Below are 140,140 nucleotides of genomic sequence, written 5' to 3' on the forward strand. Positions count from 1 at the left end.
GCCGCGCTGGGAGCCCCCCGCGGGAGTGGGGCTGGCGAGGGGGCCTGGGAAGGGCTCGCCTACCCGCCCCCCCCTTCCCCCCCCCCCCCCGCGGCGCCGGCGTCTCCCGCCGGGCAGAGGCCCGCCCTTCCCCGGCGGCTGCAGGGAGGAAAAGGGGAAACCTGCGCCCGGCAAACTCCGGGGGTGTTTGTGGAGCTGGTTTTTATTTTGGCTTTGGCTGGCGAGCGGAGCGCTGCGCCCGAGGCCGCCGAGCCCCGCTGTGGCCGCGGCTTGGCACAGGCAGGCAGCGCCGGCTGCCAGCGCCGCGCCGCCCTCCGAGAGCTGCGATCGTGCGGTTTGTAAAGCAGCGGCTGCACACCGGGGGCCTTCGCCTGCGGGCGGGAGCCGGGCGGCGGCCAACCCCCCCCCCCACACACACACACCCCCCCCACCCCGGCGACGCCTGGCAGGGCCCGGGGACCGCCGCCGTGCGCCGAGCGGGTGCGGAAAGCGCTCGCTTCCCGCGGAGCTGCCGCTCTCCGCCGGCTGCGAGGGAAACAGGATTCCGCTGCCGTGCGCTGCACGGGAGCCTGTTCCTGGCAGACGCCGGCTTCCCGGTGCCTTCACGGAAGAGGATACAAGTTGAATATTGTTTGCACGGCCGGGACAAAATATCCAGGGCTGGCGGAGGGGGAGGGGGGGGAGGGATTGTGTTCGTCCGCCCGTGATGAATAATCCGGGCCGGCCTCCCGGCTGTGGCGGCCAAATCGCTCTCAGATCTGCCAAGAGATCAGCCGCTACCTCTGCCCGCGCCTCGGGCGCTGTTGGCCTGTCCCCGGCTGGCTCTGGCAGCACGCACATCGCAGCCGCCGAGCGCACGGCGCTGCCTCCGCCGGGGCCACCCGCCCGCGGGCCGGAGCGCAGCCGTAGCATCAGCCTGGGACGGAGGGATGCGGGGGGAGGATAAAGCGTGGCAGCGAAGGAGCAGCGGGGCGAGGGCATCCTCGAGGTGGGGATGCCCGAGGGCAGGTGGATCCCCCGCCGCTGCCCCGCTCCCCTCGGGCTCTGCGCCTCACGGTGCCCCACGCCCTGGGGCCGTCTGACCTTTCCTCCCCCCCCCGCCCGGCCGTCTGGTGGGAACAAACACAAGCTGTTCCGGACCGGGGCCGCGCAGCTGGCCCGGCGGTGGCGGCGGAGCGCTGCCAAAGGGGCCGCAGGGAAGGTCCTCGGGTTTCCCGCAAGCGCACACACGCGGCCGCCCGGGCACGGCGCTGGGGCCGCCCCCGCGGGGCCGCCCGTCGTCCCGGGCGTGAGCGGCGGAGGCTGGCGGGGGGAGCGTGTGTGTGTGTGTGTGTGTGGGCGTGTGCGAGTGGCGACGTGCCCGCGGAACAGCCGGGGACGGCGTGCTGCTCCGTGTGTGGAAGGCGGCGGCGAGTGCCTGCGAGACGATGCGCATGGGGGTTCGGGAGCGTGCTGCGAGGGAGCCGGCGTGCGTGTGCCTGCGTGGGAAACCCTGAGCGTGTGCGATCGCGTGTGCGGGTCAATGTGTGTGTGTGTGTGTGTGTGTGTGTGTGGCTGTGTGACAGAGCCCGCGAATGAGAGCGGGAACGTGTGGTTGTGTGCGAGCTCCTCGGCGTGTGTCCCGGGTGAGAGAGGCGGCGTTCTTCCCCGGGGGAGGCAGTGCCCGTGCAAGGCAGCGACTGTGCGTGGGAATCAATGTGCTGTGACACGGCGCGCGCGAGAAGCGGCAGTGCGTGTGCCACACGGAGCGTGTGCGTGACACGGTGTGCGAGAGGCGGCGTGCCCGTGTGACTCAGCGTGCGTGCGTGTAAGTGCACGCGTGGGCGAGAGCTGCCGAGTGGCGCGGGGGGCGGGCGCGCCGCGGGGCCGAGGACGCCGGGCAGAAAGTCTGCCCCGCTGCCGTACCGAAATTCTGCCCCGCTGCCGTACCGAAATTCTGCCCCGCTGCCGTGCCGGCGCCTTGCCCGGGCGGTCCACGTTCCCGGGACCGCCCGCGGAGGCCACTTCCCGCCGGCGGCCCCGTCCCTTCGCGGGACGGAGCCCCCGGGCCCCTCCGCCTCCGCGCACTGCGGCGCGGCCGGCGCCCGCCGTGGGAGGGAGCTCCTGGGGCAAGAGCCGTGGCTGGGCGGGCAGCGGGCCATGGAGGAGGGACCCCACGCCCTTCCCCTCCCGCGTAGCGCCGAGGGCCGCTCTGCCCGTCCCCACCTTGTTTATGTGCGGCAGGAACTGGGATTTTCCATCTGCCTGCTCCGCTGGTCGTGACCTACGCGTAGGGCTCGCAGCACCAGCCTTCCTGAGCGGGGCCAGGCTGCACGGGTAGCCGGAGCTGCGGAGGAGGCAGGCTGCTCCTCGCACACGCTGCCGGTGTAGAAAAGGGGACGATGGCAACGGCGCGGGGGGGAAGGGATGGAGCTGGCGGTGGGAGGCCCTGGAGACCTGCCCTTCCCGGGGAACCGTGCCAGTGTTGTCCTGCCTCTGCACGTCCAACTACTTCGGCACAAGTTTGCTCTTTCCCTGCCCTGGCCCGATCTCTCCTGCCGGGGACAGCATAGGCCCTTAAAGGGGTTTCGGTTAAAGGGATTTCGGGGTGGGGGATCCCCAGCTTCCCTGCTCTGGGGGGAGTAGGCAACCCCGATGCTGCTGTTGGAACACTGCTGGGAGAAAGGCCTTCAGCGCGGGGGGCTGCTCCTGCTCCGCTCGATCCCAGAAACAGGGGCTCCTCCATGGGAGAGACGCTGTCCGGGCGCTGGTTCCCGCTTGCGGCTGTGTGACCCTCGCCGACCGTCGCCCGAGGGGGGGACACGGGCACGAGTCCCGCTTGCCCTGACAGAGAAGGGGGGCTACCGGAGGGGGGGGGGTGCGGCCGCACTGCCCGAGAGCTACGTCCCCGCCGCCACACCGCGACGCCAGCGCCGTGCGGGAGCGCCGGGGAGCCGCGCAGCCCCGGCGGCGTCCGGGTCTCGGATCCGTCCGTCATCGCCCGTTGCCGGGCACGGGCGAGCCGGCGCTGTCCCGGCGGAAGGCTCGCTCCTGGGGGGGCGGAGGGGGTCCCTCGGAAAGCGGCCGGGCCGGGCGGGGGGTGCCGGCGGGCTTCGCCTAGAGGCGGCACGGAAGCAGCGCTGCGAGGGAGCAATGGCTCTCCTCCTCCGGCGCTGTAAAGCAGAGGCTGGCTCTGTCTGAGCAGCCAGCAGTGATAAGAGCTGATTTACAGGTAGGGGTGAAACGTGCTCTGAAAACCTCGTGACACTTTCCTCCGGTGGATTCAAATAATATATAAAGACCGTGAGGTGGCGATCTCCCGGGTAGCTCCTAGGATGCGTGGCGTTGTTGTTAACACATGTTTCAATTTTGGATTGAGACTGTCAATTACCCGCTGAGCTGCGAGTCTTAGCCTCAGGCGGGCTGGGGAGAGGGGACGGGTGTATTTATTAACCTCTCAAGCCTGGCGGAGCTGCGCTTCCAGCCTCTCCCTCGGGCTTTCTCGCACCTTCCCCACCCCACCCCCCCAACCCAGCCGGTGCCACCCGGGCTGCTCCGGCGTTTCCCGCTGCCCGTGGCAGCCGTACTTTGCCTCCTCCGGCCCCTGCGGAGGAGGCTTTCGGTCCTCACGGCAGCCGAGCGCCGCGGTGAGCCCCACAGCTGCGAGGGGCAGGGCGGCTCGCCCTGGCCGAGCCGGGAGCGGCTCTCTTGGCCAAAACAGCCCCAGGCGAAGCGGGGAGATGCACGGGCAACGTTTCCCCGCTTCCCGAACGCGCTCGCTGTCTTTCTCGGTCGGAAAAAACAGGCCAGCTCTGCTTGGCATAGCCGATTAGGTTTAGGTTGTTTTTTTCTTCTCCAAGCGGAAGAGACCCCCGTCTCCCCCGGAGCAGAAGCAAAGAGCTCCGAAAGCCCGCTCCAGAGGCAGAAGCGGAAGGGCTGACAATTAACATTTCATCTGGTAGCAGAGATCCGCAGGCAGATCGCTCGGGGAGCGCATCACCCCCCCTCCCGCGGCGTGCCCTCGCCGCATCGCACGGTGGCCTCAGGGTTGGGGGGAACCCGCCCCGCTGCCCCCAACCCTGCCTCGCACCGCCCCGGAGACGCTCCGCCAGAGCAGCCCGGGGAGGCCCCCAGCGTCGCGGTTTGCCCTATTTGCGCCTCCGCCGCTTCCCCTCCCGTCACCTGAAAACAAGCCGCCCTAACTCGATAAACGCGGCGCCTCTGCCGCTTGCTTTTCCTTTTCCTTTCCCCCTCCCTCGCTGCCCCGAGCTCCCAAACTTCGCTGGCCGGGGCCGGGGCCGAGCCCGGCGCCCCCCGCACGGCCCCGCACGCCTCTCCGTGCTGGGAGCCGCGAGTGTGCCTCTCCGCACCAAGCCTCCGTGACGAGAAAGGCATCGTAGGCAGCCTATAAATAATTTCCATTATGTTCAGCTGACAGCGCGAGGCGATTAATTTTAATAGCTGTATATTTGCCTGTTTCTCCTAATGCTCTGTAATGAGATGAGAAGCCATCCAACCCCAGATGGCTCCAGCCGCCTCGTTATTTATTTATTTTGTGTGTGCGTGCGTGTGTGCAAAAAAGGGGAGAAGGGGAGGGGGGGCAGCAGTTCCTGCGGGGCCGACAGCCCCCCCCCCTCCCCGAGCTGCCCGCGTCCCCGCCGCCCCCCCGTGCCGCCCTCCGGTGCTGCCCCCGGTGCTGCCCGCGGGCCGTGGGAGCCATCATGACAATGCACATTCAGCCGCCGGGGACCGGCCACTCGTGCGCACCTCCGCGGCCGCGGGGCCGGGGGAGGCAGGGCCGGGGGTCGCCACCGGCTAGGTATTTCGGGGATATTTATTTATTCTCTCCGGTGGCGCAGAGCGTGACTGCGGGAGCGCCGGGGGGCGATCGGCGCGGGAGTAAATGCAGCGGATCGATGTCGTACGGGGTGAGGGGAGGGCGAAGGGGACCACGGATCAAAGCCCATCCTATTAACCTAAATTTGGTCTCTGCGTGGCCTGCGGTCCGGGGGCCGGCGGGAGGGGAGCGCTTTGTGGGAGCCGGGAAAGCAAACACGCCGCCCGCCGCCGGCACCAGCCAGCGACGTGGTGGTGTGTGTGGCAGTGTGACAAAGCCTCGCCGCGCTGAGCAAGCTGTCCCTCAGCCCGGGCGGCGGGCGGGGGAGGGGGAGGATGAAGGGAGATTTCGAAATGTAGGAACGCCGGAGCGAGTCCCAGATTTGGGGATTACAAAGGCGTGTGTTGGGGGGGGGGGTATTCCCTGCTAGGACGAGGCTGTTTAACCAGGTGGAACAGCACCGAAGCGAGCACCTGTGTCTTTTTCTAAAAGGCGTGTACTGATAATTACGAGAGTTAATTGCATTGCTTTGAAGGTCATTTGAAGTTACGGGGCTGTGTTTTCTTTTCAGGCTAGCAGACCATGCCCGTGCGCTGTTTTAAATGTAAATCAGAGGGTATCCGCATAAACCTGTATTGTAGGATCGAGGCGTAATGGATTCACTCCGGCTGTGCCTGAGCTCGCCACAATACAGCTGAGCCGCCGAGCTGGGAGCGCGCCGGGGTTTCTCTGTGGAAACGCAGTTGCCGAAGAACATGAAAAGCATTAAATCGTGACGGGAAGGGGGCGGCGGCGGCGGGGGATGCGTTTACGCTCGGGGAGGCGGGGGGGGGGGAGCTCGGGACCGGAGGATGCGTTGCGGCGGCACAGCCACTCGTCGCTATCAGCCGGGAAGTTTCTCACCCCGAAGAGGCACGGGGCTGGCGTGTCACGCACCGGGGCACAGGCGGGGACGGCCCCGGCATCGCTCCTCCCGCGGGCGGAGGGGGCACCGTCCCTTGTGTCCCGCCACCCCCCACCTCGGGCACGGCCGTTCCCAAAGCCTGCTTGGTCCCGCGGGGGGGGGGGGCGGGGGAGAGGGTCTGGTCCCCCGCCTGGCCTGGCTAGGGGACCTCGTCCCCGCCGTCCCACCCCCTCCCCCGGGGAGGGGCGAGTCCCGGTCCGGCCCGATCCGGAGGAATGTGGCACAAGGGGGACCGGCCCGCAGCCCATCCCCGCTGCCTCTGAGCCTTCATTAATCGCACCGCCCGGGGCCCGGGCGTCCCGCCGAGCTGACCTGCCATGCGATTAGCCCGACGCCCCGGGGTACGGCTCTCCCCGGCGGCGCTGCCAGCTAGCCCGGCCCCCGCTGCCCCCGCTCCGGCACCTGCAGGCGGTACCGCCGGAGGCGAGAACGTGCGGCACCGAACCCGCGGAGAGCCTTTCTTCCCTCCCCCTTCCCTTTTCTCCGCTAATAACAGGGCATCGCTCTGAAGACGGTCGCGCCGCACGGAACAAACGCTCATTGATTTCCAGCGCCGGGCTGCGGAGGGACGCGAGGCGCCCGAGGAGCGGGGAGCCGAGCCGAGCTCCCCGCCCCTTACCGGGGGGGGGGGGGACGGGGGAGCATGGACCGGGGGATGTACCCGACGGGGGGTGTGCACCCTCGGGCGCACAGCGCACGTCCCCGGGGCCGCCTGTGGGAAGGACGCTCCTCTCCCCAAAGATGTGCCGGTGACTCGGGGTCGCCTCCCGGGCGGGTAGCCGGTCGGAGGGGCCGCGAGGCGAGCGGCGACCACGGGAGAAGCGGCCGGGGGACCGCCGCGGTCTGTCCCTTCCCGCGACGCCGGGGCCACCCTCCTGCAGATCGCATCGTGTCACCCTCCCTGATGGCAACCACCACCCGCCTCTCCAGAAAAGTCGTCAGCCCGGTACCGCCGCTTCCCCCGTTGTCCACGGCAACCGGCGTATCTGATTGAACCTCGTTGTAGGCAGTGACACCCGCGTAATGGATCATCCTGTCAGTGCTTTTTTATCACAGGCATTTATTTTGGTCACGGCTGGTGATAACTTTGGTGTTTATCCCTTGTGTCGTTACGGACCCGGCCGCGATCTCCCTTCCGCCTCCCCTCCACGGCAGGCGAACGGGGCGGGGGGGGGACGGGGACGGGCCGCCCCGGTGCGGAGGGGACCGCGGCTCCTTCCGCCCTCCCCCCGGGCTGGCCGGGAGCGGCTGCAAGGGGCGCCCCCGACTTCCTCCCCCCCCCCCGCCCCGGGCTCCCGCGGCCCCGGCTAGGGACAGATCGATGTGTTTGGTTTGGTTAAGCGCCCTCCCCCGCTCGCCCCGGCCTCCCCGGGGCCGGGTTATCTTGGGTCATGCGGAGCTGGCGCGGAGCGCCGGGTGCGGTAAGAGGCTCCGGCGGAGCCCTGGTGCAGGAGGGAGCCAGGGGAAGAAAAGTGCCGTCCGCAGTTCTCCATCAATCCAGACACTTCAAAAGTAAATAAAGCAGGGCAGGGAAGGGCCTCCGGGGAGGGGAGAGAAGAGGCCTCTGACAGGCGATTGTCCAGGGCGGAGCCAGGGCTATTTCCAGCCCGGGAATAACAACACTTGGGCTGCGGTGGCTCCGACCCGCGTGTCCAGGAAAGACCGGATCGGGGTGTTTGTTTTGCTTTTAATTATTATTTTGACGGCGGGCTGGCGCAGCGCAGGCAAACAATGACCCCAAGCTGTCAGAGAGGGGCACCGGGGGGGGCAGCACCGCCCCAGCCGGGGGGGTGGGGGAAGAGCCCAGCGAGGGGGCGAGCGCGGCGCCAGGTTTGCTGCTCCCGCCGGAGGTCGGGGCCGGGGCCCAGAGGCCGGGAGAAGCCCGCTGGGGCTGCAGGCGGCGAACCGGGCCGAAGGCGGCCCCGCAGCCCCGCGGGGAGGCAGCGGGAGGCGGCGCAGCGGGCAGGGAGGGCTGGTGGGAAGCAGGGCCGGGGCCTCCGGCGCGCTGGCGGTGGGGGGTGGGGGGGAGGCCGCCGCGCTTATCTGGGTCACTGGGGTTAGAGGGAGCAGCTGATAGGAACAGAGGAGCTGAGCTCCCGCTGCTGCAGAGATAGAGCCGCGATACGGGCCAGGCAGGCACCGAGCTGGAGGAAGGGCGGGAGGGAGGGAAAGAGGGAGGAGGAGGCGGAGGCGGCGGCTCGTTCCGGCTCCCGAGCCGAGCCCAGGTGCGCTGTGGTTTCCCTGCGCTCAGCGCTGTGCTCGGCAGCCCCCCCTCTTCTCGCTCCCCATCCCCCGTCCTTCCCCCCCCCCCGTCCCCCTCCAACGTTTAACCCTTTCCCACCTCCGCGGGGCTGGAGGCTGAGGCGTGCGCTGGCCCGGCCGCGTCCCCTGCGGTTCCCCACTCCCTCCGTGGCAAAGACTGATCGCGGTAGGGGAAAAAACGGGGGGGGGGGGGGGGGAAGAGAGGCTGGCCTTGTGATGCCGAGCACCGCCCTCGGGCAGCTCCCGGGACCCGGCTTTGTACACACACACGCACACACACACCCAGCTGCGCCGAGCCGAGCCAGCCCCGGGGCCAGCCCCCGCCTGCTGCCGCCGCCGCCGCTGCTGCTAACGCGGCCGATCTCGGTTACAGTCAGCCACCCAGCGGGGTTTGCTGCTGCAGCCGCCGCCTTCCTCCCCTCCCCGGTCCCCGCCGCCCTTTTCCTTCCTGCTCGGGCTGGGCTGCCCCGGAGCTCCCCCGTCTCGGCGGCGGCGGCCAGTCCCCGCTCCCCGGCCGCTGCCGGCGGGGAGGCGGATGCGGAGCAGCCGGGAAGGGGAAGGGCTCTCCGAGCGCCCCCATCGCGCGCCCAGCCCTTTAATCAATTTCACCCTATTAATTATTAATTTTACGCCAGTCAAGCTTGCCCAGGAGGAGCGGGGGGGGGGGAGGGGAGGCTGATGTCAGTCGGAGGCGGCGGCGAGGCCGTGTGCCAGGCTCCCCGCTCAGCCCCGGCCCAGCAACTTTCGGCTCCGCTGGCTCGGGCAGCTCCGCTCGCCGAGAGCCGGGGGAGGCGGCGATTCCCATTCCGGTGGATGATGCGCCCCCCCCCCCCCCCCTTCACACACACATCCACACACGCTCTCCCTCTCTCTTTTCCGCTCCCTCCCCTTCTCTCCCCGCCCGCCCCCCGTGTAGACACATCCATACAAGGGCCCATTGCATCGTAGCGATGATGGATCGTGCCTAGCGGGGGTGATTTGGTGTTGATCGCATATTATCACGGGCAGGTTGGACTGGTTGCTGATGGACGGCTTTCTAGCAAGCCGCTCCTTCCGACGCTCGGGGAAGCAGCTCGATCGAAAAAGCAGCTTTCTTTTAACTCCTTCTCTCACCAGCACGCGTAGGGCAAAGCTTAGCATCTGTCACAACAGCTCTCCGGGTAGCACTTTTCCCTCCTCCCACTCCATTTTCGCCTCGGCAGCCCCGCCGCCGGCTGGCTCTCTCCAGCACCGGGCGGGCACCGGGCAGGGCTGGGGGGAGCTGGCGGCGAGGGCCACCCCATCTCTTCCGCGGGCAAGCTGCCTGCCGGGCGGCGCGGTGCCTCCGCGAAGGGAGATGTCCGTGGGGGTCCCCACGCCCGCTCGGGGAGAGCCCCCACTCCGCCGCCCCGACTCGCTCCCCGCCCGGGGAGTGCTGCTCTCTCTCCCTCGCCTCTTCCTCGCCTGTTTTTTTTTTTTAATGTAAGTGTATGCAGATACAAAGGCGGTTTCGTAATGCCTCCCGTCTGCAAGAGCCGGGACCTTGGCTAACCTTTCGAAAAACTGATTGCAAGTGCCTGTTAACAGTCCTTACTGACCGCACGGGGCACCAGGGGAGGGTCATCATTTCAGTGACAGGCAGCGAGTTAGCCATGGATCCACGGCGAAAGGCCTGCTCGCAGCCTGCCTCCCCAGAAACGCTTCGTGCGAGCGCTTATTCTCTGGTGAGAGAGGAGGGCGGTGGAGGGGAGGCTTAACCCTTTCGCTCCGCGCCGCCAGCCGCCTCAGAGCCGCCCGCCAGCTCCAAGCCGCGCCGCGCCGCGCCGGCCAGCCCGGGGCTCCGGGCAGCTCCCGCCGGGGCCAGGAGCCAGGGCGGGCGCTGGCCCAGGACAAACTGCCCCTTCTCCACGTGACTGTGCACGACGGGGAGCCCCGGTTTGCATTTTCATTTTTCTTTTTTTTTTTTCTTTTCCCTCCTTTACACAGGGCTCTAAAGAGATGGTGCAGGGAGCTAGCTGCCTCCTTATCTCGCTCTTCGCGGCCGGTTTAACTCCTTCCTGCAGCCCCAGCACAGGTTCCTCTGGCCGGGGATTGTTTTCTGTTTGGAAACCGGAGAAGGGGGGAGGCTATCGACAGGGAAGCAATAGCTCGCTCTCTCTGGAGAGCTGCTCTCCAACAGGCAGCGCCTTGAAATCTATTTAAAGAGAGGGAAAGGCGGGGGGGGGGGGGGAGAACAAAGGGGGAGGAGGAGGAGGGGGCCGAACCAGAGCCAGCGAGAGAGGGAGAAAGCGATGGATCAGCCGGTTTGCAGTGTACATCAAGCTATCACATCTGTATATGCTCCGATCGATGAAAAGGATGGATAATATTTGTCAGCTGCAGACCTTTTTCTTCTCACTTCCCAGGGAAAGGATGGGGGGGGGGAAGAGAGGTAATAGGGAGCTTCAAGGCCAGAGGCACTTCCTGATACAGCCAAATAGAAAAGAAAGGCTGTGGATTATTATTGTTATTAATTATTTTTATTATTCTACAGCCGCCAAAGGGCCGATCAGAGGACCATGCATGCTGCTTGCTTCTTCACGCTCCCACTCCTTTCTTCCCCCTTATTTTTTCTTTCTTTTTTTTTTTTTTTTTGGAAACTCAGCTTGCAGGGCTCCGAAGATTTAACCCTTTGCCCGCGGAGGTTTGAGGTGAGTGAGCACAAAAGCAGATCGTGAAAGCCCTGGACTGGGGAGGAAAAAAAAAAAACACAAAAAAACCAACACGCGCCCAGCGAGAAGTCAGTAAAACGCACCGTTACACACACAGCGACGTGGTTTGGCTTTAGGGAAGACGAGAAAAAAAAAGCGAGAGAGAGACGCAGCCTCTCTCTCCACCCCCCCGGCTCTGCCAGCCCCTCGCCTGGTGCCTGCAGTTGCACTCTGAGTAAATAGTTCCCACACATGGTCCACATTTTGCACAGCAGCAGCGTGTTTCCTCTCGGTCTCTCGTTGCTGCTCTCCGAGCAAAGAAAAAAAAAAAAAAAAGAGAGGTTTAGAGGAAGTTAAAAATCAGGCGAGCTGAGAAAAGACTCCGTGTTACACACATCCTGAATGAAAGTGAAAGCCCAGTATTTCGGCCCTCTGAGCGCCAAGCCTTCACCTCCTTAGTAATGTCACTAACATACATGTTGGACATATCACAGTAATTACTTACACCCGGCGAGACGGGCTCTCGGGCGCTCACAATAGCTGGGCTGGCTACGGAGCCCGCCGGGGGGAGGCCGGCCGGCTGCCCGCTCGCTGCCGGCGCGGCGGGCCGGGCTGCAGCTGCCGGCGGGGGGGAGCGCCCCGAGGGAACCGGGCTCCTTCCCCGCCGCCGGGGGATTCCTCGCCCCTGGAGACGGGGGTGCCCGGCAGCCAAGCCGTGTTTGCAGAAACGGCGGTGTCCTAACCCGCCCGGCGTTTGCTTTCCCAGGGCACCGAGCGCTCCTGGAAGGGCGGCGGGAGGGGGGGAGAAGGGATGCTGGTGTGCCGGGCGAGCTCCCCGGAGGGTCGCGTCTGTCCCCTGTGCCTGGGTTCCCCTCGGGCCTGCGAACCGCTGCCCGCTCCGTGCCTGGGGAGCTAGACGCCGGGATACCGGAGCGGTGTGCGCCGCTGGGAAACCATTATCCGGCGTCCTCCTTTTCTTCTCCAGTCAGGCCCCGGCTCCGTCCCCGCCCGTCCCTGAGCCGGGATCAGCCAGATGATCCTCCGGCCGTCGGCTGAGTGGCAGCCGTTTCGTGGGTAGCATTAGGGCTCGGCCACTCCGCGCTCCCGTGACCCCGCCGCGTCTCTCTCCCTCCATCGCGGCCCCTCCGGAGCCCGGTGCCCCATCAGCTCTCGCTGTGTGATATTTAAAAGAAGGGTTGCATTCTCCCCAATAGAAGCCCACTCGTTTCCTTGTTGCCAGGAACAAAGCGTACATTCAGAGGGGTGGCTGTTGACGGCTCCCTCTGTATAGCACTGGAAAGCGGGTGGCCTTTGGTTACTGGCAAGGAAAATTCTAATCAGGGTGCTTGTAAGCGGGGCTTTATAGAAGCTTAGTTACAAAAGGCTTACACCAGAGTAATGCAATAACTATAATAACAGCCAGGGAGCCCTAAAGAGGGTGGAATGTGCTTGTGTCTGGATGATTTTCCCCGCTAGCACAGAGAGGGACTGTTTACCGCGAGTGCCATTAAGTATCGCTGGAAACTCACCAACCGCAGACTTATTTCAATATACTTTATTGTTGTATCTGCTCTAAAAGCAGCTTGCTCCGGACGACTTTTAGATCGTCCTAGAGAAAAAGGGGAGAGAGGCCGCCCTCGGGTGCCGGAGGAGGCTCGGAGCGGAGGGGCAGTACCAAGGGTGAGGGAGCTGCGTGCCGGGGCCCGGCCGGGGCTGGCTGACCGGAGCGCGTCCCGGCGAGCAACGCCGCCGCCGAACAAAGCGGCGAGGAGAAGCGGCCCCCCGCGCCCAGGGGCACAAAGCCGTCGGGCCCCCGCCCTCGGGGGTGGGCAGCGACGTCGCCTCCGCCGCCCTCCTCGGCTGACGCGGCCGATAAGGTCGAGGGGCCCCGGGGGCGGACACCGGGGGGGGGGGGGGAGGAGGCGAGCATCACCCTCCCGTCGCTCCGGCCGGCGGCCCGGGGCGCCCCGAGCAGCGGTGACCCCGCTGTTCCGGCTCAGGCGGGCTCCGGCTCGGCGCGGCTAATGGGATCAGCCGCTGCCCTCCGCCACCGCCGCCGCGTGTTGATTTTTCCAGCCCGCCGCCTCTCCGCTCGGTCCCGCTGCTCGCCGTCCCCCAGCCAGACCCAGCTACCGCTTAGCCGCCGGCGAGGGGCCGCGGCTCCCGAGGGCAGGAAATGGCTTGGCCGGGGAGCCAGGGCGGTCACTCCGCCCCGCCGCGATCCCGGGGTACGGCGGCGGCCGACGCGGGACCGGGTTGCGCCGGGAGGCCCCTCGGGAGACCGCGGCGGCCCCGGGCGGGACGCCTGAGGCGGCCACCTCTCCACCACCGCCCCCATCATCCCTCCGCCTCGGCACCCCCGAGCAGACTTTGCAGCGCTTTATTTTAACGGAACAACGGAGCGCGGCGAGCAAACTGCTGCTCCGCGCAGGGCAAGAAAAATGGGTTTTTAATAGGCAAGGTCGGCGTGCTTGGCAGCCGGCCATCGCGGCCGGGGAAATAAACAAACAGAGGAGCTGCGACTTCAGGTCGGAGCAGAAGTTGCGCTCCCGGCGGGAGGAGCCCGCGGCACGATCCGCGGGGCGAACATGCAGCCGCGCACGGAGCCGCCGCGCCGAGCATCTCCTGACACTTCCCCCCCCCCCCCCCCGCACCCGGCCCCCCACCTCGCCCCGCTCCGCGGCTCCGGGGGCGGCGCGCCGGCTTCCCGCGGCCCCGGGAGAGGAGCGGGCCGGGGTTAAGCAGCCGCCGGGCGCTGCCGGGCGCGGTGCCGCCGGGCTGGCAGCGGGCGGAGGGCAGCTGGCCGCCCTTGTTTATCGCGCTCCGGCGCTGCTGCACGCCTAACCGCTGCCGTGCGGCACGGCCGGCCCCGGGGAGGCGGGGAGGGAGACATGGAGGGAGGGGGAGTGGAGCAGCCCGATGGCGAAGCGGCGGGACGGCGTCTGCCGGAGGGTTTCCAGCGTTGCCGGCGGAGCTCCCGCTCCGCCGCCGGCTCGGCAGGGCTCGGCGGTGCCGGCCCCGCCGGCCGCACCGCGGGGGCGCCGCGCTCCCGCTCTCGCCGCGCGTTCCGGGCTCGGTGCCGAGTACTCCCGGCTGCCGCGCATCAGCCTCCCGGCTGCCTCCCGCCGCCGCCTCGCTCGCTCCCGGCTCTGCAGGCGGCAGGGCAGCGCGGATCCCGCGGTCTCCTCAGTGGCACTGGCAGCCTTGCGTCTTGCTGCCGCTCGGGGTGCGGGCCTAGGGGGTCGGTTCCCCCACTCGCCAGCCCCCCCAGGTCCCTTCCCGAGCTCTCTTTGCCAGCGCTGGTCCCTGCAGGCCCACGCGGGGCGAGAGGCGGCCCCCACCTGAGCAGGGGCTGTGCAGTCCCTCCGCCTGGGGAGGGTCGGCGGCCACAAGCGTCTCTTTAGCACCCGGCGACAAACCGGGACGGAGAAGCTCCGCTGCCCTCGGGGGCGGGGAGAGAATGGCCCGGCTTGCCCTCAGGAGAGGAGGGCGAAGGGAACCGGGACGGGAGAGCCGAGAGCGAAGTTCAAACCTAGGGAAGCTGGACGAGTGTTCGGGGAGAGGCCGGCGGTCACAGCACTTTCCCGGCGCAGTGGGGGCAGGGGAGCACGTTTCGCCGCTGCCCTCAGCTCCCCCCGACCACGGCCCGGGTTGGGGCCCCGCTATGTCGGAGGAGGCACGGGAGCGAGCCGCGCACCCCAAGTTCCCACGGGGCCGCGGCTTGAGCTCCCAGCTCTGCTCCATCATCACCATCATCTCCCGGCCACACCGCGGCAGAGGGCAGAACCCTCCCCCCCGGTCCCGTCTCCCACCCCACCCCCCCCAACGCAGGGCTCGCAGCTGGGCGCGGAGACAACGGGGCTGCGACCGGGACGGGCGCCGGGCAGGGCGGCGGCGGCTGCCAGCGGCGCTCCCGCTCCTCGCCTCCCGGGCAGCTGCCAGCTTTTTGGCTGATCGCTCTGCAGACGTCTCCCAAGGACTCCTGCAAGGGCTGAGAGGGGTCACGGGGAATAGCTGAATAGTGCGAGAGGCCGGGCTAACGGAGGGCAGATCAAGTGAGCCAGGGAGAGCGGGGACCGGCCAGGGTGGGGGGAGAGGTGCAAAGAGCCGGGGGGGGGGGGGGCAGGGGGGAGGGTGGTGAGGCGAAGCCACCAGCCTACAAAATGCTGAGTTGGCAGCATACCGAGGAGCTGGGGCACACTGCAGTCCCGAGAGCCAGAGAAGGGGCGATGGAGAAGCAAAGGGGTACAGGCTGTCTCTTACAGACCTGGCGTGACCTATCGCTTAAAAAAATCTGGCTTCCCCTTCTAGTGCCAAGGTGTACCTGCAGGGTAGTCTCTGCCTTTCTGTCTCCCGTCCCATTATTCCAGTACAGTCTAATCCTTGTGTTGTGACCTACAGCAGCGCTCTGATTTATTTTTAATGCGTTCCGATTCCTGTTCCGTTGTCAAGAGATGCATTGAGATTCATTTTCCATCCCCTGCTTTTCAGACTTCTGTTCTGCTGGAGGGACCCGCCAATAGAATTTAATTCGATTTGATATGATTTAATGAACACCTTTATCTTTTGTTTTTAGCAGGAGGATAAAGAATACAACCGCATTCAGCTTTTGCTAAATCAGACACGTTTCCCACCGAAATTCTATCTGGTGACACACACTCACTGTAACATTTCATTAACAACCCCCTTGATATATTGATTTTTAATATTTGTATTAAATGTTGTGTAAAATTGAACTCAGGCGTTAGAAGAGATTGTGCAAGTCACAAGACATGACTTCTACTTAATTGTTATTTTTTTCGGTCCTGGAACAACAGTTGGAAAGAGGCCAGCAGGAGGGGAAAAAAAATTAAAATAAATTCTCCGGGGGGGGGGCGGGGAATAAAGGGCAGTGCCCGGGAAAGTGCGGGGGAGATGGAGAGAAAGAGCAGCCCGCCCGGGAGCGTGGGCAGCAGGGCCCGGCCGCCGTCCTCCGTGCCCCCCAGCCCCCGTAGGCCCCACCGGGGCCACCCCCACCCGCCCCAGCGCCCCGGGCCGCGGCGGCCGCCCGGCTCCCCGCTCCTTCCCGTGCTCTCCCGGCTCGCCCGTTCCCCGTCACCTCCCTGCATCCTGCTCCATATGGTTCCTCCCCTCCTCTTCCCCCCCCACTCCATGTTGTCTCCGTGACTGTCCCCGCTCCATGTTACGCCTCCGGCCCCCGAGGAAGAGTTTCCCCGCCGTGGCGTAGAGGGGACCGGGCCCGGCCCGGCCGAAATGTGTGCCGCGCTCAGCCGGGCCAGCACGCAGCGCGGAGGGGCGAGGGGGGGTGGACAGCAGGGGAAGACTGGGGGTCAAGAGAGGGACGTGGGGAGAAGTGCCAGCCAAAACTCCCGCCCAGAGAGTTTCCCGGGTGTGTGAGAGAAGAGCTGGAAGAAGTTCATCTCCCCTACGCCTCCCCTCGCTTCTTGTTTTCTCTCTCTCCCCCCCTCCCACCCCCCCAGGAATACGAGGCTTTCAGAGATCAACATAATTCACCTGCATCAAAAAAAACCTCGCGAGCTATAAACTAGCGGCTGATCCTCCGCTTAGACTAGTGTTTAGCCGTTCATGCATCATGAGTGTCAAATAAATGCCTGATTGAGGCCCTCAGCGGAGGAATTAGCTTTCCTTGTGCTGGAAATGCATAATAGAGAAAGTGCTGAGGCATCCTCCCCGGAGTTCGCTCGGGCTCCGCTCCCTGCGCTCCTCGTTTCGGGAGCTTTCCCTCCCGCACCCCGGCTCCGTCCCCCTGCCCACCCTTATCAGCACGCCCAGCTGGCCAGGGGCGAGGGGAGCCCTCCGGGGGGGTCCCGGACCGAGGGGGCGGGGATAGGGCAGGAGGGAGCGGTCGAGCATCCCTCCCGGTGACCGGGTCCCCAGCGCTGTCCCGCCGGCGCTGCGGGGGCTCCCCCGGGGAGTGCTGCCCCGGGCCGAGACGGCAGGAGCGGGCTGCGCCGGGAAGGGGGGGCGGGGGGGGGGGCTCCTCTCAACGAGCTGCTTGTCGCTTGGCCACGCTTCCGCGCCGGGGGCCTCATCCTGCCCGCGGGTACGACCCAGACCTGAAGTTTGGTAGCGAAGCGCGGGGGGGGGGCGGAACCGGGCTGATGCGGCGCTCGGATCCGCCGCCCCGGCCCCTCTCCGCGGCTCTGCGCCGGGCTCACTGCCCGGACGGGGCCGAAGTCCCTCCAGGCAGGGGATGCCGGCGGCGCTGGCTGGCGGCCGAGGCACACAGGGTTAACCGCGCCGCGGCCGGGAAGAGCAGTTAAAGTGCACGGGCTGCAGATGCTTTCAGGCCTGAGTGTCTACCGTTTTAAATTAAAAAAATACACCCGGCCCGACCACGCACCAGTGACCTGCAATTTCCCCTTCTTTTCAAACTGAAATATGGCCAAACTATCTTCAAGTTAACTTAGGGGCTGGGGACGGAGGCGGGGGAGGTTGGGGGGGGGGCGGGAGGAAATCGCTCTGGGTTGAGATCTCTGTGTCAAGTTTCATCCCTCCTGACATTTCTGGCTCCGCGCCAAAGTCCTGAAAATGGAAAATTGGGGAAGGGCGGGAGGTGGGGGGGGGGGGGGGGGGGGGGGGTGGGGGGGGGGGGGGGGGGGGGGGGGGGGGGGGGGGGGGTGGGGGGGGGGGGGGGGGGGAGGGAGCGGGCCAGACCTCTCGGCGGAGCGGCAGTAGCGAGAGGCTCTGGCCAAGAGGGATGCATGAGCGAGCCGTCTGAGCCGAGAGCGGCGGCATCTTCCGCCATCCATTCCGTGCCGCCAGGCGCGTGGAGAGCCGCCGGCCGCTGCCATTGTTACCGGCGGGCGATGCGGGGACGAGAGCCGCCGCTCCGGCGAGAGATAATAGCCCCTGACAGCGCCTCTTCGCACCCACAGCTCGGCAGATTTCACTCGCGGACGGCCGCAGGTCTGTGTCGCTCCCGTTCGCGGGAGTCCCTTTAAATCACCGCTTCCCCCCCCTCACCTCTCCCGAGGGATGCTGCCGACCTTCCCCCCCACAGCCCCCCGGCTCCGCACGCCCTGCCCTGCGCGCTCCCCCTCCGCAGCCGGCTGCGGCCCCGCTGCCACGGCTCGGCACGGCTCGGGCCACCGGCACGGCGCGGAACCCCGCCGAGGGGGGAGTAAAGTCTCTGTTGAAATACTTTTCGGCAGGCTGCGCCTTTGCCAGGAGGGGTCTTAGCGCCGGGTCTTTTGTCTTGGGGCCTTCGCCTGCGTCCCCTGGGTGACTGGCGGCTCTCCTGGAAGAGCCTCCGGGGAAAGCGCCGGGTGTCCCGGGCTGCAGCGCCCCGGCCCCCCCGCTACCGTCGCCCGGCCGGCACTTCTGGAGGCTCGCCCGCCTCCCGGTTCCCCTCTCCCGCCGCAGGAGCCGGGGGGCTCAGGCTGAGCCCTGCCCTCCGGGGCCCCGTCCTGCTCGCGCCTCCCCTTCGCGTGACAGTGGCCCAAGGGGGGGCCCCTCGCCAGCCGGGGTGCTCCCCTCCACCGGCCATCCCGGAAAGGGGACCGGGGGGGCAACTCCAGTAGCCAAAGCGCTACTTTGTAACTGCACCCCCCCCACCACCCGTGTCCGGCGGCAGCGGGGCGAAGCGGCCAGGCATGTGCGCTCTGGAGCCCCTGGCACGTCTCCGGGCTGCCTTCCCCGGGACACGGGGAAGCGCCACGTCCCCCGCGGGCGCTTGCGAGCGGCTCCAGCGTGAGGCGAGCCCGCACTTTATTTTTTCCAGCATCTCTTTCCTTACCCCCCCCGCCCCAGCCGGGGCCGAGCCGGTGTGGGCGTGCGAAGGGAGGTTATCGCCACCGAGTCATTATTCCAGGCCGGCTGCCGCGGGAGTCTCCCTAGGTGGAGCCGGTTCGGGCGGCCGGTACCCCCGGGGAGACAAAGGCGGGAGCCCGGGTTGCGACCGAAGCCCCGCGGCGCGGACAAGTGCGGGCGCTGCCGGCTCGGCCGGGCTCGGCTCGGCTCGGCTCGGCCCCCCCCGCGGGCGGCGGGGCTCGGCCGGGCCGCAGGGTGCTGCCGCCGCCCAGGGGAGTGCGGGCTGGGTTTTCCGAGCGCGTCTTTCCAGTTGCATTGAATGCACTTTTAGGCGATTGTTTTCCCCTTTCCACTTGTTGTCTCCTGCTAGCCTCGTAAACTGCCTCATGATTTATTACCTAGGCTAAGTGCTTAATTTGTGAATATGAAACAGATTAAAAGGAGATCGGCGTATTTTAGCAGGCAGGCCAGAGCAAAGCCCGGCAGCTGTTTCGAGTTTGTAGGCATCTCCAACCTCGTGTTAAGCAGGCTAGCCTGCTAGTGATCAAGGGGGTATCCCCGGGCTCTCTCCGAGAGGCCCACCGCCGCCGGGTCCCCGTGTGCAACGGCTGGCGTGGAGACTGACCGCGGGACGGGCGCTGTGGGGTTTTTTTTTTTTTGGGGGGGGGGGACGACACGACACCGATGCCGTCCGTCAAAACGACACCCGCGGGTGTGGGATCCAGGACCTGCTGAGTCCCCGCCGAAGGCGGGCTCTGACGGCGGAGGGCCCAGCAGGCACGCAGAGGGTTAACGACGACTCTGCCCTCTCCTTCAAAGGACTCACTCGAGATAGAGTAAATACGGTCGGGTGCGGGGGGGCGGTGTGTGTGGGGGGTGTGGTGCCGCTCAGGCCACATGATGTAAAAGTAGACTAAGCACACTCCGGAGAACAAAGGCTTCCTACCCCCTTCCTCCCCCTCCCTCCAAAATCTGTCTTAATTCTGCAAGTAAACTTGAGCAGCTATAAAACAAAGGGGAACGATGGAAGTTATAGCCAAGGGACAATCAAAATAAATACCTCTGATGCAGTCCAAGCACACACTCGGTATTTCCTGGAGCACCCTCCTACCCTCAGCCAGGTGGGACATCGCGGGCTCTCCCCATGACAGGGTTGATGTGCACCGCCAAGGTTGTGACCCGGACTGATTTAGGCCATGTCCCATGGTCCAGGGAACACCCACTGCCCGGAGCCAGCATCATCTTGCAGCCCTGGGGATGGCAGGCCCGCCGCACCGTCGGGGCCGGGGGCAGCAGCAGTGGGGGCAGGGTTGCCAGGGTTGTCCCACGGGACCAGCTCGGTGGGAGGACTCCGGAGGCCGGAGACGTCCTGGTGAGCCGTGCCCGGGTCCCTGAGGGGGCCATGAAGCATGGTGTGGGGCTGGGAGTGATGTCAGGCTCCACAGCGAGCTGTGCCCTGGCCCCATGGAAGCCCAATGGGAGCCAGCCAGGATGGTTTGCCCCCCCCCCCCCCCCCCGACCCGGTGGTGCCCCTGGCCCCAGGTCATGTAAGTGACACCTCCCTGCCCAGGACCCCCTGTTCCCAGCGTTTGCAGAGCTGGCTAGCTACTTTCATGCTTCTCACCAGCACCCTGGGGCAATTCCCAGCCCCAGTGCCCCATGGAGCGTACCTGCTCCCTCTGTCCCCCCCCCCTCCCGCCCTTGGTCCAGAGGAGGTTTTAATGCATTGGGGATGGCAGGGAAAGCGAAGGGGGAAAGCCGCAAGCCAGCAGCCTGTGCAGCCAAGCAGACAGCAAGACCTGCCGAGTACAAAGCACTGCTCTAAGCCAAAAAGTTAGAGAGGCAAAAATCTACAACCTGCCCTGTACCTCTGAGCACCGCTTAAGAAGCAGGAGCAAGAGCACTGTGTCACTCCTGCCAGAGCACAGCAGACAGGGTTGGCTAGGAGGAAAATGACTCATGTGCCCTTGTTGCACCTCAAGTGGTTGCTCTGGTGCTGCAGACGTGGCTGGTGTCAGAGCTGTGGAAGGAGCGGGAGACGGGGACAGACCTTGGGCAGAGCACGGGGACCAGGTGTGCGGTGGCACATGTCTGGGCAGGCTGAGCCCCGGTCTGCCAGGAAGCGGGAGAGCAAGGGACCATGCACATGGCATTCAGAAAGATCCCTATGTGTGTGTGTGCATGAAGATGTCTGAGTAACTCTTGTCTGGGGAAAGCTGTATATAAGCTGTGGCTGGGAATCAGTCTTGTAGACTGAGGTCTTGGGGACACCCCCTCCCACGACAAGGAAGCACCTGAAGGAAGAGTGCAAGAATGAGACAATAGCGGATATGTGTGTCTACGCAACTGTTTCAGGTTGGCTTGAGACAGGTCCTTCTTCCGTATTTGGGGCAAGGCTTGTGGCAAACCAATGCTGGAACCCATTTCCCAGGGGCCTGATGGGGTTTGGGTGTAGTTGACGGGTCCCTGCCTTGTGACAGGAGAGCTATTGCGTAGGTATTATACACCATCGCTGTTTCTAGCCCTGGGCCTTGTTGTTCAGTGACTGAAGGTAGGACCGAAACTTTTTGAGCAACCTGAAAAGCAGTAGGGAAAAATGGCCCCAGGGTCTCCGCACCTTCCTCTAGATCCTGCACAGAGCTGTTCTCTTGCTAGGAACCTCCAGCATTTTAGCAGGGAGAGAAAAACACAGGCTTGTGTCAGGATTATAAGATACAGCGCTTTTCTCCTCAAGCAGTATACATAACAAAGAAGCCAGAAAAAAAAGACGGTGGCAATGGAAAAGGAAAAAACTCTTTCCAACTTGTTGGTTTGGCCTTTTGCAGTCATCCCTACCTCAGGGAGGGCTATGGCCACAACGGTAAGCCTTGGTTACGCTACTGAAATTCAGCACGCTAAAAGTCACCTGGTCCCTCGAGCACTCTTGTAAAGCAGTCCAGGTCCCCACAGAAAATGGTTGCGTGTGCTTAAACTATGTGAATTGGATTTGCTTCCAACAGCGCAGAATGCCAGTTTCAGCCTGATCCTGTCTGGCTTTCACTGAATTAACGCCTGGGTGGATCTAAGTCCAAACGTCTCAGACCAAAGTGGTTCAGATAGTCCTCCTGCTGCTGTCCCTTGCTGCCCCGAAGGCATTTTAAAATCTCCTTGGAAGTGCTCTTATGTGGTGATGCCTAAAACTTGGAAACAAAGCAGTGGAGAACACTGTTAAAGCAGACCCGGCAAACCCCGATGGCTTGGAGCAGTCGGCAGGGACACGGAAAGGTATGAAAGCTGCCTCAGTTTGGAGCACACGCGCACCCCAGGCTCCCTGTGCAGCCCAGCCCTTCCCGCCAGCAGCAGCAGGCTGCAGGCACCCCGTCCCGCCAGCCCGCAGGCTTTCTTGCAGCTGGGCTTACACCTTTGACATTCACCCAGTAACAGTTTGTCAAGGTTGCAACATTTCTCTTTTTCACCACTTCCTAACACCTCACTGCCTCCAGAATGCTCCCGAGAAGGGGAAAAGCGATTTCAGAAGTCCCATTGCTGAGAACTCTTAAAGACCTCTACATGACCACCTAAACGATGGCTTCATATTCTTATAGTCTCTGTTTATGCTGTCTGTCTGGCTCTGTTTAGATTTCTAAGCTCTTTGGGTATGACTCTGCCTTGCATCGTCTAATTTACTGTGGCTATCATCTAAACACAAAACAGCGGGGTGAAGTTTGGTCTAGGTTAAGGCTCAGGTTTGTATCGAGATAAATGGGGGGATCAACGCACGCTAAATTTCAGGTGGTATTTATCTTTCCAGGTTTGCAAGTATTGTGTTACCTAACAGCAGCTTCAGTGTGCTGGGCACTCTGTATGCACAGAAGGCAGATTGTTCCTGCCTGCCCAAAAAAGGGAAGCAAAACTGTAAAAACTACAACAGGCAGATGACCAGGAGAGCGATGCCGGTGGTACAGGGAGGCAGGCGAGCTCCCGGCTTCAGCCGCGGGCCTCCTTTGCCACAGCTCTCTGAGGCCACCGCTCCCAAAGCCCGTGTCCTGCAGTTAGAAGAGAACAGTGCGCGTTTTGTATGCGTGTGTTCATGTGAATGTAATTTTGTTTCTACATAATGTGGATTATCTTTCTTTTAGCAGCAAATCCGTTCAGGGGTTTAGATAAAAAGAGAAATCCTGCAGCCGTTCCCTCTCTGGGAAAGGGCAGGTCTTCTGTCGCTTTCTCTGGTCCTTTTTCCGATCGGTCCCCAAAACACCCTTTTTTTCCTAGCTCAGCATCCGACCTCACCTTGAGAGCCTGCCCACTCTCAGGGTGAAGCGCTCTCAACATGGGGAACAGAGGGCAAACGCAAGGCATAAGGCACAGCAGGCGAGGTGCTGCTCGGATGACTGGGAGGAGAAGGGAACCGTGGTGTAGGGCGCGGAAGTACTGGTGCAATGCACAGAAGGCTGGTGCAATGTGGGGGTTACACCTCCACAGCTCCCCTGCAGGGAGATCAGGTGTGCCATAGGTGCAGGACACCTAACGGGCTCTCTTCTTCTGAACCCCGGTAGGACTGCTTGGCTTTGCAAAGTGTGAAGGCAACCTTGTCGGGAAAGGGAGCTCCATTGATTTAAATGCAAAATTACCCTCCCACAGTTCTAATTTCCCAGGCGAGGGTTGTGCAGGCTCTGAAAACATGAAAGTTGTTGATGTATTGGTTCAATTAATTTTTAAAATAAGTTTGAATGCCATTTGTTTCAAATTTGATGGGGAAGTGCCGTAGAATTTTTGCAAGCAAAGACCGAAGTAAGCGTGAACGGGGTGTGTATTTCACATAGCCTTGAAAAGAGGGCTTAAATGAGGCATTCATTTAGTACCAGGCCTCTGCGCAGCGATGAGTGAGGCCCCGTGGTGAAAGAAAAAGACCTGAACATCTGTATTTGCTAAGTGGCACCGGCAGCAGTCAGCCAGCTTGCAGAGAGAGCAGACATGCGGGTGTGAGGCCCGGCGGAGACTACTGGGTCCCCTGGTGCTTTTTAAAAGGAAATAATAGCTTGTGGGGAACCCTTTCTGGTGGCCTTGGCTCCCGTGACCCCCCCTCTGATGTATGATATTTAAACAAGGAAATGTCAATATTGGTTTTCTAACATACAGCCTCGTTTCTGCTCTCCATGAAAACTAATGGCAAACCCCTCGGAGAGTTAGAGGAGGACAGACCCCCAAAACAGTCGCTCAGACCCAAATACAGTTGGCTGCAGCAGCCCGGAAGGAAGAAAGAGCAGGTTGTCATGAGCGGTGGGGCGATGTGCTCTTGCAGGTAAATTAGAAAGAAGAGAAGCAATCCCATCCTGCAGTATGCAGTGCCTCAAAGCTGCAGGCCTGATGGTTTGAATGATTATTGCTTTTTAAAATTATAAATTGCATCTGGGTACAGCGAGTGAGATTACTAGAATTAAGTACAACTCAAGGTGTTTTGTTATAACAAAGGTGACTTCTCTATGTGCTCGCTTTTTCATGGTCGAGGCTAATGGGGAGTTTGATTGAACCCGATGGCTATCTAGCAGTGATTTTGGAAAGGAGGTGACACCAATTGTATGAGAAGATATCCATAAACTGGGCCATCAGATGTATCTTCTGATATACATGTCCTCTGAGGTAGGAAAGTGTAAGTCATAGGAAGAGAGGGCAAGTGCGTCTGACTCATAGTAAAACGAGGGCACGTGGAAAGTACAAACGAAGGGAGGGCTGCTACTAGTAGGACATGAAGGCTGTGCCATGTGTCATGGGAACAATATTTTTATTGTGGATAATTTAAGCTTAAAGGGGCAGTTGTGGTGTAAATACGTGGCACAGAACGTGAGGTGGGGCATACACACAAAAGCAAGTTAACCCTTAATCCTGTGCTGCCCCCGTCTTGGTGTCGGTTTATGCAGGCTGGGCCTCTCCAGGTGTTCCAGTAGCAGCTTCAAGATCCTCTCACATAATGTGAACTTCATCGTAGTTCACCCCAGGGTAAAAAGCGTAGCTACACAGGCCTGACACTCTATTGGCACCATGTCCCTGGAGGCAGTAGTAGAATAAGCGGTGTACAAGTCCCTTAATCAGCTCTGCGCAGATGGACAATCACTCCCATACGGGGAACAGCCTTCCTGGGTGGGTTGTAGCTGCTTTTTCACTAGAAGGTGTCGATGGTGCAGGCCCAGTACGCTCACCCCATCTCCAGCATGTGCCATGACCTCTGTTAGGGCAGAGATGTCAGTAGGAACAGCCTGGGGAACTGAGCGAGCTAGGAGACACCATGGGCCGGTATGATTGCCTTCGGTGAGAAATGCACCTTTGGTCTGATGCATGACTGCAACTGCGAATCTCCAGCTGGGACTATGGAGAAAGACCTATCATTTGGGAGGAAGATAAAGAAAGGAGTGTTGCTCAGGTATGAGTCCTGTTAGGAAGCACAGGGACCATGTGTGAAGCAGAGGCCCAGCCATTTCCAAGGCTGTGTCTGTCCTATATGATTTTCTGCTTTTGAGGATACAAATGTTATGGAAAGAGATCTTTGGGACACAGACAGTTTCACCATCGTTGTATGATGCCCAGCACAATGCAGTCCTAGCTAGAGCTGAGGCTTTTGGCAGTCAGTCTCACCCAAATAATCCAGGGCAACTCAGGCCACCTCTCACACAGAAGAGAGTCCAGGCTTGCCAGCGCAATGGCATTCACTACATGCAGTGTTTCCTGGTGCAGCTCGAGAAGATCAGAGATGGGGAAGATACTGGAGCAATGTAGTTAATGCTTCTGTAACACATGGACCTTGGTCCTCCAAGATCCTGCAGTTCCACACTGCCTTTGCACAGCAAGGCTATCTCAGAAGCTGAGATAGACTGAAAAAATGGGTGGGCATCACCAGGATGGGCAGAGGAAGGGCAGCACCTATTTCTTTATCAGAGGTCATGTTTCATCTGTAATCTAGTGGGACAGCTCTACCCTGCTTATTGTCTGTCCTTTGGAGAAGACATTCATGTGTGTCCATGAAGGGGGGCCCAATCTCCTCCCCCCCACCATGAAGGAGACCGTGTTCCATGGCTGAAGAAGCCCTCATGGAAGCTGTCTGGGGAGGAGTGTTTCAAAACTGAGCCCCACCACGGTCACTGAAAGGACTAAATTACCCTGAGTCTTGCTGGAACTTAACTGGGGCTTCGGAATTGCAGGAGAGGAAGAGGGAAAAGAGGGAACGGTGTAGTGGAGCTCTGTGTATGCGCTTCTTAGCCAGCACCAGTGCCATTGTGAGAATACGCAGCAGTTGGTTCTTACAGACAAAAGGAAAAAAAAAAAAGAAAAAAAAGAAAAAAGAAGTCCTACTGAAGGCTATGGCTGATGAAGCACTGAAAAAGTCCCAGCTAGAAAAGCTAAGCTAGCTCTGCAGTTTGGTCAAGCGACGCTCAGTGTTGTGAATTTGATGAACAATGCTAGTCTGCATGAAGACAGGCGACTTTTTAAATGGGGTTTTAATAAAGTCAGTATTGCTAAGGCTATCTATAAAGGTAATCTGCATAGGGTTTTAAAGAAGTAAACTTAATGATGCCATTAACGCTTCCGACATGAATGAGATTGTTGCTGAAATACTGTGTCCGGCCCTGTTGTGGTGTTTGCATGTTAAAAGTGCATTGGCAAATTAATACAGGATCAGAAAAGAGCCACAAGAGTGATTCAAGGTCTGGGAATCGCATCTTACTGCAAAAGACTAAAGAAATCCCATCTATTAATTTATCCAAGAGGAGGCTATGACTTGGTTTGATCATAGTCTTCAAGTGCCCTAAGTGTCTCTATGGGGAGATTTCTGATAGTAGAGATCTCTTTAATGTGGCAGACAAAGGCATAATGAGATCCTATGTTGGAAAATGAAGGTCTACGAATCCTGAGCAGAAATAGGTGCATTTTTTTAAACCAGTGAGGGGACATAACCACTGGAACAACTGAGGCAAGCAGTGGGTTTTCTGTTACTTAAAAGTCTTCAGAGCAAGACTGGATGCCAGGCTAAAAGCTCAGCCAGAATTTATGAGTCTGATACAAAAACGTCTGGCTGAAATTCACTGGCCCATGATATGTAGCAGGTCAGACCAGCTGATCACAATGGCCCGTTCTTGGTTTAAAAAAAAAATCTATGAATTAGGTATTTCAAGTCCCATGAGACCCGGTATTACTGGAGGTCTTGAAGGAATGCACTATAGGCTGTCATCATTTAATTGTAAGCAAGCAAGAGGATTGTCTTTTTTTTTTTTTTTTTTTCATTAATAAAACTTCTTTTTCAAGATCCTGTTAGGGACCGGAGTTAAGCAGCTGTTAACAAACATGACAAAATTTTAAAACCAGTTCAAATAATTCTCCTTCTCCCATTTGCTCAGCTTTGTTTTGCAGCAGCAGAGTTTCATTAACGCTGTATCTACTGGTGCTTCTCTCGACAAAATCTTAAATCCCAGCAAAATAAAACAACCTGCGTATTTTGGCTAACCCCTTTACCCCATGCTCCCCTTCACGCGCATCCCTTCGTCTCACAGATACGTTGCAGGCACTGCGTTCTCTCCGCACTGTACGTGAGCAGAGCAGGGAAGAAGTCCATCCGTTTTCTAGTCCAGGCCCCTCGGATAGGTGGGAATCCATTGTCTGTCACAGGACCACTTGGCCTACACAGCTCCTGGCTTGTCTGAATGAGTGGCAGGGAAGGGGAAAAAGGTATTAAGGAGACACCTGGTATTCCTGAAATTATGCAAGCTATTAACCTCCTTGAGGTTTCATAAAATGGCCTCCAGCAAATGGTCAGAATTTTTTTCTTACACGGGAGGAGTAGTTTTCAAGACAGCACAAACTTTCTTAATCTCTCTTCGAAGGGGAAAAAAAAAAGATAACAAAAAATGGCAGCCATGGCTCTCGGGAGTCTTGAAAATCATATCCACGCTTGCGTGGACATACTAAACCTGTGATACATTCAGTGCCTCGTTAGTCTCAGTTATCAAAACTGAAACAAGAGGTGGTAAGGAGCGCAACAAAAGATGGAGTTTAAAGTCGCTCGGGGACTGCGCTCCAGTCGGCGGGAGTCCTCACCCCCTCCCTCCGCCTCCGCTTCTAGACCCCGCAGGCGTTTGATATGCAGGCAGTGAATCAGAGGGACGAGGCACCGGGGCTGGGCGAGCTGCTCGGCGGGGCGGCCGGGGCGGGGGGCGCCGCTGCCTCCCGGGGGTGCGGGCGGGGTGGTCGGCGGGGAGCCGAGCAGCGGGGGGAAAGGTGAACCCGGAGCCGAGCGGGACACAAACCCATTAGTCGCACATAACTTGGGAAGACGCTTGGCCTCGCCATGACAACCGGCGGCCGGGGCTGCTCCCACGTCCCGCCGCCTCCCCCGGGAGCCCCTTTCCTTTCCCTTTCCCGGCGTTTGGGGAATGCGGGGCTGGAGAGACCAGCCCGGTGCGGGTAACAAAAGGGGATGAAAGGAGCTCTGTAGTTCACTTTACACGTCCGAGAGGCATTTTCATGCTCCGTAATGAGAAGGGATCATTCCGAGGAAGTTCAGATCAAAGGGGAGAGCATCCCGGGCATTTGCATAATTGCCGGATTTCGGAGCACGGGCAGGCGAGCGGCGGCTGCCCAACCTGGGCTCCGCGCCGGGGACTGCTCCTCGCCTCGCCCGGGGGCCCCGGAGAGGCCCGAGGAGAGGGGAGGCTGGAGACCGTGCCCCCGCGGGGAGACGGCGAGGCCTGCCCCGGGAGCGGGGATACGGAGGCCGCGGGGCCCCGGGCGGGGTGCTGGGGCACGGCTCCGGTGCCCGACGGTAGGGAGCTCTCGGGGGCTCCGAGGGGCGAGGATCCTCAGGTATGCGATCAAGCGGTGCCCGGGTCCCCGGGGCCGCCTCCCCCGCTCCGCTGCTGCCGTTGTGAAGGTGGTGCCGGTGGGGATCGGCTCCCTGCTCCCAGCCGGCGACATCTGCGCCGCGGAGCCAGCACGTCGCCTCCCCGGGCGGCTGGCGGGTGGCTCCCGGCCCGGCAGCTCGCACCGCCACCAGCGAGCGGGGATAAAGGGATTAAACGGCACGCTCGCTCCGCCGGGCGGAGGCCGCTTGGCCGGTTCCAGCCTCCCGCTCCCCTCGCACGCCTCCCCCCGCCGCCTGCACCCCCCGGCCGGCCCCGGCAGCGGGGAGGCACCGGGCGCGCCCGCGGTGCCTCATTGTTCCCGTAACCAGCCGGGGCTGCCGCGGTGCTCGGGGCGACGGGGCTTGCCGCTGCTGCTACCGGGAAGGGGATGCCCGGGGACACCCTTTTCAGCCATTTTAAAGCGGCAAAGCTGGAGTCTCGCCGCGGGTGCCCCGCCCCCCCCGCCGCGGAGACCACCCCGCGCCCGGGCCGTCGCTCTCGGAGATGCGGGGGTCTCCCCGGTCCCGAAGCCGACACCGCCCGCAGACATCCCGCACCTGCGGTCCCCGGGTGAAACCCCATCCGGCGCTCAGCGGGGACACCGTGATCTCCCCGCGCCTTGTCCCGGTGATGCGGCCAGCCCTGGCCCCTGCTCCCGCTCGGGTGCAGCCAGCTCCTGCCCCAGCCCCGGCTCGGGGTGCAGCCCGAACCAGGCCGGGGGGCAGTTTCCCCGGGGGAGCCTCGGCTTCTCGCATGGCCGGGCCGGCTGGCCGGGCGTCAGGGAGGTGAGGTTAGCCTCGGAGCTGGCCGGTGGATGGCATGTTATTGTGAAAAGCGAGTGGGGAAGGCAAATAAGAGCATGGCACCGTATAGGCTCGCCACGTGACCGAAATGTGTTTATCTCGCCCCAGAGAAGCCGGGCTGCCTGCGGAGGCCAACCTTGCTTTCATGGCACAGGCACAACTCCCGTGGCTGCGGACGGGGCTGGGCCCTGCGAGAGAGCAGAGACCACTTCTGTTTGCTTTTGCTGTCGCTTCGGCTCTTATCATTTGCCTTGTCATTCATCATCAACCTCTCCCGGTCTCCCTCCCCCTTGCACACCCCCCCCCCCTCACCTACCCCCCCCGCCGCCTCCCCCAGGGTCAGTCGGGAAAAGACTGGGAATCCATCTGAAGAGTGAAACGTGGGAAGAAGGGTCGGATGGAGATGTGGCTGGGGGGGGGGGGGGGAGGGATAAAAGCAGCTGCATGCAGAACAAAGGTGCTGGAGGGTGGCTTTTGGTGGTGGAGCAGAACCTCGTAAATGGGAGATTTCCGTTCACAAGACTCCGCTTGCACAGTTTCTGTCCTGCCCTTGAACTGACAAGTGAATATCTGCATCGCAACCAGAAAGTAAATCACACCGAGCCTGGCTCGGGGAGGGAGCGCACAACGCTTCAGTCGGTTGCTAAGTACGAAAAAGTGGAAGATTTCAGCTTTCCAGCACAGCCCCGCTTCTCCGATACAATATTTACTTAGTGAGCCCGGCGAAATGCGCTCAGCGTTTATTACGGAGAGTGCCGGAGCAAGCTCGCATTTGCGTGATTAGGAGCAAGCGGAGGAGCGGCCGTGGTGCGGAATATCAAAGCGGGACCGCCTTGGCAGGGCTCCCAGGCAGGGCTTTACTGGCACCCGCGGGATTCCGCGGGGCAGGGCGAGCGCGGCCCGGGCGGCGGCGGCTGCCGCTCCCCGCCGCCCGGGCGCGGGCACGGGGGGAGCCAGCAGCCCTTCGCGGGAGGTCAAAAGCAAACGTCGTGTCTGCCGTGGGCTCCTCGTTAACGAGGAGCAGCGGCTGGGCCGGGCCGGGCTCTGCCCGTGGGCTCGGCGCTTCGCAGCATCAGCTGCGGCCAGCCGGCCGGTAATCTCATTAGTGCCGTCGCGTTTGGGGAGAAAAGCGCCCGCCGTCCCCGCCCGGCCTCAGGAGAGCAGACAAAGGTCTGCGAGGCAAGGCCCCGCGGCCGTGCCACGGCGGGCCGGGCCTGTTAATGTTCAATCGGGAGCGGGAGAGCCGTGCCTCTCCTCCGGGCTCCGCGCCGGGGGGGGGGGGGGGGGGGGGGAGCCGACCCCTGCCCGCTGCTGGCCGGGCTGCGCAGAGGCCGGTCCAACGCAACGCGTCTCTCCGTCTTGCTCCGCCGGGATATTTTCTCCTTGGAAGTTATGCTAAAATAACATTTGTGTGCACGTTAATGATTTATTTATGTGGCTAATAACGCTCACATTCTCGGTGATATTTGTCTAGGCCAAAGACCAGCTGCGAAATGCCCCGCAGCTGTAGCCAGTGCTAGAACAGAGTGCCTTGGATCCAGAAATCAATGCTCCTGAAATGAACAAGTGGACAACTTATTAGGCTCAGTCACTCCACACGCCGTCCCCTGATAACGAATAGATGAAGTAGGCACTGGAGAAAGGACGCGTCTGGGAAGACCACACATGCCCACTCCTTCGCAGCAAGGCCGGGGAATTCCGCAGGGCGCAGATGGCCGCACGGACATCCCCGGGCTGGGCATCACCTACTCGAGGCAAGGGCTGAGACAGGGTACTCGCAGGCGACCTGGGGTTAGGTGGCGATGAATACGGCGAGCGCCCAGGAGAATGGCTCCAGGAGTCATTGGTAAAAGGTGTCCGGTTTTCCTGCCGCTCCAGAAAGCACAACCGACAGGTTCAGTGAGATCACGTAATCGTGGCGTCTTCTGCCTAGAAACTGTCACGCTAATTTTGCATTTTTACCATCCACGGTGAGGAAAAATACCTGTCCTCCCGCAATGCAAATCCTTACGCAAATAGATCTGCGGGCGCACAGGGAGCCGCTGCCACTCAGACCTCCTCGCCCGGATTGAGATGGGCCGACCGGCAGCAGCACGCCCCGAAAGCACACGGTATCGTGCAAACTCCTCGGCAGCCCCTCGCAACTCGCTGCTGGCTGAGAAAAGTCCGAGCAGGAGCCTGCGGTTAATCTCCGAGGCCTTCATGCATCCCTGGCGAGCAGTGCCCCAGCGATAAGTGCAATTAACATAACAGACACTAAAATAGGAGAGAGCGGCGCTGAATTTAATTTGCAGGCTTAAAAAAAAAGGGGGGGGGAAACAACTTAGCACTTGGAACGGTCTAGTGATGAACGCGGGGAGCGAGGGGAAGGCGGCGGAGCAGCCCTTCCTGCCTCGGAGAGGGACCGCGGCCGGTCCCGCGGACCCGCTCCGGGAGTCGGGACCACCTTAGTGCGTGCAGCACCGCAAAACATTTCTAGACAGGTAAACTCCTCCGACGGGAATGCCTCCCGCCGCGCCGCCCCAGCGCGGCTCCCCCCTTCCCCCCCGCGGGCGCTCCCGCGGCGACGGGGGCAGCCGCAGCGCGACCAGGTCGCCGGCGCGGGCAGGCACCTACCGGGGCCGCTTCCTGCCCCCCACCCGACCCCCCCGCCAGGCACACACCTCGATCCGGCTCGCTTTCCTGTCCCCGCTGCCTCGGGGGAGAGGGAGGAAATAGATTGGGGGGGGGGGAGAAGCGACTCGGTAACCCCTTCCTCGCTTTTCCTCATAATCCCCCCCCCGCCTCCTGCAAACTGCCTCCCATTAGCAGCAGAAGTTCACAAGAGAGCGAGACATAAAGAGAGGGAGATCGAGGTTTCCGAGAAAAGGAGAGACGAAAATAGCGAGGCAGAGATAAAAAAAAAAAAATAAAAAAAAAAAATCGTCGCAACCGAGGGACCACCGATCGGCTGGAAGCTGGTGGTATCCGGCCGGGGGAGCGGGGAGGAAGGAAGGGAGAAAAAGAGGGCTTTAAAAAACTGGAAGGCAAAAAGCTGTTGGGGAGGAAGTGTAAGCCGAGAGGGAGGCTGGGGGGGAGGGAGAGAGCGCCATCTTTTCATGTCACAGTCACAGAGACAGCGCTGGGCTCGGCCACAGCGTCTCGGTTTCTTTTTAACAGCGGAAAACGTGCGATTAGCAGGCAGACGGGCGGAGACTACCAGCCCTGCGCGTACACACGGCCCGCAGCTCTGTCTCCGCGCCGTGTAATCCCAGCGCTCAGCCCTGCTGCACCCCCTCATTAAAAACCCGGAGATTTCCTCCTCCTCCTCCTCCGCTCTCCGAGGAAAACAACGCCTGCCACCGCCTGAACCCGGGCAGCGCCGCCCGCCCGCAGCGCCCTCCCTGGGGCCGCCCGGGGGCCCCGCGCTCCCCGCCGCCCTGCCCGGCCTTGCCCTGCTCGGCCTTGCCCTGCTCTGCCCTGCCCTGCCCGACGGGCTCTGCAGTCCCCGCCGCTCGGCCCTGCCTCCCTGCGGCAGGCTGATGTTCACCACCCCATCGCAGAGGGCCGCCCCCCGGGGGGGTGGGGGGTGTACACGCCGGGGAGGGCCTGGCTGTAGCCCCCCCGTCTCCCGTCCTCGGGGTCTGCTGCTTCCCCGCTGCCGGGGCGGCTGCCCGCTGCCTGCCCCCCGCGCCCTCCCTTTATCCATCCCGAGGGCGAGGTGGGGGGGTGCGCCGAGCCGGAGCTCCCCGCGCTGGGGCCGGCGGCGGGGAGCAGCGCCGGGATCCCCCGGGACCCGGCGATCCCGCGGCGGAGCCGGGCACCGCCGCCCACGGCCCCATGAACGGCGCTTTATTCCGCAGCGCTCAAACCCCTCATTGTGTTTGGCAGAATCACCTGCCTCCTCCGGAGCCGGGCGATTAATTTAATGCGATACAGAGCGCGCTCCGTCCCGGTCCCTCCTCGGCGGGGAGATCTCCGCCGGGTGCTCTCCCCGCAGCCGCGGCGCGGAGGAGGGGCACGGCACGGAGGGGCACGGCACGGAGCGGCACGGCGAGGCGGGCTGGCAGGCATCCTCCGAGCACCGAGTCTCCCGGCGGCACCCGGGGAAACCTTCCCCGCCCGGTAGCGGCAGCTCAGATCGGAGTCGCACAAGCAGCCGCCGCGCAGACCTGCTCGGTGCCCGGGGGGGGGTGGGGTGTCTGCGAGGCGGGCGGGGGCCGAGCCGTGCCTGGCGAGGGGATTTGCTGGGTCGTTGGCTGCGCCTGGGGAAAGGCGGGGGGGGGGGGGGTTGGCTGCGCCTAGCGATGGGGGATTTGAGAGGGAAGGGGAGGGGGTGGCTGGGCTCGGTGGAGGGGGGGGGCGCTGGCTGCGCGACTGCTGGGGACGGCGGCTGTTATTATTGTTATTACTGTTATTGTTATTTTTAGGGGGCGGCGGTGGTGGGAGCAGAGGGGGGGTGGGGCGGGCCGAACTCGGCGGGGGGCGATGTGGAAGGGGGGCCGCCGGCTGCGCCCGCGGAGGGGGCATGAGGTGAGGGCGGTGGGAGAAGCGTCTCCTCTGTTTCTAATAAAGGAAACGACTTTTATTGAACGATAAATGCAGGGGAACGAAAGTCGTGTGGTGCGCCTGGTGGGGGCGATTGATTTGGCGGAGGGGGGGGGAGGAGAGAGGCGGCTGCCCGTGCCGGCGCGGGGTGTTTGGGGCTGGGGGCACGCAGAGCGAGGGGTCGGCTGGCCTCGGCTGCTCCTGTCCCCCCCCTCCCCGGTATCTCGGGGAGGGGGCGTTGGCCGCTCCGGTGGAAGGGGGCGAGGGCTGCCCCTGTTCGGGGGGGGCTGGAGCGGGGGAGAGCGGTATGCTCGCGGTGGGGGGTCCGGAGGGAGGGGGGCGTAGGCCGTGGGGTGGTGCCGCCTGCCCCTCTCGGGCAGGGGGGGCTGAGGGGGAGGTGTCGGCTGCGCCTTGCCAGTTGGGATTTGATAGGGGCGGTAGGAGACACGTCTCCTGTTTCTAATAAAGGAATCGGCTTTTATTGAAGGATAAATGCAGAGAACCAAAGTCGTGTGGGCTGCAGCCGCCGAGCTTCGTTAGCTGCCGATGTGACTGTGAAGATAAAACGCTCCACAATAACTCGAGCGCGAAGAGCGCCGGGGATGGGGACGCGTACTCCCCGCCTGCCCCGGCCCCCGGCCCGGGCCCTCCCCACCCCCGCCGTGCCCTGCGCCCTCGGCCCCGGGCCCCGCGGCGGAAGGTGCCCGGGGAACCTCAGATCGTGCTAACGGCTCGGCCTTGGGACTTGGCCAAGTTTCTCTGACTTAGGGGAACTCTGGGGATGAGTAATCGCGCCAGGCTAGGGTTTGGGAGGGTGGTTGGTTTTTTTTTTTCTCTCTCTTTTTTCCCCTTGTCATCAGCTGCTGACCCACTCACTTCGAGAGCACGGCACCGACGGGTTTCTGAGAAGGGCGGCGGGAGGAGACCGGGGATGCGGCGAGCCCGGGGAAGCCCCCCCACCATCTCGGCTCCGCACCGAGCCACCCCGGCTCCGCTCCGGCCCCGAGCACGTCGGGGCTGCGCGGGGTCCTCGCTATCTCGGCTCCCATGCGGGGCCCCTGGATGCGGCTTTGCATCCAGGGAACGAGGGAACGCACGCACGCCCACGCCACACACACTCCGCTGCCTCGCGTGGAGGCCCGTGCGGAGGTTTCCCGGGGCAGCGAGGACACGCCACGGCTGCGCCTTGCCCTCGGGGAGGTGTCGGGAAGCCTTTTCTGCTCGGCATGTCGGTTTATCTGAGGCGGCGACAGCTCAAGGACGGGAGGGGGAAACTCCGGGCCTGGGGGGAGGCCCCCGGGGACAGGGAAACAGCGCGTAGTCCCGGACATGGCCGTGGCGGGCGTGGGCACGCCGAGCCCCGTTGCCCGGCGGGCGGGGTGGAGCGGCGCTCGCATCCTGCCCGCCGGCCCCGGGGCGGGCGCGGCGGAGCCTTGCCCGGTGCCGCGGAGAGCAGGGCCGTCGCTGTGTGCGCCGGGCGCCGTGCCCGCCCGCGGCCTCTGCGTGTGCCTGCCGGGCGGCGGGGCGCGGGGGCGGCCGCGGGGTTAAGAAGCGGCTGGGGGGTCTTGGGGGGGGTGAGGAGAGGAAGCAGAAACGACTCGATGCCGAGCGCGGCCGCCGACAGCGGATCCTGCAGCTTGGCTGGGGCAGGGGGGGGGGGGGGGAGGGGAGCATCGCCAACCCCGCCGCCCCGATGCCGTCGGGGGTGCTGCAGCGAAACGATCTGGAAAAGGCAGCCCGGCTCTCGCTCTGCCTCACCCGCCGCCGCATGCGGTGCCGACGTGGGGCTCTCCCCAGCGCAGCTCCCTGCTCGGTTTACGGGCAGCGAGGGGCCGGTAAGGCGGGCCGTGTCCCCCCGCCTGCGACGGGGGGCGGCCGGCGGGCACGGCCGGGGAGCGCCGCGGAGCTGGGCACGCTGCTAATCTCGGCGCCTGGCAGGTTTCAGTCCCCTGATTACCTGCGTGATTTGGCTTCCGAGAGGCGCGCTAGGAAGCGGCTGCTGCCCTGGTTTGGGTACCGCGGCGGGGGGGAGGAGGGGGGAGGACACAACCTAGGGAGATGAAGTGAGGACGGGGTTTGAAATGGCATTTCTGAACGGAAAATACTTTTATTTTCCCTTGGTTTTTTTTGAAGCTGCTTTCGAAATGAACATTTTCAGCGATAAGAGGTGACCGATCAGAATCGCTGGGGGGAGGTTGTAAGCAGACGTTTTGCCCCAGCTTACTGTTATCTTATCTTTCACACTTGCAGGGCGAAAAAGTGGCTTATCTTTATACCCACCCCCTCTCGCCTTAATTGCTAAAAACACTGTGAAGTGTTAAGTACAGGACTAAAGAATCTCTCCGCGTGTCTGCCATGCGAGTGAAGGGGAAAAAAAAAAAAATCTGATTTGAAAAATTAGGGGCTTTTCTCTGGAAAAGTACACACGTGTACACACCGTGAGCCCCTCCCTGCCCCTGCTCCGCTGCCGCTTTGATGTTGCAGGCTCTCATTTCATGCGTATGCACCCCGGCGAGCCACCCGACGCTGCCGGGCTTCCAGCCGGGGCGCAAATCCCGCTCCGCACACCGGCGAGGCCGGGGGCCGCGCTGCGGGGCGCGGGCGCTGAGGGCGGCGGAGGCCTCCGCTGTCACCTCTGGGGCGGAGTGAATAACCCCAGTGTTTATCAACCCGGGCGCGGAATTGGTATTCAGCGCCGAGCCATGGCATCGTCTCCTCGTTTTCTCTCCCCACCCCCTCCGAAACAAAACACAACACAAAAACAAAACCAGAAGGAGGACGGAGGTGATTCATCGACTGTATCCAATTATTAACATACAAGCTGTAGTCTGCACAAACACACCTTCAATCCATGGCGGTTCCCCCGGCCGCCGTATTATATTTAAACTCGGGAGCGTGGTGGCTGCCGTGCCTCCGCCGCTCGCCGTCACTCCTCCCAGGCCGCCGAGGGACGGGGCCGGGGCGCAGCCCGCGCCCCCCGGGTCTACAGGTCCCCACCGGGAAAAAGGCGTGCAGCCCCCGGCTCCCGCGCATCGCCTTCAACGGCGAAGGCTCAACCTCGCTCGCACCACTCTCCGGCTCGGGCCGGGGTTTTGTCTGGCTTCGGTTCCTGTCGTCCCCCGCCGCCCGCCCGCCAAGCCCCGCCGCGCCCCCCGCTGCCCCCCGCCGGGCCGGGGGGGGAGGCGAGGAGAGCGACAACCTCGCCGGCGCTATTTTTACTCCTCTCCAGACTTGTGCGGCGCACGCCCCCTCCCCTGCAGGGCCTTGCCTAGCGGCTGCATCTCCCCGCTGACAGGAGCGGCCGGGGCTGCCGGCGGCCCTCATTTCACCTCCTCCCGCCTGGCCGCGCCGCCCCACCACCGGCAGGGCCCGGCCTCCGCGCCCGGGGCAGCGCCCCGCTGCAGCTCTCTGCCCGAGGGGACAGTGCGGGGGCGACGGGGGGTGGGACACAGGCGCGCCGCAAGCAGACAAAATGGCCGAGGTATGCAAGTGGGAGAGGTGGAGGGGGCAGCTCGCAGCCAGCCTGCCCTCCTCCTGCAGCGGGGGTGCCGGGGCTGCCGCCCCCCCCCCCCCACACACACACTCCCCCAGCCCGGGGCAGGAGCTGTGCCTCCGGCCCGTTCTCCCGTGGCCGCCCCGGCGGACTCGGCGCCTCGCCTTCCCCATCGAGCTTTGCCCGGGCCCAGCGAGCGCTTCCCCCGGCCGCGGCGGCAGCCGGCCTCGGGCCCCGGGCGGCAGGCCGAGCTTCCCGGCTGGAGGATGGCCGAGACGCCCGTGTGTTTGTGTGCCTCTCCCTCCCGGGCTGTCCGCTCCGAGCGGCAAACGGGACCCGGAGGACCGCGGGCATCTCCGCTCTTTTGTGGAGCGGGGGAAGGGTGCGGAGCAAAGCAAACACAACCGGAGAGATGTGTCATTCGCCTTTGTAAGAAAGATAGCGGCGCTTAGTCCGTGAACCGAGCGCGTCTCGGGCTCTTCTGGGGAGAGGGAGAGAAAATAATGGATCTCCTGTCAACAGAGTAGCCCTGAACTACGAAGTAAAATTATAGTACTTCTGCTATGCAAAACCCCTTTGATTGCGCGGGGAGTTTGCATGGCGGTGTAACAATATGCTGGCACCGTGTCAGGTCTGAAAGCGCTGCAGACCCTGTATAACGCCAATTGAGGCTTGTCTTGTTTTGTTATTCAGATTTCTACACTTCCATTAAAAACAGCCTTACAATAAGCAATGATAAAGGTCTGATTTAAGACACACTCAAGCAGGGCAATTCAGAGCTTAGGACAGTGATCTGTTATTTATAGGCTTTTCCTAGCACTCATCACCAGGCTGTCTGAGCACCTCGCTCGCATTAATTCATTTTACCTTCGCTGCGCCCATCTCCCCTCTCTCTTTCATTTCCCGTGCCCGGGAGACACGCGTGCTCCGGTTGCCGTTTGGCGGGCAGGGGAGCGGGGCGTGGAGGGGGACGGAGGCCCGGCCTCGCCGCTCCTGCGGTTTAACCCCCAACTTTCTGAGGTGTGTGGGCCGGGGGCGGGGGGGGGGGGGGGCTTCCAATTAGAGGCGGCGCTGGAGGTAAATGAGAGCCAGCGTAAAGCCATCCCACTTGGAAACCTCCTGCGAGAAGCCCATTCTGCCATTAACAATGGATTTGTCTTTACGAGGAGGTTAAGTACTTAGCATTATCGGAGCAGCCGTTTCTGCGAGCGCATCCTCGCCCGGCTCCGCGGCGGCAGCAGCCGCAGCAGCAGTAGCGCGGAGCCCCGAGCATCTGTGAGCGGAGCTTCCCCCCCCCCCCCCCCCCGGCTCCCAGGGAGAGAGCAGTGTGCAGCGGCCTGACCCGGGGGTCAGCTCCCTCCGGAGCGTGTGGGAGGGGGGAGGCGGCCCGGTAATCCGCAAAGCAAGAGCATGCTCTGAATTTTCCGGGGTTAGCTCGGCGATGTCCGTCGCACTCACGGCAGGGGAAGGCGTCGCGGCTCGCAGCCGGGCCGAGCCAGGCCGCGGGAGGAGCGAACTGAAGCCCCAATGTCTTCGCCGGGAGCCGCCAGCCTCCCGCTGCAAAGCTCGGGGACCCGGGGAACAAAAAAGGCACAGAGGCGAACAAGCGCGGGTCTGTTCCTCCCCGTCACGGAGGAAACTGCGTTCACAAAGAAAAAGTTGAACTACGGTTAAAAATAAAAGTGGAGCGAGTTTATCCCGAGATAACTTGAAGTCATTAGTTAAAGAAAAAAAAACCAAAACAAAAAAACCCACGAACCCGGCCCCAACCACCCAGCCCCACGCTGTAGGCGCACACATGTGATCGGGAGTTTGCAGCCCGGGGGAAGGGAAGCGGACGACTTTTGTGATGCAAGTGCGGGCCGATGGCACCGCGGATCCAGATCCGCGGGGAGAGACAAAGCCCAGATCAATGCAGCCGGGGAGCCGCGACTGCGGCCACCTCGTTGGGAGACGGGCTAGTTCTGTTGTCGCACCGAAAGAAGCAATTTTAATGAGGTTTTCCCTCGGAAAGGGGAAAACAACCCCAACAGAGGCCTTTCCTCCAGCTGTGTGCCTGTAACTCACGTGTGTTCAGTCTAATAACTTTTAATGTCTAGCCCTAAAACATCTTTATAAAAAATAGCTTTACAGCGTAATAGGCCAGGTGTCCTTCTGCTTGTTATCGGAGATTAAAAAAACGTGTGGGAGCCTTTTCAGATGCGTGGCTCGCCGCGCCGGGATCAAAACCGGCCGCTGCCCGGGGCCGTGCGTCCCGCCGGCCGGCACGGCGGGACCGCAGCCCGGCCGCCGTGTTCGGCGGCTCCCCGGGCTCCCCTGCGAGGAAGCCGAGCGGTGCGGCTGGAGTTTCGGGTTTCAGACGGTGGATATTTCACTTCTGCTTTGAAACGGGTGAGTTTTTAAGAGAGACGTGGCGAAAACCCAAAGCCCCGTGATGGCAGTTTCGTGAAATGCCAACCCTCCGGTTGTGACCCGGCTGCGTGCGTATGTGGGGTGTGCACTCCGTGTCTCCCTCCCCGAGCATCTGGCGACTCTCGCGGGTTTTTTTCCAGACGTGGCTTAGATTCCAGATTAAAAACTTTTGGATTTTTTTTTTTTTGTTTTGTTTGGGGGGGGGAGGGGGTTGCGCTACAACTTTTGGAACTCCTGCTTTTCCATCTTCAGAGATAAGCAGCAGCGGCGGAGAGCAGGCAGGCAGCCCCGGCAGTCCTGCTCTGGCGCTGAATACTCATCGCTTTGCTTGCTGCTTGTACGCTCTCGGCGAGGAAAGCTCTCGTCTCCGCAGCCTTTTCGCGCAGGGTCTTGGACGTGGCGATTAAAAATCCCCCCGGGGCGAACTGTCCGCGTTAATCTCCTGGCGTTTGGCTGGCAGTCGCTCCCACACGGAGCGGCGGCGAGAAGGGCTCGATGCGGCGCCGGCGGCGCTGAGGTGGCAAAACTCCCGCTTCGCCGGGAAGGCGCCGGGCGGTGCGGGGGAGCTGCGGGGCCGCGGGCACGGCCTGGCCCTGCGGCCCGGGGCCGCCCCGGGGAGCTCTGAACCGCGGGCTCCACCGGACCAAACCTGGAGTATCGGCGGGGATGGGCGTTATGAACGTGAAATTTACGAGTCGAGCTCGCCGAGCCAAAAGTTGCCTTGCCAAAGTAAATAGATGCAGCCGATAACTACCAACCCGGAGATTAAAGGGCTCCTCAACCCGGGCAGAAATCTTAAAGCAGCCGTAGAAATGCCAGCGAGTGAAACGGCACTTCAGTCACCACCCCACCCCGGGTTGCCACACAGCTCACACGCGATAAAACCGCGTAAAGGGCTGCCAAAGCCGGATCAGGCGAAAACGCGCTTTAATAAGGTCCCTCCCGCCCCCCCATACCCCCCCCGCCCCGCGCAATGCAGACGTTGACAAACGAGTGGCTTTTTTTCCATCCCGATTCAGCGCTCGGAGAAGGGGACCGGGGGGAAGCGCGGAAATCAGCGCGGCCGAGCCGCGAAACACGCAAAGTTGGGGGCGGCGGGTGGGACCAGAGAGGGGCCCCGGGGCTGGGGGTGGGGGAGAAATCCCCTCCACGCGTGGAAGGGTGCGAACGAGAGGTTCCGTGCGCCCTGTGACCCGTGCGGGGGGGTCAGGACGGCTGCGAGCCTTTGGCGGGTCCTGGGGCGGCGGGAATGCCCTTGCGCGACGGGGGGAACCCGGAGCCGGCCGTTCTGGGTGGGGGGCGCGATCTGCCACCGCCGGGGGGGATCCCGTGCGGCGGGGCGCGCTGGGGGGAGCGGGGCGGGAGTGCTGGGGGCATCCGGCTGAGCGGCGGGGGGCGAACGGGGCGGCGGGGGGTGGCAGCGCGGCGCAACCCGCCGCGGAGCCTCGCAGCGATGTCTGGCAGCGCCGCCGCCGCCGCCGCCGGGGTTTTGACAGCTTGGCGGAGCGGAGTGAGCGGAGCTTTATGGTAATTGCGGTTCTCCACTGGCCTTTCTGGGGTAGCGAGTGAGGGGAGTATCGGCGGGGCGGGGGGGGCGGCTTCCTCTCCCTGCCGGTCGGGGAGCGCGGAGTCCCCCCCGGGGCGCCGCAGCTTGGCAGCGACCTGTGCCAGCCGGGGGGAACGGGGGAGGCGAGGCGAGGGGCCGGCAGCGCGGCAGGGGAGGGGAGGGGGGGCAAATCAATTAGTCAGGGCAAGCGGGAGGACCGGGCGAGCGGCCGGGCGAGCCCTGCCTGGGCAGGGAAACGCAGCCAGGGGAGGGGGGAAACTTGCAGAGGGAAAAAGCGGTGGCGGCGCTGCTGCCGCTTGCTGCTGGCGGCGGCTCCCTCGGTGCAGCGGCCTGCCCGGGGGGAGGGGAAGGGAGGGGAGGCGGCGGCTGGAGGAGGAGGGAGGAGGAGGAGGAGGAGGAGAGAGGGAGGGGGGATGCGAGGGGAGCGCAGCGTGCAGCAGACGGAGCCCGGTCTCCCAGCGGCAAGGTGAGGAAGAGCGGCTTTCCCGGCGGACTAAGGAGGGGAGGGGGGGGGAGAGGAAGAAAAAGAGAGAGAGAGAGGAGGAGAAGAGGAGGAGGAGAATAAATCCCCAGCCACACACACACAAAGCCGCGGCGGCCAGGGCACGGGAGGACGGCGGCGCGGGCGAGATGTGTGGAGCGCCGCGCTCGCCAGCGCAGGAAACTTCGCCCGGAGCAAGCCAGCAACATGGCGCTGCCAAACCCAGAGCCGGCAGCCGGAATGAGCATCGCGGGCTGCCGCTCCCGTTCCCGCCGCTGAGCCCAGCCGAGCCGAGAAGCAAAGCTCTTCCCGAGGGCACCTGCCCCCGTCGGCGCAGGCGACGGCCGCGCTCCTGCCCCCAGCGCCCTGCAGCTCCCTGCCTTCCCCATACCCCTTCCCCGGCCCGCCCGTGCCGGGGCAAGCCGCGGCACAACGCACCACGGAGAGGGGGAGGGGGTTCGGGAAACTTTTCTTCGCCCCCCCCCTCCCCGACGGGGCTGCCCTTCCCGGGAGAGCAGCAGGGCGAGGCGGACGGTGCGGAGACCCGCGGCGCGGACCGCGCACGCCGCAGCCCCGCGGCGCGGCAGGAAGGTCAGTGCTCCGCTCCGCGAACAGCTCCCGTGCGGAAGCGCCGCCGCCGAGTCCCGCGGCGACGGGGCAGCCCCGGGGCTCCTTCGCCCGACCGTGGGGACGGCAGAGCGGCGACGGCGCCGCGGCCGAAAGTTACGGCGCGGGGCAGCGGGGCTCAGGACTGGGGTGGCGGCAGGCGGCAGCGGGGGGGGAGAGGGGTCCCCCGGTACGCTCCGGGGCTGCGGTGGCGGAGGGGAAGTTTGGAGGCAGTTGCTTGTAGAGATGCCTGTTTGGGGCGGCGGGGGGGGGGGGGCTGGGGGGGGGGGGTTGGAAAGAAGCTGCCGGTCTCGCTTTCGGCTCCGGTGCGCCTGGTGGGGGTGGTGGTGTTCCCCGTCGTCTCGCAGTCGACGATCGGAAAGGCACCGGGGCAGCGGTGTTGCGGGGCAGCGTCACGGGGGACGGGGCGAGTGAGGAGCGGCGCTGCCGACCCGGTGAGCGAGGACGGCTCCGGAGCGGGGACGGCTCCCGAGCCGGGCGGGCTGGGCTCCGCGCTCCCCGCCGAGAGCAGCGCGGGGTCCGGGGCGGGCGGGCAGGTGAGCAGCGGGGAGAGCCCGCTGCGGGCTGCCTTCTCCTCGCCGGGAGAGCCCGGGGCGCCGCTCCCCCCCTTCCCTCCGCCCCGGCGGGGCGGGCGCCGCCGCGCACGTGGGGCAGGGCGGCCCGGGGCTTTCCCGTGCGCGGAGAGCTGTGCTGGCGTGAGGTCCGGCGTGACACGGAAGTTTAGTCAGCCCTAAAATGTAGTTTGGAGTTGGAGAGCGAGCCGGAGGGAGGCTCGGGGCTTGCCATCAAAGGGCCGGCCGGAGGGGGACGGCCAGGCAGGGAGGCAGCGGAGGCTGCTTTGTGAAGCCCGGGCCAAGTGGGGCGGCTCTGCGCAGCATATGAGGCATGCATTTGATGTTCGCGGAGCGAGTCCGGGGGCGAGGGCTGCGGATCGTTCACGTTCCTCTTTCTTTCTCGATGTGTGTTGTGTGTGGTTTCCCCCCACCCCCCCCCCCCTCGTTTCCGCGATGTCTGTCGGATCCCGTGTTTGGTGATCCGCGGAGGGGGCGAGGGGAGACGAAGAGCACCTCCCCCTCTCCCCCGACAAAAAAAGCCCCGACGGTAAGTGAGCGGTGTAAAACTGACAAAGTGTGAGGACTGGCTTTAATGGTATCGCCTCGGAGCTCCTCGCAGCATTAATTCCCACTAATGAATCTTTTCCAGAAACTCCGTTCATTGCTTTCATCTGCTCTTTGGAGCCTGCAGCTTTTGTATTCGTATTTGTATTAAGGGGGGGGGGGGGGGGGGCGGGGAGATCCCAGTCCGCACCACGTAGCCCCGTAGCAAAGCCCGGATTTTCCAAAGGTTTCTATTAACTTTTTTTTTTTTTTTCCCCCCGCGCCCTCCCCGTTGGCCCTACCGCGGCGGGCGACCGGGGGGGAGCCGTGCCCCGCCAGGGCCGCTTGGGAACAAAGCTGGGGGCGAGAGCGGGCGGGCGGTGCGGGATCTCGGCCCCCGGGACAGCGCCCGCACACCCCGCCGGTGGCTCCGCCGCGCCCGGGTCCGCCGCCGCCCGCGCTGCTCCCTCCCCAGCCCGCCCTTCTCCCGCAGCTTTTGTGCGCACCGCTGCCCGCTGAGGCCCGGCGTACCGCTTCCTCCGGCCGCCGCTCTCGCCTACTTTCGTCCCGAAACGCTGGTGCTGGCCTGTCTGGAGCCCGGTGCCGCCGCGCTTGCGACACACCGATTCGTTTCCTTTCGGTTCTGCTGTCGGAGCCGCTGTGTGGGGTTTTTTTTCTTTTTTTTTTTTTTTTTTTTTCCCTTCCCGAGAGGTAGCCAGCGCAGCGCTCACCCTAATTGCTTTTAGGAGGATTAGGAGCAAATTCCTCTCCCCCCCCCCCCCGCCGCCTACCCCCTCCGGTTGCCTTCGCGCGCCGGGGTTGCAGTTTATCCCTGGTGCAGTTCTTTGAATTGCTGTCACAAATAGGTGACTCAGAGTTAATTAGGAAGTATGCACCGGATCAATGGGCTGCACAGCTCATTAGTTATTCCCCAGCCTTTTGCAGCGTTGGACCTCCGGCTCCTCGCCCCGTATATACCTCTTTAATACGCAACCCGGAGGGCTGGCAGGGACCAGGGAGCACTTCGGGTGAGGGGGGCTGGGTGCGAAGGGGAGTGATGAATACGGACATTGAAGTTTCCAGGTTGGGAGGTTCCGTGTGGACTAGCGGCCGGGTCGCTCCTGACGCCCCCCCTTCCCCCCCGCAGCCCCCTCCGCCCCGGCTATCAAACCTGCCTCCCCGCACGGGCGTGGAGGGCCCTCGCCTGCCCCGAGGTCGGAGGGACGAGCCCGGAATGTTACCAAAAACAAACAGGCACCAAAAAAAAAAAAAAAAAAAAAAGTGTATGTGTGTTTATTGGAGCGTACGCTGAGAGAGCAGACAAAATCTCATTTGTCAGGCATGAAGGTGGGCTGTGTGGAAGGCTATAAATATACCGGGGAGGATTGTATCGCGGTCACTTTTCTGTTCTTCGCCATTTCTAAGGTGAGTGGCGGAGGCTGAGGGACCGGGCAGGGGCTTCTCCTGGTATTGTTTGTCCGTCTGTGATAGATCGGTCTAGACAGCCGCTCAGGCTCCCTGCGAGCTCAGGAACCGGAGCCTGAAAGGGAGAGTGGGGGAGTCGGAGAGGAAAAGGTCACCGCGATATTTTTTTTTCTTTTTTCTTTCTTTTTCTTTTTTTTTTGTGGCGATGGTTGTTAACCCCTAAAGCTGAGCGAGGGGATCGCGACCGGCAGCTCCGGCCTGAAAGGATGCGGAAGCAGCAGCAGTCGCAGGGATGCTGCTAAAGCGGGAGGGACGGAGCAGCGCGCCTCGGGCCCCGGCGCTGCCCGGTCCATCTAATGGCTTTATAATAAGAGCTGTTTCCCACAACAGGAAAAGAGTTCACGAGGCGAGCGCCAGTTTATTTAGTTCCCAGGAGTTGTCTCTCTCTGGAAACTCCGAGGAGCGCTTTGGACCCGGGGTCGAGGGCCGCAGGGCCAAGGAAGCCGCCGCAGCCCCTGGGGCTCGGGGTTGGCGGGGCTCCTTGGATGGCCGGGCAGGCGAGCCCCGGCAGTGGGGCGTCCCTGTTGGCTCTCCGCCTCCCCCGGCCCCACCGTACCCCCCCCTTCCCGCGGGTTGCAGTGGAAAGCCCGCGGCGGAGGTTCCCGACCCTGCGGGGAGAGCGAGTTTCCGTGGCCGCCTTCAGGTCCCGTCAACTTCTCCCCTGGCAGCTCGGTGCCTTTCGGCCCACGGGGCCGTGTGTGTTCACAGCGTGGGGCAGCTCTCGGCTCGTGTCTGTGCACGCAGAAGCCGGGCGTACCTGCCTCGGGGTGTTTGGAAGCCCACGGGGGCACACACGCCTCATGGAGCGCAAGGGCAGGTGGAGAGTGGAGGTCCTGCGTTGGGGCTCGGGTGGGTCGGGGGTTATTTGCAGCCCCTGCGTGCGTGTGGTGCTTCCTTTGTACTGAGACGTCCTCGGTGGACGAGATGCGATCCTGGCGTGCAAGCCTGGGCGGTACAGATTAAAAGCAGTTAAGGCTTTAGAGCGATAGATAAAAGCTGGTTTTGTTGGATTCGCCTGCAGCGCAGACCATTCCCATTCCTCTTTGTCTGAGCCCTGGTTCCGGGCGCTACAGCCTTATTGGAAATGCTCCCGAGCAGTCCGCGCAGCCAGGGCAGCAGGCAGCTCAGCGCTATTTACACGTCACATCTAAAATACATCTCTAATTAGATAGAAGCAATGCCGGAAAGGCAGATTTGTTGCATATCTAATAGGGACCAGTGCAAACAGACTCAGCAGGGTTTCCCTCTCTTCCCCCCCCCCCCCCCCCCCCCAAAAAAGGACCAGCAATACCAAGCTAGTAATCTGAGACCGAACAGGAACGACTTCTCCCATTTGAGTGCATTATGAACCACATTGGCAAATGTCTCTATTCTAATATTTAAAGCAATACTTAGGATGTGTGAACTGAATGCCCAAATATGGACTGGGTCTTGAAACAATACTGGTGCCTTGGCATTATTCCTGTGCTGGTGGACAATCCAGGCTCCGTGTCACGCACTGTATCTGCCTTTACCAGGATGTGCCGAGAGCTGCAGTTTCTCAGGCAATTTGAAATTACCATCCCTTTTCCCTCCTCTTCCACCATCCCATGATAATTCACTTTTTTTAAGGTTGATAAAGAAGCCAAGGTCCCCTAACAGGGATGCCAGAGGCAAGGCGGACTGAGCTCCAGGGGCTCCTGTACAGTCCTGCGCAAGCAAACTTTGTGGATCTCTGCAGCTGCGAGACCACACAAAGTTGTTGACATGCTTTTCGGGTCTCCGTTTGCGGAGAAAAATGGACCCAGGCCACCACAGCCCAAAATAATGAGTGCTGCGCATACCAAAGTAGTCTTAGCAGTCTGTGGCTGTCCTTTAAAAGGTCTCTCAACTTTGACCGGTGAGTGGCCCCTGCAAAGACGGGCAAAAGGCCTGCTCCAGCTCAGGTCATAGCTCTAGCAGCCACGTTGCTCTCCGAGTAAATGTGGCTTGGAGTAAATTGGTGCTTGGCACGCAGGAGAAGCGGGCTTTGATTTCTGCACGTCTCAACAGAGGTGTGGGCTCTTGCAGGGACTCTGCAGCATAGTTGGGTTGCACAGGTGATATGCGATACGCTATCTTTCCCCCGAACACCACAATAGATCACGTTTTAGTGCGGGTTTAGAAAGAGCAGCATGAAGCTGAGTTTAATACTTCCTCCTTAGGCTGGTGTCGCTTTAGAAATAATTGATGGCCAGAGCAGGCCAGCTCCCCTCTTTCTTGGTTTTGCAGTGACCTGAGCGGCGTTGTCGAGCCGGCTGGCTGGGGAGATCCGGGCTAACCCCTTTTACCGAGCAGCTCTCGCTGGCTGTGTGTCTGCGTGCAGGAGGCAGCACGGAGGCCTGGGCTGCAGGCAGGGGGAGTTCCCCTGGCCGTGAGCAGCTCCCGTTAATCCTCGTGTCCTTTCAGGGAACGGGGCTTACGGCGGACGCTGCTCCGGAGCGACCTTTCCCTCCGACCCGACCCGCTCAGATCCCGAGACTGCGGCGGGCAGGGGCATCTCTCCCAGGGGAGCACGGCTTTCGTCGGGGTTTCTCCGGAGCGCGCAGGCAGCGCGCCTTTGAATGGCTGAGCAGGCGAGGTGGGGATGGGAAGGAGGAGGCCAAGAACTCATTGCAAATGTGGATTTAGGAAAGTTCTGCTGCTTTCCAGCAGGGAATTAATTTTTCCTTGTTTGCTGGACAGCAGTTCTTGGACGAGTGGAGATTTTTTTTCCCCTCCTCTCTTCCACTGCTGGAAAAGTTAGTGAGTGAGAGCACGTTCCAGTACCTGCCCGCCTATTTTCCTAAACTGTTGTCTGAATTATTTGGGACTCTTTCCCTCTGCACACAAGTGCTCCTTGCACCCCAAACCTACCTTGTGAGCTAATAGATTTGGTGCCGTGTGATTAGACATTCAAGGAAGTCCGCTTGGAGAAGATCCTGACAGCATGAAATATAATTTGTGATCTGAAAGACAGTTTCCAGTATAATCTCATTATGCACCACAGACTCCCGGTGTTATTTTGTAGAAGGCGGACAATGATCAATTTACATTGACCTGGGGCTGGGCGAGCTTTTAGATGGTAATTGCCATATTGATTTGCATGCAAAAAGAAGACCTGCTAAAATTAAAGACCGGAAGCTAAATTAAACTAAATTTATTGTCTAGGTACAAACTGAAAGACTTGTTAAAATCTAGGGTAGACTTGGAAAGCTATGAAATTCGGAGAAAAATTATTCTCATCCCGATCGCTCCAGAAAATGAATCTATATGACGGAGACCAGGGCAGCAAAGACCCCATTGTGAGCAGAGGCACACAAGCCCGGGCTGTTCCGTGTAAGCCCCGACTCTCTAAACAATCGGAGAATAAAATATCTCCTCTGTCCAATGAAAATCTCGGCCTGAATGTTGGGATTGTCGTGCTAAGGAAAACAAAGCTTTATTTGGATAAGACAATTAAAGTGGAAAGCGCAGAATCCACCAGCCACACTGGGAATGGCTCGTATAAAGAGCTGAGTGTGTTCAATAGAGCGCTGGGGAAAGGGGGAGGCTCGGGGCTGCGCTCCGTGGCTGAGCCTGCACTAGGAAAGCCTGGCATTGTGCTTCCTCTGCCTGCTCCTCGGCCAGGAGGGGTGAGAGCGCTCCCAGCCAAACGCGCTCTCCTTTCCGTGGCTCCCGCTGCTCTTGAAGCAATCTCCCACAGTCGGGGTCGCTCTCGAAGCAATCTCCCCGCAGCTCCGTGGTGGGGTCGTTCCCTGTGCACTTGCAGATGGCCTGCAGTGGGTTGCGGTACGCCAGCGTTGCCAGCCTGCCCGTTCTTTCTCAGAGCGTGTTTCGCTTTTCATTTTCAGCTGGAGTAGCTCTTGCTCTTACCCCAGGTGTTCAGTTGGAATACCTCACCTAGGGGCCTCAGTATTTGCATATTACAAAACATTTGGGCCTGTATCCTCAGTTATAGAAGTCAGATCTCCTCCGCCACGGGACTGTCGGAGTAGCTGGTGCCTGGCACAGTTGATAGCAGAGAGAAGTACACCTGTACTTGCGCAGGCAGCAGACGCCATGCCTGGGGCAGCTCGGTGGCTGTCCTTGTGCTCCTGTGGACCAGGTGCCGTGGGGCTGCCTGTCCCTCGCCCACTGCTGGGTTTCCCCCATGCTCTCCAGGAGTGGGGCAGCGCTGCAGCCGTGGGTCTCCTGGAGAGGGTGGGAAAGCTTGACGGGGCTCATTTAGCCACGGCTTGAGTATGGCGTGTGTGCATGGTAGCAGGTAGGGACAGAGAAGTGAAATCAAAGCTGGAGGGGTGTATTCTCAGCTCTCCTTGAAATTCACAGATAACTGGCTAATGGCTCAAGAAGGGATGGGCTGAACTCTTCTTTCTAAGTGTAAATTCCCTCCCTGAGCCAAACTTTCTTCATGTGAAAGCTCCTGGCTAGGGAGAGATCCTACAGGGATCCCTGATCCCCGGGCAATCCCCTTTGCTCCCACGCCCCGGCGTGCTGGGTTGTGCTTTAAGCCTCTTGCCCACAGCAATAGGAGGCTGGGCTGAGGGTTGGGGAAGCCCTTCCCACAGGCTGTGGTCCCCCTGGCTCACCTTGTTCTGGCCTGGTCATGCTCCCCGTGCGGTGTTTTCCTTTCCTCCCGTTTCAGTAGTCAAGCACAAAGTGGATTAGCAAAGCCCCGTGCAGAATTAAGCAGCCCGGTGTGAAGTTATGCCGAGCTGTGCCTAGGGAACTCGCCTGCCTTCTCTCGGCAGATGTCCTGTGCCGTGCCGTGTTTTGCCGTGCCAGGGCGGGCCAGCGCCAGCGGGCGGGGGCAGATGCTTCCCGGGGTCTCCATGCAGCAGTGGGTGAGGAGAGAAATAGCTCCGGCTAAAGTTGCGAGCAGCAGGGGAAGCCGGAACAATACTCGTGAGCAGGAAGTGATCTCCCGGGGTAAACGTTTTAATGGAAGTGTAACCTGGCGTTGCACAAAAACCCAACCCAGGGCGGCTGCTGCAGGGCTCGGGGAGATGCGTGGGAGGCTGTGCCGGGCTGTGCCGCGCCAGGGGCGCCCACGGCGGAGCTGTGCGTGCAGAGCCGGGGGTGGCTGCGGCGCGGCCTGCCCTGATCAGGCGGCTGAAGGTTGTCTTATTTTAGCTACAGAAATATCTCTCTAGATCCGTTACTGCGAGATCTTGTTTGCAATAAACTGCATTGGCTCTCCTCTTTATACAAATTGCTGGTATGAAAGAAAACCCAGCCTATATGCATGGAGGCAGGCATGAGCTAGTGAGATCAGGTTTCCTACTGAGCTCCCGGAGGAGAAGTCAGCATTTGATTGAAGCTACACTTGGTTCTGGGTTCCCAGGGGACAGCAGCCCTGAAACACGAGAGCCCTCCCTCCTTTTTTTTCCCCCCTTCTCTCTCTCTTCTTCCTCTAAAAGCCTTTGTGCTGAAAGAGCCTCAGTAGGCACGAATCGCCGGTCTCTCACAAGAGTGTGTTGCAGCCTTTGCTGACATTGTTTTGTTAGCAGTGGTTTTTACCAGGCCAGCAGATTTCTGGCTACGTATAGGCAATGAATAGTCGATGATACTGACCCGAGAGTACGTACTGGCATCATTTGTCGGTGAATCCGATTCGGAAGTCGATTGGAGACGTATCACGTTGGTGTGAAGCACCTTACCTGCCTGGGGAGTGCTGCCCTTTGGCAGGAGTCAGGCCAAGACGCGCTTCCAATAAAATCAGCTCTTTCCCCTTGCTAGTGCCGGCTCCCAAACTGCGCGTAAGCACCTAGAGAGTCCGTTTCCAGCTCCCGTGGCCTCTTCAAGAGTTTGTGCGGTACACAAATTTTAGAGAAAGTCGCCCTGTCATGGTTTTCCTTTAGAGATGCACATTTTGGGTAGTGCTCGGAGTCAAACTGGGCAAGGAAACGTTTCCTCGAGTTGATTTATTTTTCCCTTGCTTCTCTTCACTAAATTCCACCTCTCCTCTAACTTTGCTGCCCATACAAAACTTAAGTAAATGCAGGGAAGGAGGTACAGGGATTCACACTCAAAATTCCAGCTGTGCCCAACAAAAGGCCCGCTGAGAGCGTGCAGCACGCTCCTTTGCTGCCAGGTGGGTGTATCGCGAGCAAAGTTGGACTCGTGTTTTAGGTTATTGGGGTTTTTCTTTTTTTTTTTTTTTTTTTCCTTACGAGGGGAAAGGCTGAAGGTGAAAACGCGTCTCTGCCGGCCGGCTGCGAGCGGCGGGGCCGGGGCCGCCGCGGGCTGCGAGCGGCGGGGTCACCGCCCGGGGCAAGGCCAGCGGGGGCGGCCGGGGGGGGCGGAGGGGCCCCTCGGCGGGAGGTTTGCTGCAGGAACAGGTCGGGACGCTGCTGCTGCTGCCGCCGGCCCGGTGCGAGGCGGCAGGGCAGGGGGAGCGGGGGCGGGGAGCCCGGCCTTCCCGGGGAAGGGCTGCTGGGGGACGCGCCGCTCTGCGGGGGCGAGTCCGCCGTGTGCCGCGGGGCGCTGCGCAGCTGCCGGTGTGTCTTCTTTCCCCGCTGCTGCGGGGCTCCCCCTCGCCCTTCCCAAAAGTCAAACCGAGAGCGGAGCTCAACTTCTGCTAAGGCTTTTCTTAGGGCGGGAGCGCGGGCTGGAAAGCCCTCCTCGCTGCGAGGAGAGCCCCGCAGCGCTCGGGACCCCGCCGGCATCGGGCAGGCGGAGCAGCCCCCACCCCCGGCCCCGGTCCCACAGAAGCTCCCCGGAGCAGCGAGGCTCCGCCTGACCAACCGCCGGGAACAAGCACGTTTCTGGCCCCGGGGCGGGGGAGGTGGGTAGAGGGTGTTCCTTGTTTCGAGTAAACCAGCTGCAGTAGTTGATGGTAAAGCAGCGAAGGCAGACACAATGCTGCTGTTGTTGGTTTGATCTCTAACTGGGGATTGTTAGTCTGGATTTAACTCTGTGGCGAGGGGGGGAAGGCGAAGGCTGTTTACAGCCAGTGCAAATAATGTGACAGCTGTTGGAGCGCAAAAGAGCCCGCGCCTCGCCGGCACTCGCACACAAAAGCTCTCGCTGCGGCCGGAGCAGCCCCGGGGCCGCCCCGCCGCTCCTGGAGGCACCGCCCGCCGCTGCGGAGCCCAGCAGGGCGCCCCGGGGCTCGCCGGGCATCCCGGGCGGCGGCAGGGCGGCGAGCCTTGTTCCCCTGCCGCCGGCGGCATCGCTTAAGCACACGCCGCTAGGCGGGGAGAAGCCCCCCCCCCCCCCCCCCCCCCCCCCCCCGCCGCCCCGCTTCTCTCCTCCTCCGCTTGATTTACAAGCGCAGGGAGGCTGCGGGAGGAGCGGCCGGCTCTGCGCCCGACCCCGGCCGGCTTCGGCGCTGGGAAATCCCTCCCGGCGGTGGAAGCGACGGAGGGTTTGCGCCGGCTCCGCGGTGACTTTGCGGGAGAGGCGGACGAGGTGTCCCGGCAGCCCCGCTCGGAGCCGCCGCTGGCCTGGGCAGGGGGCACGGCGCGGTGGCTGGCAGCGCGTGTCTGCCTCCCGCGCACGTGTTGGCAGAGGAGAAGTTGTTCTCTCTTGAGATGGCTCCGCGCAACCCCTGATAACCTCGACGTGCAGGCACCCCTGGTCCTTGGTGAAAAAAAAAACCTCCTCCTGCGTAAACAGCCCGAGCGGTTATTTTCTCCTCAAAGCCTCTGCATCTAAGCCCCTGGGCTTGCCTTTTGAGTGTAGGATATAAAATGCTGTCTGTTCTTGAAGTTTGCTGCAGTACCCAAAGTGATCTCCCGGCCTCTGTAAAGTCGAGGGAACTTGGAGAACTGGGATCCGGCCTATATTTGTACCTGACATAGTTTTGCTACCTACGAGAATCGCTGTTTTATATAGTAAGTGACCTCCACGTACTGTTGTCTTTTTGACGAGGTGGCTCTGGGGCAGAAGAAAGCAGGTAGGAAGGGGAGATGCTTATTTCCTCCCCCACCCCCCTTTTTGTAGTTTTGGTCGATGGGTTGCCTATATGTATTTCTCTCCAGTCAATCTATTATTTTTTTGGTCTCTTTTGGCCTTGACTGTCCCCTTGGTCCATAATGGATTACACTGTGCTATTAGTGGCAAAAGTGCACCAGCAGTCATTCAACAATTTTAGCATCAATTCCTATAAACTGGTGTTTTATATGACATGTGCCATTTTTCTGCAAGAATACCGCTTGCGAAACTAGTTTCGCCTTGGAGCAAAGGCGGAAAGATAAACAAGCCTGCATAGCCAAAACACTGGCAATCTCTTCCTCCTTCCAAATCTTTTAAAGTCACGGAGTAATATTTTCAGGATTATGCTGCTGCCTCTGAGGAGGGAATGTCGCTGGCGTTAAAAAAAAAAAAAAAGAAAAAAAAGCTAATGCAAATTAGAGAAAAATAATTTTCTTTCAGCGATATGCAATGTATTAGTCACTTGTTATCATGCTTAGAGGCAGACCTCATTTGCGCGTCTGCCAACTCGTTCACATCTGCTCAGAGCTGTTCAGGGCATTTTAACCTTGGCGGTGTCGTGTCGTAGTCCCACGGATCAAGAACGAGTAATTAAAGCTCTAAGCAGCAGCAGCAAAAAATTTCATAGCCGCCCATCTGCATCGCAGTTGATTCGCTGCTTTGTTTCGGTGCGGAGCGCCGGGATGGGAAGGCAAGGCCGGGGGCGGCCTCCGTGCTGCCCTCCTCTCCGGGCGGGCATCGCTGCCACCGGCAACTTTATTTCCTGTTTTTTTCCCCCACTCTTCTTACTTTTTTAATTTCTTTTAAAAATTTTTATCTTCACGGAAAAGCCGAGCGTTGTCGTTGGGTTTCCTTTTTTCCCCGCTGTTTTCCGCACGCTGAGACGGGCGGTGAGGGCACTGGCTGTGCCCGCCCTGGACGTGTGTTTCTTCTAAAGGTCTGGAGAAGGTGATGGAGAAGGGACACAGAGTTGCCGAGACGTTTGCCGAGGTGCTTGTAATGCTGCTTTTGTAACCGAGGGCTTGCCAGTGCTTTCCAGAAGCGCTCGGGAAAGCGTTTCCCATCAAGGAGAAACGTTAGTGCTGTAAACCCGACATAAACTTTGGGGCGAGGCTAATTTTTATGCATTGTTTAGCAGAAACCGAGCTGTTTATTTGTTTGTTATTGGGAGGAGGAGGGGGGGAAAAAAAAAAAAAAAGGAAAAAACCCCAACTTCCCAAGCACTTTTTCTTACATGCGGCCGCTGAAGGTTCCCGTGTACCGGGGCGGGGGGGCGGCCCCAGCCCCGCCGCGGCTGTGCAGACAAAGCCCTGCGGGGAGCGGGAGGTTTGCAGGCCGGCCGTGCTAGGTAAAGCGAGAGACGGAGGCACCTAAGTTTAATATTTCGCTGTTGTGCGCCGGCCATTTGCTGCATGAGGCACAGAGCCGCCGCCCCCCCTCCCCGGGTGGGTGGTTTGGGGGGAAGCAGAGGGAGCCGCTCCCCATCCATCAGCCCCTCGAAGCTGTTGCTCCGTAAATGAGGGAACCACAGGCCCTGTCAGCCGCAATTATGCAAAATGAAGTCGTCCGTGATCAATATCTCCCAACGTCCCCGACGGATGCGTGGGGGGGGCCGCCCCCGCCCGGCATGCCGCGGCGGCTCCGCGCTGGGGAGCGGTGCGCCGGGGTGGCCGGAGGGAAACCAAGGGCGTACGTCCCATTAATCACTACTACCCCCCCTCGGGGGGGTGCGGCGGGGCTGGAGGAAGGAAACGGGGGCCGTGCTCCGGGATCGCTGCAAGGATAACGTTGCGGAAGTGAGCGCAGCTTTTCGCTCAACTCTCTCTCGCAGCAGCACTGGGACTTTTTGATTCGATGGTGGTGGTGGTGGGGGTGTCTCCCCCCACAGTCCCATAAATTTATAAGGATATCGGAGGGGGAGGGGGGCACGGCGGGGCTCGGCGGAGCCCGGTGAATGGCGAGCCCGTGGCGCTGCGCTCGCCCAGCCTCTCGCGGCCGAACAATGGGGAACGGGCGGGGGGAAGGGGCTGGCTTGGTGGTATTTTTCTTTTTTTTTTCTTTCTTTTTTTTTTTTCCTCCCTTTTTTCCCTCCCCTCCTTTCTTTCTATCCCCCTCCTGAAAAGCAAAAGCCACATGGAATAAAGGCAACAATGAAGGGCTCCCGGGATGCCGAGTGCGCGGCGGGTTAATGGGGTGGGGGCGCGCAGGCCTGCGCTCTGCTCTCCCTTTCTCGCGCCGGGAATGCGGCCTTAAATTACCTGAAATGCACATTTCTGCCCGGCCCGCGGTGCGTGGGTGTGCGTGGGTGCGTGTGTGTGTGTGTGTGTCTGTCCCTCTCCCGCTGCTGCCGCTGCTCCTCCTTCGCAGCCCGGGCTCGGCTGCTGCCTGTTGTCTCTGGCAGCAGCAACGGAAACCTCGCTCCCGTGCGTGCGTGCGTGTGTGTGTGGGTGAGCGAGCGTGTGTGTGTGTGTGTGTGTCTCTAAAATGGCGCGGACGGCCTGGGTAGGGAGATACCGCGGCGGGTGGGCGAGGGAGTGGAGGCCGGGCTCTCGCCGGCGGCCCCGTCTGCGCGGGGGCCCGGGGGTTTCTGCGGCAGAGCCCGGTTTGCGGCTCCCTCCACCAGCCTTGTTCACGGCACGGCCGGAGCGGCGGCAGGCTGAACCGCCGGGTTGCCTGGCGCGGCGTGCACGGGAGGAAACCCCCGCCTCCCCCCTCCCTCCCCTCCCGGAGAGAGCAGCCTGCCTGCCCGCCGCCGCGGCGTGCGCTGGGGAACGGAGGCATCGCCCGCGCCGGGGGGGCCGGGCAGGGGGGGAGGCGGGCGGCGGTGCGGGGCTGCCGGTGCGGCGGACGGGGTCGGTGTTTCCCGCGAATCCCCGGGAAATCCTTCATGCAGCAATGCTTCAAAGTTGGGTACCGTCCGCCTCGCCTCCCCCCCCCCCGGTGTGTGTGTGTGAGAGGAGCCTTTGCAGCCTCTCTATCGCACCCCCGCGATGCGTTTTAACCGGGGGTGGGTGGAAATAGGAGCCAGGGCCCCCGCTCCACAGATGTCCCGTAACCTTCAGGTATGGGCATCGCCGTGTGCCAGGGCAGCTTTGGCTCCCAGGGCTGCCCCAAGGAGGCGCGTGTCTGGGGGTCCGGGTCTTCCCCGGGGCTCCGCGGCAGGCAGCACCCTGTGGGCTCCGGGAAAGGCGGCCAGGGTTATTTGAAGGATCGCCAGCCATTTTAACTTTCCCTTATTGGCCTCCTCCCCCGCCCCCTTCCCTAGTTCGTAGGCTTATCATTAATTGAAAACTTTTTTTTTTTTTCTCCCCCTTTTTGGCTGCCGCCGGCGCTGCGAGCGATGCAATGATTCGCCTCGCAGCATATGGGAAAGGGGGAAAGCGCCGCTGCCGCTACGGCGCAGCGACTGCCTGTGTAGGGTCCAAGGCGTGACAGACGGCGCGGGGGGGCGCGGGGACCGCTGCCGCCTCTCCCTCGGGCCGCCTGTGCCGGGGGTTAGGGGGGGCACCCCCGCCGGTGCCCCGCTGCGGGCGGAGGAGGAGGACGGGGGGGATGTGTGTGTGTGTGTGTCTCTGCCGGGCCGGAGCCAGGCGCAGCCCGGCGAGCAGCCCGGGGCGGCGGTGCCCGGCGGTGGGGAGGATGCCCCGGCGGTGCTGGCGCTGGCCCGGAGGCCCCGGCTGCCCTCGGACGGCTCCGCCGCGCCGTGTTTACACGGCAAAAAGCCCGTGTCGCCGTCCGACACGTGACGGTGTGGGAGCCGCGGGGGGTGGTGGGGGTGGTTGGGTGGGGAACGGGGGGGGGGGGGGGCGGCTGCGGCAGGAGCCTTAAAATAGACGCCGACCCCCTTGCGCTGCCTGCACACTGCCTAAACCGAAATGCACTACTGTCGTGCATGACTCAATATGTATTTTAAATCGGTTTAGCGATCTCGCTGGCGCATTGTGCTTAGCTTTATGGTTAAATGAAATGCCACACGTCCCGGGTAAAGGTCAAACTTCTTCTCTAATCCGCGGATCCGTGCGGCGGCTACTTAGTCTGCAGCTTCCTCCTTTGGTTTACAAAACGTGTCACTAGCGGTGATGCCGTGTGGATATTGCAAAAAATAACCCACGGTATTTTTTTTTTTTTTTTTAAAAGCGCAGCCACCCCTGTTCTTTAAACACTTGGCTAATATTAGATCGCTGGCTGCTGCCAGAGCTTTATACGGCGCATTGTAAACGGTGCAGCCATATAGTGTCTTTAAAGTCTCCGTTCTAGCGGTGGCACAGGTCGTTGTTTTTATAACTCGTAAATATGTAAGTCGGACGTACAAGATAAACGAGATATCTAAACACATTCATAAGCAGCTGCCCGTATTTAAGCTTATAAATACCGTACGAACGCTGCCCTTTAAATCAAACTCCGGATGAACGGGTTGAGGACTAATCGAAGTAGATCGCTACGAGTCCCCGATTGCTTTTCACTGGTCTCGCAGGGATTTTCACAAATCTTGAAATGATCCTTTCAGTGGTCTGGAACCGGGCGGCGACGGGGGGGGATGGGGGGAGCGGGGAGGGGGAGAGATCAGAGCCAGGTAATTTATTGCATCGTTTTTAATTTCCGAAAGGCCGGGTTGTTTGCCGAAGCGCCTACCGCTCCCGTCGGTGCCACCGGCGCTCGCAGCTTTTTTTTTTTTTTTTTCCTTTTCCTTTTTTTTTTTTTTTTTTTAAACTCCGCACAGCCCTCCCCGCCGGCTGCCGCTGCGCTGCTGCTGCCGGCTGTGTGGCTTGTGCAGTGGAAACTGGCGGGCTGCCAGGCGGAGCTCGGAGGTGGAAAAGAGTAAAGGCGCCAAAAGGGAACTCGTGCGCCGCTGCAATTCTCCTCCCGCCCCGCTTCCTGGCTCGCTGCAGCCGCCGGCCCCGCCGGGTTTCCTCCACCCATCCCCCTCCCTGCCGAGACTTTCACCTCGCGCACTCGCCACCGGGCACCCTTGGGGGGGAGGGGGGGGTGGGGGGGGTGTCGAGCGGAGGCTGCCCCGGCCCGGGCGGCGCTGCCCTCCGCTCCTTTCCCCCTGAGGCACGGGGAAGCGGCGGCGTCTTCCTCCTCCTCCTTCCCCCCCCCCCCCCCCCGCTCCCCGCGGGCATCGGGTTTTTCTCGTTTCCACGCCAGGAGTGTGTTAACAAAACTTTACTGCTGCTGGCGTCAATGGCTGCCAAAAGTCTGTTGACGTTGCGAGGGAGACCCAAACGTTTCCCTTTTTAATCAGCTGCCCAAAACAGCGCGGTGTGTGTCTCTGCCTGCCTCTGCGGCGCGGGGCCGGCGGGGCGCGGGCAGCGCGGGGCGGTGGGTGTTCCCGGCTCGGCTCGGCTCGGCTCGGCACGGCACGGCACGGCACGCCGGGGCCCCGCTCGGCAGCACGCCGGGAGGCAGGTTAGTGCTTGCAAGCGCTTTTCACAACTGGTTTCACACGGCGGCATCGCTGCGGAACCGCGTGTGCGTTGCGCGTCTCGCTCCCCCCCCCCTTCCCTCCCCTCCCTCCCTCCCTCCTCCGTGCATCACCGTCTATATTTAGCCGCAAATGGCTTTATCGGCCAGACACCTCCCGGAGGAAATGCCGTGCGCTCTCCGGCGGCCGAGCCCCGCTCCGCGCCCCGCCGTGCAGCGGGGGCGGCCGGGGGGGCGGGGGGGCGGGCTGCGGCGCCCTGAGGCCCGCTGACAGCGGCGGGGAGCCCGGGGGGCGGGGGGGGCCCACGGTGGCCCGGCGGGTGACGGGCGGGGAGGAGGAGGAGGAGGGAGAGAGAGAGATGTGTCCCCGGTTTCCTCCGCCGCGGTCACCGCTCGGGCGTGTGCTGGGGCGCTCAGCCCGCCGTCGGGGTTACATAACGGGGCCGGCCGCGCCCGCCCCCACGGAAGCTGGCTATAAATAGGAGCGGTGCCCCCCCGCCACCCCCCCCCATCCCCCCCCCATCCCCGCAGCGCTGAGGGCTTGCGGAGCTGCCGGTGTTTGGCCGAGGGGCCGGAATCCCCTGTGAGCCACCGGCCCCGACGTGCGGCCGCTTGCAGGGAGAGAGAGAGAGAGAGAGGAGGAGGAGGAGAGAAGGAAGGAAGGAAGGAAGGGGCGTGCGAAGAGTTAAAAGTCTGCTGTTTGTTGCAATGAAATTATGGCTGGCAGTGGCGCCGCTGCTCGTTCAGCAGACCTCCACTTTCAAACAGTTCACAAGAAGTTCATCAGGGCGGCGATTATAACTGTACACAACGCACGCCCCCCGGGCTGGCGAGTGCCAAGGGGCGGCTTTTGGGGAAAGGGCCGGCAGCTGGCAGGGTGGGTCCTGGGACATCCCGCTGCCTCCCCATGTCCTGCACACTGGTGGGCTTTGCCTGCTCTGGCAGTGGCAGCGGGACGTGGGGTCTCCAGATTACCCGCCGGGGCTGGGAAAACTCTTACCCCCCCCTCCCCGCTCCCCCGTGCAACTTCAGTGTTTCGCTATCTGCACATGTCAGGGGATTGACGGGCTCTAATTCAGGCACCTTATCTTAATGATACACTTCCACCCAGGAAACCAGGCAGGCGCAGGCGGCCCCTCCGAGGAGCAGCGTGGGTCGGCCTTGTGCACCCCCGAAGGAAAAAGCGGGGCGCGGGGAGTGAGGCCGTGCGCCGCCGAGGCCCGTCTCCTCCGAGCCCGCATCCGTCCCTCACAGATGAGACAGCGCACACGGGGCGGCTACTAACCTTATGTAAAACCCTAAATCACTCTCTCCATGCTGCTGCTGCCTCTATTGAAAACATTACGAGCGGCGCATCTGGAAAACAGTAAATCTGTCCAGAAACCGTCTTTCCAGTGAAATAACTCCTTTTGAATGATAGTGCGGTATCTAATCTCCGCGGATTTTTGTTTCCTTGCAGCGATTTTTGCGGACTTCATTAGGGAAAGCTAACTGTTCTGGAGAGAGGAGGGTCAACACGCCGTTTCATTAATATACATTTGTTCCAGACGTGGAGTTTTGCACAAAAGGCCTCTCTGAGGGGAGAAAAAAGTGTTGGGGAACAAGGCTTTCCTGCCGTTTCAGTTCTTAAACCTCTCTGAACGTGTGTGAAGTATTGTGTTAAAGGCCCAATCTGGGCTTCTTCCCCATTAAATGCCAAAGTGATCATTTGCATATTTTGTAGCCTGACAAAGGAAATGAGTTTGCTGGGGAAGCATGGATGCTTTGGGAGACGTTAGGCATTAAACTCCCAGTGGTCAATCGCCCGTTACTGCCTTGTGTGTGTGTGTGTGTAAAAGGAGTATCATGCCTCCCGCTTAAAGGCTTCTATTTTTGTGAGAGAGGAAGAGCTGAGGGATATCCTGTGCATTAAAGGCTCCCCCTACTTATTAACCCAGCATTTAGCAGCAGGATGCACGCTGAAGCTCAGTCAAAAGAAACGACTCAACCTCCGAAGAGCAATTAAAATCTTGCACTGGAATAAATCATGCGCCGCGATAATCCTGTTAATAAAACGCAGCTTGTCCTGACACTTCGCTCATGCAGCAAACTAGAATTTAATGCGAGCGGAGGTGGCGTTAGGCAAGGTAGAGGGGAGGAAAAGCCTTTCCACCTCTGCCGCTGGACGCGAAAATGCGGTTACCTTTCACCTGCCTCTCCGGCTGCATACAGCGCTGATCCTCTTGGACTGCTAATACTTCTCCAGCGAGCCCGCTAATGATTTCTTTCCCTGGAGTGAGCAGGCATCATTGAATTACTGAAAGCACTCGCAGCAGCAGCAGCAGCTCCAATGCAGAAGCCACCAGGGCTCGGTGCTTAATCAAATCAAGGGGTGGGGAGCTCGCCAACCCACTTACTATTTTTAACCCCTTTCTCCAAGTTAGTCATGTGCAGACGCTAAAGGGGAGGTTTTTATTTAGATTCCTTCTGTAGCAGCGTCTCTTCAGTTTTAAGTCCTCGCGTGAAAGCTTTATCAGCAATCAGCGTAGCTAATACGCGCGGTGCGTCGCTGTTCTCGCAACGCACTCCTGCTCCCATGCCTTCCAAAGGCAGGGCTTTTGTGAGCGCCTGTGGGTAATTTCACGTGTTCCCCCGGCCCGCAGGGTCCCTGTCCTTGGTTCAGCCTATGCGAGATGAAGGTTTGGGGACTGGTGTGTACTTGGCCGGCTGAGTCGTTTCTTGTTCAAATGAAATGCAGTGGAGAAACTTTTATTTGTCGATAGCCTGGAATGATTCTTAATTTTCTGGATGTGCACTGGGGAAAAGATCCATCTCCTCTGACCTATAAATGCCCTCAATTTGCTCCTTTATTGCAGGGTATCTCCCTTAGCGGTTAACGCAGGCAGCTCACTCCCCGCACCAATCCTGCATTCATTATTAATTACCCGGAGGGAGGCTGGCTGCTCCGCCGTGATGTTTGCACTTCCTCCTAGACAAATCTGCTCAACTTTTTTTTTTTTCTTTTTTTCTGTTTTTTTTTAAGTAGAATATAAAACCGTGAAGAAAAGCGGCGATTTTTAAGAAGACGTCATGCTTTCTGCAACCCCCCTGTATGGCAACGTTCATAGCTGGATGAGCAATGAAAGGGTCCGCATGTGTGGAATTAATGAAGACAGGTAAATATTTAAGCTTCTGGCAAGTTAAACCACACTGTAATTCTGCAGTGTGAGGTCTCGGAGTTCGCTTGCTTCCCTAATACCAGAGTAGAGAGCTGCCGCCTTGCATCGAGATCAGCCCAGCTTGGATGGGGGGTGGAGGGGGAGAAACAAGACGTGCCTGAGAGCGGTAGAGCAGCCGCTGATTTACTATTTAACAGGCAACCTGGGTCAGTGAAGCGGGGACGCCCTTTAAAGAGATTACTCCCCAAAGCAGCCTTTAAATGCGCTTTTACAATTAATTTATTATTTCGTATTTGTGAAGGGGAATTAAACCAAATAGCGTGCGTGTTCTTGCGGTGACTCTCTACGGCAGAGGGGCTCCTGCGTGTGACTTGGCGTTCCCTGCCTTCGGACCAACAGCTTGTCCTGTGAAATAGGAACAGCGGCCTTTCCGTCTCCCACAAGTGAATGTTTCTTCCTCCCCACCTTTTTTCCTCCTGAATGTCATTCATTTGATGATTAAAATTACAGTCTTTAATAATTTTCAATGGGGTGATGCAAGCACCGGCTGGTGTCCTCTTCCCTTAAACCCCAGCTTTTTAAAAAGCGAAACGACACTGGACAGAAGCTGCAGATACGCCTGCAGTTCTCTGTGCCAATTTTGTGTGGTTTTAGTGTTTTTCTGACTTCTCTTTTAGCCTGCGTTCTCACTATTGTGTGAAAAGCCTCCGAGAAGCTGGGAAAAGTTTTTGGTCTTTGCAGGGAATACTATTTGCAAACATAAGCTGAAGGACAACGGCCAAACGTCTCACTTCACTTTTGCACCCTCCCTCCCTACTTTCCTCCCAGTTATTTAGGGATAATAATTTTACGTGCTACTTGCAGGAAAGGTGAATCTTTTAAAAACAAATACATTAAAACCGCATTTAAGGTGATGATGCGCCTTTAAGCACTTTGATTGAAAGAAGTTCTTTTGGGTAATGCTGAAACTTTCCTTCTGCTGCACGTCAACGATTTTTATCCCTGGGATTTGAAATTTGGCACTAAGGTATATTCTTTATCGGTGCTTTCTGTGATAACAAGTCCCAGTGCTGCAACACTGGTATGGCACAGATGTGCAGCTCCCTCTTTACCATGGAACAGCTGACGTTCGTATGATATTAGCGTGTGATTTTTAATTTTCTCCTCGGCTGTGTTTATGGATAGTATATGAACAGGATATGTTTAAAATGGGATATTCTTCTCTTGTGAAAAAGAAAAGGGCAAGGGGCAAAAGAGGAGACCTTGACAAAAATCACTTGTTTTGGAAGAGGCTGCTCTGAGATGCGCTCAGTGTGTTCTTGCTGTCAAAACCCTTTATGCTTGTTTTCAAATGGTCTTTGCTTTCTAAAGTAGTTGCTGTGCGTCGTTACGCAGAAGGGTAAACATGGTATCATATGGGACTTCTCTAGGGGAATCAAAATATGGAGGTGATATAATCTTGTACTGATCTGAGATGTGCAAGATGTTTTCAAATAGTACACTTCTGTTTCTTAATAGGAAAATTCCTGTTAATGATGGCGACGCACCGAAAAGCAGACTGGAGTTGAGGGAAGAAAATCACTTGAATCACAGTGTGGTAAGAAGTTCCTAGCCTTATGCTGCAGCTGAACCTGTGCCTGTCCTCCCCACCCTGTCTCCCACCCCTGGGTGTTAGTACATGATCCGTTTGGAGAAATGATTAAACTACCTTTCTATTGCAGCTCTAGCCGGGCTTGGGCACATACGAGTTGTTTCTGTGAAACAGTGAAATGGGACTTTATTTATTTCATTAATCTCTTGACGCCGACTTTGTGGTGGTGTGTTGTCTTATGACATCATATTCTTACTTTTGCTCTTTTATGAATAATGTCATGCAGCATACTGGCATGTCTAACAAGACTAATTCACGTAAGCATTAAGTACATCAATGTTTCAGCAAAGTTGGTGGGTTTCTTCTTCTCTGAGTGTACATGGGGAGCAGCTAGCGGGGAAGGAATTTGACGGCAGACTTTTCTTCATGCTGTATCCTCAGACACCTCGCCCCGTGAATCGTGTGGCGGTGGTGAGCCCCCGAGCAGAGCTGCGGCGGAAGGAGAGGTCCTGGAGGAGGAGGAGAGGTTCTCCATCCTTCCCTTACCGCTCTCCACGTCACCAGCCCACATCCTCTTGCTCTGACGGGGCTGGGGCCGAGGAGCTGGTTACTGCGTGGAAGTGGTGCCACCGAGCATCGTCTCTGGGCCACTTCTGGCTGCTTGGGCTGTGGGTCCTCACGCCTTTGTGTCTAGCAGATGGATTTGGGGTGTGGAGAGTTTTGTATCGAATGTTTGTGGTGATATATATTGCTCCGTAGGTTCCTGTTCTCCCGTTCTCCAGCCTGATCAGCCTCTGTACATTTTCACGATGAACAGTGTGTTTGCATTGGTATTGTTTCTCTTCCAAACACTGACAAGTCTGTAGCTTGAGCGGTAGTCATGTTAGTGAAACGTGAAAGTAACATACTTCTTGTTCTGTAAAGGTGGATGCGACTACGGCACATCGCATCGACAGTCTCGCAGCTCTGAGTATGGACAGGTCTGGACTCATGCGAGAAGGACTCAGAGTCCCCAGTAGTATTGTCTATTCCAGCTTGTGTGGACTCGGCTCGGAAAAATCACGGGATGCCACGGGTTCAATAGCTGGGCTCGGATTTACTCCTGAAAGAAATCCAGAGATACAGTTTAAGTCTAATCCCCCCGAAGCGGTAGAAAACGCAGCTGTCTCTGCAAAAGCCCCGAACGGCTTCAGCGCTATATACAAAACGCCACCTGGAATACAAAAAAATTCTGTCCCGACAGGAGAGACGCTGGGTTTGGACCGAGCTGCGGGTGACAAGCAGAGTCCTCTCGGTGTCAATGGTGCTAGTTACCTAAGGCTCCCCTGGGTAAACCCCTATATGGAGGGCACAACGCCCACCATATACCCTTTCCTTGACTCACCAAATAAGTATTCGTTGAACATGTACAAGGCATTGCTACCTCAGCAGTCCACCTACAGCTTACCGCAGCACCTGGCTTACTCGCCCGTATGTACGAATGGTGAACGTTTTTTATACCTGCCTCCCTCCCACTACGTTGCCCCCCACATCCCTTCGTCGCTGGCATCGCCCATGAGGCTCTCGACTGCTTCGGCTTCACCGGCGATCCCGCCTTTGGTGCACTGTCCGGATAAGAGCTTGTCGTGGAAGATGGGTGTCAGCCCCGGCACCCCCGTCGAAACGCATGCCTACCCCCACATCCAGAGCAGCAAGCAGCCCCGGGTCCCTGCTGCCAAGCCAGCCCCCGCCAATATGCCGTCGGACCCCGCGCTCCTGCTGCCGCACTCGCCCCGGCCGTCCCCCCGTCTCCCCCTGCCCACCCAGGTCGGGGACGCCTACGCCGATTTCCACAAACACTTCCCCAGGATCACCACCTCTCCCTCCTCTGCCGTTACGCTCCCAAAGCCCTACGTGAACGTCGGTGGCGAATTTCCACCCTCCCGCCTCTCCAACGGGAAGCTTCCCAAAGGCAGCGATGCCGGGGAGGCGCCCCCACCGGCCACCCCCCATGCGCGGAAAGCTGGCCATGACCGAAAAGACGGCAGGTCCCCCCCACTCCTGGAAAAGCAGACCCCGACCAAAGACGTCACCGACAAACCGCTGGACTTGTCAGCGAAAGTCGTCGACGCAGAAACCGCCGGCAAGTCGGACCACAGTAAGAAAATGACGCCGACGGTGCTGGTGCATGGCAGGGCGGGAGGGGGGACGCACTTGCCCAGCAGCGACATCGTTCAGAAAGAAACCATTTCTCCGGGGAACGGCTGCCCCATCTACAGGCCTGAAATTATCAGCACAGCTCCCTCCTCCTGGATCGTTCCTGGTCCCAGCCCCGGCGAGGAGAACGGGAAGAGCGTCCAGCTGAAAAACAAGGCGCTGGACTGGGTGATCCCGCAGCAGCGGAGCTCCTCCTGCCCCAGGATGGGCGGCACGGAGGCGGTCGTCGGCAGCGTTTCGGGGACGGTGTCGGTGGGGGGGCGGCCGGCATCAGCGTCGCCGGCTCCCAACGCCAACGTGGATTGCGCCAAGACGGCCAGGAGCTCCGCGGAGAGCACCACCTCAGTCATACAGCATGTCGGGCAGCCCGTTGCCGCCCCCGCGAAACACAGCAATAAGGTGGCTAAATCCTGCAGCCAGGAAGCCAACTTCAAGGCGAGCGAGACCGCCCTGGCCTCCAGCCCCATCTTCCTGCCGCCTAACGAGGCGTTTCGCTCCCCGCCTCTACCCTACCCCAGGAGTTACCTCCCGTACCCGGTGCCGGAGGGGATAGCCATCAGCCCTCTCTCCCTCCACGGGAAAGGACACGTGTATCCGCACCCTGTCTTGTTGCCCAACGGCAGCCTCTACCCTGGGCACCTGGCTCCCAAACCTGGCCTCCCCTACAGCCTGCCGGCGGGGCGAGGGGAGTTCATGACCTACCAGGATGCGCTGGGGATGGGGATGGTGCACCCCATGCTGCTGCAGCATTCGGCTTTGGAGATCAATAAGGAGGAGAAGGCAGAAAGGAGGTCACGGTCTCATGAGAGGGTCCGCTACGAGGACCCGGCTCTGCGGGGCCGGTTGCCGGAGCTCCTGGAGAGCAGCGGGAAGATGCATTTCGAAGTACCCGGTGACAAGAGCGTGAAATTGCACCAGAGCTCCGGCCACGGTAAAAACTCGGCCAAAAGCGACAAACACCTCTTCCCGGATCTTTTGCGAGATGAGCAAGAGCCTAAAAGTGAAGCAAACGTAACGAAAGCCAGCTTTGCTACCGAAAGCAGTAATCAGGCTAATGACCCTACAAAGCACAAGGTAGAGCAGGCGTCGCAGCACAGAGATTTTATTGTAATGAGAGAGGAGTTTGGAAGAAATAATGATCTTCACGAAACCTATAATTTCAAGCAAGCCCAGAGTTCATCGGTGTTTGGCTTAAGGAAAGAAGATTTATCTGTGAGCCAGCCTAAAGAGAGAGTGACAGTCCAGCCTTCGCCCGCTTTCTTGGAAAGCGCTCACGAGAGTGATGCTCCGGCTCTGGCTTTTGGCAAGGTGCAGGAGGACGCAAAAACATTCTGCATGGGGACCACGCCGCCGAGCATCGATGCCAACCAGACCTATACCAAAGACGGAGCCGACGACGTAGACGCTGCCGATGGCAAAATATTGAAACCCAAGCCGTCTAAGTTGGCCAAGAGGATCGCAAACTCTGCCGGTTACGTAGGTGATCGATTCAAGTGTGTGACGACCGAACTGTACGCAGACTCCAGCCAGCTCAGCCGGGAGCAGCGGGCGTTGCAGGTGAGTCCGCGCGGTCCAACGACCGCCGCGTTTTTGGTCATTATTTCTCTGTTGCAAGTCGCGGTCAAGTATTAAAGTTGAGAGAAGCAACGCAGGTGGGGAAATCAGAAATTTTTTTTGTGAGGGCGTACTCGCCAGAAACGGTTTTAAATAGCAAAGTAAGTTTGTTAATGAGAGCAAGGCGATGTAAAGAATAGTATGTGTGGCTTTTACGTGTGCACGCGCTAGTAAGCTTGGAAGGGCTTTTACTAAGATCTGATAAAAATGTTAATGTACGTGTATGAAATGTTTGTGCAGTTACGGAGGGGACTTGGACAGGCATGCATGTTACCTTGGCGCTGGCGCTGGCTGTAATTTCTCAGCTGGCCTGTAGTGCCAGCTAGCAAAGCGTACCCAGAAGTTGTGATTAGTATGCCAAACGTGCCGCTTGACGGAGAGGAGTCGCAGCCATGTATTAGCGGGTCTCAGGCAACGTTTGCGCCAAGCGAACACGTAGGAAAGAGTAGGAAGCGGTATTGAGGTTGATGCTGAGGGTTGACAGACAGATACTGTATAGGAATATCCTTAAGGTATTTTACTTTTAATGAAGGGATGAGTTAAGCCAAATTGTTTTGCATTGTTAAGAAAAGAATTGGTTTATGCTTATAAAAATGGATGAAATTATCTAAATGATCCATTGAGTGCCCATTTTAATTACATAGATGGAAGGATTACAAGAGGACAGTATTTTATGTCTACCTGCTGCTTACTGTGAGGTCAGTTCTTCAAATTTTTATTACTAGACTCTTACATAAACCTTTGAGTTAAATTTCATTTCCAAATACACAAAGGGAAGTTTGTGGGCCATGGTCGTCTTTATTCATTGTACAGTTTTGTGTTTTCTTTTTTTTTTCCTTTTTCCTTTTGTTTTTGTCTCTTTTTACCTCCAAAACAGAATGTTTTTTGTTTTATATACAGTATACATTTATATATATCTTTTATATATATATATATTTATATATGAAAGAATTGTGTGGCTATTTGGATATAGATGCTAGAACACTGTTTTACAAGTCAGGTGTGTTAAACTCCTACCCTAGCTATCTATCTCAAACCCTGGTTTTGAGCCGATTTTTCTTTGGAAATGCTTTCATATAAGGTAAGGTAAATGAAGTGGCTTTTATCGCAAGATTTTTTTTTTCATATCAATTCTCTTTCTAGCGTGCAATGATGCGCTTCTCAGAGTTGGAGATGAAAGAGAGAGAAGGCCAAACAGCTACCAAAGACTCAGAGGTCTGCAGATTCAGCCAGGCAGACTGGGAAAACTTGAAAGGAAACAGTGAAAAGAAGCCAAAGTCTGTCGCTCTGGAAGATGCCATTGCTGACCAAAATGACAATGACAGATGTAAGCGAATTTAGATGGCTTTCTGAAGCGCGTACGTGTCTATATGCCGCGGCAGCTTGCAGCAAAGCTGCACGGGCAGTGTAATCTTTGTGTTCTTGCGGTGTTGCTGGTTAAAGTCAATGACCTCGGGCTCTGCAGGTACAGAGCTGCTGCGGCTGGAGCTCTCCCTGCCTGTTTTGGGGTCTGCAAGTTACCGGTTACGGTTGTACCTGCTTTTCAGGAGACAGTTAACTGTCACCAAAGTTACTGTCTTAAAGAGATCGTCGGTTTAATTGGGGAAGTGCCACATCAGCCGGTGAAAGCAAAGGTCTAAGGTTATGTTTAATACAGAAAGGAGGTGGGGGAAGAGTGAGAGGAGACAAGGAGCTCAGCTTCCTGAAGGTGCTCTAGCGCTGGGAAAATGCTAATATTGCAACCTCCAGGCAAACCGAGGATGGAGGACGGAAGGGTGATGGGGAGCGGGAAAGGACTTGATCTTCTAGGTTGGCTTATCCATAAAAACTGGCTGTAAAACTCCCGACGATGAGAAACTGGTTTGCCTGGGTGAATTCTTGCTGCATTGGCTCCGAGGGGTGCGTATGGCTGGCTGGCACAGGTCCTCCTGGGCAGGTGGAGGGTTGCAAAATTCCCCACGGGGCTGGCTGCTCCCTCTACGCTGTGACAAGGTGTCAGAGGACTAAGGAACATGTGTGCTAGCAACATTGTCCTAAAAGTAAGACGAACTTTTAAAAATAAATGATTGATATTGGGAGATTTGTTACTGTATGCAAGAAAAGTCACTTTTTTTTTTGAGGGAACTCTTGGTAAGCATGTGGCTTCCAACAATTTCCCATTTATTTTTTTGACCTATATAATTAAGGAATGGATCAGTTCCTCCTGCTGCGACTTTCTTTTTAAAAACTAAGGAAAAAAAAATCTATGCTGAAAGTATTACAAAACAAGAGGAAACACACTGCAGACTGCAGCATGCGCGTGTGTGTGTATTGTGTAACTCAGTGGTTAAGTGTGCTCTTCCTTAGGTGGAGATTCATGAGTAGGGCTAGTACAAGATTTCATTCAGGCAATTTAATAACTTTGAATTATTGTTCTGGTCTTTGGTTAATGCTTTTGGCAGAGAGCATGCTGGTCAATCGTACTTGGTCGGTTACTCACCTAAATCAAGTTACTGTGGTACTGTTGTCACTGAAATAACCTCAACAAAAATCAGCCTGGCAAAACAGCAAGGGAAAGTTTTAATTGTGGAAGTGGGGATGGTACCAAGGTGGGGAGAAGGAAGGCTGAACCTCTGGAAGCCGAGCGAGCTTTCCTTTCTCCAGGCTATGTCGAAGCAGCTGTGGGGAGGAAGGCACCGCTGCCTTTGCAGTCCCCCTGCTAAAGCCAAGAGCTCGGCAGGCTGCCGCCCCGGCTCTCCGCCTTACAGCCCCCCTTGCTCCTCAGAGCGCTGAGGGTGCCCTGGTGATGTTCTCTGTTAAATCCCACCCTGGATGCACTGAAAAACGCGAAGAGTGGCAGCAGTGGGGTGTCCTGCCAGCTTGCTTGGGCAGCAGGGCAGGATGGGTCTGGGACCGTTGTCTGCAGGGTCAGGGATGGGCTCAGGGGAGGGAGGGAGGGAGGGAGGGAGAGCCTGCTCAGGGGTGTGGGGCATGCTGCCCCGGGGGGCTGCGGGGAAGAAGAGCATTAGAGCATCGTTGTTTGCTGAAACACGCCCCCTTCCCATCTTTGCAAAAGGCCAATGATATGGTGTGTCCTTAAAATTCATCCTTTAGTGAGGTCTCTGGCACTTGAATCTGCTGGCTAAAATGTGTTTGAGACTATTAAATGACTGTTGGAAGCAGGGAAAGTAGGTTCAGTCTTATGTTAGTTCGTTCCTCTCCTCTTTCTAATTAGCTCTGACTTAACAGGCTATTTCAGAGTTTGGCCGAATGTCTAAACTCCTAAAAGCCCAGGTCTGTTCTGCTGAAGGAGCTCCTCTTCTGTGTGCCTGCCTCTACAGCAGCAAATACTTACCGGTACAGATTCAGGTCTCAGTACAAGTTTTTTTATCGTGGTGGTTCACCTCCTGGCCCTCGGGAGAACAGCTGATAAATCAGGAAGCCGAGTTGCACACTTCTTGAATGCCTCTAGTGTAGTGGCTCGGGCTCTGGTGGGGCTCGAGCTGCCAGCGGTCTTGATGCATCTCTCACCCGGCGACGGGCAAAGGGGCAATGCGCTCTGCCTGCTCTTCCCTTTTGTTTATCACCAGCGAGAGCCAGGGCTACTTATCTCTTGCCTTCCCTTTCCCTCCAATTTCTAATCACGCTGTCGGTGCGTTTGGCTTTAAAGCTTTCGAATGGGAGCTAGCTGATGGTTTGCAACCTCTTCCGTTTTCCTTTCTGCCTCCTGCAAGCGATGTTGCAGCTGAAAAGATGTTTCCCCTCGTTTTATGTAGCGTTCGTCCAACGCTGGCTAAAAGCAAAGCGGCGTGCCTTTATGTGTGCGAGCGGGGGGAATTTAGGAGCAAAACCGGCGAGCTGTTAGGCCCGACCCCCTCCACGAGCACTTCACCTGCCCGGTGTCGGCAGGGAAGAGGAAAACCGCAACTGAAACTGTGATTGTGGGGCGCAGCCGGCTTGCAGGGCTCCTCCGCTGCTGCCTCGACGTGGCTGCAGCCGTGCCTGGTGTGGAGCGCAGGAGCTGATCGGGGCCCTAGCAGCTGCTCGCCCCCTCGACTCCTCTAAATCTACCGGTGCGACGACAACAGCAACAACAAAAGGCTAAATAACGCAGGCAGGTGATGCTTACAGAGGCATCTGATGGGATGGAAACTCCTTTTTTTTAGCTTGCCCTGGGACTTGCTCATTTTCCTGGCTGTATAGCACTTGTACAGACTTTTTTGGAAGCGAACGAAGGCATAATATCTGATTCCTGAAACTTTTCCTCTGACTTGGTGGTGCATGGCTTTGCCGTACCGAGTCTTCTTAAGCTTCATCGTGCGTTCTGGAGAAGAGTAAAAAAGGTGTTGTTTTTGTTTCTTGTTTTTTTTTTTTTTTTTTTAAAGGCCCTATTTAAGGGAGGTAGCCGTATTAGCTAATTAATGAACAATTAAAGCCAAGGAGTAAAGTAGAAGTGCTATAATTCTCTCCCATCTCATTTAGGTTTTGCCGGGCATTCTGAGAGCAGCCGCGTAGCTGCTTTGTTGCCAAGGTGACTTGTAAATGTTGCTGAGGCGATGCTGCTCCAGTGCATTTCCATAGCACAAACATGATAAATTATGGGATGCATATGTCATGAGTCATAGGATTGTTCAGAGATCAAGTGATTTAAGCTATTGGCACGGACACGCGCATCAATACGGCATGTGATGATCGCATGTCGGTTCGTAACAAAGCTCTTCTAGTGGTATTGAAAAATCATACCCAAGTGTGAAAGATTGAATAAATTCTACAAGCTGTGAATTTCTTGATCGAGGAGCATAATTACCCATTTATCTAATTTTATAGGAGGAAGGCACTGCCAGTTTAAAGCCTTAGCTGGGAAAAATAAAACCCGATGTGTTAAAAACCTGATTGTAAGGCATGAGGTCATGGGGAAAAAGTTATAGCAGTTTCTATGTGTGAAAATAAATGGTATAATGTGCCAAAGCCTTTAGAGCTGATCTTCGGCGTTGGAGTGAGGCGCCGGTGTCCCTTTGCATCATAATCCCCTGCTTTGCTTTTCTTGTTGGGCTGTGTGTATACCTGAACAAATGAAAAATGGAGACAGTAAACATGTCCTTTGCCCTGGTCAGTTATTACCTTCCCGCAATGGGACATAGTGCAAAAAAAAAAAAAAAAAAAAAAGGGAAAAAACCAAAAGTCTGCACAGGGAGAATGGCGGTTGCTCGTTTGTGCAGTGCAGTGGGCTTGGGCAGAAGGAAACAAATGCGGAGGTACTTGGAGGGAAAAGTGAAATTGGCTGGGTTCCCTCTGCCCCATGGGACACTCAGAATTGGATGCTGAAGGTGACTTACGGGAGTTTCTTAATGTTGTTGTGATCTCCATGCTGAATACTGGGTTTTTAGCATTTGGATAGTCATTATGCTACTCAGATGAATAAAGGGTGCCTTGCATAAGTGAGCGCAATGAGAGGTTGCTCCAGGGAAGAGGAAAGGCTGTTTTTAGCTGCCATGTTATTTGAACAAAAGAATCACAGCTTAAACACTAAGATGTGTTTCCTTGTTTGCATTGCATGGGAGGGCCTGGTCTAGAGCAGCTGACAGCAACAGGAATGATGGAAAAACGGAAAGTTGGGTTGTTTTTTTTTTTTTTGAGTAGCGTGTTTGAGTGCGTGTAACTGTTTCTTGTGAGATTGTAACCCGTGAACTAAGGAGATGTTGCTTCAGGCAGGAACCATATGGGAAGACGCATCTTCTTAATTCTTCCTTGTTTCTAGTTGGGTAGGACAGTGAGAAATGGTTTGAGTTGTTGGTGCTGGTTCTCACAGCTGGTGTGAGACTGGCAAATGCTGGAGGCTCGAGGAAGGAACACGTTCAGGAGTTTAATCTCCTTACTCATAGAGGTGTGTTGCTATGAGAACTCAGCATTTATCCTGTGTTTCTGGCTACCTCGTCACTGTTTGAATAATGATGATACGAAAACACGAAGTATTTTGTTGTTGTTTTCTTCCTCGGGTGGAGAAAAGGATGTTGTAGATATATGGCGGGGGGAACAAAAGCAAATAAATTCTCCTTGTCCTTGTTGGGCATGCAAGATATGCTTATGTTGCTGTGCCTCATGTTGACATTTATATCTTAATTTGGGGAGACATTGCGTCTGATCCGGGTTGCTTGCAAAACAGTTTGAGGACAGAGTGGAATCCGGTGGTAAAACATTAATAGAGCCTGCGCTCCGTGAGGCGGTCACCGCTGTGCCAAGGGGAAAAACCTCTGGGCGTGCGACGTGTCTTTGCAAGCTGCTTAGAGAGCCTGACAGCCTGTGGGTTATGCCGTGTCCCGAACAGCAGCTGACCTTTGTTCTTTCGCGTTGAAAATCCGGCCGTAGAAGAGGCGGGGAGCGTCAGCAGTGGAGCAGATAGGCAAGGACGCGGCTTCCTGGCTTCGCCGCCGCTGTCCTCCCGTGTCGATGCAGGATGATTACGCAATCTGGATTAACGTGCAGAGATGTCGTTCCTCTAATGGTCTTAACCGCATCTAGCGGGACGGATTTCAGAGACGTGTGTGTGGTGGGCAGTTCTCGAGAGGGATTTCTGGCTCGGTGGCTGAGGAAACGTAGCTCTGGTGCCTGAGGGGTCTCCCTTGGATGTGACCGGAGAGTGGAGGCAAAGGTGTCGCAGAGCTGCTGGCAGTGAGAGCTTTTTGGATAAACTTCAATAGGTGCGTGCTGTTACCCGCACACACACGGAGCCCCGGAGGAATGCCGATGGTGATGAGCTGTTAGTGAGGTTACAGCAAATGTCTCTCCCCTCCTTTTTATTTTTTAGCACAGACGGTCTGAGCGAGCGGCGCTCGGCATCCGTGTGCCAAGTCCTCTTGCAGACAGAGAAGGGATTAATCTGCAGCGGGTCGCTTTCAGTGGTGGCAGGCTGGAATTAGCTTGCTGTTTCCTGCAAGCCCCAAAGATTAAGACCATCAGCCCCCCCCCCCCGGCCCCGCTACAGCCTGCTACTTCCTCTGACCCTGCAAAAGCTTCTCCAGGAATTGGTCAGGATGTGCCTGCCTTTTCTCAGGCCAGACAGTGTTAGGAGCAGGAAAGCTGCCCCAATCTAGCAACTCTCAGTGAACCATGGTGTCGTTGCTGGTACTGCTGGAGATGTGAAGGCTATGAGTGCCCTTACCTGATCTCTTCGGGGAAACTGAGCATAGAAGTATAATGTTTCCTTATGTAAGGGGGAAAAATAGCAGATTGCATTAAAAATGTAAAATGAAATCTGATAGGAGCATTTCTAAAGTGATACTTAGAACGTGGCTGGTCCACCTTCTTTTATCCCATGTGAAACAGGACTGCCGGTGCTGTTGGTGTGGTTATAGGGTACAGCTGTTGGGCAGCATCTTTGTGCCAGATGTGCGAGCGCGGGGTGGTGCCAGATACATTCTGGTTTGGGGGGACGCTGGTGATTAGAGGCACAGTTGTAGTAAGCTGAGGTACCTGTTTTCTGGAACATGTCATCATTAGTGGCCGAAAGAAATGTGACAAACTGCGTTTTAAAATCTTGAAGGGAGCAGGTGTTGGCCAGACGGCCTTGCGGAGAGGAGCATCGCCAAATAGCAGAATGGCTTGAGTGTCCCGCTCGCCTGGAAAAAGTCAACTTTTGTTTTGATTTTTCTTGGCCAAATATCTTCTGCTGTTTTATAAAGCAGCCCTGCAGGCAGCTTCCCAAGCAGTGTAAAAATGATGCTCTGGTGCCTGCAAACGTCTCCAGAGCCCTAGGTGCTTCTTGGAGCCATTTCCAAGTTGTGGTAAAGAAAAAATCTCATCAGAGGCGTTTGGGGTTTTTTTCCATCTCAGTCTTCCATTGCTGACGACAGGGATTTAAAGGACGGTCGTGAAGCCAGAAGGTGTTGGCACAGCTGTGGCAAGGTGCTCCCAGGATAAGGCAGGATGTGACTGGGCTGCATCCAGGGGCTTCCAGTGCCTGGACGCTGGTGTGGTGGTGGGTCTCGGAGGGGACAGGAAGGGAGAGGGGGCTGGAGGGGAGCAACGTCTGTCCTGGTGAGGTAGAAGAGCAGAAGCTGAAGGGTGTATGGGGGAGGAGGCTGAGTAAGGACTGGGAGGGTCAGGGGGAGGGAAGAGAAACGGAGCTGTCAGGAGTCCGGATAGGAAACCAGCAGATGTGTTTGCAGGAAGGGAAGTGGGAGAAGGAGGAAGGGCAAGGAGGAGGAAGAGGAAAAGGGACAGTGAGCCATGGGAAGGTAGGACAGAGCATACAGACAGTTTGCCAAACAGCAGCAGACGTGCAGAAAGAGTACAGTGGTCATTCAGGAGGGCTAAAATTTTGAGAAATGAGAAAACCAACTTGTTTGTGAGAGTTGTAAATAGGAAGCCGATTAACTGTGTTGCAGTCTGTACTGCAAGTCTGCCGAATCAGGCCTTGGCTAGTTTGGTGTAAACCCAAGAAAAAATACCTATTCAAGATGATGATGAAGTGCTGTTTTAAGTCAAGCATCCATTTAAAATTGCTTAAGCTGTCTCCAGATTTGGGGGGGGAACAGTATCAGGAGAGGGGAAGCTGAAGTTAGGGCAAGCATGGCGATATAGGTGTTTTGGGGCTAGTTTGTCAAACTAGTTTCTGGTAAGCTTTTAAACATTCACCTGGTTGCTGCTGCTGGAAATACTCCCTGAAAAAAGTGAGGTCTTTTTTAAAAGGAGGTGACAAAGATCATGTGATGTACAGGGGCTGGCTGGTTTTGTGAAGTGAGGAAGCCTTTGTATAAGCTTGGATTCAGGTAGTGCTTTTTGCAAAATACCACAGGTATTCTTCGTGGTATTCCCATGTACGTATGTGCGTGCTCCGTATCCCATTTGTATCTCCAGAAGAAGGGACGAATGTTTCTAAGTCAGACTCTGCAATTCGAGGCAAGGAGTTAGGGAAGGATTAGGAATTAGCGAAAGACTAATACTTTATTATTATCAGAAGGTATTTTTGAAAAGAAAGTCATTGCAAAGTGCAGCTTGGATTTTTACTTACTATGGTTTTGGGGGGTGAGGTCGCTTTCTGAAAAGGGTCTGTGCTTTCAATATCTAAAGATGTTTCTTTAAAAAAAGCACATTGTGATGTTTCTATGGCTACAAGTATTGTGAATGTTGTACTTAAATCGATGTAAAAACAGCACAAAGTATGGTGCTTTTGGGGGGGGGGGGATTGTACTTAGCTGTTGAGAAAACGGCTGCCTTAGGCTGACCAGAGGAGACTTGTCTAAGTCAGATTTTGTGTTTATTTGCATGCCTCATAAACCATAAGTCATGGTGGAGATGACATTGATCAGAGAGCATAGCTTTCTCACAATGAATTGTTTTGTATTTACTAGGTCTTGTGGTGTTTGTTTTTTTTTTTTATTTTTAGGTAACTTTACTAGTACAGAAAACAACCAAGGTCACTTTCTTGAAACTCCAGAGGAAAAAGAGCTCTCAAATGAGAAATGTTATTTAGAGAGACATTCTATATATGAAAAAGCGGAAGACCAGCCAACAGAAGATATTGGCCAACATCCATGTCCACGTCTGGACAGGAAGCGTAAACACTCTGGTGAGAGAGTGCAAAATGATGGCAGCCAAAATGAAAGCTTTGTGGATGAACTCCAGGATGAGCTTATATCAAAAGCAAAAAAGAAGAAGAACTCCAAAGGTAAGACAGCATTTTGCTTTGGTCTCTCTCAAGGAATGTCTTGTGAAAGGAACGTCCCTTTGGCTTAATGTGTTTCCATTTTTGAACTTGATAGTTACTAATGTGAGCACTGTCATTTCACTTAAAATTATATATATGTATATATATGTATGTATATATATATGTGTGTATATATATATATATGTATATATAAAAATCTTGGCATATAAGGGTAAAGCACTAGTCATTGGACACTGTAGCCACAGCAGTGCAAGTTACTGTAGTGCATGTAACCCTTAATGAGCGAACCTTTAAAATGCATAGTGTGGTGGTAAAGCTGAGACTATATGCCCCGAAAGTGAAATGTAGCTTTTGTTTTAAGTTGAGGGGGCTTTTTGATTAATTTTTAGTTATTTTTCCATTAGATGACTGGCCTGAGAGGGAAATGACAAACAATTCCTCTAACCACTTAGAAGAGCCCAATTGTAATGAGGTGACCAACCTGAAGGTGTGCATTGAATTAACAGGGCTCCATCCCAAAAAGCAGCGTCACCTGCAGCATCTTAGGGAACTATGGGAGCAGCAGGTGTCACCAGAGAGATCCCCGTCCGGCAAGTTGGGCCGGCAAAGCAGGAAAGATTTAGCTGAGGCTGTTCAGCCAGAGGCCACTGCAAAGGTCAAAGACTTCACAGAAGAAAGGCACACCAAGAAAAGGTCAGAGGCCAAAAGCAATAGAAGTTGGTCTGAAGAGTCCCTCAAAACAAGTGACAATGAACAAGGTATGCAGAGACTACTAGGGAAACCAGCCGGCTTTAGCATTTACAGTGACGCATGCTGCCACCGATGTTAAGGAATTGTCGAGAGTTTTTTTTTTTCTTTTCTTAAAATTATATATATATTTCTGTAGATGTCCATTTGTATAAGGACTGACACCTCCTTTTTAAGAATTGCACTGTAGCTGATATTTGGCAGACAAGAAAATGTGTTTGTGTATGTGTGTATAACTATGTGTTTGTGCACGTGCGTGTGTGTGTGTGTGTGTTTTGGCTTTAAATACTCTTTCATAGATAATGTGAAGATGAAGTTAATGTCTCTAGAGGAGAGCTGGGGGGGCATACAGCACGGGCATGCTTCTGGGTGAGGGAGGGAGCAAACAGGCTGCTAGTTGGTGTAAGAGCGTTTAACCACACGTAGGATTTGAGGGGCTGTGAACCTCTGAAACAGCGTCAGCACAGCTAGCAGCTCTTGATCTTGGGAATCCAACGCCTCCAGCACCCTCAGCACTGCTGGGTTTCCCTGCCTTTCCCAGGGCATACGTGCAAGAGCAAGGCTCATCTTCCTCCCAAAGAGGATGCCTTGCTGGTTCGTCTCGGGCATGTCCTATAAATCCCTGTGGTCCTGCTCCCCGGCCCCTTGGCAGAGATCTTCCTAGTGTCTCTCCTAAGGAGTCGCTTCCTCAAAGCACATCAGCTTTCCTTGACTTGTTTCTTGCTGCTTCTTTTCCCCCTCACATCCCTTCCTCCTTTCCCCTTCTTCTCCCCCTTTTCTGCCTGTTTCCTATCCTGGGGGAGAGCCTGTGGAGGCAATCTGCCAAATTTTCCTTCAGATGGGCAGGGCACTGTCCTGTCCCCACTGTCCTCAGCCCCCAGGCACCTTGTCTGCTGCCCTTCCCCTTCCCTGTGATGTTTGCTGCCGTAGCTCGGTCTGAGGACCGGTGGGGAATGGCAGCACGCAGCCCATGTGGCCGATCCCCATCGCGCGTCCCTTGCACCTTGTCATGAATCCCCATCTCCTCTGGGCACAGCAGGGAGCCCTTGTCCTCTCTTCGGCTTTTCAGGTAAAAGGTTGCAAATTCCTTCCTCTCCTCCTCTTACCTCCTCGAGTCCCCCGCCTGCTTTTGAGGAAAGGCTGCTTCTAGGAGGGGGAGCTCTGAGTTGGATGTTTGGGCTCCTTTCACAGACCTGGGAGCTTCATTCAACTGGTAGATATTCACCGTCCAGCTGGTCTAACCTGGAGTTTAGCTGAGATCTGCCCAAAAGGAAGCACGAGGAGAGCGGGTCCTCTTGTCTCATGCCATGGAAAAGACTGAGTCCAGGTCATCCCGCGCCAGTGAGAGTTTTCCTGGGTAGCATCTCCAAAACAGTCACAGGCAAAAGTATCGTCTTCTGTCCTAAAGCTCCTCACCCATCTTTCTCCTCGGTAGGATGATCTGAGGGCAGAAAACCCCAAACTTTGATGCTTATTGATGGGGAAGGTTCTCCAAAAGGATTCATGGAGCAGGAGATGAAAACTTAGTTTAAAAGGAGCTTTGACTCTTACTCCCTTGCTTTATGCGCTGCCTTGGTGAGCGTGGTATCAGCTCAAACATCCCTGCCCATCACCTGCTCCCCTTTGTACTTTCAGAAAGAGATACCTTGTAGAGATTAAACGAGGGTCACTAACAAGAAGCCGCATTGTGTAAGGATGCTCTAGCTTTCCCCTGCAATGTCTCCCGTGGCAGCGACAGGCTTCTCTAATGCATGACCTTGGGAAAGAAAAAGAGGTGGCTCCCGATTTATGCACCGTTCCCAAAGGCGTTCAGATTCAGTCGCCCCATGGCTATGAAAAACCTCTTGGTTTTGGAAGCTGCTATAAAACCATAAACCTGACTAAATTATGCCTCACCATTCATTGTGCAGACCGCTGGAGATTGTTCAGATCGCTTTTGCTAATGCTCCTCCAGCCCTGTAAACCTTTGAATCTCCTTTTTCTTAGTTCACTAGGATGAGGACGTTTTTCCCCATTGTGCAACAGAGCATCCTCTGCGTGACAGTCACGTGGGAATGGAGAGAGACTTCCAGCTTGTCTTTCTTGCCCGGGACTAGCCCTCAAACTTTTCTTAAACAAGCAGATATTGTGAATATGGGAATATACCCTGTCCCTTGCAGGGGTTTTTTTTCTCTGGGGCTGGTCTGGTGCCCAAGCGCTGCCTGTGAACGTGTCGGTCTCCGCTGCTGGGAAGCTGGTCATACCCCAAGAAGTGGGCTGTAACGGGGCATCAAGGTCTGCCCCTGCGCCCGTGAAGCCTTAGTCTAACACCAGGATGATTTGCCGCCTGTGCCTGCAAATCTCTGGGAAGACGGAGGGTGCTGCCTTCTCAGCTCATTGCTCCAGTCATTGAACATGACCCAGGATTTTAGTGTGAGAGGAGTCACGCATTGCATTGCAAGCCATCACTGGGCTGTCCCCCCTCTGTCCCCTGGTCAGTGCCTGCTGGCTGGATGACCAAGCAGTGGCCGCTGTAAATGCTCCCCTGGTGACTTTTGCCTCACTTGTGGGTCAGAACCATGAGAGCCGAGATGTGGCTTGCCAGAAATTATTTGCCCTACGTCATCCCGCTTGTGAGGTGCCGTTGCCCATGATGGCTCTCCGAGGCACAGCAGGTCGGTGAGCGTGAGGATGCCTGCAACCTCAGGGCATCGTGCCACTCGCCCAGACCCGTGACCGAGGCGGGAGCCATGGTCTCTGCTGGGGTCCCAGCTGAGCAATAAGCTCCCGGCGCTGCTGGCGGTGTGATAGCCAGCTCTTCTGACAGACCCCCAGGGAGCCGCAGCCGCTCACCCGGCGCGAGGAGAAAACCTGGCGGTCCTCTTAATCGCCACGCTTCCCGGGCAGCGCGGAAACAAAAGCCCCGAGGAGAGGAGCCAGGAGAATCTCGCCCACCAGGAAAGCCGCCGCCTGCCCCTCGGAGTCGCCTCAGGTTGCAGGCAGCGCGGCGGCCGCTGGCTGGGCAGGCAGGAGGAGGCAGCTGCGGGGTGGGAGCTGAACAAGCCAGCATTCAGGTGACGCGGCAGCAGCTGCTTTTCCGCGTGGACCTCTCTGCAGCCCGCTTCTGCGGGGAGGCAGGCATGTCCTGCTCTGAGTCAGACTCACCACAGCCCACATCAGTCGGAGGCCTGGGTTTTTTTGGGGTTTTGGTTTAGGATTTTTTTTTTTGGTGGATATTTGGGGATATTCCTTCCCACTCTTGTTTTTCTTCTACCTTCATGTATGTAGCGGTCAGAAAGATGGGATGGGATTCCAGGATTAATCGCTTGCCTTTTTTCTGCCCGTGTGTCTTTCATTTCCCAGGCTGACACTTGGCTTTTTCTGGATAGTGCTGGCCTCTTGCAACATCATTGATCCTGAAGCTCCTGGGCATAGCTTTGCTACTCTCTGCGTCTTGGCGGCGGCGCCCATTTAGCCTGGTGCCTGCTGTCACCACTGTGGAGGGTCAAAGTGGAGCACAGAGTTTATGTGGCGCTTGCAGGCTGGAGTACTCATTTTTTGCAGTGATTAAACTTCTGATTTTATTGCCTTGGCATCCCTGCATGGGAAAGTCTGCAGTTCTTTGAGATAGGCTTATCTTCCTGTGGTTTTTTTTTTACTCCATCCTTTCAGTATTTCTCTTCTTCTCCGGACCTGTGGATTTTTTTTCTTTCTATTCTAGTTTTTCTACATGTGGCAGTTTCTTACTTCCCTTTGCACTCACCAGGCCTCATCACTGCTGCTTTCCATCTTTGCAATTTTTTTAGTAAGTGATTAAGGAGATAATGATGATACTTCTGTATTGGAATTGAGCTTTTCACGTGCTACTCCAATTAGGTTAGTTGGGAACAGGAGAATTAAACGCTCCTTATTTCATGCTGTCTGCAGAGTTGGAAAGACAACCTTGCATCCGTGGGCTCAGCCTATGACTAGGTGGCTTCCTTCAGGATTGCAAAGCCTAAAAACTTACTGGATTTTTTGCTGAACAATCTGCACATCGTGTGTCCCGTAAATTCCCTGACATCTGCTTGGCAAGCCGCGGTATGCATCTTTTTCTAGAAAGCGGCTCAAAAGAACTGAGGGATTTCTGTTTCCATCTTTAATCTAGAAAGCCTTCTGCAAGTTGCTTTCACAGATCTATTTAAAGGAAGACAAAAGTGTGAAGCTGCCCACCGAGAGGATTCTGGATTTTTTAAATTTTTTTTTTTTTTTAAACTGACTGGCTCTGGATCGAGTCTCTTTAAATAAAGGTGTCTCTTCTCTGAGCAGCGTTGTGCCTTATTGCTCCTACCATCTCTTCTGTTCTGAAAGTAGCATCACTTCAGAGACTTGTCGGAGCGAAGGAGCCTCTTTCAAGTGCTCGGGGTTTTTTCTGCACCTTCCCTCAGTGGTGCGGTATTGTTTGGCTTAAGTGTCCCTTCCTTTCCAGCAACCTTTAATTCATTTTTCTGCAGAGGAGTTAGTTCTGAGGTCACCTCAATTCTCTTCCCAAGGGAAACTCAGACTATAAAAAGTCAACTTTCCTGTCCTTATTTTGTTGTAAACCTGCTTGCACTCTGGGGCGGGGGGGGGGAACTAACCATGCTTTTTGCATGTGGCCCAGATTGTGGGATCCAGCTTGTTAGAGCTAACCCATGGAGAAAACCCGGCCTTGCCGGTATCCTGCCACGGGCGGCAGAGAGCTCGCCTTAGTTCCCTGGTGTCCCAGGGCTTTCTGCTCTCACAGAAAGACTCATTTCTGGTCAGAGCCCTCGGGAAAACACAGCCGATCGCTTTTCCCACAAACCCCCCTGCGCTTTTTGATAGAGGGTTTGCGTGGGGCTTCTGTAGGGATGGCTCCTTGAGTAGCCTTTCCGCTCTTGCTTTGCTTTTCAAATAAAAACACCGCCAAGGAGATGTTCCCCGTTTCATTGCCGTCTCAGGGCTAAGCTCAACGTTCCCCCCCGCCCTGTGCTGTCCCGTTAAGACCTCATCCATGCTCCTGCCTCTCTTGCTTTCCCCTTCCCCCCCCCCCCCCCCCCCGCCATCCCCGTATCTGCCCTGCGACCACACCTTGCCCAGGGCGGACGAGCCCGGCCGGGCCCAGGCTGCCGGAGGAGTTGGTTCCCCTTCAGATAAAACAGTTCCAGGTAAGGAGGCGAGGTTTTTGGTTTTTTGGTTTTTTTCTTCCCCCCCTCAGCGAGGCGGTGCAGTGGCGGCTTTCCGCTCTGCCCGTGGTGGCTGGGCTGCGGCAGCGCCAGGCTGGCACGGCATGGCACGGCCTTCGCAGTGCCCCGGCACCCGGCGCGGGGCTTTGCATTTAGCGATTTTTATCAGAGCATTATAACTGTTACCGTAACGTTAACTGTCAAGATGCTATTTACAATTTGAATGTGGAACGCTTAAAATATTGATGATTTGAAAATGTAATTGGTAGATCTCTTAAGCAGTCGAGGAGCTTGTGTTAAGTGCTAGCAATGTGTTTTCCTTTTAACACACCATGCAACGTGTAATGCCTTTCCTTCCCATTTAGGCTTGCCCGTATTCCCAGTGTCTCCGCACATGAAGAGCCTTTCATCCACCAATGCAAACAGCAAAAGGCAGGCTCAGCCAAGCTGTACTCCAGCCTCGAGGTTGGCTGCCAAACAGCAGAAAATTAAAGAAAGCCGGAAGACAGATGGGCTGTACACAGACGAAGAGGAGGATTTCCAATGTGCGTCTCTGCTGCAGAAATACAGCGAGTGTGAGAAGCCATCAGGGAAACGTCAGTGTAAAACAAAACACTTGGCACTGCAGGAGAGGAGAAGGAGGTCATCTCTGACAGGGGATGACACCACAGATATCGAAAATGCTGAAGATAAGGTATCTTTATTTAGACTTAATTGTCCACCAGCCTCTCAGAAGGCAGAGCCAGCCTGCTTAAAACTAATGCGCTGTCATGCATGCAGGGTAGCGGGGATTGCATTCAAATTTGTCTGTGGACGCTTCGCACATTTTGTATTTGCTTTTCTTAACCCAAGTTAAAGGCACTATTGCAGGGGGTGAGGCGTCTTGCATTTAAAAAATGTAGCAGGACTTTCTTGAAAAATTAAATACGAGTAGAAAAATGTAACTCTGCTGGCAAAACATAATCCTGTTGCTGCGTTGTAAAAATGAGGATTAAAAAACCCCACAATAATGGCTTTGACAGGTCACGGTAACGAGGAAAGTCAGGAAGCGACCAGAGCCTACTTCAGACTGTGACTCCTCGCCAGCCAAGTTGTACGAGCAGAAGCCGTACGATCGCCTGCAGCAGACTCCCTCATTACTACCCGTCTCGCAGCCCTCGCAGCTGCCGATCGCAAGCCCCCCTCAGGAGACCACCCCGAGCCGGCCCATGCCGCCTGAAGCGCGGAGGCTTATTGTCAATAAGAACGCGGGGGAAACACTGCTGCAGAGAGCGGCACGCCTGGGGTACGAGGTAAGGGTCCCTCAACGCCCTGCAGGACGATGGTGGTTGGTTTTTTTTTTTTTTAAATTTCAAAAGTTAAAACCCTCTTTCCAGATTTATAGATGGAAGTTTTTGTGAAGCAGCAGCTTTGAGTTTAGTCATTGAAATTTGCGGCCCCCACTCTGGCACACAGGGTCGGGGGGCAGGTCGATGCGGGAACCTGGTCCCCACCACTGTTGGGTCGGCTGGCAGGATGCAGGGTGAGCAGCATCCTGCACAAACGAGCACAGGGTAAAGTTTTATTGGTAACCCTTGATTCTGTTTAAATATAAGCCATCTGCAAACAGAATGAATGTCGGTTTTTTCTTTTTAAAGTAGTCTTTATGGTGATCTTTAATGAGCTGTACAATTTTTGCTTTTGTTATTTGTGAAGAGCGTGTAGTTTAGGAGAGGGGTTTTATTTTTTGTTCTTTTCTCCAAGGAGTATCTTGTATGCGACACAGGATGTAGCACTTGGAGTGTCCTCTTGCATGATCAGATGCATCGTAGGAGCGCTCCGCATGCTTTATGCTCGGAGTCTGGAGCTGCTCGGCGTAGCTGGAACAATGTTGTCTAATGAAACGGCCCCCCTGTTGCTACAAAAATCAGAAACGGATGAATCCCCTAGCTCCGCTGTTTTGAAGCACGCTTTTATTGGGGAAATATGGGCATGTAGGTATGAGCGTCGTCATTGCTCGACCTCAGATCTTGTGAAGAGGTGTTTCATTGCAGAGAGCGATTGCTGCCTTCGGCACGGCTGCGGGGTTCGCCTTGGTGGTGAGGGAATGCTTGGACCTCGGAGCTGGGGTTGAGCCCCGCGCTGGAAGGTGACATCAGCCCGGGCCCAGGTGGGGCCTGCCCAGCCTCAGGGGTTTGTTGAAGCCTCAAATGCCCTTTGTACGGCTGAAGAGCTTAGTGTGGAGAGAGGCCTTCTCCAGCTCTGGAAGGCACGGTTTGTTGGAAAGGTTTTGTTTACCCTAGACAAAGGCTTCTTCTAACCCAGGGCACTTCAGCTCTAGCTAGGAGGAGGAGAAGTGGTTGTTACAACGTTGCTATGGTAATCTCCATAATTTAAATGATTTAATTTCCTACAGACCTAAAATTTCTTATGGATCCAAAATCAAAATGTGTTGTAGCATGTGCTCCAAGCTATCGGTGTGTATTTTCTTCCTGCGCGGTGTCTGTCGGGGTGAGCACCGCTCAAGCGTAGCAGGCTGCCGTGGGGTGCTTGTGCACTTTGCTTTCTGTGCGTGGCGTGCTCTCAATGAATGGGAGCGGCTCCGAAACTTAGTGATGGGCTGAGGTCTTACTCAAGCAGGGGCCGAGGGCTCTCCGTGTGCTTTGCTGATAGCAGGAGCTATCTGCAGTGTTGGCCGGTACTGGGCTGGTTGCAGAAAGCCGGGGGTGCCCGGGCTTGCCAAGGTGGGGGTCCTTGGGCCCTGGGGTAACGCTGTGTGCTCACCATGCCTTCCCATCATCAGCTGATTGGGGATTTTGATTTTCTGACTTGAATTCACCCAAAAGTTCAAGCAAACACCATGTTTTTAATAGGCTTAAATATTCCGATCGTTTGACTTGATTGGTGGGTGCTGACAGCGCAGCAGTGGGTCCTGCTGTTGGCTGAGCTCAGGGCAGCAGAGCTGAGCGGGGCAGCGGGGAGAGACTGGTCCATGTCGCCGAGCTGCCACCGGGATCTGGCATTGGCCGTGTCTTCCACGGACTGGAGCGGTGGGTGGCTGAACCGTCCTGTCGGAGCTTCATTTGGCCTGCGGTGAGCTGCAGTGGTTTGGTCAGCTGTGGAAGCTCTGTGGCTGTGTTGTTTTTTTCTCTAGCGACCAGACTACTGCAGTTAGTAGAAAGCTGAATTCCCTCCATCTGCAGTAAAATTAGAGCGGTCAAGAAGTTACAAATTCCGCCATTTAATTTTAAAAAGGAAAAAAAAAAAAAAAAAAGTCTCAATGGCTGAAACTAATTTGCTGGTTTGTGACCTGTGGCAGCTGCACACGTCTGTTTTCTGCCATCCCTGTTAGCGGGGCAGCAACCTTTGGTGGCTGCAGCGTGATGGCCTGGGGCTGATGCTGAAGTGGGAGCACTGGATGCTCACAGGCACGTGAGGGCTTCTCATAGCTGCAGCCTTGTGGCCCCTCACCAGCCCGATGGCAGAGGAGGCGAATGAGTCTGCGCCACCGGGGCTGTGGCTTGCAGAGGGATGCCAAGTGCTGGTGCAGCACTTGGAGCTGGAAGTAGCTGGCACCATGGGGCACCACCGAGCCCTGATGGTAGTGGGGATGTTGCATTGGGGCAGAGCAGCACCAACAGCTCTGCCCTGAGACTGAGTGAGCTGGTGCCCGCCCTTGGCAGCCTGCCTCCCTGCCTTTGCAGCAGGGATGCCCAGTGGCTGTGCAGAGATCCCACCCCAAACCCAGAGGCAGCACTGGCACCTTTGGCATGCAGAGGTGCTGGTGAGCTGTATATATCGCTCCCGGACCCATGGAGAGCCCAAATGCTGCTAGCTCTGGTGCCTCTGCCCCACTCTCAATTGCACACTATGGATGTACCCCAGATAGCAGTGGATGGGGGGACATGGTTATGATTTTGCGTATAAAAGCTGACGTGAGAGTGAAATCTCGAAGGACAAATGCGGCATGTGTCTGGTCAGATAAATTGCAGGGCTGCAACCAACAAGGGTACTTAAAGACAGTGCGGCAAATGGTCTTCGGCTCTGGAAATCCATACGCTCTGAGCAAAACCCTGCTGAAGCTGGTGGAAAGCTTTGCTTTCTCTTTGCTGGGCTTCTGCATCAGGCCTTCCTGCATCAGGATGTTAGCAACCCATCCCAGGGTATGGGCGCTCTTGAATCCATTCTGTTTTCCCCATTTGAAACAAATGACTTGAGATAATAGTAGTCTTAAAACTGTAATTTACTTTTTGTGAAGAGGGAATTATAGGGAGCGTAAAGTCTTTTTGGGAAAAAAATTACAAAAGGCTTGCGTAATGAATTTGATGGGAGAGGAAAACACTGGCTGTCTTGTGCCGCTTGTTGCTTTTTGGTGTGTGTCTGGACTTGGAAAGTTCTCTAGTGAATTTGGGATTAAATCAGTGGGAACGCAGTGAAATTAGAGAAACGTGTGGTGTGCGATAGGGGTGGGGAAATATGGTGTTTGTTTCCAGGGGTTTAAACACTCATGAAGACAGAGGTTATCCAGGCAGGGGGAGAGGGTTTGCCCTGGGGACGCCTCACACGGCGTTCCAGCCCTGGGTTCCCAGTGGTACCGCTGCAGGAGCAGGAGCTCCTGAGCATCGTCCTGCCCTTGCTCCTTGGGGGGTCCCGCACCCTGCCAGGGTACGAGCACCACTTCTGGGGTTTGGCGTGGCACGGTGTGGTGCTGCGGGGAAGCGTTACGGCTCAGATTATAATGCTTTGCCCAAGGACCCAATTTCGGGGTTGGGTGGAATGGAATAGTGCTTCTTGGTGGCAGCACGCTTGCGCGGGGCGTGGGGGGTGCGCAGGGCGATCCTGACCCCTTCCCTTGGAATAGGGGCAGGAGCTGCTGCAGAGCACGAGTGGGAGAGACTAAAGCGAAGGGCACCTCTTTGTAGACGAGGATGGAGCGTGCGTATTTGCGTGCACCTTTTAACGTTGCTGTTTGCAATCTGGCTAACAAACTGCAGGCAGCAGAAGCGGCAGTGGCACATATATATCTTGGCTGGTGATGTGCTAGCTTGAGTCTTTGGATTAACTGCGAGCGATTTTCAGATTGCTGGTTTAAATAGAGCACCTGAACAGACATTAAATTGCCCCGTGGCACTTTCACAGCCTTTCTCTAACGTTAGCGAGAGATGCTTATGAAACCAAAAATGTGTTTGTGGCACCACATGTTCCTGTATTCTGCAGTGATGGCTAATATTTTTGTAAATTGAATAAATCATGTTAAAAAAGTTAATGAGGCATTTAATTAATTAACAATGTAGAGTTTTATGGTCTTTATGGTTACATTTTGTGGTTAATGACATTCTTCTTATAGCCTCTTAACACAGAATTGCCCGACAAAATTAGCCTTTTCGTCCAGTAGTAGGTATTTTGCCCTAGGACGAGCCTTTCCTTTTTACAAAAATAGATGAAAGGTGTTCCTTTATTTTGAGTCACAGAATCTATTTTAAATGGTAACTGCATGCTAAAAGTGGAGCCGAATACGGCAGCCGCTTCTGCTACCTATATCCATCTGCTAATTTGCCTGGCAGAGTGGTCTGGTTTTGAAGGAAAATTCATACCCTCGGGGGATGATTTCGCACAGCCCTTTCTTACTGGCTTGAGCGAGTGCAGGGTAAAGAGCATCCTTTCTGGACCAATTTTTGGCCTTTGGGCTGATTAGCAGGAACATGGAGAGGTGCTGTTGGGTGAGAGGTGGGACTGTGGGGATCCCGGGTTAAACCGGCAGGTGCCTCCGGTGCGGGTGGTGGACTGCTCCGTCCTGGCGGCAGGTGAGGGGGATGCTCTGGTGCCTGGGACGGGCAGCTCATTAGCTCCTCGCTTCAGCCTGGTTAGTGAGGCCCTGCTAAAAGAGCAGCTTCATGCTGTATCCTGGATACCGGCTCTCGGGTCAGGTATACCCAGAGCACAGATTATTGCGGGCTTTCCGGCAGATTTTGAAACGGGAGGAATAAATGCATCACGCGCGGCTGTTGTTTTATTCTCTTACTTTGACAAAGCAAACACTTGCCCCCTCCACACTGTATCCCACTTTGCAAGGGTGTTGCTCAGCCTTTGAGAGGAGCAGACGCAAAATTAAAGGCTTGCCGCTAATCTGGGTGTGCGGGGAGATATTTTATACATGCAACATCACTTAGAAATGTGGGTTGGTTTTTTTTCTTTTTTTCTTTTGCATCTGAGACGAATCGAGGAAGACTTGCACCGTCCTAAATTTTTGGTTGAGTGATGGAGCAGTCATTGTTTCAAGGCTGCATGACAGTGTAGAGCTGAGTCTGGCCTAGGCTCTCGACCGTGGTATATTTGACTGCAAGATGAATTGTGTTAAATTCACATGGCTTCCCACGGCACCCGGCTCGTTATTGGAACCTGGCGCCTGGCTTTAGTTCTGCATGCAGAAAACCAGGGTGGGTGAAAATGGGATTTCCCTGATCTTGATAGAGCTGGGCTTTTTTTTTTTTTTTTTTTTTTGTTGTTTGCTGATAGCAAACCGTCCTTTGTGTGTCTTAAATGTGTTTTGTTTCGGGTCACGCGCTTTTTCTTTTTAAAATCAAACTGAACGTTGGCTGTGCTGCTGTTGTGCTTGCAGAATTTTCTGCTAAAAAATGCAGATGTAAGAGTAAAACCCTTCCTGATAGCTTTACGCATGGAAGTTTTGAGAAGTGGAAAGCTGTGAGTTTTGTCTGCAAAATTTGCATGTTCCCCTTCTGTGACAATTCCAGACTTTTGGGGCTGTGGGAAGGTCCCTGCGGGGCGTGGAGCTCTCAGTGCTGCTTCGCACAAGCTACTCTGCTCGTGGGAAGTCGTGATCTCCGCTATGCCTGCTGAAAAAGCAGGACTTTCAATGGCTTCCCCTTTTCTTTTCCTTTTAACTCACCTGTCTCGAAGAGGGTAACTTAGGCATATTGTAGGGGTTTTGTGTTTTGCCCTTTTCCCCCGCCTTTTCCTTCAAGAAGAGAAATCTGTGCATCTCCACAGCGTGAAATAACTCAGTGTATCTGTTTTTCCTCCTATTTCCAGGAAGTGGTTCTGTATTGTTTGGAAAACAAGGTGTGTGATGTGAATCATCGTGACAACGCAGGTTACTGTGCCCTGCACGAGGCCTGTGCCAGAGGCTGGCTGAGCATCGTGCGGCATCTCCTGGAGTACGGGGCTGACGTCAACTGCAGCGCTCAGGATGGAACCAGGTTAGCAGCACCCCCAGCCCAGCATCCGTGGTCACCACCACCGGGCAGTAGTTTCTTTGGCCTTGAGGATGGGAGGAAGCGCGCCTTCCCTCTCTCTTTATGCCTGTCCTTTATCCTCCCCCTGTCCTCCCTCCCCATCCCTTATTGCTGATCCTTGGGCAGGAGTGTGCAGGACTCGGTGACCTCCTCCGCTCTCTGGTTTATAAAGCGGTGGGGGCACACTTTTATTGTGATTCAGGTTCAGTGTAATTTTTTTTCTTCTGGGAATTTTAATAAGTTGTGTGCTTTCTTTTTTCCTTCTTTCTTGGGTTTTGGGGGGTTTTTTTGGGTTTTTTTTGGAAGAGTTTGTGAAATTCCCAGCTGCAGGGCAGGAAGGAGTGATACTTGAGCTGCAGCCCTGCTCGTACATGCTCCAGGTCCTTTGAGTTGTGCCAAAAGAGTGGGTTTTGCCTTGTTAGCAGGGTTACTTTTAAGAGCACTTCAGGCTTTTGCGGCGATTGGGTGTGCGAGTCTTATATATATGTTATATAAAAACGTTGTTTTGCTGAACTGTTAAACTCTCTGCTCGTTTGCTATGTTGTTTTTTTTTTTTCTTTTAAACTCGAATTAGGCTTAGATTTTAGTTTCCTTCACAGAATAGTAGGGGTGCTTAGTTCCTCTGCTCGCAGAATAGATAGTGAGCTTTTCTTCTTTGCTTTGTGGAGATAGAAATGCTGCTCCGCACCTTTTCTAAGCTTCTTGTGCATCTCCTTAAGTACTTCTTTGACCACCTCCGCGGGGCTGACCTTGGGATAACTTTTCCTTGGGATAACTTTTCCTCGGCACATGCAGAACATTATCCAGTCTATGCATTTTGGTGACCGATCCGCTTTGTATTCTGGGAAGCTCCTACAGCTTGTTATCTTAAACCATTGTTATCACTATCACCATCCAAATAGCCAGGGAGGTAAAATTAGCATCGCTAAGAATCTGCCTCTCTTGTTTTTAAGCTCTTTATTTATTAACTTGGGAAGGGAGGAGTCAGGAAAACAAAAGCCCCAAGAGGGCCGGTTAGGATGGTCCATTAGCCGTTCATGATGGTCACTTGTTACCGGCTCATCACGGCCCAAAGGAAACGTTTCTGGAGAAACATTGAAACTCTGGCTGGATTGTCAGGTTCCTTCTCCATCTCTCGGTTTGTAAGAAGTCTGAGCTCTCCAGGCTGACTGCACAGCCCCGCATTTTCTGCATCTCCAGCTTTACGCAGCAGCGGCAAGTTGCTCTAAAAAGGATCCTCTATTATTTTTGTCTCACTTGCCGGAATAACTTATATGGAAAATTAACCCCAGGAAGTTTCTTATCAGTCTTAATCACTCCACAGTTCAGAGTCCACCTTTGATTTCGATTCACAGATGGAGCTGATTTTCAAGAAAGAAACTTGGCTTGTGTACCCTGAAAAGCCGTTTGGGGGAAATTGCATTTTAGAAATGAGCATAATAATGATCTGGTCATAGATGGTAATGTCAGAACTCAGCTTGTGGTCCCCTTTCTTTTCTGATGGCAGACTTTTTGGGGGGGGGGGCATAAAAATGCTGCCCAACAGACAGTGTGAATCTGAAACATGTCTAATACACAGATGAAAGATGGTCTGGCTGCCCTGAATTGAGCAGGACAGAGAGCAGAAGCTTCTGTAAGGAACTTGTGATCAGCATTGTCCCCTGCCTTTTGGTCAGTCTCAAAGACTTTACTGTCTGTAGAGTAAATCATGACATTCGTAAGACAAATCCCATTTCTCTCTGGAAGCCTCAATAAGTTTTTCTCCTTTGACTTTTAGGAGGAAAGAACTGTCAGTCTTCCTCAACTGTGTTGCTTTTAAAATTCAAATTCCTGAACACATTCACCCCTTGGAAAGATATTAAAATCTTAAACCCAAACCCATACAAACCCACCATCAAAGACTTCTCCCCCTCCCCTGCTTTTTAACTACACTGAATGTGCCTTATTGCCTCCTCTGCCACCTCACAAGCCCACTAGCCAAAGATATTTTTGGTCGTGCCGGAAGCTCTCAAGTCTCCAGACAGTAACAGTGGATGCATTTAGTTCTGTTCAGACAGTTCAAGTAAATCCACAGAGAGGTGTGATGTAACTGCATGAGCTGTGATGTAACTGCATACACTGTCTTTGTTAGTGTGGCAGCCTGGGGTGTCACTTGGATCCCAGCTGCCTGAAGCTTCGGTCTGCGTTACTTGCTGCCTGCCGTTTCTCTGGTCAACTTTTTGGAGGACTCTCTTTGAAAAGTTGTGGAAAGTGAGGACGTGGGTTCAGCCTGAACAAATTGTCCATATGAACGTGAAGGATGTGGGGAAAGTTCTGCATCTCTCCTTTTAATCCCGTCAGAAGTGCTGCAGGTCCTCCGATCAAATGTTGTGGTTTTACACGCATGTGGTTAAGTTTTGACAATGACACAAAAACCTGAACCTCTTTCTTTGGTTTTGCCTTTTATGCACCTACGCAGCCAGTCTGTTGCGAGTTCAGTAGAAAAGGTCAGCTTCCAGCCTCTGGTTCCTGATACTATCAGAAATCTCGGTGAAGCCAAAAAAAAAAACCCCAAATGAAGCCTCAGCCTGCAGTGGCAGGGCAAGGAGGAGGCGGCCTTTGGGGTGTGTAGGGATGGTGCAAAGTCCTTCCCTTCACCCTCAGCTCAGCACTGGGGCTCTGCCTGTGCACCCGCTGCTGCCTGCGGCGCACAGCATCCCTCTCTCTGCCCTATTCACAGCGCATGGCCGGGCTAAATACATCGTCTATGGTTTTCCCCTTAAACTCCATGCTGGTGACGGCTGGCTCTCCAAATGCAGCGCCCGCAGACCCTGAATACACAAACACTCTGCTGCTGAATTACTGGCTAATCAAAGGTTATTGTAGAACGGGGGCGATATCTTTAAGACCTGTCTCAGAGGTGCCGCAGTCACTAAGGGCTCTTAATCGTCTTACCTATAAATAATAATAGACCGTGCTTAAGAGGTGAGCGCTTTCCTTCCCTGACAGGACCCCAGTAAGTGCAGTAGCTCAACAAGGCGCATACCACGACCGGTGCCTGACATTAGCAAGGGTGGTTACCGATGTATTTGGCCTTATATCCTTGTTCTTCTTCTCTTTCCTCCGCAGCATGCCCTAGCTGAACCGGTGCTGCTTTAAAAAACAAAGCCACATGCCAGACATACAGGCATCTCCTGCCTGTTAGCAAGGCCTCTCCGTTGCTTTAGAGTCCGTTCGCTAGATTCACTCTCCGCAGCCAGTTTTGCTTTATCCTTCTCGCTGGCGGCTGATGAGCTCAGCCTTTTTTATTTTTTCCCTGGGAGGACCATGCCAAGATGGCTCTCTTCCTGCGTCCTTTCAGCTGGGCTTGGCAGAGCAATACCCTCCAGCAGCTAACTGCGTTAAAGAAGAGGCAGCCGGCGTAGCTGCCCTCCTGCAACTTGTGCCTTGCCTTTTCCGTGGGACAGGGTTGCATGATAGAGTAGATGGAAATAAAAATAAAAATGCCAAGATATGGTATTGCTCGGCGAGTTACGAGACCTCTTATTGCAGCGAGGAAAATTTTGATGGTGCCTGAGAGGCTGAGAGCAAACCCTGACTGGTCTAAATAGTTTATAATTTTGGTGGTGGAATGATAAACCCCCAGTGAAATGTTTTCCTAACTCTAGTAGTGGTAAAAATAGTAGGAAGAATTCGACAGTACACAAGAGAAGGTTGAGATGTGTGTCTCCTGTAGGATATTGCAGCTCTCGAATGTCCCCAGATCCTTTTGGGGCCTTTTGAAGGGTTTGTTTTAGAAACGAGCTGTGCTACCATTAACTGTACCATTAGGAATAGAGAGCGTTTATTTCCACGATGCTCAGGGCGGAAAAGATTATATGGGCAAAGCAGCCCAGGAGAGGACTCTGAGAGGACTCCCAGAGATCTTTTTTTCACATCTGAAAAAGTTGCCAACTCCAGTAGTCACTTTTGCGTCCTACAAAGAGGATGGTTAAACTCTGCCAAGACTGAAAAATACTCTCTCCTCTGCCGGCCCTGGTGGGAGAAGCAAACATGAGTAGCTGTGCCTTTGCACGGTCCCGCTCATGAGCTTGCCAAGAAGCTGTGCTAGCCAGTAAAAGAGTCTGTCAGCGCTCTGTTATTGCCTTTTTTCCCCTGCCTTAGCTATCGGGAATCTCCTTTTTTTACCCCCTCCCCGCCAGTGTTTTCTTTCCTTCCTTCGCTTCCTTCTATTTATTGTTCTTCCACGCGGCTCTACTGCGCTTTTCCTTCCCCTTGCCTCTATACAGTCCCCTCTCGAGCCGAGGGCATCCTCCCTGTGCTCCGGTGGGTGACAAAGATGGTGCTGCCTGCCCCGCTGCCTGTCCTGTCTGCCTTGCTGTGCCAGGCTGGGTGACCCGTAGAGCGGGTCCCATCCCGGCGTTACAGCCCATGCCCTGCGATTTTTTCCTTCCTGGGGAAGACCCAGGTGCCTTTAATAAACTCGTCGGGTGTCATTAAATCGATTGAAACACTGGGCGGTGATTCAGATGCTGTTTTTAATAAGTTAAGGGATCATCTTGAATTCATTACTGCTTCAAAAGCCACTTAGGTAAGGCAGTTTAAAAAAAAAACAACAAACAAACAAGAAAACCCACAAACCAATAAACCCACAACACCCTCCACACCCCACACCCCCCCAAAACCAGAAAAATCTTAATTCTAAAATAAAATGGAAAACAATTCAAAATTAAAGGCTCTAGTAAAGTGAGAGAGTGGGAGAGAAAAAGCGTCCCCAGCATTTGGCGGCAGCCGTAACTCTCATCTGTTCCGAGTGCCTGTTGCCAGACTTTCAGCCAGGGATGCTTCGTGCCCGGTGGGGGACAGGAGGGTTTGCAGCAAGGCTGACCTTTCCCGCTGGAGATGCTCAGAGTATCGTGACCCGACAGCTCGGGCCTCAGATGCTTGCTGACAGCCAGCAACACCTGATACTTCTTCAGCCTCCGTGTCAGCGCCCCTATTATTTGTTACTTCTGGTGTTGTATCGCCTGGGGTGTTTAGCACCAGGCAGATAGATCCTGGATGCGCTGGGTGCTGCGCAGGCACGCAGTGCTGCGGCAGTCCCTGTGCAGAAGCATTGAGTGGAGGTGGGAGGCTGAGGCTTGCGGGGGACCCCGGGAATGCTGGCTTTTCCAGCACCGTCTGTCTCGAGGGCATCAGGTAGTTTCAGTGTTCTGTTAGAGACTTCCCTGAGAAATGGAGAAGGGATATCCTGACCCTTTGCAAGTGATCCTCACGGACTTCTCTGGGCTTAAAATTTGAAAGTGACTTTCCAAAGAGCGGCATGTCGGGCTTTGAAGGCGTTCGTGTGTTGCACTCCCTGGTGCCGGAGGTTTGAGGGGTGGTGTGAGCTGGATTGAAGATTGTGCAGGAGGCAAGCAGCGCAGGACGAGCCCTCTCCGTAGGGAATGAGCCTCTAAGTGCACCTCCTCGTGTCAATGTAGTGTGCGTATGTCGAAACCAAAACTGCATACAGCTTTCCAGCAAGATGGGGGCAAGCGAGAGTGCTTCACGTGTGACAGATGTTAATTGGCCTAAATCCCGTCCTACTGGAAAGTACTTGGAATAAACACACCAGGAACGTATTTCTTTTCGAGATGGATCAGAGTTCCCCTCCCACCGGCAGTGCTGTGTGATAGATGGGAAAACAGTGGTGTGCCTTCCTCTTCTGACTGGTTTGATCTGCCTCTCCTCTGCCCCGAGCCCACGTGGATGCCAGTCCATGCCAAAGCAGTGGTGGCATAGAGGGGACAGTGCCGCGGGTGGCAGAAGGAGTGGTGGGACCTGGCCTCCTTGCAGGAGGGACTTTAAGCTAAATTACTTATTTGCTTCTCTTGCCTTTTAATACATCTGTTTGAGAGCTTGAAAGTCTTGTTGGGGGGCAGCGGTGTTGACAGCCTAAAGGAGTGTAGGTAGGGTTGAGTTGAACTGCCACCATCACTGGCCATTGAATTTGACTCCCTTTTCAATTCCCTCTTCATCGCTCTCTGAGGAAAAGATGGGATTTTAACACATCTTCATTAGTCTGAAGGGTAATATGTTCTACTTCCAGACAACTCTCCGTTACGTATAATCAATTTTAAAGGCAAAAGTTAATGCGATTTATAATTAGTGATAAGAAATTCTAAACCTGGAATTGCAGACATGTGTATTAATGAATAATCCTTCTGTAGGCTCACAAAATGTATGTCTGAGCTTGTATAGATTGCTCGTGCCGCATAAAATGCGTTAAGTTCTGGGTGGACTAAACTTAAAATGACATGTTTTTCTATTCTCCGAGTGGACAGGACTATTTAAAGAGGGTATAGCACAGAAGTTTAATTCCCAGCAAATTTTCATAACTTATTTCTGTGTACGTAATTCAGGAGCTTTGGGTAACTGATTTCCGTGCTTGCCCAGAGGCAGGCTGAATGAGCCCTTACTCCACAACACGCTGTTAAATTGGCAGAGATCTGGAATGGTAGAGTGACTTGCAGCAAAATGATGTTTGTGAGGCTTCACGCAAAAACTCCTGCTTTCTGTTACAGCGCTGTAATTATTTTACCGGCCCTCGAAATATGTACGGCAATGAATAGACGTAACAGAAATATCTGCCCCGAGCAGTCTGACTGTGAAAAGACAAGAGGGGAGGGGATGATGTGCAAGTAAAACCAACAATGAGATGATTGGCAGCTGTATTAATAGTGTTATTTTTTATAAATCACTTTGATCTGAAGTCAGAAGTTTCTTGTCAAATATACATTTGCATAATACTATTGAGTCAAAAATGTAACGCCGTGATCTTTTTTATTTCCATAGACCGATCCATGATGCAGTCGAAAACGATCACTTGGAAATTGTCCGCCTGTTACTGTCTTACGGTGCTGACCCAACGCTTGCGACCTACTCGGGGAGGACCATCGTGAAAATGACCCACAGTGAGCTCATGGAGACCTTCCTCACAGGTGCGTGGCCATGTTGCTGGGGGCTCCGCTGGCTGTGGTGAACAGGGGGACATTTTCTGCGCTCCCCCCCAAGTCCTGCTGCCCAGCAGGGATGGGTCCGTGCTGAGGAGCATTAGAGTAGGCTGCAGTAGCTCCCCCTCTGCAAAACCCCAGCAGCTGCAGGTGGGAAGTGTAGCCGTGCATGGGGGGCTCCTTCTCGTTGAAACTCTTAATTGAAAAGTCATAAGGATGATGCCACTATCAGATTTGATAGGTGGGAGGTCAGCAGGCTGTTTCGGTGCCTTCAGTTTTCTGCTTGCAATGAAAGTAAGAAATTTGCCAAATCAAATAGCTGTTTGTTAAACATAATCATATTTTCCCCACGGTCTTGGTTTTTATCCTTCTAGTACTTGTCTTGTTGCAAGTTCTGCCTCATTTTATATCTGAAATGCCGTAAAACTATGTTCAAGACTCTCGTCTTTAAGCATGTCTATGTTCTAACATGGTTTTAGGTTTTTTTCCTATTAGTTTTGGATAAAGATACTTGCGTTCCCTAATAACTTACCTCTGAAAATGTTTATTGCAAATATTATTATGTTATTAGGGAATGCAAGTTCATAGTCAATGAGTTTAAGTACTCATCCACTTACCTGTTTAAATGGTGCCGTGTAGAAAGCACGTAGGTGTATCAGGACTCCAGTAAATCTTGGACTTCTTAGTGTCCTGAATCCCAGTATCTTTTCATCAACTCAACTAGCAAATCTCCCAAAATTATATCTGTAGGAAAGAATTACATCTTCTAAATGTTATTTGTGTAGAAAAACCTTTTCCATCAGTTTCTTTGGGGCCACTGTTGCACCCCCAAGTTGGTGTCCAGAATAACTGTGCAGGCTAAAAAGTGTGGTACATCCTATCTTTCACAAAATAAAATGCTGCTCTCAGTTACTGAAGCTTAAGGTTGAGTCTGTCCCTCTCGGACCGTGGGTGATTATTTGATGTGGTGGGTCATTATTTGATGTGATGGGAGAAAGGATGCGGGAGAAAAGTGAATTCTGGGAATATTTGCAAGAGTGCTGTGTGTACGTGCTCTTCTTTGTAGCATGTGCATCAGGAGTATGGTGCAGGTTTTTTGATAAAAGGTGTGGAGGATGCATAAGCGAGACTCTGTATGACACACGGTCTGCTAAACTTGCCAGCTTTTTGTTCTCATCAGTATGTTTTTGTTGCTGTTTTTTCCTCTCCAGAGTATTTAACTGACCTGCAAGGTCGAAGTGTTGATGACCCTGGTTTGTACTGGGATTTCTATGGCAGCTCTGTGTGCGGTGAGCAAATGTTACCCTTTATTTCTTTGTATGCGGAGACTTACAAAACATGTGGCACGTGGGGTGGGGGCTGTTTTATGGTGGAGGAAGCTAGGAAGGAAACAAACTGATTTTATTTACAGATCACGTTATTGGAAGAAAAAGCAAGAGCTGCAACTGTCTCTTCAATGCTGACTTGGCACCTTTATTCAATTTTATTTAGATCCAAAAGATGAATCTGGATTTGACATCTTGGCAAATCCTCCCGGCCCAGGTGATGAAGATGAAGATTGCTATAGCGATGTGTTCGAATTTGAATTTTCGGATGAGCCTCCCTTGCCATGTTACAACATTCAAGTGTGTCTCTCTCAGGGGTAAGAACAAATACGGGGTTTGGGGTAAAAATAGCTGAGACGATCTGCTTGGGATGGCGGCAGTTTGTGTCCATGGGGAGAAGTGCTTGCATTTATCTCATGTAAATGAGAGCGCGATACCGTAATTGCCGGCCTTTTTAGAAATAAGCTAATAGGAGGTGAGAAGGGGGAAAGGCTGACTTGCCGGCGCTGTGTTTTAAGAGCCATACTCCCGAGCAGGATGAGTGACATTTCAACACAAATTTCTTCTCTGATCCCAGGCAGGCACCTTGATAGAACATCCCAAAATACACATGCTTCTAGCACTTAAATTTGAGGATCATGTTTGTAAGGTGTTCTTAATTTTATTTAATGGGCTTTTCTGTTTTGCTGAGTGGACATGCTTTTGCGGATGATGGAATGACACTGTTACTGCTTGTCTAGACTTTGCAGCGAAACCGGTTTAAAGCCTTGAATTGTATCAAACAAATAAACGTCTTGCAGAAGATACTATGATACTTGATAATAGCCAAACACCTGGAAAATTTTATTATCTGTTATATTCAAGATTTAAATCAGCTTCATAAATAGCTATTGTTTGTCATTTGCACCAGTTTTGATGACAGCTGTGGGAAAAATAGTTTTAAATATCAATCATGCAGGAGTGTGGGTTTAGTATGTTTATATTATTAGGGTGATGGATATAACAAGTTCTCTGAGGTGGACAAGTACAAAGATTTAATTAAAGAATTGTGTTGTTAATCTGAGAACTCCCCCTCTGTCAACTTGTATTTAATATGAGCATCTCTGGAAGTCAGAGGTGCTGAAATTTCTGGTTATAACTCTAGGCCCTCTCCTAACTTGCTAAATGGGAGTCGGGCTCAGCCAGGCGAACCTTTAAGCGTGCGAGGAGCTGTCGGGACGGCTGCTGACCCACGTGCGCGCCCCGGGAGCCCTGGGTTTATGGGCTCCGGTGCCCCTGCGTGCCCAGCTCCGCCCTCCTTCCCCAAAGCTGTGGGCAGCGGTACTATGAGTAAATACATACGTGCCTGCACGTCTGTTACATTCGACCCCCTGGGCGATGGCCTTGATTTCGGGGGGGGGGTGGTTTGTGCGGGTACGGCCAGGGAAGGTTTGTCACACAGCAGTATGTGAGGAGCCAAGAAGCTGTGACTTAGTGTCGGTTATTGAAGCCTCTTTCTCCTTCGCTTCCACAGACCACGGAACTGGCTTTTGCTCTCGGACGTTGTGAAGAGGCTAAAAATGTCATCTCGCATCTTCCGCTGCAACTTCCCCAATCTGGAAGTTGTCACCATCACAGAGGCAGAGTTTTACAAACAGACTTCCCTCAGCCAGTTGTTCTCTTGCGCTACGGACCTTGAAGCTTTTAACCCGGAGAGCAAAGAGCTGTTGGACTTGGTAGAGTTTACAAGCGAACTCAAGACTTTGCTCGGCTCCTCGCTTCACTGGTTGCATCCGCACGAGGACCCTCCCTTCGACATCCTCTGGTGAACCATCAGGCCATTTAATGTACAGTGCTCTATACAGTTACTTCTTTATGTATATGTGTTCAAATGCAATTGTTTCTGTAAAGAAAGGACACTATTAAATATGAAAATATCTTTCCTTTATATAAGAGATCTGAATTCCAGTTGGATGGATTTTGGAAGAATTTTTTTTTAACTTCAATCAGTTTTTACAAAATTGTTATATAATGTTTCTTTAAATGCACACAGGCTTTGGGATAAGTTTGTTATTACTCGGAACACATTTTTTTTTTTAAAAGAACACACCCACACATTGACTTTGTTTCATACAAAGCACTGATTACACAGAACATACTCTTTTTAGGTGATGTGATCAAAGTCGTGTGGCTTGTTTGGGAGATAGAATTCGGTAAGGCACTTGGTGATATTATTTTTGGTTTTTTGTTTACAGAATTACCTGCTTTGGCCAGGTAAGCGCTATTGAATATAATTCAATAGTTTGTAATATAAATTAAACCATATCCATACGCATCAACTAATTGTAAGAACTTTTATATCCTAATTTAAAAGCTGTGAAATTTAGTTTTCACACATCAAACCGGATTGTTTATATATGTTTAAACATTTTATGCTCTTTATTTAAAGAAGACTTTGAACTATTTTTTCTGTACCTTGTAAAATATTGAAAAACTAACATATGTTGAAGTTGCTTGAAACTGTACATAAACTAAATTTTCTGAATTGTGTGTTTATGTTTGAGATCTGTGTTTTAACTTTGTAAGTAAATCTCCTGCCTTTGTATTTATATTTTACAAAAATTTTCTTAAAGGCAATAAAACTGTTGAGAAATGAAGAGGCTAAAGTGACTCCCATTAATTCCGTGCCTGGTTGCGAAATGAGCTCTGACTCATTAATGTTTATGAAAGGAGGCTCTGCGTGCGGTTCCCGAAGCGGAGCAGAGCTGGCACAGGTGCCGGCGAGCAGCTGATGAAATCTGAGGTAGAATCTGCATCGGCTTTCTAAATTCAAGGTTATAAGAAAACATCGGGCGGGCGCCTTTTGACGGACAGGTGTTTAAAAGCGGCGTTCACAATACTTTCTGCGTCGCCTTTTAGTTAAAAAATTGTGAATAGGTTCAGTTATTTCCCCTCCTTTGTCATCTTTTTTAGGTTGAATCGACTGAATTCTCTTTTCAGTGATGCCTGCAGAGGGATGGAAAATAGTACCAGGGTAAATGCTTTAGTTTTAATGCAGAGTGTTAAGGCTGTGAGCACCCTTTGGGGGCATCTAAAGGGCCGATGAACAGAATGTCACTTTTACACAGCTCGGGAACTTGCATCTTAAGAGGCTGGGCTCCCAGGGCTTGGGCAGGCCCTCTCTTAAGGGTCTGGGTCTGCCCTTCTCCTTGTGGAAAGAAGTTCTTGGTGTGAAGCCAAAATCTGGAGTTTTGCTTTGGGACTGTTTTTAACAGTAGCACGTCCTGTCATAGCCTGATGCTTCAGCTGAGACGCTGAAATTGCGCTGCTCTTCTGATCAGAGCCAATACACCCACTGAAGGGGTCTCGAGCAGAGAACCTGGTCCATCTGAGGAAAACATCTGGGAAAAAGTTTCTCTGTCCGTGGAGCAGTGAAGCTCAGAGGTTTTGATTAATGGTCAGCGAACTGCAGGTTAAATCTTGGCTCTCGGGGATCCTGAAGAAACAGTGTGAATTACCCTCATCCTGAAGGTAAGGGAGAATGACACCTCATTCCTGAAGGTGCCCCAGAAGACAGACGCAGGGCTGATGCCTCCCTCGGTGTGTTGCCATCGAGTCTTTTGCCAAATGTTTGTACGTGTGGCTTACAGTGGGACTGCTTCGGGGGGGTAAGGTGGTTTTGTAGCTGAGCTGAGAGGCGAGAGAGGGGTCCAATAGCTGGCTGCTGTTGGCAGCTGAAGTCCTGTCTCTCCACAGGGCAGAGAATTTTTAGTCCTGATACAACCACCACCATCTTTCCTCAGATTTCAGATAAGGATGATGATGCTCTCTCCTGTATGGCTTACACGGACACCCTGGGTTTCCTTCTAAGCCAGCCTCCAGCTTTGCAAGGAGCTCAAATTCAGACATCCCTCCTCTCCAGTGCTGGGTGCTTTTACCCCCTGATTTTCCCAGAAAGCAGAGGAGGGCCAGAAAAACTAAGGCAAGGGAGAATGTTAAAAGCAATTGTTACAGACACCTTTATCTGATCAGCTGTGTAATGCTTGGATGGTTTGAGCTGAGCATAAATCAGCTTCATACCACTTCCAGGGGTGCGTGGCAGACACCTCGCTTCTCGCCGTGCCCCGCAGGCAAGGAGAAGATTGATGTGGCTTCCTCTTTTGGCCGGCTCCTCCTCAAACGATCTTGAGCACGTGCTTCCCAAATGTCTCCGCTTAGTCAGCTTTCCACTATCTCCACTGAGTACAGTTGGGCCTTCTCCATGCTGGCGCTTGCATCCGTGCTCAAATACAGTAACAGCCTCATGCTGTTGTAATGCAAGCGTGTGCCTGCCCCGGGGCCTGTCTGCACTCTAAAAATAAGGCCGTGGCAGGGAACACCTGATCGCAGCGCTGCCCCTTGACATAACAGAACCATTTTATCTTCTAGGATGTACTTTTTTTAAAGAGACTTCACCATGCGAGGGGGCTTGAGAGATCACGGAGGGTTCAGCGAAGGAGCAGGGCAGCGGTCCCTCCTGAGTACACGAGGCTGACCCTGTTCTGGGCCATTTGGGAGAGACTGTCACGGGGGAGGCTGGCTGCAAGCTTAGTTTTGCAGCAGGCAAGCCCAGGGGACGGTTACCTTGGGGAGAGGAGAGATGGCAGCGCACCGGCAGGGAACAAACTTGGTCACAGTGAGCGTAGGCAGGGCAGTCGAAACGCTGGCTGCCTTGCCAGCATCGGGACTGGCTGGAGCCTGCACGGCGCAGAGCCGGGGACTGAGCTAGCTCCAACCAGCGCGGCAGGACGGGGCTGGGAGGGGGCTGATGTTCAGCTTCTGGACTCAATGCTGCTCTCTAAAAAACTTTCCTGTGCATCCTCCATGGGCCAAAGAGACTCATTTCACGCTGCTGGCATTGCTCCAGGTTAATAAAAAATAAGGAAACAGAAACACAGCCTTTGGGGATGGTAAAACCCTGCTGATCCTGTGTCCTGCCCTCTGCAAGGTGAAGAGCAGTGTTGGTGCTGTTGGGCCCCAAGCCAAGGTGTTTTCTTGAATTTCCCCTGCCTATCACTTGGATTTGCCTGGCTGGAAGGTTGTGCTGCCCCACAGAGGTGTTGGAGAACCACTGGTAAATTGGGGAGGTGGGGGAAGAAAACAACAAAAAAACCCCCCATCTTCAGCTAGAGCAGGCAGGTGAGCCTCACTGAAGGGAGTTTCCTTGGTCGAACTTTTACTTGGTGCTGGCTGGGAAATCCCAGGAAATACCCAGCTCCAGGCAAGCTGCCTGGCAGGGCTGGGGGGGAAGCCACAGCATGGGCAGTGCTGGGAGGTTCCCCCCGGAGATAAGTGATGCTGCTGAGGACTGCAAAATATTGAACTCCTCCTTCGCCTTCTTCCCTTACCCAAGAGGACTGGGTTCTGCATAGTGGGGTCGGCTCTGTTTCCCATTTGGGTTTTTTTTCTCCCTCCGGACACTTCTCCTTTCTTCCGCTTCGCTGTTGTCTCCCCCTTTTGCTTTGGTGGCCTAGCTGGAGACTTGCGCCGAGGCGTTCGGTCCTTGTGTGTGCTCTTTGGGGAGCAATCTGCTAAAGGGAGAGCCCAGATGCCCGACCCAGCTTCGAGTTTGCAGGATCACAGGAGCAGAATGGAAATTGTCTTAAAAACTGCTCCCAGGGGCCAAGCTCACTCCACGAATCACAGAGTTTGAAGCCGACTCCTCCCTTCATTTCTGTGCTAAATAACAAAACTATAGATGAGAGCCATCGTTTGTGTATTCATATGAACAAGGTGTCAGGGAGTGGTAAACGCAGGCAGCTGCCATTCCCAGGCTGCGCAGGGCTGCTGGTAAACATTCAGCATCATTTCTTCAGTTCCTATGGGAAAAAAGCACACATTGCTACTTTAAACTTGTACGGATGCAAGCTAACTGAAAAAATAGTATCATATATGTTTCAAATTGCTTGTAGAACACCATATTTTCATTGCAGTGTGGGTCCAGTGTTGGTAGGAGAGAGCTTGGTGCCACTACACAGGACAGAAGAGTTGAATGTCACAATTGTGAAGATGTCTATTAGACGTACATTAGGTCTTTTCTCAATGCGCTTGAGAATTGTTGCATTTCTGCTAGAACGAGGGGCAGGAGCAGAAAGTGTCTGGGATCCAGCAAGTTTCACTTTGTGAGCTTGGACTGTTGTCAGGGGGGAAAAAAAAAATAATCTCCAAATAGATCTGAAGATGAAGTTCTCTTTAAGTATCACGTCGAGATATCCACACCCTCTTCCCACCTACATGTTCTGCATTTCACCCGTTAGTGTGCTTTGCACCAGTTCGCCATGACTGCAGAGTGAAGAAATGGGATTTTCCTGCAAGTTAAGTGTGATGGATCATTAGGAGCAACGCTGTCTTCTACCCTTGGGGGTGAAAGCAGCGGGTTGCTTATTTCTGGTTTGCCGGCCCTGAAGCAAACCTTGTCCACACCACGTGCACATTTTGCTTCAGCAGACTGACGTGACTGTAGACGGCTGCTCTCTTGAGCCAGGTATAAACTACAGTTCTGCCACTAAATAGATTTTCCTTTTGTTGTCACATTAATTTGCAACTCATTAATAGTGACAGCAGTGAGGTACTGCACTGATGCAGATTTGCATATTCATGACCAACTTATTATTAAACAAATAAGATTTCCCTAGCTTAGGAAGCACCCAGAGTAATGCCCCATTGTGCGTTATATCAGCCTGGATGTTTTATTTTCTCTTTAATATGTTAATAGATGCGAGGGGTGCTCTTTTTTTTTAAGTAAATGTGCATCAATAAACTAACATGTAATTTAAAATATCAGAATCGTTTAAATAGTAATCCATTAACAAACCTGCCAATAATTGCGCAGGAATACCTATTTAATGTACAAATCAATTAATCAATTCTAACTGCTGGCTTTGTCGCCTGATGACCGTAACGCAGGCGGTACCAGCAAGGCACAACCGAGTCGCTGTACCGGCGAGGTGAGCGAGGGGCAGACAGCTGATCCCGTGTTTTATGGTTCGTTACAGTCAAATTGTTTGGTTTTCATAGTCGCTTGTGTTTCTTTCCCCCTAGAAGAGCGGTGGGAGAGAAAGTGAAGACTGTGCCCGGCACATCCTCTCGTCCTACTCGCGCCTCTCTGGCACGGCTGGGGGAATCGTGGCCGTCGCCACTTGGCAGGGCCCCCCTGCTCCCCCTTATCTCTGCCGGCAGGCAGGCGCTCCCTGCGGGTACCGCCTTGACAGCAGCGACGGCTCAGCCCCGGGGAGGTGGAGGGCAGCGCTCCGGCCCCCGTCGGTGTCACCGTGGCCTCATGGCAGGGACGTTGGGGTGGTGGTGGGCAGGCGGGTGGGCAGTGTGCTCCTGGCCGGTGCGGTGCAGAAGAAACTGCTGGGAAAAGCCCATGGAACTCAATGTCCACTCAAAATCTGCAGTCAGGAGGACCAGGAGACGCAGGGTGCAGGGCTGTCCCACAGGTGGGCATTTTGGTTCACTTGCTGATAATGGTGAAGGTCCTTTCCCCACAAAGTACCACAATTTTTTTCTATCGGGCTATTCAAGACTAGCCGGTATGCATATCAAAACCATCTTCAGCTCCCTGCTGCATCCATATTTTTCATTCCTTTCTGGCTCTTTTAACAATTCGTATGGTACTGGGCATAATTACACGTGTGGGAACCAGCTGGTTATTGCAAAGTTCCCCTCAGTCCTCAAGTTTTTTTTTCCTGGCTTTGCTTTCCAGAGAACTTTGACGGTGTTGCCTAACCATGAGGCCGAACGCGGTTCTTACCCCATCCTGCTGTTTCCTTATGAGTCACAAGCCACCTCGTTTGAATCGCTGGCCCGTGCTCCCAGCCTCCCCAGCTCAGGAGCTCCTGTTGCTGGCTAATTGCAAAGGGTGCATGGCCCTGAAGAGGCACAGCTAAAACTGAGGATGGTGAAACACAGCCGTAAGTCACCCCAAAGACTACATCCCCACAGGTGCAGAGCAGAGTGAGGCTTTTTTTTAAAAAAAGCTGTATACAGCAACCTCCCAGTGCCCTTCTCCAACTGGGGATAATTTCATTTTCTGATGTGGGATCTGTCCTTATCTTCATCTCCTCTCTCAGGTCCTTGCCTGGCACAATGAGGAGTGACAGCAGGGCCGTAGCCTGATTTCCACCGCTCTGTGGCTGCAGCCATTTTCACATGCTGTGGATATAGAGGCTTAGGCAACACATGTGGCAGGCGATCATGATGTCAGAGACAGTGGTTAGTATTTGTAGCTGTCGAAATTTCAAGGAAAGGGCTTCCTAATGAAACCTCTTTTCCAATATGCCATAAAACTCCTGTTTAAGTAAAGCCCACGCAAAGGCAAGTCCTGACAGGCCTCCTGAAATGAAAAGGGCAGATTATTTAACAGCTGATCAACACTAATAACCCTTGGCAAATACAGTATGCAAATTTAGCACTGGAGCCAACATGCACCAAAGGGACTCTTCTCTAACAGCCTGGCCTGGCTGCTCTGAAACCGCCGCTGTTAATCACAGAGCCCAGCGCTGGGAGCGAGGAGACCTGCGCTGCGACTGCCACGTGTTAGGTCAGTGGTCTGCGGGTGCTTCTTTAGGAGAAGTTCCTCCGCCACCACAGGAATCTAATGGGCGTTCGGAGTCTGACCGCTCAATGGGGCCAGGCGCGGGCTGCCTTGCTGAGATGCTGAAACCAGTGGCACAAAGCACCGAGGGAACGGAAACAAAAAGTTTGAAGCTGGATATCTTATCTCCCCTCTCCATGACATCTTAGGGGAAATATCAAGTTTGAGTATTTTTGTGATATGTCAGTCTACACACAAAAAAAAAAATAAAAAAAAAAAAAAATCCCCTTTCTCACCCAGGCCAGCCCACGGGCAGAGTTAAGCTGGGCTCTGCTCTGGGTGTGCATGCAGAGGAAAGCATGGGATGGGAGCAGAGCAGAGTGAGGAGTTCATCCTTTAGCCCCTTAACTCCATGTCACGAGGGTGCCTTTGTAGCTGCCCGGCTGCCCTGGCCAGGGTTCCCCAGCCCAGGGAGCCTACCCGTGCTACCTGCTGGCTGCTGTGAGCACCTGGGGATTTGGGGGTGCCTCGCTGCAGGGCCAGCTCAGCGGGGCAGCGATTGTGACAGCTACGCGATAGAGGGGGGGCCCGTCTCAGGGATCGCTGCTACTGGATGGGGTGGTCCCAGCTGGGCCCCCCGTGAGCTGGTGGCACTCACTAACTCAGCAGCAGCCAGACCCAGGAGACCCTTGGGGTGGGGGGGTGCAGGGTGTGAGTGCACCCCAACCCCCTGCAAGGGGAGGAGGCAATGCTGCTGGGCCGTGGGAGCAGGGCAAGGGGTCAGGGACGGGCAATGAAGCGTTGCCCTTTTGGTGGCAGTGTGGCATTACCTTGGCTCAGAAAGATGGTTGAGCCTGTGCCTCCGGAGCCTGGATGCTCAGCCCCTCCACCAGCTCCCCACGCAGCCGTTAACAGTCTAGTGACCAAAAGTGCCTGGTCCCCAAGGGGTTACCTTGCCTGAAATGGCTGTCATGCCCGAAGAGCCAGTGTGCCTTTGATTACCACAGTTTTCAAAGGCTCAGGAGTGAGCTTGATTAGCAAAGTCAACAAAGAGATGCAAATACACTGCAGCAAAAAAGGTGCCTTGTTAGTCTGGGAGTCAATGCTCTGGGTAGCGGCAAGCAACAACTCTTGTTGTTGGGAAACATTCGAGAAGGGAGGGTGTGTTATTCTGGAGAGACCAGTGGCTCAGACCAGCTCATGGCTCTGTGGACACAAAGCAGTGTCTCTGTCTTCAAGGTTATTTAATAATAAACAAGTGCTGTCAGGAGGAAAGCAACCCACTGCTGCCCAAGCGCTTGGGCTATTTTGTGAGCGCAGCAGGAGCCGTGGCAGGGGCAGCACAGGCTGGAGGAATCCAGAAAGCCCCTTCCCAGGCTTATTTCTACAGCTACAAATCATCTTGTAAAGGCAGCCTTGTGCTCAGCCCATGTTTGACTTGCCAGGGCTTCAAACATCCGGCTAAGTTTCTAACAATGTTATAGTCTTTCCCACTCGGTGTTTGCCTTAACTTCGCCTGCGGTAACTCTCGGTGCTCAGCAGGGCCCTCGGCGTTGCTTCGGAGGCAGAGCAAGGTGAGCCGGCCCGCTCCTCCACCCAGCTGGAGCTGGAGGAGGAGGAGGAGGAGGAGGAGGAGGAGAGCGGGTCTGCTCGGCAGCTGGTGCGGAATCACAGCAAAACAGCCCCAAGGACGGTCCCTCTTCTGCTGCTGGTGGCTCCTGAGCGCGGAGGAATGCGGTATCCCAGGCAGTCTGTTTGTGAAGGCATCAGGCTTTTTTTTTTAAATACACAACGGAGACTTCTGCAGGGCTCGGTCTTTTTGTAAAGTAAATTTATTTGGCAGGTTTATTTCTTTATCAGGTATTTGTCTAACCCTGTGACACTGAGAGAGCTGATTTCCTCGTACAAATGTTAAAATGTAAACTCCCAGAGATGTGTACTGTCACAGCCAGTGTCCAAAATATCCTCACCCCAGATTCATGTTAAGTGTCCCGGAGTGACAGCAGGGGACCCCAGAGATGCTGGATAATCTACACAATGATCACACCAGGCCACTGTGATGTACAAGGAAAAGAGATGGCCCCAGTAATAGAACAGGAGACAAGCTCTGGCCAGTCCTGGCTGACAGTCTGGATGAGTGGCTGATGGATTCAGGGGTTAAACCCAAGCCTTTTGGAAGTGGTGCCTCATCTGAGAGGATAGGGAGATTAGAAACACCTTCAGTGCCTGAAGGTTTTGCAGCACCACTGACTGATCAAATAAAAATACATGAATCATAAATCAATGTAATATAAACCAGATTTATTTAGAAATAGGAGAACGGGCACTAAGGGGCTTATCCAAATCACTCTAGCTTGCCACTAGCCTCCCCCCCCCAACAGCGCGTACTCTCTTGGGTTAGGTGAGGTGGGGGTGCAGATGTGTTGCCTCCCCTTTAAATCAGACCTGGGCAGGGGGCTGAGAGCTGTGACAGGGAGACTGGGGAGGTGCTCAGGGTGAAGCCAGCTGCTGCCCAGCGCTGGCCACTGACAGATGACAGCCAGACGGCAGGAGCAGGCGTGCAGTGTGGCTGCAGCTTGGCATGAGGTCTCAACGCAGCCCAGAGCGTCGGGGACCACAGTCAGTCCCAGCAGCGATGGACACGCTGGGAAGTCCCTTCCCTCGCTCACTCAGATGCTGGCTTAACAGGAAGCCTTTGCTGTGCTCCTGCCATCGTCTGCCATCTCCCCTCCTCAGCATGCAGCAGCCCTGAGCATCCAATGCGGGGAGATGCTGCAGTTGCGTGTGCTGTGCATGTGTGTGCATGTGCAGGGGGGTGCTGGCTGCCTGATCATCTTACCTGACCCAGCGCAGGAGCCAGGAGGGGGAAGGCTGGCTCCTTCTTCCCATCAGGCCTGCAGTCACCCTGCAAACATATTAGTTTTCCTAAAAAGGCACCAGAGAGCTTGAACAGCAATACCACTGTGGCATTTATTAATTTTTTAGCATAGCTCTCCCTCCCCCACCCACTGTGATTTGCATACCTGTTAATCCTCTCCCTCCTGCAATAACTCTGTGAAGGATAGGGAAATTATATCTGAGCAATAACTCCTTGACTCTGAAGCTGTGGAAGACCCTGTATGCCATCCTGTTCAGAGCAGAAACTTCCAGCAAGTGAAAGCAGGAGGTTTAATCTCCTAAGAGCTGCACGACACCTGCAAGAGCCAAGGAGCGCTAGCTGTCTTGAGTACGTGAAACCCAGCCCTGCCAGTCCCGGATGGCTCTGCCCCCAGGAAAGCCCTTGCCCCTGGCAAAAGTTCGCCTTGAGAAAATTGCTGTTCCCTACTGGCAGTGTCTCCCCTGCAGCAAAGCTGCTTCCTGGGGGGAGAGGGGAGGAAAGCCCTGTGCCCTGGAGGTTTCATTGCCCCCCCCCCCCGCCCTGCCCCGGCCCTGTCTGGGGAGCCAGGAATGCCACCCCCCTTCCTGCATATGCTGGGACTGAGCATCCCACGGCAAGGCTGTGCTGCAGGGCTAGGTCCGACCCCACCAACTTCTGGTAAGCTCTGCCAGTTTTAGCCAGCAAGATGCTGCCAACAGATGTGTGACCCTAGCAGTTTAATTAATCACTTTTGTTACTGCTGTCTTTATCCTCTTCCGCCTAACTTCGTATTTAATTTGGGTTTGTAGCTGAATTACATCTCTTCCAGTAAAAATCCTAAAGATGGGCCGGTCAAGTCCAGGTCCAGGGAGAGAAAGACAGCAAACGCCTCCAGAAATCCCTGGAAAAGCCCAGACAGTTTTTCCTGTCCTCCTGCCTCCTTTGTGACCAAGAGGGGATAGGGCAAGCAGGCAGGGAAGGAAGGACAGCAGGGTGATGAGTAGGTGGTGGAGAGCTCTAGGGAGCTCTCTGCCCTTATTTGAAGCCAATGGCGTGGGTGGACAACAGAGGGAAGCACAGGAGAAGAACGGGAAACCAAGTGTCAGGAGGAAACTTTTATCACATGGTGATAAGCCCCCCAAACAGCAAGCATCGCTCAGTGGGAGAGTGACTAAAACCCCAGTGAGCTGCAGCTCTGTTAAAACTGTGCTATGGTCTGACTCTGCTGGAAAAATAAATAATTTTTAAGGCCTGAAAGCTGCATCTTTGAGGGCTCTGGCATCAGCACAGCATCCTTGTGTGCCATGCGTTGCCCCTCCTTGCTCCCTGCCCTGGGACAGCTGCATAGACAACATGCAGTGGTGACGGAGGTGAGAGAAAAGAGGTGACGCTCACCATCGTATCTGTCCCACAACCCTGAGATACAGCCCCTGCCGCTGCTGCTTTTCGCCAAACACAGGCAGTAGCTGCTGGACGGGGCATCAGGGGCATCAGGACAGCAAACCTGGCATATGAGCCAGAAAGAAGAAAGAAAGTCTATCTGGCTATTGGCAGGGCTTGCTTCATCAGGCACCGACAGCGAGGTCTAGGAGGTTCCTCTTTCTGGACTTTATTAAGACGCGCACAGGGGCTTGAGGGTGGGGGTGAGAGGACAGCAAGAAGTTGTGAAAGAGCAGCACACCGAAACCCGTGAGTAGCTAAGGCCTTTTGGCAGTGTTTCAGAAAATGGGGTGGTCCAGTTAGGGAGTTCAGGAAATTGTCTGAGCTAGATTAAACATTTTCTAAAACCTTCTGGGTGCTTGAGAGCTGACTTGAAAGTTGGCAAAGTTAAATAAAACAAAAGTTAACACATTCCCCTCAATTTATTTTGTTACAGGGCTAGTATAAAGTCAGTCTATTTTTAATTCGTTTCAACGTCCCCTTCTATCTGAAGGCAGCAGTATCTGCACAGTAAAATCCTGGGACGCTTGCACAGCCACGCAGGGTGCCGCATGTGACACACAAGAGCTTTAGCATGTATTTCAAAAGCCATAAAACACATAATTTTTTGGCATAAAGCCAGATTTCTCTCTAATTGAAGCCTGGGCGTAGAAGAGTCTCTGTGGGTCTGCGCCTCGCTGGAGTCTCCCTTCAGCCCCAAACCTCGGGAGCGCCCGGCCGCAGGCAGCCTGCCCTGGACATGCTGCTTGTTCTCCAGTGGCTGCATGCTGTCCCGCAGGAGGCAGGGCCACAGCCTGGGCAAGAGAAGCATCAATTCTCCTCCTCAGATCTCAAATCAGACCCTGTCACTGCATAAAAGTAGCAGTGGAAACAACAGTGGGGTTTCTCTCTGGGGAGGACCGAGGGATGTCAAAACTCATGGTAGCTGAGCAAAGCAAGGGCTCCTCTGCCCTCATGCCCACCACGGGCAGCCTCTGAGAGGGCTTGACCTCAAGCTGTGTGTCTCCCCTTTCCTTCGGAGAGCAAGCAGTGTACAAGCTGCCTGGAGAAAAGGATTTACACCACTCACGTAGGCTGTGTGTGGCCAGGAGCTGCAGAGCAAACTCACACCCTGCACCTACCTATGTCCCCGGTGGAAACTGAGCCCTTGACACCAACCCCTCCACTGCCCTGGGAAATTACCTGCTCCTGTCTCTGGGGAAAAGTTTCTACCAGTGGAATCAGAGGCGGTATCAAGCATAGAGCAGATGTCGGCAGCTTCCTCGCTCCATGGAAATAAGGAAGTAGGGAACCCATTTAGACAAACAGTCCCACATAAATCTTAGCCCGACATTTCTTGCCTGCACCCGATTCCGTATGATCTCTGCAAAGGGTAAATTGAACTTGGCTTCATTGATGGAGCCCAGTGCTATTAGTTATACCTGTCTTTAAGGCAGAGCTGCTTTGGGTGAGAAAAGAAAAGCGGTATGGCCCCAGGAGAGGCAGAGAAATCAGAACATAAATGCAGGTATCAAAGCAGAAAAATGCAGAGAGCGGTAGTAGCCCACGGTATGTTGGAGAAGAAAACAAACTCTTATCACAGTAAGACCAGAGGAAGCCATCCCACTGAAGGGAGGAGACAAGGAGGACAGCCGACATCCTGCAGAGAGGGAATCTAAGGTCTGGGGGAGGGAGAGCACAACCCCAAAGGCATGGCATTGGGAAAGGATGCAGCTCTTAAAGACACAGCTTCACCGAGCGCCTCTGCTGACAGGCAGCTGGAGCCCACCAGCCAAACCAGCAGTGCCCGGGCAGGGAGGGAGGCTGAGGGCAGGTGTGTGAGCACAGGTCGTTTTAAATGGTTAAAGGGTTTACAGGCTCCTTGCCATCCACAAAGTCCCAGGAGAAAGTAGAGGCCTCAACACCCACCTGGAATCTGGTCAGATGAAAATGAATTATTAAAAGAAGTGGAGATTTATTGCCTTTAAAAAATTTATTAACAGGACAAGAGGAACAACTTTCTGCAGGAGCAATGTTGGGAGGCAGGGGCAAGAATTTTGCCTTTGAAGGCGGTCAGCTCCAGGGAGAACCAGTCTGAGCATGCAGGGGTCAAAAGCATGCCAGCTGCCACTCAGTGCCCAGCCCGTTTCGGCAGATGCCTAGCATCTGAAGAGCAATGCAGAGGGACCAAGCAGAAACACTAAGCACGCTTCCGCTTTCAGTGTAGAAACCTCACGAGTGATGGGAACTTTGGCTAAGCCCTGTGAAAGCCAGGGAAGCTCTGTTTTTGGAAGGAGCAACCACCGACCCGCCCCCCAGCCACTGGATTTCCAAGATGTCCCTTTTTTTATAGCCAGGAATCAAGAAGCATGCTCTGACCTCTAGCAGAGGAGGAGTGACACTGTGGGGATGAGGGAACGACGAATGATCCAAGAGAGGATTCCCAGCAGTGAGTCAGAGGGGGAAGAGGCTGAGGTGGAACTGGTAAAAATAGTTCGGGGAATAGGGACAAATGCTAAAAGAAAACACTCTTTGTGCAAAGAGGATAAAATAAAATCAGAAAGGGCTGGAGCAGCACTACGGAGATAGAGCGGAAACTGAAGACCAGGAAGAAAAGGCAGAAGGGGAACACAAAGAGAGGATCCTGCCAATCATTGCGCTTTATGCAACATTTTAACACCAGGGCTTATTGGCAGGATTGCTATTTCTAGCAATCTGTGAGTGTTGTCTGCGCTGGCAGGTGGGGGTGAAGGCACTTTCCCTCATGACTTCATTATGACGCCAGAAATAAATACAATTTTTCTCCGGAAAAGCTTCCAATTACGTTCTTCATGTCCAAAAGAGGGTACTCGAGGAAGAAAAGCTAAAGGAAAACCCTGTCCCCATGTGCAGATACACGCAGCAAACATAGACCCCCACCCTCTCACAGCTTACTTATGGCTGGGTAGAAGATAGAAGATTACCGGTGTAACCTTCAGAAAGCTGATTGCAGGAACATTTTCCCATTAATGCTGCTAGTGGGACTGTGATTGCATTGTTTAAGGTAGCCACAATTGGCCGACAAGCAAAGCTGAACTCTGTACATGCACTCTGTGTAAAAACATTTTGCTTCTCTTGCTGCCTGAAACGTAGGTCTTGGTACGAGAGGTGTTGAAGACATCTCAGTGGTTTAGGATCTTGCCCTGCCCGAAATTCACCTGTCAGCGTTCAGTTGCCCGGTGTAAGACTGTACATTCATGTACATCTCTCCATCTCAAACTCGCAGACTGATTACAGACAAGGCACGCGGCAGCACAAAGCAGCCATATTTCCCAAAATGTAACCGCTTTGCCCACCTCTGATATTAGTCACACTCTGGTAAGTATTCTCTGGTGAGTTCATGTCATGCTGGAGATGGTAAGGAGTAAGAATTCCTACTGGCGCCCACCCTGCGAAATACCACAAGACAGCAACTCCTCTGCAAATTTGGATTCTGCCCTTCAGTGCCCAAACCTATGAAAATGAATGTAGCCATTTGTCTTGTCATTTCCCCCTCCTTCTCCAGGGGATCTGTCACGCGAGCAAATTACCATTACAATCAATGGGACTAAAGACGGCAGGCTTTAGTCCCACAGATTCATCCCTGCTCCTCATCTGCTGTCCATCTCTGATCGTCCACTTCTGTACAGGAAGGGAGAGAGAGCACCCTGCTCTGCCTACGTCTTGCGTTTTCTTTTGAACTTTTATTTTTCCTGCCTGTGGTTGAACATCCTTGCATGCACGTAACACTTCATTCATGTGCGTAACAGTGACGCTGGCCACGGTGTTCTCAATGCAATAGAAGCAATTTGCTCATGTTGATTTACTGTCACAGCTGCTATCTTTTCTTGACCAAGATGTGAACTTTTGCTTATTTTTACTGAAATGCACAAAGACGCGTAATGACGTTACAACCCAGAGCTGCGATGCAGTCCAGAGGAAGGCTCCTTGGAGCTCTGACAAAAGCTGCAATGAAAGTCCCCCTCTGATCACCAGGGCACTGTGGTTTATAAAGCAGATGGTAACTTTTGTGTATGGATGGCATTTAACCACACTAAGACACATATTTGCAGAAGACCTCACCTGCCGAGAGACTCTATTTGCAAACAAACAAGCTCCTCAAGAAAAAAACAAACTTCCACTTTAAAGTGTGTTTTACTAGAAACAATACGGAAACCAAGCCCAGCCATTATATTCAAAAAACAAGTAAAGTCTCTCCCCACTCCCCATATCTTGAAAATCCCATTATCTCAGGAACAAAGACTAACAGGGACCAAGCTCTTTGTCAGAGCTGTCCTCTTAGCACTAAGTCACACAGTATCTGCATCAGGGTGCTTTGTGGGTAGGGGAATACTGCTGTTCTGTACTGGTAAAGCACTTCTACTGTGAATGCAGATGTAGTGGTAAAGCTGGCTAGATAAAACTACAAAACTAGCCCTGCCAAAGAGCAAAACCAGTAGCTTCAGCAGCCATCAAGCTAACCGTGATTGGTTGGCTTTACGTGAATGTGCCTGCGTGAGGCAGGATCATACTAACGCTCTCTCGCAATTGGTGTGGCAGCGGTGGTGGATGCACTTGGTGCGGAGTTACCTCCCTTATGAAACTCCCACCTGTTATATTATCTCTTGCAATGGTGTGTACAAATACTTATCTGTAAAGTAAGTTAAAATAACAAATTCTGTGGTGATTACTGGACACTTGACCTGAGAAAAGAAAATAGATTTCACTGCTTTTAAAAAAAATAGGACAAGACACTAATTCATCGATATTCTTATTATGCTAGTTAACCCACCTCAGACGGGTACACAAGAAGGCCAAGCAACTGTGGAGTGTGTTTGAGCTGAGAAAGAAAAAAAGAAAAAAAGTTCTCTAAAGGAAAGTTCAGATACATTTCAAAGCATTACAGCTCTAAAAACACCAAAGGAGTTTTATCAAACTTCCCAGAAAAACTTTCCTCTGAGAGGAAATAGGGCAAGTGAGATTTCAAAGGGAAAGGTTCTTTTTTTCCTGGGGTGCAGAGATGACGACTGAAAAAACTCCAGTCCTAAGCACCTGAGTGTGTATTTGTCCTGAGCTGAACGTAGCACAGCTACTGTCAGGCTGTAATTAAGACGAGAATATGCACTAGGTCCACTAACTTAAGTTCTGGATTAATCTTGGCTATAGTTGGGACCCCAGATTCACCCAAAGCAGCTGAGTTACCACAAAGCACTTACTCACCAACCCTTAAAAAGAGTGCAGCCTTTTAAAATTTTTTTATTATTTAATTCCTCCACTAATTAACAGCAGGTAGTGAATAGGAAAGTGTTTATCCTCCCCCCCTTCAGCTCACTACCCTGCTGTGTTATGACAGATGGAATGTTAATTAACATGACCTGGCAGATAATATTTAATTCAAGACAGAGTATCACGGAAACATCTGACTGCCTCGGGGCTGGTCACCTACCAGGTATGCCCTAAAAACCCCCCTCCTGTGCACCTTCCTAGGGGCACCAACGGCTTTTAGTTGAGCTAATCCAGAAACAGGCTCAAGCCTGTGCCTACCCTAGGTTTTCTGGATCCTTTTGCCCTCGCTGCTGCTCTGCCCAGGATGGGGTGCGGGTTAGCTGCCCAGCTTCACCTGCTGCTGCTCCCTGGCCCCTCCAAGCCATGCAGGCCTGGCTGCTGGCTTGTCCAGGCTGTGCATCTGCCTGAGGGCTCTGGAGCGGCTGGAGCTGCACACTGAGGGCTGAGGTTTGAGGAGCTGCCTCAAGACAGTCAGGCCCTGGGTGACCTCCTCGTTCAACAGCGAGGCACCTTGGCAGTGGGAGTGCTGTGCCCCTGCTCCACGCCTGGTGAGCCCGGCCTCCTCCTCTCCTTTCTCCGTCGTGCAGGCCCAGCACGCCGCCTCCTTCACCAGAGCAAACACTACTTGCTCACCAGTGTGCCCAGTATACCCAGCACACCCGGTGTGCCCAGCCGCAGTCAGCTTGTGGCTGGAGGCCAGCCTCCATCTGGCCTCACGAGCTACAAGGGCCACAACCCCGGGCACAGGCCCTGCCACCCCGGGACAGATGCCATGACCACCTGCCTGCCACCCCCGCCTCCTCTGCCCACCCCACCCTCCTCCTGATTGGTCCACCCTGAGGTATGAATGGTGTTGCGATTGGCTGGCTGGGCAGTATGTGTGCTACAATTGGATGGCGGTCCTGCCAGGTGCCAGTGCATGTGGCAGAGCCTGCCGCCATGATGGGAGTGGGACGAGGGATGGCGGCACAGGCAGCATACTGTGGGCATAGGGCTGTGTGGGAGGAGGGAGGTGCCTCCTCTGGCACCTTTGTACACGTTCAAATTGACAGGACAAAAAATGTGTATTTTTATGTACCCAGGTGACTGTGCTGTGTACAGCCCTGTCGCACCAACATCAGCACTGCCCGTAATGGTGTGGGACCACCTTGCTCACTCCTGCGCAGAGCATCCCTCCAAGACAGAGCCAGTGCGTACCTACAGCCGTGTCCTCAGACAAAAAAAACGCAGGGAGTATTTAAAGAGAAACAACACAGAGTATGACTTTATGAAGCCTCAGACTACTGCCAATACATCCACATGGTCACAGAATAAAACAACAAACAAACAATCATTCAGTGGAGGCTTTTTAAAGGTCTGCGTTGCCACAGAAGGACTCGAAAGGGGATTTGACTGAAACTAGCCATGAAGAAAAGCACCTGACTATTCTCACTCGGTGGGCTCCAGCCAAAAGAAGGCAAAGAGGAAGCAAGCACTGAATTATAGGTTACCGAATTATTTTTGTAGTAATTGGTGTATGGTTATAAACACAAGTAAAAGAAGAAACTTGTTTTCTAGGCCTGATGTGGGCACCAGGATGACAGCTGCTTGGAGACTGAGAGGTGCTGAGCCTCTGTGTGTCCCTCGCCTGCAGGGCAACAAGACGAGCTCAGCGGGAGCTGTGAGTATGCGGTGCCCTGCACATCGTGCAAGTTTTATACCAGAGTGAAAAAGTGTGTGCTTCAACGTGAGGTGCTGAGTCTGAGCAACTCAGCTGTGATTTTAAATTGAAGGTATTCCTTTAAAATAATACTATTCATTTACAAATACAGAAAGATACTGACATGGTGAAGAAGATTTGCAAAGCTCCCACCAGCCCTGTAAGCGAAAGATCAGACTTTCTGTTTTCTTTGAAAATACTAATTTAGCAGAGAAGTTACCAGATGCCATCTCTTAAGACATTTGGGCCAGTGATTTCTAATAATTTTAACAAATATAAGTAGTATCATGTGCACGCACACATATACACACACAAACACACGTCTTGAAATGTAGGAATCAAAAAGCTTCTCTGTCTGCAAAAAACTATATACTTTTATTGCCAGGACCAGCCTTTCTGACCACGGATATCTAAAAGACAGAGTGGTCTTTGGGTACTATTTAGTTCCAAAGGGGCTATAAAAGGCAGATGGTCTCATTAGAAACAATTTATGCATATATATTTCTAGGAGTTGAACACTGCCAGAATAGGTTTAGCTCTTTCACCATACCGAGGAAAATATCACCACTTGCAAATGTTTCCAGTTTGCAAAATAATGACCTATCCAAAGTAGCTAAGCAACTAATTACTCAAATACTAGAAGGTTATATGCCAATATTATCACATTGTTGGTCTCCTGGGCAAACAACTTCACATTCCTCAAACTGCCATAGAGTGTCATTAGACTGTGCAGGAAAGTCCTTTCTTAATAGTACAGCAGCAGCAGCCCCAATGCCCCTGTGCTTATGCCATCATTTCAACTATTATTTCCAATCTCCAAGTCAAATCACTTATTAATTAGAGAGGCAACTCTAGCAAACCCAATTACCCACAGGCAGTTTCTTCCCAGATGTGAAGCCCTTCTTGGAGATGGACCATGATCCCAGTTTCTGGGGAATGTTTGTGATTTTTCTCTCCAACATATCAACCTTTATACTCAGCCCTGGCAATACCTCTCCCAGCCCCTGCCTGCGAGACATCTGCTGGATGTATTCCTCCCCCAAGCTCCAAATCCTAGAGAATTCAGCCTATATAGCCTCAGGATGTGTGGAGACAGCCATGTGCAGGCATGTGTACTTTTAAAGTCTGTACTCAATGTCTTTGACTGTTTCTTGGGGGTAGAGCAGGCAGAGCACAAAGAAAGCAATGATGAATTGTGTGGAGAAGTGGGGTCGGCTCAGGAAATTGCAAAAGACAGCAGCTTGGAGACTTGGTTTCTGGATTCACTTAAAACAAATAAATACTTTTGATGATGGATTTTTCATCAAAAAGGCAGAGAGAAGTCCTGTTTTGGTGGGAAGAGTGCTTTTGTGGAAGATGTCCAAGGGACTGTGTGGAACATGGGGTTTCCGTGCCTTTGCCTCTGCTTTTTAGGATGGTCTGAAGCTAGCACACGTAGCAACAAACATGAACTGTTCTCCCCTGTAGATTAGTCACTAGAGGGGCCATCACACATGTTTAGCAAATACGCTCCACGTGCAAAGACTCCTTTCATGGGACTCATGCATTTGAGTTCTATGGTGGTGTTGGAAGAGTGCATGTGGTGCCTATAGCCTATGGTGTGTCTTATGTTGCATGTAGAGTGCCAAAGGAGGAGAGAGCTTTTTGGCAAATACCACGTCTGTCCTTCAGAATAGTTGAGGAACTAATAAGTACTTGGGTCTGTATAAAAGGGGTTGCATATGGGATATGGGGATGGAGAAAGAGAACAGGTAGGGACATTAGAAGGACGTGCCTGTTTTCTTCAGATAACCGTCTCATGATATTGTGTCTTCAGGATGGCTGCATTCCAGTTCAGACACTCCCTTGGGAGACGGTCACTCGCGCTAATTATGCCCATACAGAACAGAAGTGTCCTTAAGACATGAAACTATAGAAAAATCTGTGTCAGCATGAGCAGTTGCAAATTATGTTCTCGCTTCCTGAAAATAGCCTTGCTTTTGCCAGGCATTTGTATGGTACCCATCGTCACAACATCCAACAGCCTCGCTTTGTTACAGAACTGTAACAAAATACTTTGCCATCGCCTTCTCTCCCACACACGCTTCAGGAACTGTCCTAGTCATTTTCTGCTCGCCCTGCTGCCGTGGGCCTGCAGCCTCCCTTGTAAAGGAGTCGGGATTACCCAACTGAGGCCATGTGCCTTCATTCTTCTCACCTTGCCCTGAGAGACAGGGTGATACTATTTTACAGTCTGCGAACTCAAGCGCGGAGGCTAGTGGCCATATTCTAGTATATTTACGCATCAGTGTCACATGGAAAATCTGCAGCAAGGAGGGACTCGAATCCATATCTCCTAAATCCAAGGTTAGTAGATTAATCATTTCCTTTCAGCCATCTGTCCAACAGTAAAGTATTTCTGAATTTGTATTGGATTTCGCCAGGAGGAATTAACCACTGACATACTTTTACCTTACAGGTGATGTAAAAAAAAAAAAAAAGGAAAAAAAAGAAAGAAAAAAAAGGAAAAAAAAGAAAATAAGAAGAAAGTACTTAACTACATCATAGATAGATATAGCTTAAACCCTTGGCTTAATCTGACTCCTCCAGGACTGAATCTCAATTTGCTGCAAGTTGTACTTGCTGGAAGAAAACAAAACGTATGGCACCACTGAAAATAAGTAACTAACTTATGAAAAAGTTACCCTCACCAAACCATACAGGAAAATATAGGAAAAAAGGGATGTAAATTGAAGCAAGCTCTCCCTATGTTTGTGAGTCAGCCTACTGGATTTCTGGGAACAATTTCCAATTGTACAGCACCATTGAACAGGCGCAGCATAAAGCACCCAGTATATCTTTATGTACTGGTTCATGCTCTCACCCATGTGAGGTGATCCCCATAGCAACATACTGCCACAGCAATACAGAGCCTCTAAAGGTCAGCCTAGAAAACAACAACAGTATTTCACAAAATCTCTAAAACAAATACTATTTTATTTCAGCGACGTGGAAATTAAACACACTCTAAATTCTATCAGACCAAGGACATTCAGGCCTCTTTTCAAAGCCTGACAAGGTAAGCTCACCAGCCTTTCTGTACTATGAAGAATCCACCTGATAGACATAACCTGCCAGTGAAATTTCTGATTAAAAAAATAATTGGACAGAGCATAATTCTGTCCTTCTTGCATAAGAGTAAAAGCTGCAAGTCTAACTTTTACAGCCTATCATACTTGATGAAATAAAAGATTTATGCAGGAGATCTTCACCTACTGTTCTGCAAGCAGTTACTACTTATCCACAGGGAGGCCAGTAGTGGCAACCACAAAACACAAACATACTGATCCTTTCTCACACAGCACATCAAGGGAGGCAAAAAATCCTTATCTAAAATTGGGAAACCAGCTAAGTAGCATTTATTCCAACAACTATAAAACACTGCCATTTGCAGAAAGTTCATACCTCTTTTAGCAACTGTGCCAGGAGAGCTTTTTAGTTGTTAATGAGCCATCAGTCGTTGCAGCTCAGATACTTGAATGATTGGGAAGGTGCAGGTGTGGGCACAGGCACTACAAACTAACCTCACATGATTGTTGTGTCTTAGGAATGGGGAACAGAAACTTTCAACCTTTCATTCACAGAAGAAACCTCTCCTGGCCTCTTTGGCCCATGTTCCACCATACGCCCCACAGAGTTGCCCTCCCCTTCAGAACCATCCTCTGCTGCTGTGGCTGGTCAGGGTACAGAAAGTCAGGCATGAAGAGCTATGGGAAGACCAGCCATACCTACAGCATCTCTTGCTGTTAGCTCCATCTAGCAAACCAGCTGTAAGCAGTTAAGGAGAGAGGTTCTGAAAGTCAGTGTGCTTAGTTCTTGGAAAGAGCGTGCTCTGGAGGGAGAGATCATTGCTTCCCCATGCCCCGGAAGATGGAAAGATTCACACACCTATTTTACACTGGAGGGTTATCTCCGGAAAGGTCTCCTTTCCCTGTTCTTTCTGCTCCTGTCAGATCTGCCTCTGTTAAATCAACATTACTGGCTCAGGACATGAGCTACAGCCAGAGGCAGGGGCAGCCAAACCAGGTTAGGACAAAGCAAAGTTAGGTCTCAGCCAAGAAGAAAAAAAAAGAAAAGAGAAAAAGAAAGGAAACTCTGTGCATTTCAGTGCTTTTAGCGCAAAGTATTCAAGGGGAAGATTCTTTACCTTTCCTTTTCTTTAGCCCTGTATTCTGCTTGGGTGTGCAGGGGCTGTGAAAACTGCTAAACCAGACATTGGGTGCTCCCCCAGTTAGGACATTATAGCAGGACACTATGGCCCAAGTTGCTCTTCTTTTTTCCTCTTCGTCCACAAGGCCCAGGAGTACTTTGGGACAGAGGAGTTTCTGCAGGGCAAAGTGCAAAGTGCCTGGGGAATGAAAGCCCCCTTTATATTGGAGCAATTGATTTCTGTCAGGGGGCCGTGTGGGATCAGAAGGGTGCAAACCTCTCTTTGTCCCCTCCTTCACTTCAACCGTGTGTCCTTTTCTGCCACTCCCAAAGTCAGAGAAGAGAATTTTGGCCCAAGCCTTTACAGAAGATAAAGTCTAAATGTCAGGTGTCTCCCTAGGCAAGCAGCAAACACTCCTTTCACCACAGAGCACTAGAGGATGAAAAATTAAATCCAAAAGAAAGCATGAACCATCCATATATCACTCCCTAGGCTTCGCAGTACTAACCTCTTACCCGTGCAACAAACATCCTGTGCTCAATCTGAGAAACAGTCAAAACACTAAAACATTTAAAAGGCAATAAACCAGGTCAAGAAAAACAACCTTGACCACAGCAGGTCACTTGTAAGGAAGTGACCTGACCTTGTGACAACGAAAAGGGCATAAAGTGGGGTGAAATCTCACCAAAGGCACTACCCATGGCCAGAAACTGGAGATGGATGCCAGGGAAAACCAAGGCAGGGCTGATTATGCCACCAGTGTGACAGAGAGAAAAAAAACCTGTTTTTTTTCCTAGCGTCCAAAGTGCAGGAAGGCATAAAGGACCCCACTGCGGTGCTAAGAATAAGAGATTTTGAAAGTAAATTCATGTGGTAAGGCAGGAGGAGAGAAAACAGCTCTGCATAATGCCAACATCTCTAGTGCTTACTGGTTGTTGTGTCTTCTCGCTTACTTAGGATATATTCTGTTTGGCACGAGGGTCAGTTCTTGATCTATTTTCACACAGCATCAGACACAATGGGATCCTGAAGTATGTTTTGCTGCAAAAATGGAGATAAATATTACAATGGCTTTTTGCTAATTCATTAAATACAAGTGGACAAATGAATAAGCTGAATAAAAGTCCTAAGCAATCTGAGTCTCCATTCTGGGCAGACTGCATCTACCTCTAAGGAAGATCTAAGGGATCTGTTTCTTCATTTGGCAACCACAATGTAACTTGCCCTGCCAGTAGAGCTCTATTGACTTGGATAACTTGAAAATCCATATGGGATGTGTGGCTGTACTCATGGTGCCTAAATTACACAGAGAGTTTGGGAAGTCATTCCTGTGGAAGTGTAGAGACTATATTTGGGGTACTCATAGACAGTGTGTCTGTAAGGTATACGGATAGGTATAGGGAGTGCTTGGGAGATACGCAGCGCAGCCATGGAGCCAGTACTTGTCTGTTTGCATATGTGGAGCGAGATTGGTGGAGAGATGTATTTGATTCAGAGCGTTTGTTTCTGCCATAGAGTTTGTCCATTATAGCAGTGTTTGAGAACAGCCTGGATGATAAATATCAGTGGGGTATGGGCAAGTGGTGAGCACAGATGAAGAGTTTGTGACAGTGTATAATGGAGCTGGTGTGTGACTGAGGTGAATGCAGTTGCGAAAGTGGTAATAACATTTCCTCAAAGGTAGCATGCTGGCTTGTGACTGGGTTTTTAGGCCTCCCTCCACTAATGGTCCGATTACACTGCCTTGCTGTCTTTGCACTCACTCTCCTGCCTGTAAAAGATGGACCTTATGTATCTCTGCTGTTAGTGCTTGTGGATCTACTGGTGTGTGCACTCTTCAGCTGTGCGTGGCTATATTCGGGAGCAAAGGGGTCTATGTAGGGTGTGGAGTAAGTCTGGTATGCAAAGGAGGCCAGAAGAGAGGAAACCCTTTGCACGGCATGAGGTGCTGTCTTTGGCAGTGTGTAGCTGAAGGGTATGTGTTGTTTATATTCTGGCGAGGCTTGTAGAAGCTGGCCCTCGTGTAAAGGATTGCCTGAGCCCTGCGTGTGAGGCGGTGTGCGAAGGCAAGAGGGCACACAGGAGGCTGCAGAGGGGCTGTGGGTGAGGGAAGGGGTGTGCAGAGGTGGGGGCTGCTGGGCCATGTGGCCAGGTGGGGTGTGCCCATGGCTGCGAGCCGTGATGGGGTGCGTGGAAAGGTGTATAACCCTGACTCGTGTGTGTGTGTGTGTGTGTGTGTGTGTGTGTCTATCAGCAGCAGGGGCAGGCACTTGGGAAGTGCTGACCCTGGAGGAGTTGTTGGGGCTGGCTGGAGAAGGGACTGTGCAGATCTGAGGGTGTGGGGGAACAGAAGGCAGTGGGGGGCTCTCTGGGAGCCTCTGGGGAGGCAAAGGTGCAGCATTGCCAGGGGAAACAGTTTCACAGGCAGGGCCTGGGGAGCAGGGCAGTGTGAGTGAGGTGCGGGCAGCATGGGCAGGGCAGGCAGTGAGGCAGCGTGGGCAGCAGCACGGCACAGGCAGGCCAGGCAGGGTGTGGGCGGCAGAGGCAGGGTGTGGGCCGGTCCAGGCTGCACTGAGCCTGAGCACTGTGCTTATGGCAGCAGAGGCAGCAGCATGGCAGTGGTGACTGAGCCTGCCGACCGCCCTGGCTCCGCAGGCACCCGGAGCTGTGTGGGCAGGGTTGGGCTGCCTGCAGGGGCACTGCCCTACCCGGGAGCAGTTGTGCAGCTCAGCCCTGTTTGGAGAGGTGCCCTGCCAAGGAGGGGTGTCCGTGCCTTGTGCCACGCATCGCTGCAATACTTGGCGGTGCTGTAATTGCCACCTCTGGAGGCTGTGTTCCATCTCTGGCAGGAGTATAGGAGACTTGGCAAGCCAAGGAGAGTAGTCACTGTTATGCATCTAGGAATACAACCCTCACCTCCTTCATGTCATGTGCATTAATCCTCATAGCTGTTCCCATTAAGTGTTGTTCCCCTTTCATAAAGGAGAACTGGAAGCTTGGGAAGATTGAATGATTTGTTCAAACTGTTGGGCAAAGCTGGGAATGGAACCTAAATCTTCGAGGGCCTCCTGCTGTGGTTTAACCACAAAAGGAATCCATCCCTTCCCGGTATGCTTGTGCAATCCATTGTTTTTAAATTATGTCCTTACAAGGTTGCACAGATGTTGATGGGGGTTGCATTAGCCCTCTAGAGTGATTGCTAATGGGGAAGATGTGGAGAAAGGACAAAATGCAACTTGGGTCTCCAAGGCTCAATGTGTCTGCAGGAGTATGAAGTGGAATCATCGTATAAATGCACTGGGTATGTTTTGGGTTTGCGTGGCAAGGTTTTGATAGCGGAGGGGGGCTACAGGGGTGGCTTCTATGAGAAGCTGCTAGAAGCTTCCCCTGTGTCTGACAGAGCCAATGCCAGCCAGTTCCAAGATGGACCCGCCACTGGCCAAGGCTGAGTCCCTCAGCGACAGTGGTAGTGCCTCTGGGATAATGTAGTTAAGAGGGGGAAAAAAAAGGAGCAGCAGCTTTTGCAGCCAGAGTGAGAAGATGTGATAAACTTTGCAGACACCAACATCAGTGAAGAAGGAGGGGCAGGAGGTGCTCCAGGCACCAAAGCAGACATTCCCCTGCAGCCCCTGGTGAAGACCATGGTGAAGCAGGCTATCCCCCTGCAGCCCATGGAGGAAGGATGAGGGGGTGTAGAGATTCCACCTGCAGCCCATGGAGAACCCTACGCTGGAGCAGGTGGAGGCACCTGAAGGAGGCTGTCACCCCGTGGGATGCCCACGCTGGAGCAAGCTCCTGGCAGGACCTGTGGATCCGTGGAGAGAGGAGCCCACGCCAGAGCAGGTTTGCTGGCAGGACTTGTGACCTCGTGGGGGACCCACACTGGAGCAGTCTGTTCCTGAAGGTCTGCACCCCGTGGAGGAGACTCACGCTGGAGCAGTTTGTGAAGAACTGCAGCCTGTGGGAAAGACTCACGTTGGAGAAGTTCATGGAGGACTGTCTCCTGTGGGAGGGACCTCACGCTGGAGCAGGGGAAGAGTGTGAGGAGATCTCTCCTGAGGAGGAAGGAGTGACAGAGACAAGGTGTGATAGAGTGACAAAGTGTGATGAACTGACCACAACCTCCATTCCCCGTCCCCCTGTGCCACTGCAGGGGAGGAGCTAGAGAAATCAGGAGTAAAGTTAAGCCTGGGAAGAAGGGAGGGGTGAGGGGAAGTGTTTTAAGATTTGGTTTTATTTCTCATTACTCTGTTTTGCTTGGCAATAAATCAGATTAATTTTTTCTAAGTTGAGTCTGTTTTGCCTGTGACAGTAATTGGTGAACAATCTCTCCCTGTCCTTATCTCGACCCACAAGCCTTTTGTTACATTTTCTCTCCCCTGTAGAGCTGAGGAGGGGAGTGATACAGCGGCTTTGGTGGGTACCTGGCCTCCTGCCAGGGTCAACCCACCACAGGGTGCTAGACTCTTTTCCCCTAGGAGTAAACTAAGGCATAGAGAAGCCCAGTATGATTTTACGTCATACTGAAAATCTGTGCCAGAGATTAAAGCAAAATATACTGCTGCTGATGCCCAGTCATACATCACAAGCCCACCTTTTCCCCAGGTATTTTACTCTCTGTAAAGAGACACAGTCCCTTTGTCTGCCACACAAGAACGTCCCCCTCTGCTACACACTGATTGTCCCTTGCTGCCAACAGGCTCATTGGGAGTTTCCACTGGGAAAGTGGTGTCAGTAGAAAGACACTTTGCCTGGTTGTTATGTCTTTCTCAACTGACTTTTCCCCTTTAGGTGGACATTAACTCATTGTGAACAAAATTGTATGTTCTCCCCCACCAAAAGAAAAGAGAAGGGAGGCATAAACAATACAGGACAAAAAATAATGATTATGGAATAAACCAGAAAAAGGGTCTGGGGTGAGGGTGAAGACATCCATACTATAACAATAGGATGTTAGCTTAGGGGGATGCAGAGCAGATGACTTGTGTCAGCACTGTCATTCTCTAAAAGGGTCGAAGGGTCTGTAAGGTGCCCAGTGGTGCAAGCACTGTGAGCTGCTGGAGACGTGACTGGCAAGAGAATAGATGGGGACTTTCAGCAAGATTTCTTCTGCTAGTGTTGCGGAGGGCCTTCATTTGGCTTAGTGGAGGATGGGGAGGAGATCCTGCAACTGTTTACACTTGAGGTGAGAATACTCCCCCTCTTTCCTCATCAATGTTACTTGCTCTTAGGTTTGTGGCTTTTCTTGGGCAGTACCACAGCAGAATATAGTAGCACAGCAGAACATTCCCCTGAGGAGTACTGACTTTCCCCAGCAGATTGTTCAAGTGTGGTGGAAAGGGATGATCCTGAACTTGTCCTTGTAATGAGCAGCATTCCCGGCCATCTGTGAACCTCAGCCCAGTTCCAGCAAGGCACACAGGGCCTTGGGGCTTGACACACAGCATCCCTGGGCTGCTGGATCTTGGCTTGCTCAAAGTAGCTGCTCTCGCAGACTGATGACCCTGTGGCCATGACAAACTGCAGCCCAGCCCAAGAAGAACAAACTTAGCCTCAAGCCTTGCCTGGCTGCTCTGCTTTCCATGGCCCCACATGATGACTCAGACTTCCCCACTACCATTGCCTACATAGGGAAATTGAGACCAAGGGGTGGCTTGAAAGGGCCCTTGGCCAGACCTGCTCCAATAGCCCTTTATGTTCTTACATGGAGCATTAAAGCAGTGGTACCAGGTCTCTTGCAAAGACTTCTTCTACACTTGACATTTTTTGATCTGTAGTTTCCAAGGCACAGAAAGCAATTGTAGCCTTTCTCTTGCCATTACCACTGATTCTGGTCTAGTTATTTCTAGTGTCATGGTACTGGAGCACTATGGAGCCCGTCCTCTTCAGATGAAATTTGTGACTTGTCTTCTTTCAGGCAACACCTGGACAAAAGAATGGAAAGACAAGAGATCAAAACATTTTTTGGTGTGTTAAGTTTGTGGGAAAGTGGGAACACGAGCTCCAAACCCTATGCTTTTTGTAGTCCATTTTGGTTTTGACTTCAAGGCCTGTTTGAAATCCTCTCATAGAAAGATGTATCTTCCAAGGAACTCCAGTATCTTGAACAAGGAGAAAAACCTTGGTATTCCCCATTCCTTACTCCACTCTCTGTCAGTAAAATCTGTGGGTACAGAGCAGTAACCAGGGAGGTTTTCGTTTGGGGTAGAGGGTGCATGAAGCACGCAAGATCAGAAGGCTTTCTTAATGTTGAATTTGAAGTTTGGCTCTGTGGTAAAGTAAAAGAGAGCTGCCACCCAAAGAAAAGCGGATAAAGAAACCAGCATTTGTCTAGTGTGTTGGTCTTTACAACTCATGAGTTCAACACTAATGAGTTATGGGTTGGCCCATGAAAACATAATGTGTAAATTAGGAATTTAATGATGTGTAAGATTAAAAGCTGTGCGGGGTTGCATTTATTTAAGGCTGCCATCTTGTGTTCAAAGAGGAATTACTTTATCAGACAATGTCCCTTTCACTAGGTTTAAATTGATTCCGTTATGCATGTTATGGAGGGTACTCAAGTGCCCGAGACTGCCAGCTGACAATATTTCCCACTAAATGCCCTTTCTGTAGCTCTGTTTGCAGCTTCATAATAGCAAACATACTGTGCAAGCCATAATGACTTCATCTTAACTTCCAGAAATAAATAAGTGCAGATTTCCCTCCCCACATCCCTTACCATAAATTTAGTTGCAGGAAAGCTGGGATTCAAGGCAAAAGATGTAAAAACTGAAGTCCTTACTGCTTCTCTATTTGACTTGCTTTCCTGATACTTCACTGCTAAGTCTTCTACACTTACCCCAAACCTCTTCCTTTTAAAAAACAAACCAAACCAAAACGCAAACCATATTAACCAGTGAGGAGGACCTTTACATGTCCATTTTTGTGGCAATGTGTGTAGTTAACTTCTAGCTACTTGCTGGATGGCATCATGGCAGTATTTTGCAAACCAGGAATCCTAGTTGTCAAGTCATGTTTTGCTGACGTTGGTAACCGACATGAACTCTTTTAGGGGCTTGACACTGAGCCAAGCATGCATGCTACAGCTTCCTGGGATGGCCAAGGGACACTCTGTGGGAAGGACTTGGTCTGTTTGTATGCCCTGATCACACAGTTTAAAGTTGCATAACTCCTTCTTGATGCAGCAAAGAAAAAGAAAGATGATGGTTGAGTATCCTGTTCATCTGCATAGCCTTGATGGAGAACAGCTCCAGTCTGATTTGGTTCACGTATGTAGCAAAGTTTTAAAATAAGACCCAAATCAGCTAAGGCATTCAGGCATCTAGTTAGTTATGCTGAGAGGCCCACATTCCCTACTTAGCTACTTCCTGAGCTTGTGGGCAAGTTCCACCCATCATCCATTGGTTAGAGCAATCTCTTAACAGATGGAAAACCTGTTTTCAGAGCCTCGCCCTGCCTAATTTGGGAGATCTAAGCGCTTCTCCTAGCAAAGTGGCCTGACCATCAAGCTATTGAATATTCCAGTTAGAGCCCATCACAACTGTATAGACTGATGAAATGTTAGAGCTAAGATGGTTGCTAACTCTGTGATCTTGTGGCTAGGGCATCTCCTTGAGCTATAGCAGAACAAGATACCGCTCTCTACTCCAAGGAAACATGAAATGAAATAGCAGCATGAGGAGAGGTTGCACCCGTAGAGGCTTAATCTGGGCCAAGTGGAGTTTTGAGACAAGGACACCCTATCAATGAGTGTCCTGAACTCATGGCTATTGAGGAAGATAATGATGGATGGTTAATGACGAGGCAGTGGAGCGGAGCAATGAGTCTCTAGAGAGGATAAGCTTCTGTTGCCAGTCTGAAGTTGGGAGGTTGTTGCCATACAAAGGATGTGGTTTAAGTCTTACCACCTTTCATTAGCATTTCCTCCTGACTAGCAGAGGGGGCTTCGTATTTAGCATTTGAACTACTGTGAATGCCCTTTTCAAGCCATGTATGTTTTCAAGTTGGGTTCTGATAGGAAAATCTTGGATCTATCTATGTTTGCAGCTGATCAGATATGGATGGCCCCGGCCTGAAGTTGTCCCTGTATTTGAGTGCCATGCTTGTGTGCAATTTATTCCTCACTGCATATTTACAATATCTACATTTTTAATAGTAGAACAGTATAGCTTTTCATACTTTACTCATCTCCTTTAATTGGAGTAGAGACCATGCCTTACTATCTGTTTATGCAGTGCTTAGAATTGAGTTGCTCAGAGTCTCAGGGGCAAGTTCAACAGAAATATTAGCAAGAAAGATATCAGTAAACATGCTAGCAGGACATAGCTCATATTCCTGTTTTCAGCCTTGTTTCCTAGAGACGCAGAAGTTACACAAACACACTGTTTATCTGGTAGTCCCCAACTACGAGCTTTTGAGCTCCACTGGTCAGCATGGAGTCACATTTGGCAGAGGGCAGTGACGATGGCAGTACTTAGAGGAGAAAGACACCAATTAGTACACCCACCAAAGAAAAGCTGGAAAGAAGATGTTACCCATGCTGTTTGGCATCTGACAGCTCGCCAGTCCAAATCTATGTATTTCTGGTCGAGTCACAGCATGTGCTGTCTCTTGCCAAGCTGAAAGGCTGGAAAAGTGGTGTGAGGGCATATGTGGGCATGGTAGGAGTCACACAGGACTGGGGGAAGGCACTGTGGAGATGAAAAGATGACCTAATTTGGGTGTTTAAGGAACATGGAAGAGACCTGAAGATGTAACAGGCTGGAGACTATGGACTTGGGAAGGATTTGGGATACTACAGTGGAAGTGTCATAGGGAGGAAGTTTTGGGGTGTAAGATCCAAATTTGCAAGGTTTCATTAGTTCCCCTGCATATAGAGCAAACCACATGTGACCAGTAGTTTTAAGTGTTGAGAGAATTTTTTTGAAAGGCTTGCTGTTGTATCTGTAATCTAGTGATTGTTGTTTTATAGAAGTTCTTATGAGGGAGAGAATTGCTCCAGAAAGCTCACAGTAATATTCGTTTATTACCTGCACTATGGGAGTCTGAGCCTCCAATGCAGCAAGCACCATGCAAATATACTACTGTTACAGTAAACGCAGAAACAATAGTGGAGAAGGCAGGGAGGCAACTTTTTCCCTAGAGTACTTTATACAAAATAAGGATTTGGTGGTAAAGCAAACAAATTTAAATGACGCCCACAGGGAAAAACTTGGTTTTGGCCAGGAGAAGCTGGCTTCAGTACCTGCTATATATAAAAACCAGAGTCAACCAAAACATTCCTCTGGGCTTGCTTCTGCCAGCTCCTAAGGTATCCAGAGGAAATTCAATGTGAATTGAAAACCAGGTTACTACAGAGGTTGTTCACTTGCAAGAATAGCCTGAAATCCTGTTCTGAAGCTGAACGCTGAAATGCCTTGGCAGTTCAGTCATTGACTGGCATTCCTGCTCAGCCAATGTCTGTGACTGCTGCTCTGCTGCCTGTTTTTAACAGGATGCAACTATTTATCGTGTTTCTGGCTGAGATTTTTATAGTTGAGGCTCCTGCCATCCATCAGCTCCAGATAATTTATGTGGAATCAGGGTTTCTCTCAGGATCGCTTTGAGCTCTCCAGTCTAACAAACTGTCATGACTTTGCCATCAGATCTAGGGACAACTCGACCGTCACAATGGAGTCCAAAGCCTCCATCTGGTCCAGCCACCGGTGTGTGTCACATGGCTCTTCTCTTGCTCCCAATGGCAGCGGCATCCGACAGGCAGTGTGCCGCACCGATGGGAGCGTCTTACCTGCTGTCTCTGCTCACCCAGCCTTACAGTTTCACCAGTGTATAGGGCCAGGAGCAGGCCGAGGTTTCTTTTGTGTCTCCAACTCTTTGATGTTGCATCTATAAGATTTTATTTTAAATTTTAAAAAGGTTTGGGTCAGAGGTGAGAGAAACAGAAACATCCTGGTTGCTGTTTCTGATGTAAGACAGTGTCAGGGAACATGGTGATATCTAGTCCTCCTGTTTCCTGTCCCTCACTGACAACTTCCCATTGACTTCAGTGGGGCTAGGGTTTTCATCCCCTCTGCTTTTAAAGCTTTGCTGACATGGATTTAACAAGCTTTGAGATCCACGGGCTATGCAGGGGATGGGGTATTCTGTTGCCTATTTTGCGCTAATTTCTTTTCAACAGAAATAATATTGCTGCTGTTAAATATGTAGGGAAGAAGCAAAAGCAAATAATTTTGTCTCTGCCATGACAGACTAAAATAAAGCTTTTAGCAAGCGTGAACAGTAGAACCTTATCTTTTATGCATTGTAAGGCCAGACACCGATACCTTTACATCTGTTCCTTATTCTCCAAAATAACCTGCCCTGCTCATGGTGTAAAGTATAAAGACCACATGTGAAAATATGAAAATCTGGTTTGTATCTACCAGCAAGAATCAAAATGTATGTTTATTTTTAGTAGTACTTTTTCCCCCGCAAAACAGCATGATGATGGAAAAGACTGTAAATTTCTCAGCTGCTTTAAAAAGTCAAGTATAAAATGTTTTTATTTTACTTCATTGCACTTGCAGACTCTCACCACAACACTCCAAACACAACAGAAACCGCTGCTGACAAGCCCTCCTTTGGTGTTACACACTATAGAAAACTCATCCCTGCCCCAGTCCTGCTCTCTCCACATCGTTTTCATGTATGGATATTAATTTATGTGTTCACTCGAATACAAACGCTCCCCTGTCTCTATAAGTTATAGAAGCAATCATCCAAGGAAGCATCAGAAACTCCTAAAGTCAATTCTGGTGTCATAATTTCATACTCTAACCTGAGATGCCAAATCATGGGCCTTTATAGATGAGAAGCGGGTGTGTGTGAAAGCACTCCCTTTTCAGAATTGCAGACTTTATTTCTCTATAAAACATATTTATGCTGGGAAATAATAAGTGGTTAACATGGCAGTGCGAAGGGGGATCTGTGTCCCTGGGGACGGCTTCAGGAGCTTGCTCCGGTTCTGGGGAAAGGGAGCACCTGGAGTGCTCTCGGGCAGGGGCTGCTCTTGCTCTGCATCCTGTGCACGTAGCGCAGTGAGACTCCCAGGATCAGCCACGGTCTCTGATACAGATGCATTAATAAATAAACAACAGCAACAGCAGTAATAATGTTGAGTAACCCTCTTAGCCTACCCCATAATGTTATGAGCAAGCTCAGGAGGGAGGGTTCCTCTGCGCCTTCTCAGTCACATAAATCAGCCAGCATGGCTGGTGGTTTCTGATGTGTGCAAAACCCCCATTCATTAAGTTCTTTGGGTTCCTGATTTCGCAGCAGTTGTCCCTTGGCTAAACTTGACCATTTCTTGGGCCGATTCACCCTCTCTTCTTAGCTAATTTTACACCGCACACTTTGGCACCTTGACTTATGATACCTTTCAGCATTTTGCTCCCCAAGGTAACACAAAAATCCTCTAGAAAGGAAGTCATAGAGCAGTAAATACTACCTGGGATAACATTTCAGTAAGAAGAGCTCTTTTATGGACCACCTAAAACTATGTCTAATGCAACCGTGGGCAACCCTTTCCTGTATTTGATTTGTGCAGCTGGGAATGCAATTTTTTGTACTGGGGAAAAGAAAATGTCTTCTGGGATTTTTTGTGTTTCATTCCTTTCCTTTTTATTCCACACTGAGCTCCTGAAGACGATCGACTCGTGCTTTGTCTTCAGGTATTTCTAGAGTCACGCCAGCCACTGGCCACAACTGGCATCTCCTGAGAGTTGCCAGTGTCTCATCTTGCTCCTGGTATAGATCACACCTTACCCAAGGCACATCTGAATCCTTCCAGTCGAGGAGGCTTGTGACTGACTTGGAATCCCAAACTTAGACAACGATCCTTTTAAAACTATGTCCTGGCTGGAAGCCACACAGCACCTTCAGTCTCAGCATCCACAGCATTTCCTATTACAGGACTTGCTACAATGCTCATGAGAACTAAGTCATTTTGGATGACAAAATATTACCCCATTTACAGAACTTGGTTTAATTACACAGTACGTGTGTGGAGTAAGCAGGGGATGGGACACAGAAGCAGAGTCTTTCGTGTAATGCAAATTCCCAAGCAACCAGCTAATAGGAGAACATCGAGGATGTTAAGTAGATTAGACACATCAATAGAATCTACATAAGTGATGCCAAATTTAGTAACAGCAAAGGGGAAAACAGTTTTATTTTAAATCAGACTCTGCTAAGTGGTGGCACTAGGTCTGTTCAGGGTTATGTACTGTGTTTCTTTGTAGCGCACAAAACATTAAGTGCAGAGGAAGAGTTAACTAAAGTAAATGGGGTTGAAATTTCTGCAAAAAGAATGATGTACTGTACCTATGCATTTTATAGCACTAGGTAAGTAGTTTAATGTCTCAGCCAATATCAAACACTTCATTTGCAAATCTTAGTGTGCTGGGCTCCCTGGTGGTTTGTGTAATAAAATGGGATGGTTAAAGGGCATGTCCTTGCATTAACTATTCTTTCTAAATTTGAAGGGCCCAGCCGTTATGTAAATATTTACTATAATTAACTGCTGGAGTTCACTTGTTGTCCTAGTTTGCTGGAGTTGTCTGAAGTTACTCTTATCTATAGACAGGGAGACGCTATCTGTAAATAGTCACTTCTACTATGACCCAGTGTGGTGGAAGAGGAGGTTTACCTTGTCCTGCTCATCACATTTGACCACTACAGTCATCATCACCCTGTTTCGGTATCCGCTTGCAGTCAGTTCCTCACCATCCGTAGGCAGTTTAATTGGGTTGTGGATTATCTATAACAAAGGTACGAAGCTGGACTCCAGCACAGCACTGTGAGGATGCAACTATCTGCTTCCAGACCAAAACAGGACCTGGACCCCATGGGTTCCCAGAGTGCTGATTCTGCACTATTAATCTCTGCACACCTGAGATGGCTTCCTAGGCAGAGTCATTGGGGTGTCTCTGCACTGTGTTCCCAAAAACAGAGGTTGGGGCTGGAAGAAAGAGGCACCTGAGGGCACTGCATAGAGTCAGCTCAAGCCTAGCTAGGCTTAATAGCTCCATCTCAGTACGGCCACTGCTGCATCCAGGTTGTTTCCTGAAGAGCCACTTGGATATCTCTGCATCGTGCCCTGCAGCGCTTCGCCTAGCTGAGGGGCTGTGCTGTACTGAGCCACGGTACCAGCAAAGCCCGGCGCTGGGCTGATGCGGCAGCCTGGAGCCCAGGGTGCAGCTCGGAGACACCTGGGACCTTGTGCTGCCCCAGGTCTGGCAGAAGTAGCCCCAAGCCAGAGCTAATGAGCTCTGCTGGATCTGACCGATTCTTTGTGGACCGTCTCAGCTGTCTTCATGTCATGCTGACTAACATACTTGGAGGATTCTCATTACTTATGTTTCTTCATTGCCTGGGGTGCTCCAGCCCCTCTGACTACACCGCTCTGTAAAAATAAGAAAGAAATCAATCCTGAGCTTACAGGTGGAAAGAGGAGAGACAGAGAAGGCCAAGGAGTAGCAGATGTAGCACGGTGTGCCACGCTTATCTTTGTGTTGCATGCCAAAACATTCTGGCTGTGCTTTTTATTCCTCCATTCTCCCTTAAAATCTCGTTTGACGCGTTTGGCTGCTATGCTGTGCTGGTATGTATGTGTGGGCTCCTGGAGCTGTCTCTGAATCTATACCCGGGAGGAGGAAGGAGTCTTTAAAAATTAATACTGCGAGGCAGCTTTAGTGGCAACGTTGGCAGAGCAAACGGAACCGCTAGCAGGGAGAGCCCCGGATCTGCAGCGGGAAACAGGACCCGTGGCTCTATGCCGGCAGAGGTGATGCACTCCCACTCCCGCCAAGAGGAAAACTGCCTGCTAGCAATGTTTGTGTTTGACCCTTCTGTGAAGCTGTAAGGATGAAGGCTCTGAAAATAACCACTAAAATGTCTCTTGCTTGGTCCCCGTGATAGAGGCCTTCTCTCTGTCTCCCTTCATCTGCTAAAAGAAGAGATCAGTCATTCAATAGCATTTCCTAGCGCGCTTTGCCTTGCACTCCTCAGTGTGCACGCCCCAGTGCCCGGGGAACACAGACTGGGGTGGACTAGATGGTCTTTTTCCTAACGTAGCGTCATCTGGCTTTAGTAGTCTAAAGCATTTAGACTACTAAAGGCCCTCCATCTACCTTATGTTCAAATTTTTCCCCCGTGCCAGGACAGCAAGCCTCGGGCAGTGATTTGGCCCTGCAGATTCAGCTGCAGCGGTGGGTGACGTCGGCGCTGTGCTAACACACTCGCTCTTGCTTCGACCGGTGCTGTTTATGTTTTGCCAGCTGCAGGTGCCCTTTGGCTTAGTGGATGGGGTCAGCGCTGAAGAGCAGAGCTGGCTGGGAAGGTAGGAATGTAACCACTTTTTGTTTTTCCTTTTCCCTTTTATTTATTTATTTATTTATTTATTTATTTATTATCTCAGGCTTTATTAAAGCTTCTAGCGTTTCATCTCAAATACATCTAGAACACCTTTAGCAGTCCTGGCATGAAGCTAAAGCACAGGGACATTGAATCGTCTGTCTAAGGGATTCTGGCTGGTGTGACCCCTGCATGTCTGATGACTAGGCTGCGGAGGGAGCCGCAGTTTTATGACATTAAATATTAACAGCTGGATATTAATAATGAAGGCTGACAGCTCCTTTTCCAGTTCCTGAGGTTGTTTCTCCCCCAGCTGCAAGTCCAGCAGGATTTGTGTTTTTTCACTGCCTGAGCATTATGGTCAGGGCCCCCTGATCTTGAAAGGTCAAGGAAGGTAAGAAAAATAACATGGAGGTGTCACTGCTGTGAATAGGACTCATCGCCGCCTGCCTGGACCCTGGACTGCATGGGCTCTGGCTGCCTCTGCTTAGCCTTGTCACAGCGTGCTGATTGGAAAGCAATTTACCGTTAAAGGCAGAGAAAATGTAGGAGGCTAATAATAAAAAGGGGGAAAAAAAAGTGGCATCGGAAGACCTAACAGCAGATCTTCGTGCATTGCTCAAAGCCAGAGGAGAACAAGCTATTCCAACACGTTTCTGTTTTATTGCTGTTTGGCCTGTGCAAATAATGCAGTTTAAATTTTCATACCGCGCCCTCCAACATGACATTTTTCTCTCTTCCTTTCTTCTTTCCCTTTCTTGCCACCAGCTGTAGCTTCCCTCCAGCCTAGGACAGCTGAAATGCTGCTTCAGTCTGTAGCTATATCAGTCTTGTTCCTACGATGATTTACAGGAGATGCTAATGCACAAGGCAGACTATTCCCTCCCACCAGCAGCATCACCACAGCTGAATAAGTCATGTCTGTAGCTCAGATCAGGTGGCTGGAGGACAGAGGAACACAAGTCCTTTCTTGAACTCGTGACCCTCAAGCCCTGCCTTGCAATAGGCTAAATGTTGCTGAAAAGTCATCTCAGAGGAATTTGAACAGGGCTTTATTTGAATAAAGAAATACAACACAGAGCACACAATAGTTGCTAATAAATCACAGGTTGGTTTTATTTCGCTAGTGCAACTCTGCTTTATTTTTTTCATATTGGACTTTTCTCCAAATTACATTTTCCCAGTTGTGCACTTTTGTTCTTTTTACTATGTGACAAATGGAGGTGCTGTTTATTATTTATTCTTTGGCTTTAATGTTGTGCAAGCTAGATCAATTCCGTTTTTGATAAATAAGTCTGCTTTTTGCAGAAATTACCTAGCCGGATCAGTACTCTCTTCTTCTTTCTCTGCAAAGGCTGACCTCTAACCCTGTCTACTCTACAGTGAAACCCCATTTATCCAGACCACTTTTAAACTCTGTCTTGGTCAAATCTAGACCACGTCCTCTACTCTGACCCCTGTATCAAATAACAGCCTAGTACCCTTTTATGGAAATAATTTCTAATGTTCCACATGCCCATAGTTAAACAGAGTGAGCCGACACTTTGGATGATTGACAGCATGTAACTTGGAGTAAAACTCAGTTTTATTCTGAGTAAAAGTAACTTACAGCAGATGGCTAAAAAGACATGCAGGGAGAGCAGGACAGAAGGTTTGGGCTGCGTGAGGTAGATCTGGGCCATGACGTGAGATGCTGGGCATGAAGAGAGACCTTAGGAAAAGGTAAGGATGCTTTCAGCTTCTTCACTCTTCTTTTTAACCCTCTCCTGTGTGCTAAGGTCTGTCTTCAGTTCAATATTTTCTCACATCTGAACACAATGTTTACTGTGTTATCTGACACAACATTAGACATGACTTTTTGGGAAGGAAAAGGCATTTTGGAAGTTTACCTATTGTCTGTATTTGAGTTGCTGTGCTTATAGTACTGCCAAGCCCAACTAGTGTGAAATCAGAAGTCCAGCTGCTGCCTTAGTCATGAGATAAAAGATCTCGGTGAGGAATAGGGGTGTCTGTCTATTTTTTGAAACTTTGAGGTTCACAAAGTCAGGGAGCTCTATGAGCAAGACAAAGAGAAGACACGAAGAATATGTGGAAAAGAGACCGAGGTAAGATTTTCGTGTAAGCTGAATCTTGGAATACGGGCCTTAAAGAGTATTGGGTATCACAAGGTCTTTGGTAAAATGATGAAACTTGGCAACGCAGGGGTTAAAATTGATCCTGACTTGCTCTTGCCTGCACTTAAAGCTAAGATGTGTTCAGTTATAGTGATTTTTGGTGGTGACCATGTTCAAGCACAGTTACATGCTATAGTAAGACTAATCCTATGGACTTTTTTCTTCTGTCTTTTCCATCCATGTACGTGTACTCTGTTTGGAAGAGGTACAGGCTGTAATGAAATAAGCACTGTCCTCGCCAGCTCTCGCTACGGCTTCAGCAGTAGTAGGAACAGCGGCAGCTGGAAGGAGAAAAAGATCATCCGTGGTACATGGGATTTTCTGTCAGACTAGGGAGGGCTCCTGATGGAAAACGTAGCCCAGGGAGTGGCAGGGCGAGGCTGATCTGTGACCCTCTTCTGCAGGTCTGTTGCGATGCGAAAGCATGTCCAGATGCTCAATGGACAGAGCAGGTGGTGGGTAATGCCAGTGAAGTACTGGACACCTTTCCTGTTCTTCTGTCAGTGTTAATGGATCAGGTGGTCTGGGAGTCTCAGGCGGGGAAGGGTCTAACACAGCAGAGTCAAACGTGTTCTGGGGAGAAGGCCAAGGCTGTGGCCTGGAAGGGACAAGTACACTGACGAGGAACGGCTTTTGCAGCTCTGACTGCAGTTTTCGCCTCTTCACTTAGCTCGAGGGACTCTCTCCCCACCCACCTCTTTCCTTAAACAGCAAGAGGCTGTGTTCCTCACTGGCAGGAGCAGTCTAGAGCCTGTTCCCTGGAGGTGGAAGTGGCAGAAGAAGCAGGATGGAGAGCGTGGGTGAGGATGATACCCAGCCCTGGTGAGACTTGTTGGAGAGCTTGGCCACAGTACCAGAAGCCCTAAGAGGGCGGGGATGGTAGGGTCCTAGGAGGCTACATGGCAGTCCCTGGGGAAGACAGGAGGAAGGGGACAAGCAGCCTGGTCCTTCCCAACCTAGGACAGCAGCGAGCTTATGGGAGATCCCCTGAGATTGTGCTGCTCTTAGTCAAGAAAAATGTCAGGGAGGACAGGTGCTGGAGTAAAAGCAGTTTTTAAATTAGGTCAAGATAGAATGTTGCTGTAAGGGAAATGCCCTGGTCAAATCACTGTGAAGCCAGGGAAGCCCAAGGGCCTGCAAACTGGAAGGTGACAGAAGTTTCTCACAACCCTGTATCTCTGAAGGCTGCCTCTACTCTGGTTCAAGATGAGCAACAGCAGCTTCAGGGAGCAAGTTAGAGGGTGTTGCCATATAATCAGAGGTAGGGTCAGTCGGCAGGGAAGGGGTGGTCTCCTTCCTTACAGTTCCGAGGTGCTTCACTCTCCTGTGCGCAGTGGGTGTGAATGCCTTGATGCCCAGGGGCTGGAAGAGTTCAGGCACCGTGTTGTAAAGGTGGGGGGATATAGGGTTCACGCACTGGGAGATGGCTGTGCTGGATTTCTGCTAGGCGAGCTGTTCCACTGTCTGGAGGTTAGGGATGAGAGGCAAGGGGAAGCTAGACGTGTTTAATTGCCTGTAACTAATTAGGCATGTACACTCATCCCTCCCCTTCTTGTTCTTCTGAAAAAGTACCCTCTCAGACTCTCTCCTCATTCCTGCGGAGCCAGCGATGAGGCAGCTTATACAGACACGGATACTGTGAAGCGCAGATCATCGCTGGCCTGGTGCTCAGTGCCTGCTGTCAGGCTGGAGCAC

At 54.0% G+C, this 140,140-nt stretch overlaps 1 protein-coding gene and 1 long non-coding RNA gene across 12 annotated transcripts; one reads left to right on the top strand and one right to left on the bottom strand.

The window, feature by feature from the left end:
- Positions 1–17,385: 17,385 nt before the first annotated feature.
- On the top strand, positions 17,386–100,488 carry BCOR (BCL6 corepressor). Of its 11 annotated transcripts, none has more exons than XM_075774159.1 (15): positions 17,505–17,641; positions 61,230–61,359; positions 62,881–62,959; positions 63,878–66,706; positions 67,408–67,461; positions 67,907–68,090; positions 76,128–76,409; positions 76,814–77,167; positions 82,687–83,015; positions 83,344–83,613; positions 89,351–89,517; positions 96,370–96,515; positions 97,739–97,816; positions 98,019–98,169; positions 99,366–100,488. In XM_075774159.1, the coding sequence occupies exons 2-15, from the start codon at positions 61,274–61,276 to the stop codon at positions 99,658–99,660; spliced, it is 5,304 nt and encodes a 1,767-aa protein (XP_075630274.1). In that variant the 5' UTR covers positions 17,505–17,641; positions 61,230–61,273; the 3' UTR covers positions 99,661–100,488. The 11 variants fall into 11 exon arrangements, with proteins under 11 accessions (XP_075630346.1, XP_075630274.1, XP_075630256.1 ...); XM_075774141.1 differs by lacking the exon at positions 17,505–17,641 and adding an exon at positions 41,552–41,618; XM_075774202.1 differs by lacking the exon at positions 17,505–17,641 and adding an exon at positions 41,552–41,618 and having other exon boundaries at positions 76,916–77,167.
- Positions 44,655–51,966, bottom strand: LOC142604848 (uncharacterized). The gene is made up of 3 exons (XR_012838690.1): positions 49,432–51,966; positions 45,600–45,787; positions 44,655–44,897 (listed from the first exon to the last, which is right to left on the bottom strand). It is a non-coding gene; the product is annotated as an uncharacterized LOC142604848 (long non-coding RNA).
- Positions 100,489–140,140: the final 39,652 nt, after the last annotated feature.

The sequence above is a fragment of the Balearica regulorum genome, chromosome 1 (assembly GCF_011004875.1).
Source record: "Balearica regulorum gibbericeps isolate bBalReg1 chromosome 1, bBalReg1.pri, whole genome shotgun sequence".
Lineage (NCBI taxonomy): Eukaryota > Metazoa > Chordata > Aves > Gruiformes > Gruidae > Balearica > Balearica regulorum.

Excerpts from the sequence above, each read along its gene's own strand:
- BCOR (XM_075774159.1), top strand. The coding sequence starts at position 61,274 with ATGCTTTCTGCAACCCCCCTGTATGGCAACGTTCATAGCTGGATGAGC. Across the intron at positions 62,960-63,877 it reads ATCACTTGAATCACAGTGTG|GTGGATGCGACTACGGCACA; the intron begins GTAAGAAGTTCC and ends TGTTCTGTAAAG. Across the intron at positions 77,168-82,686 it reads AACAAGTGACAATGAACAAG|GCTTGCCCGTATTCCCAGTG; the intron begins GTATGCAGAGAC and ends CTTCCCATTTAG.